This window comes from Poecilia reticulata, chromosome 17, assembly GCF_904066995.2.
Source record: "Poecilia reticulata chromosome 17, P_reticulata-male-v2, whole genome shotgun sequence".
NCBI lineage: Eukaryota > Metazoa > Chordata > Actinopteri > Cyprinodontiformes > Poeciliidae > Poecilia > Poecilia reticulata.
The window spans coordinates 12644069-12775444 of NC_088846.1; the positions used below are offsets into that span (position 1 = coordinate 12644069).

The window sequence follows — 131376 nt, forward strand, 5'->3', positions numbered from 1 at the left end:
GGAGAAGGAAGGGAAGCCCTTGCTGAAGGCGGTGATGCGCCGCTGGCTTCCTGCTGGGGAAGCCCTGCTCCAGATGATCACCATTCATCTGCCCTCTCCCGTCACGGCGCAGAAGTACCGCTGCGAGCTGCTCTACGAAGGACCGGGAGACGACGAGGCCGCCATGGGTCAGACATTGACATCATTCAGTTAGAAGCATTTTAAATGCTTCATATAGTGCTTCGATAACTAAATACATTTTACTTTGACGTCATCAGATTTAGACTCTCATGTCTCAACTCCTTTTTGTCAGGTATCAAGAGCTGTGACTCCAAGGCTCCTCTGATGATGTATATTTCCAAGATGGTCCCGACGAGCGACAAGGGGCGTTTCTACGCCTTTGGACGCGTGTTTTCTGGCTGCGTGTCCACAGGCCTGAAGGTGCGAATCATGGGGCCAAACTTCACGCCCGGAAAAAAGGAAGACCTGTACATTAAACCGATCCAGAGGTATGAATGTTGTTGCAAAAAAAATAAAAAATACACGGCCTTGCAAAATTGTTTGTAGGCCTTTAATTAACTACAAAAAGTAGTTCAAAACTAACATGGAATAATTTTTTTTTTTTTTTTTACATTCAAATGTGACTTAATGTCCTGGCACTCACACCCTTTTACCTCTAAAAGAATCTTGAGTTTCTTTAACAGAGATAGGGAAGCTGTGCCAGACATTCAACAACCCAAAACATACGAAGAATAGTAGCTCAAAGCAAATTCCTGCAAATTCCTGTAATTCAACGGTCCAGTCAAAGTCCAGTCTGAAATTCAATTCACCTAACCTCAAACACTGCTTTCGATAGATGCTGCGTATTAAACCTGACAGAGATTGAAAAGCAGAACGGGCAGACTTTCAGCTGATAGCTGTAAAAAAAAAACAAAAAAATTGTTCTAAAAAGCATTTTACTGGTTTTTATTTGTTAAGAAACAGTTATAACTATCCTCCCACTTTATGTAAACTTTTCACAAACCCCTATCACGAGAAAATGCCAAAAAGTTTAGGACTCATGCATATTATTTCACGGCTCAGTTAAATAAATGTCGGCTGATGTTCCTTTTCTTTTACTTGCGTCCTTGTGCAGAACTATTCTGATGATGGGTCGGTATGTGGAGCCCATTGAAGATGTTCCATGTGGCAACATTGTGGGTCTAGTTGGAGTTGACCAGTTCCTGGTTAAGACTGGGACCATTACCACCTTTGAACAGGTGACATATTAATTAATTTTTTATTTTTATTTTTTGTCTTCATGCATTGTATAAACATTGTAGTAAATATTAGCTTCCTGTTACAACAATAGAGAAATACTCATGACTCCTGTCCTCAGGCCCACAACATGAGGGTAATGAAGTTCAGTGTGAGCCCCGTGGTCCGAGTCGCCGTGGAGGCCAAGAACCCGGCCGACTTGCCCAAACTGGTGGAGGGGCTGAAGCGCCTGGCCAAGTCAGACCCCATGGTGCAGTGCATCATCGAGGAGTCCGGAGAGCACATCATCGCCGGAGCGGGAGAGCTGCACCTGGAAATCTGCCTCAAGGACCTGGAGGAGGACCATGCCTGCATTCCACTCAAGGTGGATGGGGGAAGATTTTTTTTTTCTTGGCTTTCAGGAAGTCAGAGAAGGAATGCTGGATGTTGGCTGAAAGATGATGATCCATTGACAAATTTTGAAAATTGAAATATTTGGTTCGAGTAACTAAGCTGTTGCCTTGCAGAAAGAAGGTTCTGGGTTCGATTCCCGGCCCCGGTCTTTCTGCATGGAGTTTGCATGTTCTCCCTGTGCATGCGTGGGTTTTCTCCGGGTACTCTGGTTTCCTCCCACAGTCCAAAAACATGACTGTCAGGTTAATTGGTCTCCCCAAATTGCCCCTAGGTGTGAGTGTGTGTGTGCATGGTTGTTTGTCCTGTGTGTCTCTGTGTTGCCCTGTGACAGACTGGCGACCTGTCCAGGGTGACCCCACCTCTCGCCCGGAACGTTAGCTGGAGATAGGCACCAGCAATCCTCCCGACCCCACTAAGGGACCAGGGTGTAAAGAAGATGGATGGATGGATGGATGGATGGATGGATGGATGGATGGATGGATGGATGGATGGATGGATGGATGGATGGATGGATGGATGGATGGATGGATGGATGGATAGATGGATGGATGGATGGATGGATGGATGGATGGATGGATGGATGGATGGATGGATGGATGGATGGATGGATGGATGGGTGGGTGGGTGGGTTCGAGTAACTAAAGATTACATACTCCTGCTCTTAAGTTTTCATAACCTAGCTCTCTCATATAAATACAGATATTTTTGAATATTTTTGAAGGTTCAGGCAAGTTTCTTTCTACAGTTTCCACAAAACACTGCCTACATGGAAATTAGCATAACCCTTATAACTCAAGGCTTGGCTAAATCCGGCCTGCCATAGCTTATTATTTAGCCCTCTAGACTCCACTTATTAAATTAAATGAAACAGTTCCTCCAGTTTTTTGCGATTCCACAGTCTCAGAAATTAACGCAAAAGTCGACATGCATCTGTATTTGTTTGTGCTACTGCATAACTGTGAGTTTACTTCAAATTTCCTGCAAAAATGATCAAAAACATTGTGAATAAGTGACTTCTAACTCCCACCTGCAGGTGGCAGTATTTCTTACTTTTACTGTTACGGCCTCATTTTTACTTGATCTCGAGTTGCAGTCAGTGATGATCGATACGGTGAGAAACAAAAGTCACATTTGCTGTCATACGTAAGTGAAATATTGTAATATTCTTTGCATTTCTTTCAAAATTAGCACCACAAAATCTGTGATTTTGATCACAAAAAAGCAGAAAAACAATTGTGAAATCCTGGAGAAACTGATCAATGTGAGAAGATGTTAAACATTATTTATTTTTAAGAAGTACTTATCGATTTCAGAGACATCTATTTATTAATATTTTAACAGTTTGTTAATGGGTTTCATCAAGATATTCTAGCGCAACTGGCTCTTGTGAACATGTGCGATCTCGACAAGGTCCACGGTGAAAATGAGTTTGACTCCCCTGACCTGTAGACTCTTCAGTGTCCTCATTTGGTCGTCGTATAGTCGCACCTCCACACGTGCTCTGATCCTCCTCCTCTCCTCTATTTTAGAAATCTGACCCGGTGGTGTCTTACCGAGAGACAGTGACAGAAGAGTCCGATCAGATGTGTTTGTCCAAGTCACCCAACAAGCACAATCGTCTCTTCATGAAGTCCCGTCCGTTCCCGGATGGCCTGGCCGAAGACATCGAGAAAGGGGAGGTCACCGCTCGGCAGGAGCTCAAAGCGCGCGCGCGCTACCTCGCCGAAAAATACGAATGGGAGGTGACAGAGGCCAGGAAGATCTGGTGCTTTGGTCCCGATGGAACCGGGCCCAATCTGCTGATAGACATCACAAAGGGAGTCCAGTACCTCAATGAGATCAAGGACAGCATGGTGGCTGGTTTCCAGTGGGCAACCAAAGAGGTGCATTGACCTGTCGTCGTCTCTTCTGTTTAGCTACAGTTATGCTGTGTGTAATTAGTTATCTGGTAATCGCTGATGTTCTCAACCCTTTAGGGCGCACTATGTGAAGAAAACATGCGCGCAATCCGATTTGACATCCATGATGTCACGCTACACACAGATGCTATTCACCGCGGGGGAGGTCAGATTATCCCCACCGCTCGCAAGGTCCTGTACGCCTGCCAGCTCACGGCGCAGCCTCGCCTCATGGAGCCAGTTTACCTTGTGGAAATACAGGTATGGAGATAGGATTCAGATCGACTCTGAAAGGATTCAGAAAAACACACGAGTTGACAAAGAAGCTGTAAGAATCAACTACTGGTGTTAAGTAGGATGTTGGGGGGTCAAAGACATTTCAGTCAGTAGTTTTGTCTCCTCAATGGGATCGACTCTGGACGTCCCGGTTCCTCTTAAGACACTTCAATATGTTTTGCTTTCTGTTAACTAACTATGCTTCGGATGCATTCAAAATCCAGTTTAGGTAGATTATTTTTGAAAAATGCCTGCACCCCCCCCCCCACATCTTACAACTAATATGTACAACAATAATGTTAATGGAATGATAATGGAAAATGTGAGTACAATAATTGCAATAATAAGTACGCCTTGTATTTCACAGCTGACATTTTCATGTTTTTTATTGTGTTTTTTTTTAAGGTTTTATTGGCTCTAGTGGCCTGTATTTGATAGTTAATTGACAGGAGAGTTGGTAATGAGAGATGGGGAAAGACATGCGGCAAAGGTCACCAGGCCGGGAATCGAACCTGCGACAGCCACGTCGAGGACTAAGCTTCCATACCTGGGTTGTGCTTAATCCCTGCACCCCCACAGCACACCCATGTTGTTTTTTATTTTTAGACGGGCTTGAGAGGTTGCATATTTTTGGCACTTTAACAATAGTACGCTTGTTTCTATGCCTTCTCTCCATGCAGTGCCCGGAGCAGGTGGTCGGTGGGATCTATGGCGTGTTAAACAAGAAGCGTGGACACGTCTTCGAGGAATCCCAAGTAATGGGAACTCCCATGTTTGTGGTGAAAGCGTACCTGCCGGTCAATGAATCCTTTGGTAGGTCACTTTTATCTGAATCCTGCTTCAAGATTGCATTGAATCTGAGCTTCAGTGAGAGTAAATGTGACATTGCAACCAGAGTTCCTCTACATTACATCTTAATAAATTCAAGTTCACTAAATTGCTAGCTAAACTCCATGTGTTACACATGCAAGGTGCTATATCTGGATGGGAAGGAAGTCCGTTGCTTCACCCTGGCATGAACACAGCAACCCGACTGTGACGCGTGGTTCTTTTCTTTAGCAGGGAGCGTTGGCAGAAGACTGGAGATTGGGGCAGAGGTTCACAGCAAGAGCTAATATTGTTGTTTAGATCAATTCATAATGACATATGGCGTATATCCAAACGAGTATCTGGTTTAAGACTTAAACATTCCTGTTAAGAGACGCTCTCCATCCAGTCTGATTCAGATCGGGCTATTTTGCAGAGAATGTGAAAGAAAGTTCACTTTTTAGGTTTGCAAAACAAGTGGAAAAACTTGTCTTCATAGTGTTACCTCAAGGGGACCCAAATACAAATTCAGATTTTTATTTTTACAACTTTCAAACAACTTGTCATTTTCTTTCTATTTTGCAATTATTTGTTCCTCAGTCTATCACATAGACACCTAATAAGACGCACAAAAGCTGGTTAAAGAAAAATGTGAAAAAAAATCGAGTGTGAATATATTTGCAAAGTACTGCAAATACAGTCAGTCAGTGAACAGATACACAGCAAGATCTTCTCTTATGATAAATATATGACTGTACAATAAAAGTACTTTTATTAATAAAAACACATTTTTTTCCTACACGTTTGTCCTTCAGGTTTCACAGCTGACCTGCGCAGTAACACTGGCGGCCAGGCCTTCCCTCAGTGCGTGTTCGACCACTGGCAGATCCTCCCCGGCGATCCCAGCGACGACACCAGTAGACCCTTCCAAGTCGTCGGTGAAATTAGGAAACGCAAAGGTCTGAAGGAGGGCATACCGGCCCTCGACAACTACTTGGACAAATTGTAAACTCCCAACTTCTGGATTATAAAATACCAAATCGACACAAAACCCCACCCCATGGGCACTTTAAAAACCGTTGCACAGGCTTAAAGATTCATCACAAAGTTAGTTTATTTTTAACTCGGAGCCCAGAACAGATCAAAGCTTTTTAGCTGTAAGGTAGTGGGAGCAGTGGATGAGTTTGTTTTTTTTTCTCTCTCGTCATTTCACAGCTACTGTACACCAAGTGCCTAGGGTGAGGGTTTTAGAAAACAATTGGATCAAGGCAGTTATTCCTCATTTCTTTGGTTATTTTACTTCACCTCTCCCTTTCCTTCTACGTATCTGCTTGGATGGGCCTGTACAGTGCACTGTGATACTGCTGCAATAATGCTTATGAATGGATCATGGCCAGATGTAAACCACAGAAACCACAGGAAAAAAAAGTGTTACAGAAGTAAAACCGACTGAACAGGAGCTTTTTGTTCAGTGGATGTAATGAAATAAAATAAATAAAATAAAAAGATGTGACTCCTGAGATTCTGTTCTCTCCTAAACTGTGAGAAATAAATAAAAAATTAAAAAGTGAAAGGATTTCATCCCAAGTATCACATCCGAGTCACGATTAAAGTTCTTTTAAATGATTAGAGTCCATAAATAAACATGATTCCCGACATCTGCTGTTGCTGCGATGTGCGATTTTGTTTTTTGGCACACGCCTTCAGCAAATTACCTGACCGACTTTTAAAAATCATGGCCTATTTTCAGTGTTTTTCCACCTTTTACAATGACGTCCACGGCAAAGGAGAAGCTGCGTTGTGTCTGCACCGTGCAGAGCGCAGGTGGAGCACAAGTTATTTTAATTTGATTCATTTCAGCTGGTTTCCTCTGATAAAGGTCTAAAGTAATGAATGAACAGTGAGTAATCTCATTATTCAACTTTTTAAGATTTAATGAGTTGCCCAGATTTCATCAAACGTTTATGAAGCCTCGTACTAAACGATTTCCACTTCTCATTTCCTTTAGATCAGATAAATCGGATCTAACAAAAATGACAAAAAGAAAAAAAAAATTCTCCCCATCACAGATGCTGTGTAACAGATCCTCCCATCCCTCACATGTCTGACAGAAAATGCCAGCTGCTTTCAGTTTAGTTATTTATATAGTCACAATTTACAACTGTCATCTGAAGACAAACAGATCCAATTTCTATACAGGAATATACTGCACAATCAAATCAGACCAATTAGAAAGACATTCAAATTCAGTTACACTCCAATTGGATCATGATTATAGTACAAAGCTATTTGGTCTCTGGATTTCAGGCTCTCGGTAATAACGCAGGACAGCATCAAGCTCATGAAACTATGATTCATACGCTTTAAAATGTTAGTTTAGGTTGGGGTTTTTTAAGCTACATTCTATGACATTAACAGCAAAATATTCTTTATATTGGTAAAGGAAAAGCCATGTGAGTGAAGTCCAACTCAATCACATTATTATCATAGCACTTTTAGAGTATTGCGTTTTCAAGTCAATACAAAGCGTTGATTTTGATGGAGAATTTACTCTTGTTCGATAATATTGAACAGCTTCAAGCTTCAATTGTCCCTGGGCGCAATTGCAAAAATACCAAGGTCAAGGTTGCAGAGACTGTATGCAAAATATAAACATTGTTGGTGCAAAATGGGCATGTTGATAGCAAAAGCATATTGATGCTGGTTCAATGTGGGAAAGGAATTTACTTATTCGTAGTGAAACAAATCCTTGACCACCACTCAGAGAAAGAAGCTAAAACTTCAAAATTAAAAGCCAAGTTGGAGTCCGTAATTAGAGATAAAAACCTTAGTATACAGACCATATTTTTTTGTTTGATCTTAATGACCGTCATCAGATTTGAAGGAACAAGGCAGAAAACCTGTGAACTGTGAACTACAAAATGTAGCAAGGTTGATTTGCTAAAGAAATAAAATAAAAAAATAGATGGCATAGTGAAGAAATGTTAAAGCAACATCTAAAAAGGCATCAGCCAGGAAGTTAAAGTTTAGACACAAATAGATCTTCCTAATGGGAAATCCTCCCCAAGTGAGATAGACATGCTTACTAACAAAACCAATGTTTTTGGGGAGTAAACTTTAGTCACAAAACAGTTTGTGGGATAAACTAAAAAAAAAAAAGCTGATTTTAAGTTAAAAAATAATGCAAGTTCTGACTCATTCTCTAATTTTGGTATTTCTATCCAACTGATTGTACATGCTAATATTTAATCCCGTCCCATTTCAATAAGCTGTTATATAAAAAAGCTACACATCGTTTTTTCCTCATTTAATTGCCATTTATTTCAAGTTACATATATAATGTTAATAAATGCCACTTTAATATACAACCCATCAACTTCAGCACCAAGAGAAAAAAGAAATCTCTTCCACCCACAACTTTTAAAATAAAGCTTAAAAAAAATCTGAAGAAGAGTTAGTGTGCATCCATAGAGCAACAAAAATAAACGAAGGCAAGGCCGAGAAGTGCAATGTATACCGGGTATAGGCAACTACCAAGCAAAGACACAAGATATCACAGATTGTACTGTTAAGTAAAAAACAGAAAAACGCTCACCTTAGTCATACTCTTGACATTATTACGAAGTTTGGTTCAAATTTGACAAGTTTTCATGAAAGCCTATGAGGTCCATCAGTGTGTGGAAGTTACAGTTGATGCAGAGTCGACTCTGTACAAAACGCTACAAGGACTTTTATCTTGGCAAATCTGATAAACTGTACATTCGTACAGTTGAGTCTCCTTTGCGCTAAAGCGATGGAGCAGAAGGAGGAGAATCCTACAGCTTAAGAAAAAATTCAGTGTCAAGCTTAATGCTGTCAACCCGAAGCAGTGACAAAGATACTGTGAATAATCTGAGAGACCCCCTCCCTAACATCTCTCAATCCTTCTCGGAGCTGGTTTGTAAATCTAGAGCACTAAGGGAGGTGGCAGCGCGTCAGATGACTGACTTCGCCTCGCGTAACAACCCCACGTGGTCTACCAGCCATTTGTCCTCCCGTGCAGCTAGCAGTCGCCCTGTGAGGAGGGAACAGACCGAAGTCTGACAGATTAGTCCCCAGTATGGCTGCTGAGGTGTGGCCTTGCGCTGGTGTCGGGTTGTCACATTTGATGGAAGATCGCTGGGACGTCTGAGGTGACTATGTGTAGAAGATGACCTCTGGGATCTGTCCGTCTTCTACTGAAGTGCCGTTGTTGTTGCCCGCCGCGTAGCAGAAGGTGAAACAGGTCTTTGTGCCGGTGGAGGACGACTCGTGTGTTACCTTTCGCATTCCCTTGGTCCCGTAATGAGAGTCTGGACCCTGTCAGACACACACAGAGCAAGATGAGTAAACTCTCCCAAATCTGTGGGTTCTTTCCCATATTCATCATTTCTCTCCGTCTCTCTTCTTGCTGACCTTCAGTGTGGCACAGGCAGTGTAGTTGACGTTGGGTAGAATCTCGACTGGTTCTTTGAACATGACTCTGAAGGTGTTTGCTGACCCGTCACAGCTGAAGCCTGTGTCATTCTGCCCCAGCACTGTGTTGCTGTCTGTGTGGATTATCTACAACGGAGCACAAATACCCAAGATCGCATAAGACCACTAAAAATATGGAAAGATTTGCCTCATACAAGTACAGTGCCTTATCAAATTATTTATATCACATAAACCTTTTCGCATTTTGTTACAAAACTCTAGGTATCTGGGGGCATTTTATGCGACAGACCAACACTTTTACACTGTCAGAGTACACGGACTGAAATGTGTTCATCATTCCAAAATAGCTCAATCAGTCAGACTGGATGAAGCATATCTGAACAGCAACATTTGTTTAGTCAATTTAAGTTCTATAAATTCTCAATTGGAGGACTTTACTTTGACTAGGTCATTCTAACAATAACAGGCTCTGAGCTAAACCAATTTATGTTTTAGGGCTATTGTCCTCCTGGAAGTTGTACCTCCACTAGAGCACCAGTTATTTTACAGATCCTTGGTTTTTATTATATTTGTTCTCCAAAATCATCAAAAACCTCCACGGTATTCACAGAACAGCTTTGTTTACTCAAAGACTAAATTACACGCAGGTTGACCATTTACAAATGATGTGAATTTTTGAAGGCAATCTGTTGCACTCGATTTTATTGAAAGGTAACCAGGGAATTTTTTTTTTGGGGGGGGGGATTCTTGTATCATTTTTCCCTCACCCAACAATTATGTGCTTCCAGGTGTTGTAGTTCAAAAATATATATACAGATTTGTAGTTTTAATGTGACAAAATGAACAAATCTCAAGCCAAGAGGCATGAATATTTTTAAAAGACACTGTAAATACTGGGCCGGTACCTGTATGTTGACTTGGTAGTCTGTAGGTCCATGTATGGAGCCATAAAGTCCAAATCCAACCACAAAAATCCTTCTGTTAACAGAAAACCTGTAAAACAAAGTGAGGTGGACATAATTAAAAAATAGCTTCTTAAATCTTAACGTTTTAGATAAATATATTCAGACACCAACAATATCTGAGCTTCAAAAATGCAAAACTAAATGATCGCATTTCATGCTGAAATGTTTTATTGTTATTGGTTTATAAGTAAGACATTTGTCTCAACCAGCCCACAGCACTGGCAATCCGTTAGATAAAGTCCTTTTCACAACGTAAGGTAACGTAAGGCCTGATCTCAACACACCTTATGCGGTCGCTCGTCCCGCTGTAGCCCCAGCGGCTCTCCACCTGGCCAAAACGGGTGATGCTGCACTCCTTCCCGCGGAGGCAGCAGCGAGGACGGTCGATGAAATCTACACGAGGCTTTGGGTTCACTGTGAAGTGGAGGAAGAGACTCACCACCTCTCTGTCGGTTAGAATATTAGACTGGGCAGGACCTGGGGGATAACGACACGAACCAAAAACAGACTTCAACGTCAGAGCAGCGATCTGAAAGTAAAACGGATGCGGTTAATGGGTGTTCAACTGTGCCCTTCTTAACCTGCTGCAAACTCCTCTATGGTCATGAGAGGGAAGCGGATGAGCGTGAGGGATTTCCCCAGGACTTTGCGCATGTTCTCGGGAGTGGGCTGCAGCTGCTGCCTGCGAGCCTCCGCCTCAGCCCAGCGAACGGCAGCGCCAAACAAACGCACCTCTCTCACTCCTAAAGTGTCCCTCTCCAACACCGCCACCAAAGTATCTGAAGGAGACAAACGTGACGTTTATAAAACAACACTAACAACTAAATGCAACATGGAGAAATGACGTCAAAATTTACAGTGAGTCTTTACCCAGATCTATGTCCGTGAACCCCTCGGCGGCAAGAGCATCTCCGGTGTTCTTGTCGATGTTCTCCAAACACAGACTGGCAAGTTGTGGCTCATCAAACAAACGAGCCTAAAACAACGTGATGCATCATCAGACTTTTAAAACATCATCTGATTTTCAGGTAACATCAGCGTAGTGAATGCTCCCGAGTTTACTCTTTATTTTTAAGCAATAAAAATGTACAAAAGAAAATTTGTATTCTACACATTTGTGTTAAGCATACCAAACATATAATTGCCAAAACATAAATGAGGCCTACAAGCGCTCCGTTTTATCTGTACGTTTTAACTTGGGTACTTATTTTGACAAATGCATATTAAAGAACTTAATACTATTCCCAAACTCATAGTCAAATTCTTCAAATTTCTCAGCAAATTTTGAATTGTAAATACAGAAGTTCACTATCAAATTGTCATTTATGGATGGATAAACGGATACATGGTTAGCTGGACAAAGGGACTAAAACAAATGGACAAAAATACATTAATAGACCAACAGACAGATAATGGACAATGAACAGATGAATGAAAGTTGAGGGCAATAAAGTCTAAAAATCTATTTTCTCATTCAGAGTTTGAAAACCCTTCAACCAAATTTGATGCTTTTATGCTTAAAACTGTCACAAGGATCAGTGAGTGATCCCTGTGACAGTTCCAGTCATTTTCCATCAAGTTGAAAATCACTACTTTCATTTGTTATGAAAACAAAATTCCTATAATTTAAATTAGTTGAAATAGAGTGCTTAGCAAACTTAACACTTTTCTGTCACGTCTGTATTATTTCTGAAAGAGCATCGTTAAAGTTTTTGATGCAAGGAGTTTTAAATCCACACTCAAACTAAGGTTTTCAACAAATATTACTCCTCTGGAGCTGCAGATTCTGACTCTTTAGGTAAGGAAGCCGACCTGTGTAAGGAGCATGAAAGCATTGTCTGCTCTGAGGTTTTTCTTCAGGAACTCCACACAGTGAGCCTCCAGGGCAGGAACCGCATACTTTTTGGCTGTATACAAAGTAGTCATCACAGTCTCAGGCCCGATCTGGACTTCATCAGAATACAGGAACCTGAAACAGAAGACATTGTTGCAATTGGCAGTAAAACATAGATTTAAATAATAATAATAAAAAAAACGTTCTTACTTTAGCAGGGCCAAAAAAGCAGCTGGTTCCACATCAGGGAGTTCGATTTCCGTGGAAGTGGTCGCCATGCCACCGTTGAACATAGCATCGAACACTGCGCTGCCCACTGCCAGGACAAACCTGACACGCCACAGCAGCAACAACAACAGGAGGAGGGGTCAGCTCGGTCTTTCCAGGCCGTTTGTTTCTTGCTGAAGCAAATCCTCTTACCTGTGAGCTGGTATTCTCTGAACACCCATGCCTTTGCCAACCAAGAAATGAACGTCACTCAGCACCTCGTTGTTGAAGAGAAACGCAAACCTCTCCTTGACTGTGCTCTTTGTCGCCTGCCAGTTGTACACCGGCTCTCTGTACACCAACACGGACGCTGCAGCTGGGGTGGCGCTCGGTGCGGTGGCCGGGGAGGCATTCGACGCTGCGCTGCTTATCATATTGGACGCCGGGGAGGCCATGGCTCCCGCTGCCGCAGAAGCAGCACCTGCCGCAGCGGGCGGCTGCAGAGGGTTCTGCGCAGTCGGCGGAGCTCCGCTCGAAACGCCGCTGCCGTCTGCCCCGCCAGGCCCCAGCTGCGGGTTAGGTCGCCTCGCAGTTCCTTGTGCTCCCCCGGCTGCACCGACCGCTCCCCCGTTGGATGCTGGCATTGAGAAAACGCTGTTGCTGGGCTGGCTATTTCCCAAAGGGCCCGGGCCGGAGAAACTAAGGCAAGGAAGCCTGCCGCTGTTGTCTCCAGCGGCCATCTTCAACCTGCTGTAGGCGTAAACAACAAACTTCATCGCTTTCCGTAATTGCAGTGGTCCACACGCTCATGCTGGCCTTTTATTCCCCCTGGCGATTATTTCAGGTACTGCAATTTATTGTCTGAATCACAACTCCTAATTCAGTAAATATTTTTTAATATTTTTAACACTGATTAAACACGCTTCCAAAAACATTTTTTCCAGTAAAATTGGAAAAATAACTTTGATCCTTTCTAAAATATATTTACTGATGACTAGGCAGACGATGAATCATAATTAAAACCTAAACCTGTAAAGCCAAAATGCATTTTTAAAAAATCATTGGATGCAATATGAAAAGCTTTATGTTTCTCGAAACTAAGGTCTATATATTATTAAAGTATATTTAAGCTAGCTATGGGATTTCTTTGACAATTCACAGAAATGTGGTTGCACTTACACCTTTTGGCCACCGGGTGAAATGGTTTACGGATTGACACTAAAATCAACTGAATCGCTGCGTTATTTTGTGCATTTGTACAAAGAAATTTCTAACAGTTCTCCACTGTACTGAGCGGTAAATGTATCAGTCCATGAAAACATGATGTTTGGATTGCAGGTTAATCCATGATGTAGATTTAACTAAATAGTCCATGGATATTTAGTTAAATCTTCGTTGAGATGATAAAGATGACCTGAGAGTACTCAGTGACCTTCATTTTTTTTGACAATTGAGACCAAAGTCGATTTATTTGGACATGGTTGACATAAAATATAGAATTATGTTTTATAGAATTTCAGTGAAACAACTAAAAATCTATTTTATCTTGGAATTGTCAAATTTTCGGGAGACTTTTCTATAACATGGCCTGGTCAGTTAACCATCACCACCACCATAATTTTGTTTTTGAAGGTGTTTGAGAAACATGTCAATATGAAACATGGCAATGACCCAAAACTTTCCATCTATAGGTTAAACGACATCAGGAAAACATGTAATTGGGATGATATAGCTGAATATGTTTTCTATCTCTGCGACAGACTGGCAACCTGTCCAGGGTGACCCCGCCTCTCGCCCGGAATGTTAGCTGAAGATAGGCACCAGCAACCCTCCCGACCCCACTGAGGGACAAGGGTGTAAAGAAAATGGATGGATGGATGGATGGATGGATGGATGGATGGATGGATGGATGGATGGATGGATGGATGGATGGATGGATGGATGGATGGATGGATGGATGGATGGATGGATGGATGGATGGATGGATGGATGGATGGACGGACGGACGGACGGACGGACGGACGGACGGACGGACGGACGGACGGACGGACGGACGGACGGACGGACGGACGGACGGACGGATGGATGTTTTCTATCTACTTATACTGATTGAGGTTAATCCACTGACTCTTTCCTTCTTTTCCATTTTTACAGTGCCAAACTCTTTTTGAGCTTTAATGTAATGTCCTTTCAAACATGAATAAAATTAGACACATATGTGAACATTTCTTTAGAAATAATGGAATAATAATGAGATGTCCTAATTTTTCACAAACTTGTGTGAGTTTAAATATTGCAGTTTAATCATTTCTGGGTGTTTTTCTACATATAACACTTGGTGTCAAAGTTGTTTTTTGATGTCAAGATTTCATGGCTTTATTAATAAATGTTTCATGTCTGAGATGTTCTCAGTGTCTGTCCCAATTCAGCGTTTGTATGCAGTTCAAAACAATAGAGGATTTGCCATTTTATTTTCATTTGCACCATCTTTCTCTATTATTGTTTGGCAGACTGAGATCCAGTTGGATTTCAGCATGATGGCTAATATTCCTCAGTAACACATCTCAGTGTTAAGTCAGAAACTCTCTTTTTGGTAACACAGACACAAAGAAGTTCCCTATGTGCTGAGTCAAAGGATTTCCCAGACCAGACAAGCTTTTCCTGACTCTGGGATTTTACTTTTTCTTTCTATTGTAATTGCTTTCCCATTGAGTTCTTTAACACCAAAATATCTGCTTCAGTAAAAGGAACAAAGGTAGATCACTGAAAAGGATTTTGATACAAAACAGTTAAACAAGAGTAAAAGTAATTCAACCATCCATCATCCTGCATTTGCTTGTAAGGTCACAAACAGCTGGTGCCACTCTCTAGTGGCCATTGAGTGGGATACACCGTGGACAGACTCCAAGGAAATATAACCATGCAGACTCATATCTGAGGACAATTTTAGAGAAACCAGTTAATAAAATCAACCATATTTTTGGAAGTTATTCCCAATGGAAGTGACCCTCGGACAGTCTCAAAACAAGGCAATAGTGCCACCGTGCAGCCCCAAAAATCATTCACAAATTGTGAATCTTTGACATGCAGTTCAAGATTTTCAAAGTGCAATCAGGTTACAAATTTTCATGTAATGTTGGGTAGCAGAGTTTCCATGTTAGAAACTAAATGAGACGAAAATGGGCTTGAACAGTGAGCAAAACAAGTACAGACAGTTGTGATCCGGTTCTCCTACACATACCCCAAACTTTTGTGAATGAAAAGGAAATGTTTGAAAAGTGTGAATGAGTATATTTTGTCACCATATTCTGCACTGTAAAACTGTATTTTACTTGTCTGTTCTTTCAACATTTTCTTTTCTTTCAGTCTGAAAGCTAATAATAGATTTGTTGAGAAAAAATTTTAATAAATAGTTTTAACAATACTAGTAATTCATCTAATGTGGACCTTAGAGGTCAGTCTGGCGAGTGGAATAAAATGTTTGATTTGTCTATGTTTCAGTCCCTTCAGTCTAAGACCAAGTTGCCCTCCACACCATGTTTCAATTCATTTCTGTTTGATTTTAAATAACATTCTGGGATTTTCAGAGTTTGTTTCTTGATTTTCACTAATTCAACATAATTAAAAATCAGTCAGCAGAGTTTGTTTTTGGTTTTCTGTTTCCACTTGGGTGGATTTAGGATTCATTTAGCTGAAGAATCAAAGTCACCACAGTCCCACCATATTTGACAGTCAGTATGATATTCCTTTTCTTGAATGCTGTGCTAATTTACAGGAGATGCAATCAGTTGTACACTTTTCAAAAAGTTCCACTTTTGTTTATTCTTTCCACAGAATATTTTTCCCATAATTTGGGATTCTCAAGATGATCCTGGGCAAATATTAGACAAGTGTTTTTTTTTTGTTTGCTTGTGGCCTTGGAAACTTCCTGCTGATTACATTTTTGCCTAATCTCTTTCTTTTTGTTGACTCATGCACATCAAGCAACTGATGCCTGTAGTACTTTTGATGTATTTCTGGGTTTTATGAGCTCATTCATGAGTCATCAATGTTCTCTTGGAATAATTTTAATAAGCCAGCCACTCATGTTCCATGTTTTCTCCATCTATCGATAATAGTGGTTCTAGTCACTGTGGTTCACTGGAGTTTTAAAAATGACAAGCTCCTTCCATCCTGATATTGTTTCTTGACTGTTCTTAAATTTCTTACGATTATGTAACACTTTTTCTATTTTAACATTCATATCTAACAGGTCTGGGTGTGGCCAGTGAAACTGAACAAAAATATTTTCAGGTAATTTGTGCCTGCAGTTACTTTCTCACATAACGTTTTTGATAACTTTTATCCTATTAAGGTGGGAGATCATCATTTAAAGACTACATGTATTTAGCCTGAGCATCTTAGATTTTTTTGATGATCAGAAATGTTAGCGTAAAAGGAACCTGTTAAGGGTTAATATCATTTTACACATCACTGTAAATCAGTTGAGTTTTACCGTGAAGTGAACTTAGAGCTAGATAGTAGTAATGGTGAACTGACACACCATTGATTTTTGACAGAAAGGTTGACCGTTCATCTTTTAAGCTGAATCAACCCGCCAGGTTTTACAGTGCAGACTGCATCGCCCTCCCATCACGATGATGTTATACAGTCCCATCCCGTCCTCCGTGCATCCCTGCAGCCCTCTGGAGGAGCGAACCCCCTCTCCGCCTGCTCCTCATCAACCGTGACGTCAGGGCGGTGAGGCACGGGGGAGTTGTCCTCGCGCCGGAGCCCGGTGGATGCTGCTGAAACAAGATGGCTGTGCGCGCAGGAGGAGCAGCGGCGGAGCGCTGAGGCAATGCAGAGGAGGAAGCAGAGGGGGGGCGAGGAATCTACTCCTGTCTGTCCTGTCCGGTCTTCAAAGGAGCAACAGTCCCGCAGAAGGACAGACGAGTCTCTCTGAGATGGTGTCAGTTTGTTACTGCCGTTACCGGTCAGGGTAACGGGTTTCTGTCGCTTTGAGTTTTTCCTGTGGCCAAGACTCTATAAAGAGGACTGACTAAACAAACCGCGGAGCACTAAGTAAAGGACAGCCGGGGACGCTCACGCCGCTTTCAGAGATGTCCCTGCTGTGTGTGGGAGGTAAGGAAGGAAGCGAGTGAAAAAGACCGTGCGTTACTGAAGTGTTACCTGCTCACGGTTTAACTGCAGCGGTAGTCCCCGACAGTGCTGACTGTCAGCTGCCTGGAAAAAGTGTTGTCCGAGCACAGGAGGCTCTTTGCAGAATGGTCATTTAGAAAACATAGCAGCTCCTAACGCGTTTTTAATGGTTGGAGACTTTTGACTGAATATTTTATTGAATAGTACGTTTTGTTTTCATTCATTGTTGGGACCAAAAATTTTTTATTTTTTTTCCTTTTAAATATTTTTTTAGATGGCATTTTGAAGAATGGTACAATTATGAGCTAGTAACATCGTGCGGGCTGCTGTTTCCTTTCCGGGTGCTGTTAGTTAGCTCTGTTGCGGATAGTGCTCGCGCGCGCGTGTATGTGTAAGTGTGTGTTTCATCCACTCATTCATGCGTGGGCAGGAGGAGGAGGAGGACGAGGAAAAGCCCCTGCTGCACCGCTCCCTTGCCGCTACCGCAACGCGCGCACCGCTCCCTTGCCGCTCTGCCGTACCGAGGGAAATACTGGCGGCAGGAGGTGCAAGTCTATGGCAACCCCCGACGCCCACCCCGTCAGGACCACTCCGCGTCTTCCCCTAAAATGCCATGCGTCACCTCCTCCCAACACACACACCCAAAATGCACATGATGCTGTCACTGTAGCCTCTTATTAGTCGGATGAATAAGCATAGCTGGCGAGGTAACGTGACGGAGTCTACGTTTAGGACTAGTGAAAGGACGGAGAAAGACCTAAAATGGGAGATTCTCTCCCACAGTATTGTCTAACACGTTTCTGAGTTTTTTTAAAAATCAGACTAAGAGCTGAATCAGCAACAAACACTGAGACAAGTGGCAAGAGAACACATATAAAGAGTCAAGAAGATATAGATTTTAGTTTAAAATAGCCTTCAGCAAATCCCCATCTCTATTTGTAGATATGTTTCAAGTCAGTAGTAATTCTTATGGTATCATAACTATAGAGGTACTTCTACACGATCATTTATAATGCTTTGACTGTTAAAATGAAAAACATAATTGTGATAAGAGTTAGTCATCCGCTACTAATAACCATAAACTCTTCATCCAGCATGTGGCACGGGGGACATTTGCTGCCCTTGGAAGAATTCTGTAGGGTCCTTGATTGTAGACAGTAAACGAAGCTGATGCAGATGCACACTTTAATTTTCTATTTACCTTTATCTTGTTAAGGAAAGTGTTAGGTACAATACAAAGTATTACTCTTCTTTTTTTGAAGAAGCCAATAATTTAATTTTTAAAGTAATCAAAGAACATTTGACTCAAAATTAGAGTTTCTCAGAGTTAAACTTATCTAAATACAGCAAGTGTTTCTGAGTATAGTCTATGTAATAAACCAAAGGCATTTTCTGCGATTAAAAAAAAATTGACCCAAAAAGTTTGAAAATTGTAGATATTTCTCTTACATGAAGGCAAACAAAACAACCAATTTTTGGATCAATGATTTGTTCTTTTCTACAAAAATGAGATCACATTTTGTCATTAAAATGTATCATGGTTCATTTATTGCTCTGCGGGTGCAAAACAAAAGAATTCCCAAAGAAATTATGGGTTTTTGATCGAGTAGCTAAAACTTAGTGATTTTGTCCATTGACAACGGTTGCAGACATCGGCCTACTACTGTCTCTGTCTTGATCTGTAAATAAATCATTGCAGAGTTGACAACCTCTCAGTGAAATCTGGGGTTAAGACAAGATTTTCCCCTTGTTTTTCTTCTTCTTTTTTTAAAAACAATTTTCACAGCCTACCTTTTAATCATGGATTGTCTTAAAAGGAAAAGATCAGGTGGAAATAACTGCGGTGGCATGGGTACTTTAAGTCCCAGTAAAAAGCCATTTCAGTGAACAAGAATGAGTTTGACCTAGGGCAAATTAAATTCATTTCCTTGCTTTCCAGTAGCAAGTTAAAAAAGGTGAACAAATGGGCTTGCCTCTCTAAAAATAGTGCTTTGAGTTACTGTAGTGCGTTTGAATTGCTCTTCTGTCTCATATTCAGCTCACATTTACATATTACTGTTAGTACAGAGGATAAAATTTGAAAATAATATCAGCTTGCATTTGATAACTATTGATCCAGCAAAACTTCATGACTGATACAGAAACAATCAGTACGAACACAAGCTGTAAAGATCAATTGAGCTTGCAGCAATCTTTATAAAAGCCTAAACAAAATTTAAAGGCTTTCTTTTTTTAAGTTGCGATACATCCGGTTGCTTAATAGATGCTGCTCCACCTTAGCCTGTCCCATCAGTTCCACCCACTGACTGTCCCTGCTCTGAGTCACTCCCAGACGTCATTAAAAAGACCCTGAGAGTCATTCATTCATAAACGCTGGCTGCTGCAGACTACGAGGCTTGGCAGAGAGCCCTCTTTCTGTTCCGCTTACATCATTCATGCTTACCTGGCTCGAGCTATTTCTGGCCTCCACGGCACTTTGTGCCTCCTGAATAGGCAACGTTGGCATCTGCCAGCCAAGCAGATTTCCGGCACAGACGCATATTCAATCTGAGCAATTTTTGGCAACCTTTTCCCACTTTAACGTCCGGCCTTCTTATCGTCTTTCTTTCGGGAAAACACAAAGTCACAGTCTGATGTCGCTGTCAGCAGCTGGATTACTGCTTCTGTCTCGCGATCTGTCAGAATAAGGTTCCCTCTGTCTGAATGGAGGCATCCCTCCTTTGTGTCACGAAACAGCTGAAGTCAGCTCCGAATTTTTTCCAGTTTATCATCCCTGATGAAGGCTCTGCTTGATTTCTTGTTCAGTTGGTTTTCTTGGCAATGACCAGCCCGTCCCCATAAGTCAGACTGTGCTGTCTTTGGAGGTAATTCCTGAATGAAGTTAACGCAGGATATTTACTGCAGGTACTTTTCGGCTACTGGCAGAGTCGTTTCATCTTCAAACTAATTTGTAGCGTTTACCTCAATTTTTCCGACTCCACAATGTTTGCACCAAAATACCTTGCTAGATTTATTTTGAGGTCTTTTGGAGATTTTGTATATTGAATATGCTCCTACTTTGATGAATGTATACATTCACACATCTTAAACATTTTCATATTTTATCATGTTGCGTCCCCAAACTTTAGTGTCTGTTGATGTCTCAAGGCTTGAGAAGTTGATTTAGATGCAGAACATTCACAATCAGATCCAAATACACTCAGGTTGACTCTGTTTGCAGTTAGGTAGCTACTTAAAGCAATTAATTACACTTTAATTTATTCAAGAGTTACATAGTGAAGGGAACTGAATACAAACGCTTGCTATCCTTTTCAGATTATTTGATTCGTGTTAGAAACCAAACACTTTCCTTTCACATCATAATTGTCAACTAGTGACACATAAAATCTCAAAAAACATAATGTGAAGTTTGTGTTTGTTGCAAAAGAAAAAATTTAAGAGTTCTGAATACTTTTACAACACGCTTTATACTGTATCTATGTCTATATGTCTTATTTGTTGTGAACATGCACAGCTTCCCTCAAGGTTGCTGAGGCTGAATGAAAGCAGCGATTATGTAATTTTCATCCTTGCTGCAGGTGCACAGCAAAGGAGCGAGCCACTGCATTTAGCATGTGACTCCATCATGAGGCGGCATGGCAGAAGCTGCGGGTTTATCTCCAGCGTGTGCTTAGTACACACACAGAAAAATGCTTGGAAAATAGAAAAGTACCTTGCTGACTCAGGGCAATTGTGCTTTTTCACTTTGTGTTTGTTACTATGGTGATTGGTTATGATGTAGAAATTGTACCTGTAAGAAAACTGTGAGTTAGGTTATAATTTGTGCTGCTGGTAGATTTCTAAAGATAGAAAGGCTCAGGTTGTTTTTATGTACCACAGAGAACTTTTATATCTTATTCTGTAAATATGTGCATGTGAGGCATGCACACATCTGCAGTGAGGCGTGTGTGTGCGTGTGTGTGTGTGGGGGGGTGTGGGGGGGGTGTGTGTGTGCGTGTGTGTGTGTGTGTGTGTGTGTGAGGACCTCCTAGAGTGTACGTGGTTGAGAGTAGTGGGTAGTGAAGCATTAAAAATGCATGTGTGAGTTACGTCACGGCTGGTAAAACAGTGCTGCAGAGAGGGAGCCCACAGAAAAATCCACAGCCAGATACTGTTTGACTTAGACTGGAATATTTGCCTTTAATGCCAGGAAAAGAGAGAAATTTGTTCCAAACGCATTAAATAATGAATACAGAATAATAAACATCTTTATGGATGAATAATTAATGTGAGATGAGCATGTTGCTGTGTGTGTTTTTTTTTCACTTTTCATAGCACATTGAAATCCATGTTTAAGCACTGGTTATGGTTTCCCGTTTGAACTAAGTTGTAGAAACATCAGAGCAAATAAAGAATCATATTTTCAGTCAGCATTTGCATCACTGACTGTTTGCACTCCTCACACACACTTATGTAATGCTGAGTGCGCTTGGTGACCTCTGCCTCTTTGTGATGATGGAAAATATGTATATTTTTCAGGTTCTATGTTATATATGAGTTGCTTAGTATGGACAAAAGGTACCTTTATGACAATATATATATTTTTTTGTCAATTGTCAATATTTTCCATATTGGAATTGTCTGCTTGAACAGCAAAACATAACAGATACTCATACACGAGCCATATTTTGCTGAGATTCTGTGAGATAGATAAACTAGAAATTTGTGGGTAAATATAAAGTTGAAAGAATATATAAATTTTTTTTTTTACAAAAATCTGAAGTGTGCCAGTGTTCTCATCTTGGTTCTTGTTTCTGGTTTGATCATTTCCTTTCCTTGGTCATTTACTTAGATTTTGCCTTTTTTCATTCTTTTGTTTGTTTAATTCTTGATTTACTATTGTGCAATTAGATTTGGGTTCTTCTTTCTGTTACGGTTTGTTAGTTTCAGGGTTTTCCTGTTATATTTTCTCCCTTCCTCCTGCTCTGCTTATCTTCTTCCTTCCCTCAGACTGACTCTCAGGACAGCTGTTTTTTATCTCCTCGTCTCATCTGTGCTTACGTTTTCCCTGCAGCTGTTCCTCATTCCCTTGATTACACCTTTTGCATATATACCCATCTGTTCCATTTTGTCTTTGTCTGATTCTCCCTCCTGTTAGCCCTGTGTTTTCCTCCCTCAAAAAAGTTTTGCTATTCGTTTTGTAACTGTCTTTATTAAATTGGTCACTCTGAGACTTCCACTTTCCCCTCAGTATTTTAATCTGATCCCTGCGCTTCATGTGACAGGGAGACATTAATAATCAGCATTCTTAATGCTCCTTAAGAAAAGCATTCCCCACAGCATGATGCTGCCACCACCATGTTTTATACAAATCGTTTATCACATTTAGGCCAAAAATTTAGATTTTGGTCTCATCTGATTAGAGCTCCTTCTTTTACATGCTTCCTTTGACTTTACAATACTTTAACTAGGACTCCTAACATGTTTAGTTTTTTTTAAAGATGACTTTCTTTTTGCCACTCCTCCATGAACGCTAGATTTTGGTGTTTAAACTTTTGTCCCTGTTTACTGATGACCTCTGACCTGAGAGAGCTTCACAGAGCAGCTGGATTGTCTGAAGGCAACTGGTCACACAGGATTTTATTTAGGGGTATCAAAACAACACATGATTACTAGAGATGTGCCTATCAGGTTTTTTTCTGCTGATTCCGATCACCCATGAGGGCCGATCACCGATACTGATCACCGATACCGATCACATAATTATTATTTTTTTTAATCATAAGCACTACCGGTTACATTATGTGGAAAAAGGAACCATTAATTCACCTTAATTTAGACAAAAACTTGTTTTGAATAACTTTTTCCAAGAAAAAAACCCAAAACAGGCATTGTGCAAATTGTACTGCTATCAGTAATACTGTCTTTAACAGACTGAAAACATATGAAGACTCTGAAGAGGCTAAATAATGCAAAAAGTCAAAATAAAAGCTCTCAACATTGCCAAAAAATTCAAGTACAAAACTTAACATTCAAAGGCAAATACAGGTTCCATTACAATAAACAATCCTGAGTTACTGAATGAAAACTTCCTGATAGCATGGCGGCTAGCTGATTACTGCTAGTTCTGAGTGGCTGTTTCTGACTGAGCGGAGTAATTATGCAGAGCAGGGAGGAGATCGATTATTTTTTTTAGATTATCTGTCTCATGTTGGGACAGCAAAAGTTTTAATACGTATGTAAAATGTATATTTTTAGGTTAGATGCTGCAGCTTTAAACAGATGTTCGGTGTGAGAGTCACTACCAGGAGGAGCAGAAGCGGCGCTCCGTCTGTGAAATATTACTACCTGTAGCGTAGCAGCGGTTCAACAGCGAGAGCAGAACCAGCATCTTACATCGCAGCTTGAAGACTTAAATAATTTTGCGGGTTATTTGTTTAGCTTTCTGACCATCATGCTAATCCGGGTGAGTGTTTGTAGCTGTGCACTGCTTTACCTGCTATCTGATTGCTCCATATGTCTTTTTACTGCAGTGAGCCTCGATGTAGCCAAACTCCGTCAAGTATGGTATTGTTTTTATGCCATATTAGATTCGCCATGTTGATGCATTTTGACGTGCTTCACCCCACGTGCTTCAACTTTCCGCCGCAACATGCAAACTTCCTAGTCACTCAGTGCTTTATAGTTCCACATCGCTTAGGATTTGTTGCTGCGCGTTTGCACTGTGTGAAGGAAAGAGGAGACCAGCTACACAGGCAGGCTGCGAAATGAGATGCAGGTGATTGGTTTGTGTGATCGGCAACAAGAGACCGTGATCGGCAATCACCGATCATACACTTTTTCACGGAAATCGGCCGATTATGATCGGTGGCCGATCGATCGGCACACCTCTAAATTACACATACAAAATGCATACAACACTTGTCAGATATTTATTTTGTAAAATAAATTTCAAAAACCACTTCCTTCCACTACGGAAGTATTCACTAAAAATCTAATTAAACAGAAGAAAGTTGTGATGTGACAAAATGTGAGAAAATTGAATTGGTGCTATTAATCAGATTTTTAAAATTTTCTTCTAATGAAAAGGTTTGGTTTCAGTACATTGCAAACCTCCTTGGTTCGCCCTCTCTGTATGAAAACAGAAGACATGTGAGCATGAAAACAGATGGTGTTCCTGTGTGTCACCATGTCCCTCTCTGTGTTCCCACAGTGAAGAAAGCCAAGCTGGATGGACCCCAAGGTAAGGCCTAGGTTCACTGAAATAACCGGAGGAGGCGCATGAGGAATCTGTGTTTTGTTTGTGGCTAGATCTTTTTAGAAAAGAGTTAGCGATCGTGTTGGCGAACAGAATGTATATTTGATAGTAAAAAAAATGCAGATTTATTTTCTCCACTTGACAATTTCTGTTCTTCTCTTTGTCTTTTTCTCCCCTGCAGAAAAGTTTAACACTTATGTGACTCTAAAAGTGCAAAATGTGAAGAGCACAACCATCGCTGTCAGGGGCAACCTGCCCTGCTGGGAGCAGGACTTCATGTTGTGAGTCCTTCCGTATCCTCTCTCTCTCTCACACACACGCACACACACACACCTTCATCACGAGCCTCTTCTCATTCACCCGTCTTCTACTTCTCTCTCCACTGCTTGATTTCTATCAGCCTTCGTCGCTCTTTCTTTCCACTTCTTCATCCTAAGTGCTCTTTATCCATGTATTGTTTCTCGCACCTCTTCTCCACCTTCATCAGCTGTCTCCTGCTCTTTTTCATCTGATACTTCTGCCTCTCTCTCTCGTTCTTAACTTTGGCCTCCTTCCACCCCTTCTTTTCTCTTCTCTGTCACTTCCCCTGCATAAACCCCGTTCATCTTCATCTTGGCCTCACCTCTTTCTCTCCCCATTCTGTTGTAACCCCATTGCTCCTCTTTTCCCATCCCTCCATTCCCTCTCTGCAGCTTTCTTCTCTAGACTAGATATTTCTCTTTTGATCTTTTTTTAAATTTATTTATTTCATCTTATATTTCCACAGATATTGAATGGTATCTCGTTGCAGGCACTAATATTACACAACAGTGAATATCTGGCTGCTGGAGTGATTCAGTGTTGACGGTGTAGCAGCATATGGGCGGTGAAGGGTGAGAATCATTTAGCGGGATGTGGGCTGCAGCAGGCAGGATTACTGCGGAGTCCTCTGCATCTGTATGATGTTTGGAGGCGTGCAGCATTGTACTGGGGTTGCATCAGTGGAGCTGTGTTATGTAACATTTGGGCTACAGAGAGGGACTCATGTTCTCCCTCAAACTGACTCGCCCCTCCCTCAGTCACTGCTTTAAATCAAACTTCTCTTACAGAAAAATGGAGTAACATTGATATAGGGAGTCGACTCCCTTTACTTCTTAATTAAACTTCCCTCTTTGTCCCTCCAGGCAGGCGATACAATCACCTTTTCCCTCCCTCCCCTTAGTCATCACTCCTTCATCACTTTCCATCTTTCTCTCTGCTGTCCAATATAGGATTTATATTGGACTGCTGTAGATTTGCTCCAAACACATCAGCCTGTATGTTAGCCACAGTAAAAACAAAAAATAGGTTGGATTCACACAACTGACACATTTGGTCCGCTTTAAATGGAGCCGACTTTGTTTGGACATTTTGTGCAGGTGTAAATGCACTCATGCAAACCCTGGTGCGGACCAAACAGCTGGAGCGACACCCACTTTCTGAGAGTAGATCCACATGGAGGTGGAATAAAATTCAGAGGACAAGTCTTTAGTTGCATCATAACAATCAAACCTTTTTTACTCGTCGACCAGCTGCTTCCATGTTTCTACTTCTGTTTTGATGATTTATTTGTCAAATTTAAGCTTTCATAATATCCTAATATTTTTACATTTTTTGTATTTATTTATTTTTCTCTTGTAGTGAAATCAACCGGCTGGACCTTGGTCTGACAGTGGAGGTGTGGAACAAAGGGTTAATCTGGGACACCATGGTCGGCACCGTGTGGATTCCCCTTGGTAGTATCCGACAGTCAAATGAGGTTCGCCATGACCACCGTTGCATTCTTCAATGGTTTGTGCAATTTTTATCCCCCCTGTATTACTTGCAATCTTTGTGTACACAGGAAGGTCCTGGAGAGTGGCTCACGTTGGACTCTCAAGTCATCATGGCTGACAGTGAGATCTGTGGAACCAAAGATCCCACTCTGCACCTGGTGCTGCTTGATACACGCTTTGAACTGCCACTAGGTGAGACTACAAAGTGTGGGTAGAGTAGCGAGAATTGTTCCCACAAAAGAACAGCATTATTTAACAAAGTAGAAGTAAAAAGCATAGTGCATTATGTTTTTGTAGTAGTTATTATCTACAGTGAAATCACTTGGAGTGAGTTTGGAACAAATGAATTATACTTGCCTGTATATTTTCAGTGCAGACAGTGACAAATGAGCAGCAAAAACCTGTCTGATTAATTACCCTGACCCACTTTTTAGTTGTATAGTTTGCACCAGGAGAAATGTTTGTGTCCTTTTTCTTCTCTGTGATCAAGCTGAGTTCCTCTTAACATTGATTAGGTGTCATTTCCATCCTGTTTCCTCTTCCTCTAATCAATAATGTACACCTGACTCCTCAATATGCACATCCTGCCTATTTATAGAGAGTTGGCACTGAGACTGTAAGTAAAACAGGACAGTTTTAAATATAGAGTTGTGAGGTCAAGCCAAAGCATCTGGAGCTGGATTTCTGTGTTGTTTAAAAAAAAGAAGAAAAGGAACCATCATAACCAGGCCAAAGTATAACTACAGCTGATGTTTTTCCACCATGTTTCAGTGTTATCTAACAGGTGATTTTGTGTGGGGTTATTCAAAGGGTTTCAGTTGGATGAGCCTTATTTTTGAGAGATTTTGTCACCTGGAGTTTGACCGAATGATTGTTTTCAGATATCCCTGAGGATGAGGCACGCTACTGGGCCAAAAAACTGGAGCAGCTCAATGCCATGAGGGACCAAGATGTGAGCTGCCAGCCTGTTTGTTTAAACACCCCAACATAATCCTGCAGTGCAGGCACAACCCAGAGAGCAGGTTGCATCATACTTGCTAAAATCCCCATAACGCTTTCTTCACCTTCCACGGTGCTTTGAATAAATATTGATACCACTTAAACCTTTTCTTGACTTTCTGTAATTTGGAAAGAAAATTAGTAGCACTTTCTTTTGAAATGTCATACAAAAAGGTTTGGGAAGCATGCTCAGCTTTTCAGATTTCAGTTTGGAAATATTCTGGGATGCATTCTTGTTGATCCATTTCACAGTTAATATAAAATCCCAACAGAATAAATTGAAAGATGTAGACAAAATGTGAGAAAGGCTATTATTTCCCAAGAGACTGTGTGCATAGGTTTATATATGATACATATTTTTGTGATTCCCAGCCAACTTTGTGTTTAACAATAAGTTTTCATCTGTTCTGCTTCTGTCAAATGAAGTACTCATACCAGGAGGAACAGGAACGCCCTCTCCGTGTGCCGGGAACCCAGTGTTGTAAGTAACCTGCAGCTGATTGTACAAAACTGAAAATTATCCATTTAGGTGTAATTAGATTGCTTTAACTCAGCCTCTGGTATTATGTTTGACCACACATGGGTTGCTGTGCGTTAGAGGGGAAACAGGTCTTGTTCGCTGCACCATAAAGGATCAATAATCCTATCAAATGTCTGGAGTCAAGCTCCTTGAGATTGCCTGCGTTTTTCTGCTGTTGGTCCAGTCTGTGGAGTTTGCTGAGCCAGCTGTCCGAGGCAATTAGAGAGACTCTTTCCATTCACTGCCTGCATTGGGGAACATTGAAGCACCGATGGCGGGAATGCGTGTTGGGTGTATGAGTACCAGTTCAGGTCAAGATCAATAAAAACCCTCTCCTGTTTCTCTGCAGGTAACTGGAGTCTGTGGGGAGATCAGCAAAGTAAGTGCACCGTATTCTGTATGCAATGTTTTTCATCTCTAAATGAATATTTTTTCATGGTCTTCTGCAATGTGCAGCATAATCTGTTGATTTAGAAAGGACTTTCAGGATGCCTCGTCAGGGTCTGACGTTCTCTGTTAATTAGATAAATCATTGAAAAGTAAAAGTCTTTTCCTTATCGCTTTTATTGCCTCACTGCATCTGAAGAATGAATAGCAGCGATACGATTCAAAAGTAGATGCTAATTATTGGCATATGATGGACTTGATGGACATTCACAAGCAGATTGCACTGCTTTGTGAATTTCCACTAAAGCGATTCAGAAGATGTCTGATTAAATAATGCCTATTGAATACAGATTTATTTTAAACTATATTTTTGATAGTTACGCAAATGCCGTTACCTACATTTCGGTCACTTCTGTTTGTGGAAAATGGTATTTATTCTCCAGTTTTCACTTTATTTGATTAAACATGGAGTAGATTTAATTTTACTGGTGATTTTAAAGGAAGACAAGAACATTCACTTATAAATATTTCTTGCTCTGTCACAATCAAAACAGGAAGCTTAATAAATCTTGTGCAAACAATGTCTGATTTTCTCTGTCATTTCCCCCATTGTGTTACATAAGTGCCTGTCAGACTCACCCACACAACTGCAGCTATTCATTTCTGTTAACTCAGAGGAAAAAAGAAAGAGCAGGGGGTAATGATAGACGTTGAGCAGATTAAGTTTCTCACACATAGAGAAGGAGAAAGAGAGAACAATACATGCAGGACAAGGGATTATATCTAAAACTTAGTCCGATGCCTTTTTAGGAGTCAGCAGTGCGACAGATTCCATTTGGCTTTGAGTGTGTCAAAGATGAGGATTGATTATCATAAATGATTAATAGATCACCAGTTTGGCTTTTGACTGCTTCACTATGTACAATTGTATTAGCACTTTCCTCTGGGAGGGTAATTGTTGATCTATGGACACCACAGAAAAATAAAGCATCTCTTTAGCACATCAACTTTATGTTTGTCATGTGTTTTACGTGTGAATGTTCTCTGTATGAAAGAGTATTTTTCCAGTTTGGAAAATATTCGTTCGTTCATTCATTCATTTCTCTCTTCTTTCCTTGCTCTGTCATTTGCTTTCTTTGTTATTTAAGGCATGTCCACTGCCATAAATGCATTGTGAACATTTATTATTTTAACCTTTTCATGCATAGTGGTCATTGCAGTGGACAGCTATCTAAAAGCCATTTTCTTGTGCTTCTTGTGGATTTTTATGTTATAAATGCACACAGACCACTGAAGTGGACACTAATGCATCATAACATGCACTATCAACTACTGGCCATCAGCTGCAAATGCAAGAAATTATTTTTTGTTCAATCCAATATGACCAACAGACAAAAAAGCACGGCGACCGACTCGGCCCCTCCTTCTACTGTAGACTATGCTTGCAGGTAAAAAATATATTGTGGCATCAGATAACCCATAAAGATCAATACTACTGATGTATTTTTCAAATTACAACTTTGTATTTGGAGAAAATTACAATTTATCACCTAAAAAAATTAATAATTTTTTTTACAAAAATGTTTTTCTTACCTTTTTTTATGCCTTAAGAAAATCCCAAAAAAATTGGAGGGAAAAAATCCTGACACAGAGTATCATAATTCATGCATGAAAGGGTTAAAATAACTGAGAACTCTGGAAAGTTGAGTCCTGAAAAGTCTGAAATTTTTCATGAATAATGTGTAGAGGGTTTAATTGTGAAAGCCTGCCAACCAGTCAGAATTGGAAAGAATGGTTCGGTTGCGATTAAACTCTTTTTTCATCTTCACCATTATTATCACTTCCCTCTGCCTTTTATTTTTGTGCATTTGAGTAGACGAGGACCCAGACAGCGCTGTTGACGACAGGGACAGCGACTACCGCAGTGAAACCAGTAACAGCATTCCACCTCCGTACTACAGCACGTCCCAACCCAACGCCTCCGTCCACCAGTATCCCATCAGTCACCAGCATCGCAGCTCCAGAAGCTTGTCGTATCCACGCTCTGGGAACAACCAAGATCTCGACTACCACCATCAAAGGACAATCAGGTTCGTGCCTTCCTAATTTAGTCACATGTACTTTCATTATAACGTTTGTCTTTGCCAGTGAGAAAGGAAATCTTTTCAGTTCCCAAAATGACTAAACGTTTGGTTAATAATTTGAAATGCAGTTTTGCAAAAAACATTCAGATCTGAGCTGCAGTCAGGGAGGAGACTCTCATCATTCCTTATTTAATACTTGGCTAAATGCTTTACTTTAAAAAAAGAAATTAAATAATTATGCTTTATTTCACTCAACTCTTTCTGAATGACCACTAGCCAGGGTTTCCATGTAGTCTCGATGGAAACACTTCTGATTTTTCTCTCTGATTTGCAACATGATACCTTGGTCTTAAGATTTATGCAAATATACATTAGTGGTTTTCTATTTAATGACTGAAAGCACATTCAAAAATAATAAAAATGAATGTTTCACAGCTTTATAGGCTTCAGTCAGCTTAAAATTTAGATTGAACCAGAGCGTTGTTCCTTAAAATGAGTTCAGTTAAAATGCCAATCAGTGCAAAAAAAGTGCAATTTTTGTAGCTGTTTTCTACAAACTAAATAATGTTCACAAATTTTACTTTAATGAATTTGCATTGTGGGTCACTTAATTTCTTATTTAGCAAATAGATTCAGATTTTGCGATAGGTATTCCAGGTGGAGAGATTTTTTTTAATTTTTTAATTTTTTATCAATAAGGGTCTTTTTATGTTAGAATGTTTTATTTATACATTAATTTGAAAGCAATGAAAAAGTACATTTTTGGAGATGTCAAAAGTGTATTTTGCTCAATATACTTCTATGACCATGACCTCCAAATGGCTCTAGAAGGAATATCAATGAAAATATTATTTAGATACACAAAAAGCCATTTTTAACGTTACAAAAACAACTGAATGGAGGTTCAGTCAAAAATTAGCTTTACAGTTTCCACCTGTGTGTCCAAGTGACACAACTGAGCCTGGTTCCAATTAACAAATCCAAAGGATTTATAACATAAACCTTATGATGTTGTCTGTTCACTGGTCAACTTTTCTTTAGCCCACCCAGACCGGTTTCTGTTTCCTTTTTAGTTATTTTCGGAGCTGTGTGATTTCTCAGCGTTTATTGATGGGTTTTTCTCTCAGACAGGGAATGAAATTATGCATCCACCTCTCGGTCTATGAATAATTCAGCTGGCAGTCTAACGGTCAATACGGCACATAAGATTAGCTGCTCGTGTGAGTGTATTGGACAGGGGCATCCCCCCTCTCTCCCCACACCTCCTCCTCTCCATCTCATCCACTCAGCTCTGTGCGCACCCTCCCTCTCTACCTTTCTTCCTTCTGTTTTGTGCCCACTGCTGTCTCCTTATCTTCTCTATCATCTTCCTTTCTCTCTAGGAGCCTGTGCTCGTTTTTTTAATAACCCCCATTCATCAAGACGTACAAAGCTAGTTTTTTGTTGTTGTTTCATTTCTTGATATTTCCTCCTTTTTTTCTTTGTCAGCTGTCCAGCAGCATATTTCTGCTCTGCTCTTGTCTGGTACACTTGTATTTCCTGTGTTTTCATTGATTAGCCATCAGCAGTTCTCTCTACTGCTCTGAGATGCGCATAAAAGGTGTTTAGTGGGGAGCACAGCGTACCGGCCACAGTGCGTCAATGCAGGGCTCAATAATCATTTCTGACGTTACGGCTCACTAAGAGGCTGACTGTTTTCTACATATTACTGCATTGTAACTTTTCCTTGCTGTCGTCTGTCTTTCTTTCCAGCCCCACCGGAAGCTATGCGTCTTCTGCAGAGCTCAGCCGGTGCAGCAGCCAGCTGAGTGAAGAAGACTACGGAGGAGAGTACGGGGAGAGGGACCCGTACGACGAGAATGACTCATACCACTCCTGCCACTCCTCTGTCAGCTACAGCAAAGGCTCCCCAGACTGGGACCCTGATGAGACCCAGGGGGCGTACAGTGATGAGGGCGGCTACAGCAAAGACGGAGGAGAGGAGGTCGCGCTCTACGAGGGAGATGACGGAGAACTGTATGAGGGGGAGGAGGAAGGTCTGTATGAGGATGAGGAGATGATGTATGATGACGAGGACTTGTACAACCTGGATGGGACCCTCAGTGAGGACCTTGAGCAGCCGTTCACTCCTACTCCAACGTCAACCGTGCCGCCGATGCTTGACGTGCCCAAGTCCAGGCCTCCTCTGGAGAAACAGTCCTCTATACACCAGCAGCCTCCAGGTAAAACGCCCAACCAAACGTCCAATCAGGCTCAGCCTCCCACAGCACAGCCCCCTGCTGGCCAACAAGCGGCCCAGCCCCCCAAACAACCCCAACCCCAGACACAACCTCAACCCCAAGCAGCCCCGTCCGCCACGTCTTTCTTCTCAATGGCCAAACCTCTGACAGCTGCAGTCTCAGGCCTGGCTTCTTCGTTCCTGTCGTCGGTTCCCGCTGCCCAGCCTCCGCAGGCCCACCCACCAGCGTCAGCCGTTCCTCAGCAGCACCAATCTCCTGCAGCAAACTCTGTCCCTCCTTCACACCCGGCCACCCTGGCTAATTCGGGATCCCAGCCGCCCTCCACTGCCACAGGTCCTCCATCCCAGCAGCCCCCACCCTCCGCGGTGCCACAATCACACGCCAACGATCCCGCTGCCACACAGCCAGCCAATCTGGAGGATGTGGTGCCTCCGATTGAGGAAGAGTGGTTAGAAAATGAGATGATGGAGGAGAAGGAGGTCAGTACTCCCCCTGCTCAGGAGGAGGAGAAGCTTTCTGCAGAGCAGAAAGAGGAGCAGTATGAAGAGAGCAGACCACTGACACCTGAAGAGCAACAGGAGGTTCCGCCTGAAAGGTAAGAAATGTTAGAATGGAAATGAAACTGATGAACTGAAACGTCAACAGATGACAGCAGTGTCTAGATTTGTGTCCATTTAATAGGGTTGGGTGATATGGACTTAAAGTTTTATCACAATATTTTGTGGTACTATTGTAACAGAAATAAAAGTGACAATAAAAACTATTTATTCCTTCTTGTTTTGGTAACTGTATGGCTCTGACTGCATAACACAGCAATCGTAGCCCCACAAACAGATTCTGCTCTTGAAAAACACACCATTTGTAATTCGCTTCTTTTGGATACCAATCACATAAAAGTGTGATTTTTATCACTAAGCTGCACGCAGAAAATTCAAGTAATTATATTTTTTAAATTGTTATTATTCATCAGTGGTCTCATGGAACAAACAGTGGAGAAACAAGTACAACTAATAATCTTGAAGATTCAGACAGTTTGGGAGGGTTCAAACAGCATTAATGGGACTTTATTGTGACAATAAATACATTTTTTTAATGAAATTAGAAAATTATGACTAAATGATAAATGATACAATAAGTGCCCACCTCTTCTTCATTTTTTTTTCAACTGAATTAAATTAAAAGCAATTTTCAGAGTAAATCCAAGATTGATTGGGAGTATAGATAAAGTAAGATTTTAGGAGCCTGTCAGCAATCAGTAATCACAGTTCAATAATATCCTCTTTATATCAATCATATTCAAAAATTAACACATTAATATTTAACATAACCATTACTACAATCTACAAGAATGTAATTTCAGATGCGTTGCATATACACTGACTGGTTGAGTTTCGTTTGAATAAAATTGTTTGTTGGTAGAGAAGTTTATTGCACTTAGAGCTCAGACGTTCTTACTGGCTAATTAGTTTTGATGAACAGCCAATATTGTGAGCAGCAATTTTGTCAAAACGCATGCAAAAAGCCAAAGATGGAGGCCTGGTCCTACATTAGTTCTGAAATATCTCCTTGACAAAGAGCATATTTCACTATCCTTCACTCTCCCTTTTCATGGCTCTTTTGTCTTACTGCAGCTCGAGCACCACACTATGGTGCACTATTGCTTTTTTTATTATTACATATAAAATATCCTTCCTTTAGTCCTCCAGTACCAGAGGAGCCAAAGGAGCCAGTGGATCCAGCAGTCAGAGCCAAGGAGAACTGGCTCAGGCTCTACAACAAGGTCTTAGACCAGCTTCGAGAGGTAAGCTCACTAATCAGCTTTCTGCTGCCGTATTTTCACCACCATTCTTTCAAATTCAGTGACTCTGGACCCAGTTCTGTTGGTTTGATTCATTTACGTATGCACCAGTTCAAGAGACTCTACAAGTTTCTACCAAGTCTTTGAAATATTTATGTGCTGTGCAATATTGATGTGCAGGCTAGATATGTACAGCGACTTCCTGAAGTCTATTTTGATCCTGAGGTTTGCAGTTCACCAGGAAACAGACATGATGCCATATGTCTTCTATAATTAATGCCTTTCAGCTTTCTTAAAATATTAATACTTGTCAAAAGGCAAGCTTTTATTTTAGTTTGGGCGAAGCACCACACGGCTTGATTTAGCTGAGCACTTTTCAGTTTTTGCTTGCTTGATTTTCACTTGCACATTTTGTTTAATCATTTACATTTTGAATTCAGTTGTGCAAAGAATTAATCACTTGCTTCAATGTTCTGTTGATGTTTGTTTCTTTGCTTTTTATGTACATTTGGCTTCCTTTTCCTTGTCTTTATTTTATTTTTTTTGTTTATTTGTGCCGACCCACTTTGTTTTCTTTCCAGTTTCATGTCATTGCCATAGCGATACTCACATGCACTTTGCTCGGCCGTCATTGGAGCATGTTGACAGGTAGGTGCAGCCTGAATGTTTGCGAATCGGTGAAGTCCTAAGTCCTGTCTGACATTACAGACGCTTTCATTTTGTTTATTCATCCTCACAGCAATTTGAATCCCTTCTGTTGTATTTTGCAAGAGCTGTTCCCACATTATCCTGATAGGCTGCACTTTTATAAGAATTAAAGATTAGAAATATAGATTATAAAAGGCAGCTGTATTGCTTTGACGTTTGGGTAGCACGAGTAAGTAGCTAAAGTTTATGTAACATATCTTACAGGTAAAAGAACAAAATATTTAGAAAACAACATATAGAAGTGAGTCTCGAGAAGCAATATATGATAAAACCCACTATAAAATATTCAATAAACATCTGAAATCAGAGACACAAGCTCTTGCAGAGCCATCGAAGTCTTAAAAAGTAAAGGCTAAAATTTTAAAATGAACTTTGAAAGCCACTGCAAAAAGACTATAGTGGGTATTTTGTTCTGTCTCTATTTTATGGAAGTTAGAAACCTTAAAAAACCTCATTCTTATTTAAATGCAAGAAAGTGTAAAGAGTTAAATGTGTAAATTATAATCTCCTCTTCCAGGTCTGAGACAAGACTTCAAAGCTTACAAATAGGAACCAAGACACAATGGATGAGTCAAAACAACAAAGGCTTCCATAGTTTGGCTCTCCAGTTAAGCCCAGTTTGTCAAGGCGTTTCTTGATTTCAGACTGACAATATTTAGGGGTAATAATAAGACTTCCTGTCTTTTTAAATTCAACTGTATTTCCAGTAAGTGTTTAAAAACACAAAAAAGATAACAAAGTCCATCTGAGGCTTTGTTTTTTTAGATTTTATATTTTTTACTGTAAAGCAGTTTGTGATTCCAGCTGTGAAAAGTGATTTATGAATAAAGTTACTTTCTTAATGATTCTTACACATTGTAAACAACTTGAATCTGGTCAGGGCATCCATCAAAAACGAAGGAAAGACGTGGTATTTAGCTCCTTCAAGTAAAGGAGCAATAAAGCTGCTTATCGTCAGCATGACAAATATTAAAAACGTTACTATTTCTTTGTGAGCCAAACTGTATTAGACGATGAAAAGATTACATCACAGAGTTAAACCCTGAGAAAACTTCTAGATTCAGACTTGATTTCGTCGTCTTTGTCTTTTGCCTGAAAGGTATGAATGAAACCCATTTCGAACCTGACAGGATGTAATAACCATATCATGGAGCCGGTCAATTAAGTCAACTGTGTCAAAAGCGACTGCAAGACCAAAACTGACATTTCTGACTCAGCCCTGTGAAAGCAAGTTTGTAAAAGCCTGAAAAAAAGCTTTGCTATTGGATTCATACAGCACAAGGGGTAAAAAAAAAAAACTGCAGGGACAAACTTGAAAACAAAATTTGTCTTTGTTTGACGTTATTCTTGTTCTGTTTTTGCAAAGGCTCGAGGAGAGACCTCCAGCTCGCTGTGGTTTGGTAAAGGAGGGTCAGTACTTCCTAATTATTTCCTCTGTCATGTAAAATATTGTACACACAGAATTCATATGCAATCTTGACTAATACTGTATCTAAAATATATAATTTAAAATTTTTTATTTATATAATTAATGAAAACGATTTAATTTGTAAAAATGTGTCTATTTTTTAGATATACATATATTTCTTTTTAAATCGCATCTTTTTTCTTTAATATTTCACGTCCGGCTTCAGGTTCAACATTTTAAGCACCAGTATTTTACTGTTTTCATTAAAGATTATAAAATAACACTCAAACATACACAGGACATTTCTATGACTGTGTTTTTGGTCTTTTGACAATTTTGAAAAAACAGTCAAACCGGTGAAACTGTAGCTGTTATGTTGGGTCTAGTTTAGTATTCAAACTACTGTTTTTAAAATGTTTGCAAAAATGAAAACCTTTCCAAATTTCACAAGAGAGAGTTGATCTAATTTAGCACAGATAATAAAAATCAGCAAAATCCACCTTTACCACACTGTGAAATCCAAAGCAAGCTTCAGTGTTGGATTGTTTCAGACAATAAATCCCAATCAGTTCAGGAAAAATGTATCATATTCAAATGTTCAAAAGATTGTTAAAAAATATTAAATGTATGGGATTTTGAAATGGAAATTGTGTAGGAATCTTTTATATATATTGCAAAGTTACTCCAGTTCTATCAGCAGGGCTATTTACACAGAAGGCAGATCTGGTTGTGAAAACTGTAGATGCCTTCTGAAGAATTAACGAGTAAGCCCCCCAAAAAAGCAATCATATAAAGGAGTGGAGAGCTGTGATTAGTATTTGAGAGGAGGAGGCTGGGGTAATTAAATTTTCCAGTTAAGTCCTTGAGAAGTCCTCATGTTGCATAGCATTAGAAGCAGTGATTAAAAATAGATACATTAGCTTCTCAGGCTCATGGCTACATTGTTTTTGTTGTTTTTGACCAGCTAGAAAGAGCTGTTACCGTGTTAATGAATATATATTGATGTGGCATTGTGTTTCTACAGAATGGGAGGTGCTCTCTATAGTATTGACAGCATGCCTGACCTTCGCAAGAGAAAAGCAATTCCTCTCGTCAGAGATCTGGTGAGGAACGACAAGAAAGCAAACACACAAAGCACTATATACGCCACACTTGTATTGATTAAAATCTTGAGGCAGATGGTAATACATTTTTCTTAATATTTAAAGATTGTATATCGACACAATAAAAAAAAATCTAATTTCTTTTATTTCTTGTCTCTCCATCTGGGATTAAAATTGACATTTTTATTAACAAAGAAAATCAACCATTTCTGAGACTTTAAAATTGGGGGGAAAAAAAGACTTAAAATGAGAAAAACAAAAAAGAAGAAAGACAAACACATCCAAGCTCTACTTTTAATCTCCACGGATCCTCATTCATCAGCTCCTGGGGTTGCCTCTTTGGCATTTTGTTGTTTGTTTGTAAGTGTTACAATATGATATTTGAAACTCTGGGACTTTTTACAACAATACAAGGAGAGTTTTGTGAATATGATATTGAAACTATGCTCTTAACATCTGCCGTTGAAAAAATAAATTAAAAAAACAATTATCTCATTTTGTTTTTCTGTCTGTGTTTCATCATGGCCTGGGCTCATTAGGCTATGGTGAGTATTTAATTATCATTTAACATCACCCAGAAAAACACAACAGTTGTAAATATTCAGATGCGAGTGCGTGTTATTTTGCCTCCAGTCTCTGGTGCAGAACTCCCGCAAAGCCGGAATCACCTCGGCCATGGCTTCAACCACTCTTGGCAACGAGGAGCTGGTGGGTTTTCTCTCCTCACAGCTGTTTGTCACAGTTCTAAAGATTTTCCAGTAAATTATCACTGCGGGAATAAAACTTGTCCTTTCCCCACCTCCTCCCGTCATTGTGCCTGCAGAAGAGCCACGTGTATAAAAAGACCCTGCAGGCTTTAATTTACCCCATCTCCTCCACCACTCCACATAACTTTGAAGTGTGGACCGCCACCACCCCCACATACTGCTACGAATGCGAGGGGCTGCTGTGGGGGATCGCGCGGCAGGGCATGCGCTGCTCTGAGTGCGGTGTCAAATGCCACGATAAGTGCCAGGATCTGCTTAATGCCGACTGTCTGCAGAGTAAGATCACACAGATATTTGCACATCAGCACACAAGTGTGTGCATCTTTAATTATGAGCATCCACCTTGTCCTCCACCCAAACTCTGCTTCCTGGTGCCAGATTGACATCCCATTATTCTTGTCCTCTATCCACTCTCACATTCTCCTCCCTCTTCCTTTCCAATTTATCTGCTGAGTAATGTGCTGTCACAACCCGGCCTCCTTTCTCCTCTCTCGTCTCCCCACAGACTTATCATACAAACTGTTTTTTTTTTATGTTGCTCCGTAACGAGAGACTTCTAAGCTGCTGCCTTGATTTTAGCATCTTTTATGACGTGCTTAGTGAATTTCTCCTGGTTCCAAAGAGCTTGTTTTAAGATATGTTGCCCAAATTGTGCCACTATTTACAGCCACTCAATAATCAGATCTGGTGGTTAAGTGGGATAATTAGATGGTTTTGGTTTAGGAAGCGGCTGAAAGCTGCCAAAGACACTGAAATTTAATCTGTCGCTATTTAAAGCATGGGGCAATAACTCTCTAAATAGAGAGTTATCTCTAAATAGAGAGTTATTGCCTGGAAATATTGGATGAGGTTCTGTGCAAGAAATACTCACAATTGCAACTTGTCCTCCTGCGTTGCAACGCTTTTGCCACATCAGGAGCCGCGGAAAAGAGCTCCAAGCACGGCGCAGAGGACCGGACGCAGAACATCATAATGGTGCTGAAGGACCGCATGAAGATCAGAGAGAGGAACAAACCAGAGATCTTTGAGCTAATCCAAGAGGTGTTTGGATTGGACAAGACGACGCACAGCACGCACATGAAACAGATCAAACAGAGTGTGCTCGACGGGACCTCCAAGTGGTCGGCAAAGATTAGCATTACAGGTTTGTTTTAGACTCATTTGGTAAATAAAGTAAAAGAAACCTGCATCTGTCTGAACAGGTGGTCCAGGTTTTAAGTCTTACCACAGTGTTTCAGTTGGATTTATGTCCAAACGTTCACCTAGCCATGCTAACTGCAGTCACGTACTTAACAACCAATTGGGATCCAGCAACTACTATTATTACTACTACTTTAATTTTGGGGCATCAAAATGTAGATGACTGAACCTGCATGCATGCCACACATGTCAGATTTTTAACAGAAAAAATTCAGCATTATGTTTCCTTTTTGTTCCATTTGACAAATGTGCAATACTTTATATTGGTTTCAGTTGTGTCATTGCCTTAGTGCTGATGTGGAAATCCACTAAAATAATACAGCAAAAATATCACCTGATTGCTGTTTTATAGTAAGACGTATCCTATGCTGTCAGGGTATTTAGCTGTGTCTTTATGGTCTCTTTCTTTAGTGGTTTGTGCCCAAGGTCTTCAGGCTAAAGACAAAACAGGTTCCAGTGACCCTTATGTAACCGTCCAAGTCGGAAAGACAAAGAAAAGGACCAAAACCATTTACGGCAACCTGAACCCGGTCTGGGAAGAGAGCTTTCACTTGTGAGCACTGCAACGTACTATTACAGATTTAGACATCATTCTATGCTCACTTTAAAAAGTATCGTTTTGCTAGCATTTGAATTTAAGATTCCTAACTTCTGATGTTTGCGTTGCTTCGGTCTCGTCCAGCGAGTGCCACAACTCTTCCGACCGGATCAAGGTCCGCGTCTGGGACGAAGATGACGACATCAAGTCCCGCGTAAAACAGAGATTCAAACGTGAGAGTGACGACTTCCTGGGTCAGACCATCATCGAAGTGCGCACTCTGAGCGGGGAGATGGACGTTTGGTACAACCTGGGTGAGTTACGTGCAATAACGCCGGGAGAAGATTAGAAACGGATGACAGGAGCAGTGAGTCACCAGGAGATAAGAGCCGGGAAACAGCTTGTCTGTTGTAGATCCAGGAGATTTCACCCTACTAATGAAGTGTGTGTATCTCATATTTATGTAACAGATAAGAGAACAGATAAGTCTGCCGTGTCGGGGGCCATCCGGATGCACATAAGTGTGGAAATCAAAGGAGAAGAGACTGTAGCTCCTTACCATGTCCAGTACACCTGTCTGCACGAGGTCAGAGGGACAGAGAAATAGTTTTGTTATCTTGATTGTTTTAGCTACACCGTTAAGCATGCAACAATAACACATTTTTTCACCAGTACACAGTTGCCATTGTTAAGAAGAATATCTTAAGATATTAAAATGTACTAACGTTTTTATTTGTCTGTGTTCAGCACTTATTCCAGTACACCACTGAGGACCAAAACGGAGGTGTAGTAAAGATCCCAGAAGCCAAAGGCGATGATGCCTGGAAGGTGTACTTTGATGAAACTGCACAGGAGATCGTGGATGAGTTTGCCATGAGATACGGAGTGGAGTCCATATACCAGGCAATGACGTCAGTACCTAAAGCTTTTTAACACACTCAGCCACACGTTTAGTTTGCTGGATATCTAAGAATAAAAAAGTGGGGAAAGAAGAGAAAATATTACTAAATGGCCTTACTACAATTTTTTCCCAACAGCCACTTTGCCTGCTTGTCGTCTAAGTACATGTGCCCAGGAGTGCCAGCTGTGATGAGCACCCTCCTCGCCAACATCAACGCCTACTACGCCCACACCACCCAGTCCTCCAACAATGTTTCTGCCTCGGACAGATTCGCTGCATCAAACTTTGGCGTAAGTCCCAGAAAGAAAAAAAAACTGCTATAGGAGATATGTCATAAATGGACAATGGTGCTTTTAAAAACTCCTTAAGAAACAAGTAAATGTGATTCCTCTGGAGCTGCACATGGTCAACTACATGTACTGTGCTGCTCTTGACTTGGTTAAACTATGTTTAATTATATTTTGGTTCATAAAACAGTCAGACTAACAGTCTGTCAAATATCAATTAGTCTAATAACGCTAAAATGAATCAGAAAGATGAGCTACTGACCTTCCCATTGAGTAATCTCTGTAGCATAGGAAGAAGCAAGGAAATTACAGTATATTTATCTGAATTCTCTTTTCTTTTTTCTTTTTTCTTTTTAGTATTTTAAGTGTCTGGTAATTGACACTTAATTTAAAGATGAAAAAAAAATCAAGAAGTGTATCAGTGGAACCAAGATCTACACCTATCTATTTACCAAAGATTAACAAAAAAATAAAAACTGAAACATTTCATCAAAAATAAAAATGATACATTACACTTTAAGTCTACAGACTAGACCTAAATCAGAAGATTCTTGATGAGAAAACTGGATTTTTTTTTTTTATCTAAAGAGCTTAAAGAGCCTATATTTATCAATACTTTTGTGAATGATTCAAGAACAGGGTTTTACAGTCTAATTTTTAACCTTTTGCTTATTTTAAGTGAGAAAAAAGTGGCGAAATCCACCTTTAAAACCTGCCTTAACCTGTCAGCTTTCAACCCCTGAAGCAGCACCATGAAAACAGAGGCAGTCATACTTCGTGCTATTTTATCATCTCACTCTTAACATGAGTTTGTGGGTCTGTTCACGCTGTTCCCGCCTTCAGACCAGCAGGCTGACTGTTCTGACCCGGGTCACCAGACGGCTTGGGAGGGATTTCACTTTGGATCATTTGGAGAGCTAAAAAAAGTACTAAGTACCGTATTTTCCGCACTATAAGGCGCACCGGATTATAAGGCGCACCTTCAATGAATGGCCTATTTTAAAACTTTTTTCATATATAAGGCGCATAGAATAGACGCTTCAGTTTGGGTTGCCAATTTGTTCCGGACTCTATTATTACACATCCACATTTGTAAAGAAGTGGTCTGAGTACTTTATAAAGTAGGCTGCCCCAGTCATTGTTTCACTCACAGTGTTGTTGTTGCGATATTGTGCCCCACTGCTTTCTGGGTAACAGACCAATCGACACGCTGCCACCGCAGTCTCGGTCTCTTCCCCCACCCCTCCGCCCCCCTGGCTTTAAACGTATTATCAAACTTTATTAACAAACCAGCGTTCTGACAACTATCCCAGCATGCACCGCGCACTTCTTCTTCTACGGCGGCTGCTTACTGTAGTTGCTAGACCTGTTGTGGCTCAATATTGGTCCATATATAAGGTGCACCGGATTATAAGGCGCACTGTCGGCTTTTGAGGAAATTGAAGATTTTTAGGTACGCCTTATATTGCGGAAAATACGGGAACCTTTTTAACACACTCAGCCACACTGACATTGAAGAAATAGAAAACCTAGAAAGAACTTGCAGCATTATGTATGATCCAAACAAGACTACAGTTTCCACAAACAAATTAGAAAAGTCGATCAGGTCTCTCTCTGACTGATGGGAAAATTTCCTCTCTCAATCTGAATTCAGCTCCACTGGACATTCAGTAGGTGGTGTCATGATGGAGCAGACTAAGTAATCAGATGTGGCTTAAGCTAACATCACATTAGACAGCAAAAGAAAAATCTGATTCCAGTAAAGTTTCTATGACCACATTCTTTAGATTAAAAGAGACCAAAATGCCAAAAAGATTAAACACTGGATATAACTCATTGCAAAAATAATTATAGTTTTAGATGCACAGTGATGCAGACTCTGACTCGATTTACAAATGTCAAAGCTCAGTTACCTTGTTGTTAATTGAAACATTAATTTAAAGGTACATAAAAAAAAGCAGAATTGAGAACAGCTTAAGTGCAGCACTCAGAAAATTTACGAGAATCAAATCAGAGGTGTTCATGTTCGCTGAAACAACGTGAGGCCTGATAAACCTAAGCCCTGGCTTTGTGCTTTCAGACAGTAACAGCTGCTCTTTTTTTTTTCTCTGCAGAAAGAACGGTTTGTCAAACTGCTGGATCAGCTTCACAACTCCCTGAGGATCGACCTGTCCATGTATCGGGTACTTACTGCTGATTCTAATTTACACGCCGCTTTAAGCGGCCTCACGAGTGCAGTTGATTATCCGTCTCCCGCTGACCGCGTCTGCATGTGCTATTTTTAGGGATTCGTGTGTGTTTTTAGACTGTGATGAAAGCGTTGTGGATATTGATGCTGATGCTGCAGTTTCTTATGGCCTTTTTGTTTGTCTGCTCTACAAGAATAACTTCCCCGCCAGCAGTCCTGAAAGACTACAAGACCTTAAGTCTACTGTCGACCTGCTGACGAGCATCACATTTTTCAGGATGAAGGTGAGCACACACACACTCACACACACATCTGAAAGTTGCTATTTTTGCATCTTTTGAAAATATCAGCTTCTAATTAAACACGGCAGATTGAATTTTTTTTTTTTTATATTAGCCTGGGGAGATATATTCTGAATCAGTATAACTTTACCAAGCATGAAACTGGATCTCTACATGTCAATTGTTTCATTGAGCCTCTGGCTAAATCTACTGTGAGATAGCCTCCTGCTGAAGCGCTGTGAGTCTGACAGCTACTTTATGGCATTGTTTTGACTCCACCATATGGTTCTGCTTGTTTGTGTTCAGGTCCAGGAGCTGCAGAGTCCCCCCAGGGCAAGTCAGGTGGTGAAGGACTGTGTAAAAGCCTGTCTCAACTCTACCTACGAGTACATCTTCAACAACTGCCATGACCTGTACAACAGGGAATATCAGACAGACCCGGTGAGTTTATACATATGAAGCAGGTCCGCATTGCCTGGTCAGCTCTCACGCACATCTCTGTCCATGTTCTTTCCTCGTTATCTTTATAAACTCCTCACGTGTGCCGCTTTTCTCCTTCATTTTCCTGTTTGCAGTCGAAAGCCGTCCCTCCAGACGAACAGGGTCCCAGCATCAAAAATCTGGACTTCTGGTCAAAACTCATCACACTGATTGTTTCCATAATAGAGGAAGATAAGAACTCATACACTCCTTGCCTTAATCAGTGAGTGTGTTTTCATTTGCGTCTATTGTAGTTGTACTATGAAAAGTATTGTTAGATAGCAGCTTTATTGGAAACCGTTCACAACAGTGAACCCTCCTTAGTTTAGAAAGGAAACCAGTAGAAAAAAAAGACATTTATTTTAATATTTATGATGATTAATTTAAAAGAGCCCATGGACTTTGTTTTGAGAAACAATGAGGATAATTGCAGCTTGTTTATGTCCTTATTCCTCAAGAGACTTTAGAGGTCTGTGGTTTCTAGATATATGCAGAAAAGGTGCTGATGGATATAAATGAGCCTCTTGTTCAGTAACACAGCACTATTACTGGATTTCAAGATTAAAATAGACACAACTGCTTCATTCTTATAGGTTTCCCCAAGAACTCAATGTGGGTAAGATCAGTGCTGAAGTCATGTGGAACATGTTTGCACAAGATATGAAATACGCCATGGAAGGTAAGTTGTAAATACCATAGAATAGTATTTATCTCTTTGTTTCTTAAACCAAAGAAACACAGATATATTAATTATTAATTATACAGTGGTTTGCAAGTTACTTTGCCTTTGAAGTTTTTTGTGTTTTGTCATATAACAACCACTATTTTCAATGTATTTTATTGGGATTTTACGTAATAAACCAAGAGAAAGTTGCGCATAATTGGGACATGAAGGGAAAGTTTTAAAACATTTTTATGCATTATAATCTTATAATCATCAAATAAAAATCTGAAAGATGTGGCGTAAATTTTTGCTGCAAGTGTTACTGCAAATCTTTTGCGTTACATTTCAGATTTACCCGTTTAAACTGGAGTTTTCTTCTGCCAGACTTTCTTTCACGTTTGCCAGGTCATTATAGGAATTTGTTTAAAATAGGAATACAAATAGGAATTTGTTTTTAACAAATTAAATAAAGATTAAATAAGTAAAAAAACTTCAAATAAAACGTCTTTTGGGTTTCTTCTTGACTCGCTTCCATTAAGGCCAGACAAATAATTGTCCTATTAACAGATTTTTCCGTGTGAGTTGTGGATCTCTGCAGCTCCTTCAGAGTCACGTATTTACTAATTTGGTGAATTTTGAAAGCAATTAATGGTCATGGGTTTTATTTAGCAGTATCAAATTAAGGATACTATTCATATTTCATCCATCCATCCATCCATTATCATACATTATTGTACCTACTGGGGTCACGAGAGTGCTGGTGCCTATCTCCAGGGGTCCTATTCATATGTTATTTATAAAAATATTGAATAACATTTTACGTCTCTCTTCCACATCTCAGTTGTACACTGTTTTATCGCACAAAATCCCTATAAAGTACATTGATGTTTGACTGTAGCAGCAGAATGTGTAAGAAAAAGCCAGCGGGGTGTAAATACTTTTACAAGACAATGTTTGTGTGAAAAGAAACAAAGCAAGGTGTGGGCTTCTCCTTATTCTGTCCTCCTGTGTGATATTTAGAGCATGAGAAGAACCGCCTGTGTAAAAGTGCAGACTACATGAATTTGCACTTCAAGGTGAAGTGGCTTTATAACGAGTACTGCAAAGAGTTGCCCACTTTCCAGAAGCACGTACCCGAATATCCAGCGTGAGTGTTTTCTACGTTGCAAGACACCTCTCCGGTCCTATTTGCCACCCTGACGGGAAGATTTATCTTGCACCCGTTTGCTCTTCGCTGTGCAGCTGGTTCGAGCCGTTTGTCGTCATGTGGTTGGACGAAAACGAGGAAGTTTCCAGAGATTTTCTCCATGGCGCACTGGAGAGAGACAAGAAAGATGGGGTAAGTGTATCCCCTTAAAGAAAAACAATGCAATGAAATTTTTAGGTAATCAAACACTAGTTTGTTTGTATAGAAAGTATGGTTTGTTTGGGGAGGTGTGAATCGAACTCTGATGGAGACCAAAACAGGGAACTCTCGTCCGCTTAAAATCTAGGTCTCTGCACGGTTAAGGTGAGCTTTGGCGCGAATAAACTTAATATGTGGATGCAAGTGGACCTCAGACATCTCCATAAACAGGAAGCGAACTATAGGGAATTTTGGGTAAACACAACCAAAATAAAAACTCACGCTAGAGAGAAGTGACTCATGGTCTTTTAACTAAAGAGACTAAAGAGAAATCCTACAACCGGTACATTCCATTTTTGATTGTATATTGTGAAGAAGGAAGATGCGCTGTGCGTCTTCTTCTGAGGTTTCCATGTTGTTTCTGTCAGTGGAGGGGAAAAGGTCTCTCAATGGGTTTGGTTTGGGTGACAACAAACCGCACCAGCTGAAAATGTAACAATTGTTGCAATTTTGGTCCCCAATCGAACCCAGTCTACCGGTGAAAACACCCTATAATTCACATTTAAAAGCTCAGGCAAGTATTGGAAAGTAATATGTAAGTAATTTCAATTGAATTCTGCTGAGGCAGCAACTTGGATGTGATCTCCAAGATAAGCTCCCCTAAAAGTAAGTAAAGTAAAATATTCATAGTTTTCTCTTATGCAAATTCAATTCTGCTACTTCGCACATTCCAAGCTGTGAGCAGCAGATTGGAGGCCTCAAGGCAATCGATGATGACTCGATAGCAAAAGCTTGTGGAAAACACTTCACTGTGGAACGCAGCAGATGCTCCAGCGCGAGTTAGTGTAAACACACATGTACGATGCAATGGCTCACGCTCGCCGTCTCACACCTACGTACCCGCAGAGCAAGAAGATCGATACAACGCAGCTGAAGAGTCTCCCATATCATATGTCATAGATCCTTTGGGTCCAATTACTGTTGCCCAAGGCAGCTTCTGCTTTCCTGCTTCAGCAAGATGGTGGTCCCTGGGCTCAGTCGTGTACCGTAACGCTATTCAGCTCTGGGCTAATGGCTGGGCTGCTAATGAGGGCACTTTTCCCGATCATAGCCCTTTGATTACCCACCCATCCCCTCCGTTTCCAAACGCTTTCAGAGAAACCGACCCACAAGTGTTTTGATTCCAGTCACAGCCAGCTGAGCAGGACGTAGTTTCATCATTGTTCCTGCCCTGGATGGAGGCCCTCGTGGGAAATAAAACCTCTCACTTATAGTGTTGGAAAAACTCAGATGTTACTGCTGATAACGTCCGCATCGCAAAGCAACTCCTTTAACGTTTCCCTCCGGTCCACCACCAACCTGCGCCTCTTGATCTCCAGTTCCAGGTCACGTCGGAGCACGCTTTGTTCTCCTGTTCAGTGGTGGACGTGTTCTCCCAGCTCAATCAGAGCTTTGAAATCATTCGCAAGTTGGAATGTCCCGACCCTCAGATTGTCGGCAACTACATGAAGAGATTTGCCAAGGTGACTTTCTTTTCTATATCTGCTCTTTCTGAACGTCTCTGTCTCAGTTTTTAATGTACCATGACTTCGTGTGGTTTTCTTCTCCTAGACTATCGGCAACGTCCTGCTTTCTTATGCGGACATCATAGCGAAGGACTTTCCAAATCATGTCAAGAAAGAGAAAGTGGTAAGTAATATCAAAACTTGGAAAAGACATAAATATATAGACGTCTAATGGAAGTTTGTGTAATCATAGCTGTATTTTTAAGATGTTTGTGGTCACGTTAATTTATTTAGGTACATTAAACCACTCTTCATTTCAAGAGCTGAGACTTAGCAGAGTGAATTAGGGCTGCTGTGTAATTAGCTCCAAGTGGTATACACTTGGAGGGGAAAGTACACTACACTCCCACAGAGACCAGAACCCCCCAAGAGAAGCAGTAATTACAGAAACCGCAGCTTCTTCTGCCCCAAGACTCTATGCGGTTTTGCAAAAGAAGCATTTAGGCGACCGTTAAAGGGACCTCAGCATGATTGATTTCAGCACATAGGTAGGAGCAGAGGTGGAAATGGAAAAGAGAAACTATTGAAGAGAAGTAAGAGATGTGTGTGCACGTGTGTGTGTGTGCGTGTGTGTGCATCTGTGTGTGTGTTTAGCTCTATGTGTGATGATTTTCTTTTTCCCCCTTCTTTCAGCCATGTATCATAATCAATAACATCCAGCAGCTTCGGGTTCAGCTGGAGAAGATGTTTGAAGCCATGGGAGGGAAAGATGTAAGTTTTCCATCTACAGTTTCTTGCAAAAGTTTTCAATCCTGTTGAAATTTCCCACATTTTAACCACATTACAACCAAAAAAATATTTTTTTTATTTCTTTTAATTTATAGGGATTTCATGTGATAGACCAACACATTACTGAGGAATTAATAGATAGTAATACATGGTTTTAAATTTCTTCACAAATAAATATCTGCTCCTTTACTGGGATACCCATAAATAAAATCCACTTTAAACAATTGCCCTCAGAAGTCACATAATCATTAAATATTCTACCCGTGTGTCAAGTAATCTCAGCATAAATACAGAGATCTGTACCCACTCAGAAACTCAAAGTTCAGCAAAGACCCACAAACGAGCTGTTATTTGATCCAGGTATGTTAAAACAGAGAAGGTCTTCGGGGCTCACTTTGGACACCCCTGAACTATTTGAAGTCCCATCCATTCCTTTACTTCCACATCATAATCAGCCACTACTACGTGTTGGTCGATTATACCAAAACCCTAATAAATACACTGAAGTTTCTGGTTGTAACGTGACAAATTCAAAAATGTTTCAGAGATATGAATACTTCTGCTAGGCACTCTGTATGCGTTTTCCTGTAAATGACATCCATATTGAACGTCTGTGTCTTTGCTGAAGCTCAACCTGGAGGCGAGTGACTTCCTGAAGGAGCTCCAGAACAAACTCAACAGCGTTATGGACGACCTCAGCCGTATCTTCGCTGTCAGGTGGGTATTTCTGCTTCTTTCTACATAAAACCAGCCACAAACGTTTTTTATGCCACTTCAAAGTCTGTGCTCATGTTTTGGGGGGGGTTTTTTGTATCTGGGGTGTCGTGATAGCTTCCAGCCCCAGATTGAAGATAACGTGAGGCAGATGGGGGACATCTTAGCCCAGGTGAAAGGTCAGACAGTACCTGCAAATGGAAGTGTGGTTCAGGAGGCTGACAACGTCCTGCAACCAATCATGGATTTCCTGGACAGCAAGTGAGCAAGACTGGATTTTACTGTTTTAAACAAATAGGAGGTTCCAACTACTTAGGCAAAAGCTTTATGTTCAGTCTAATATTTTTCATCTTAAATAAGATAATAAAAACACTGCCTTTATTGATATACAAGATGATATATCTCAGAAGATGCCACATCTATGGCTTTCCAAAATAATTTAAAATGTTAACTTATCGGTCTGTGATCAATAACAGCAGGGTAAAGGGCTCACTGCCGTGTTTCAGGACATTTTTTATTTGTTGACTTTATAACATTAAGTTACAACTTGCCATTCTGAAAGGAAAATGAATCTTTGCTGACTGTTTCCAGGATGGGTTTCTGAGTTCAGGCAGTGATTTTCACAACAGAGTGATGTGTATTTTTTTTACACAGTGCTGCCTCGGGGCACAAAGTTCAATCATTCATTGTTGATTGTCAGCCTTTTTTCTACTGTCTACAGAGATCTTCCAGCACTCATTTTGTGTAATCTCTTCCGTTATGTAAGATTTTATTTTTGTAGCACTAGGAAGGGTTTTCATATCAGTGCTTTCTCGTTTTATTAATACACCAAACACTCTTCCCAGCTTGTTTCCTCAGACGTGTGACAGGAATAGAAATACAGATCTCTGACGTGTTTTGCTCCAGTGAGTTGACAGATCGTGTGTTGTTGTGTTTTAGCTTGTCGCTGTTTGCAAAGATCTGTGAGAAGACAGTCCTGAAGAGAGTGCTTAAGGAACTGTGGAAACTCGTGATGAACACGATGGAAAAAACTATTGTGCTTCCAACACTTACAGACCAGACGGTATGTAAGAAACACACACACACCTATAATATGTCTTTTTATCTTCACCAGGATTTTGCATTAACTTCCTTTAATTTTTTATTTATTTCAGCCTAACCCTAACCCTAAACCTGACCTAAACTCAATTCTCACTTCAGTCTTAAACCTAACCACTAAGCAAAACAAACATCTCTGTGGGAATAGTGAGTCCTTACAACATAGTATTCATTAGAAAAATGGGCCATAAAATGTATGAAATACAATGCCACACACACAAACAAACACATCATTTCTTCTGTCTTGATGCTCTGTACATCTTAAATTCAATGGCTCTATCAGTAGATATACATTAGTGAATTCAGCTATGATTGTACGGTAACCTATCTATCCTGCCATTTTCTCATTTTGCTTCTATTCTCTTTTCTCTTAGGTCATTATAAGTATGTGTGAATAGCTTTTAAACACATGAAGGAACACTGCCTTTAACATGAACCCTCTACCTGTCACCGTTGGCAAACACTCTTATCTTTTCTCTTACTGTTGTCTTCCTCTCTTTTCAGGGAACCCAGATGATCTTCAATGCTGCTAAGGAGTTGGGTCAGCTCTCCAAACTCAAGGTAACTCATGCAGATGGCAGGAAAACCAGTGAAATACCAGTGAAGTTTTTTATATTAATATATATATTAACTCTTTTGCAATTTTTGTCTTGCAGGAGCACATGGGCCGGGAGGAGGCCAAAGCTCTGACTCCCAAACAGTGTGCAGTCATAGAGCTGGCACTAGATACGATTAAGGTATTGACACCTGTTTGGTGCTTCTTGTTCGCCACCATTAAATGACAGTTAAGGGCAATTTTAAATCTCTAATGTTGAAATGCTACGACCTCCAAGTCATGATTTTAACCTATTCTAGTTTCACTTTTCGGACTCTACTAAGACTGCTTTTAACACATTTCTGTCAAGCTTTTCTGCTATCGCAGGTCATATATTATTTATATCAGCATTCGAGGCGATGTCACACCGTGTGTGTGTGTGAGTAGTTACCGTAAAATTGAATTTCACAAGTTAAACTAGGACAAAATGATGGTAGCATTTAATTTTAAACTGTTTTTAGAATTTTGTATTGGCCATTAGCGCTGTTAGCGTTGTTAGCGTAGAGAATATAGAGCTTCACTCCAAATGAAATATTTTCTAAAAGCTGACAACATTTCCAACTCTAGTATGTTCCATGTCGGAGCATCTGAAGGTTAAAAATTCACATCAACTTTGCTGCAGTTTGGTCAGTCCTCATGTTATCTGCTGAGGTTGGATTGGAATCAGTTTCCTTTTGAACCAGTTCTTAATGAACTGATCATTTTATCATCAACAGCTGCTATTGTTCTGAAAAAGTTGGGTGCAAAATGACGAAGACGTAAATAAGAAAAAATAACCACCACTTTTACAAATAACGCATGTCAGTGTTGCCATTTCCATCAAGGGTACCTCCAGGAAAAAATAGAGTATGTATAAATATGAATAAATAAATAGATTTAAAAAGAGAGACATAAACAAATACTAATAAGCTGCAGGGATTTTGAATTAAAATAACTCGATAAAAATAATTCAACTTGTTGGGTGGAATTACATTTTCAGAGCTAATAACTTAAAAAACTGATTTATGCAACAGTGACTTTAGTGTGAGTCTTAAAACCCTTATAACAGTTTATTACAAAAGCCTTTTTTGTGACAGTACATCATGACTGTCTTTTCACTTTAAGCAAACCAAATAGAAGTGACTCCTGGGACATGAGACTCTCATTCTGAGTTTTTGAGGCGTATCGCCTGCATGTCTGTCTCCGTTCTCACGAACTGCAGCATCAGCTCTCGCTGCATGTCAGATCTCTGTCTCCTTTGATGGATCTTTTTCTCCACAAAACACAAGAGTCCCACAGAATGTCATTTTCTCTGTGACACTTGCTGAGCATTGATTTTTAGAGCCGAGTATTTTTCGCCCTCCCCCCCTCCTGCACTGCAAATCCCCTCAACACAGACCCCTCTCTGTGTGTCGAAGCTTTCTCATTTGCAAAGGAGGCTCCGGGCTTTCCTCTCCTGCTTGTTTGTGTCTTTTCACAGACATTGTCTGTCTTCAACTCAGCAACACACACCCAGCTCCTCAGCAGCGGAGAGGCACGGCTGATTTGCATATTAATGCATTCAATATTACTGACTGCAGAAAAAGAATTACATCTAACAGCTTTAGACGCCAAACTGATGTCAAGAAGCAGCTGCTGCAAAAGGCCTCCTTCTGCGTCTTATCACCTTGCCACGAACTGAGCATGGGAGACTGTCATGTCACTAACATGACAGTCTCCCAGCGGGAAAGCCCGTCTATGCCTCCACAAAAAAATGTAGCTTTTTGCAAAAGGGTGCAATAACATACACAATTCAATAATGTAAAGTGTATTAGGTTGCTATTTATTTAGTTTCTGTTAGTTTTTATTCCAAAGTCTGGATATAGCAAAAATGTTAGATCAGTTGTAAACAAAACAAGTTATTTACATGGTTTGCTATCTATATCTATATCTAGTACAGAGAAACCTTAATGAACTTTCCTCAGTTCATAACCCTCCTGCACACTACAACACACGTTCCTTCACTTTGCAGCTCATGTTGCCTTGGATGTCATTTTGTGCTGTCCAGTAACGTGTGCGTGTGTGTGTGTGTCATATCTGTTAACCAGCAATATTTCCATGCGGGTGGCGTTGGCCTGAAGAAAACGTTCCTAGAGAAGAGTCCCGATTTGCAGTCTCTGCGCTACGCCTTGTCCCTGTACACGCAGGCCACTGACAAGCTCATCAGGAAGTTTGTCCTCTCCCAGCATGCTCAGGGTACGACTTCAGAGAGCGACAACTCACACACAGACGCACACGCAGACGTTTTGGCAGAGAGAATAGCTCGTCATCAGTTTCTTCTAAAGACACTTTGAACTGCTGTCAAAGAGCTCTGTTGCTTTAAGGAGTGAAAACGGATTGCCTTCAGTGACATGGAAAATAATTTATGCAAAACCCTGCTTGCTACATTTGTTTTTTACAGATTTTCACCCAACTGATAAATAGTTCAAAAATATCCTTTAAGGATTCCTAACATGTTTGGATTATGAATCCATGAGCCAACTTCACTCTTGTGATCTGCTTTGTAAACAATCGTGTGTGTGTGTTTGCTGATCCTTTTACTACTGTTACTCTTTGAAATCTTATCTTTCCTTCCTTTCTCCCTTCAGTCCATGGAGGGAAGGGAATCCGATATACTACAAATGAAGACACCCCACCAGAGAAAGGTAGTGTTTAATCCAAACTTATTTTCACACTCTAACTGTGATCTAACGGTCAAGCCGGTCAATCCCGCCGAAGCATTTTAGCAGCTAAATACATTCATTTGGAATATAAATAGATATATGTTTACACTTCCTTGCAAAAGTGTTCACACCACCTGTTTGTATCTTAATCTCAGCATAAATCCCGTTGTTCTGTGAAGACCTCTGAGGTTTTTCTAGAGAACAAACAGCATCATGAAGATCAAGGCACACACAGAGGAAAGTTGTGTGAAAGTTTAAAGCAGGATTAAGTCATGAAACACCAACACAAGCGTTGGGCATCTGACAGGCAATATGTGGTCGTCCGTTTAAACTGACACCTCCAAGAATAAGAGTTGTAATATTTAAAGGAATGTGTCAGGACTTGCAAATTGTTCTTCTCAGATACTCTCCGGCTAATCTGATTGAGGCTGAGCTTTTTTGACAAGAACAATGGACAAAAACAAAAACTTCAGACTGTAGATGTCCAAATCTGGTTGAGACATACCACAAAAGACGTCCAGCTGTCGTTGCAGTGAAAGGTGGTTATGAAAACGAGGGCTGAATGCAACAACATGCCACACTTTCTAGATTTTTATCTGTTAAAATCTGGAAAGCTGTCATTTCCTTCTACTTCACAATCATATCTCACTTGACTACGTTGGTCTATTGTGAAAATCTCAGCAAAACTCAGTAAAGTTTTAGGTTGTTACATGACAGAAAGCAAGACATTGTGTTTAAGACTGTATTTGTGGAGCAACCCCCCTCACACTTCTGTTTAAAATAGATATGTTGTTCATTGCCGACGGTTCCATTGCAGCCTCTGGAGTGGACGCAGTTGGTGAGGTGGTCATGGGCGTGGACATTTTACCGCAGCCGAACGGAGAGCACAAGATCAGTATCAAAGGTCAGAGGCTGGTGCTGCGTCCTGAGTCATGCGAGTCACGTTCTCTTTTGGTGCTTTTCCTACTTTGCTCACTTCATCTTTCCCTCCAGTGGTGGCTGCCAATGACCTGAAATGGAAAGCACAGGGTTTCAGGCCTTTTGTGGAAGTCTACATTATTGGGCCTCACCTCAGTGACAAGAAGAGGAAATTTGCCACCAAGTCCAAGAACAACAGCTGGTCGCCAAAGTTCAACGAGAGCTACCAGTAGTGAGTGTCCACTGGCTTTCATCATCTTGCTTTGGCCGGACACTGAAAAAAAACACAAAATCTAACTAAGTATTATTGGTAAATGTTCTAGTGGAAATATGTTAGGACACTTGAAATGAGACAAAACTAACTTGGAGATTATTTAACTTATAGCTAGTACTTTTTCATCAATATTAAGGAATCATTGACTTGAATTAAGCTCCTATTTCTTGCTATAAAGTTACTGGTAGGTTAGTTTGAAACTACGTCAAAAATACTTGGTAATATTTTGTGTTTTTGCAGTGCAGATGAAAGACGATGCGTGGCTGAAAATGTTGAGCGTGTTCGCTGTGTTTCAGCTCGCTCGGCACCGAAGTGGGTCCGGAGAGCTACGAGCTGCAGGTGTGTGTGAAGGACTACTGCTTCGCCAGGGAAGACCGCACTGTGGGAATGGCCGTGCTGCAGGTGAAGGACATGGCAAACAAGGGCAGCGTCACCTGCTGGCTGCCGCTGGGACGACGGGTCCACATGGACGAGACGGGCCTGACGGTGCTGCGCATCCTCTCTCAGCGCAACAACGACGACGTGGCCAAAGAATTCGTAAAGCTCAAGTCCGACCAGCGTTCAGCAGAAGAGGGCCGCAGCTGAGGTGGAGGAGAGCTACAACAAAAAAAATAATAACAAAAAAAACGTGTGCACAAAAACACCAGAAGCATACCGGACAAGGCATCGCGTTACGCACACGTAACACCCCGCGCCTACATAGAAAACCACGTGCAATATACAAGCACACATGTGAAACTGCTCTATTGTACATATATCTGCATACATTATGCAACATCTACATTGTAAGGTTATCAATGCAAACACGGGGGAGTGAGTTTATATTGGAAAAAAAAAACAGATTTTATTTAATTTTGAATATTTCTGCATCTGCACTAAGCTCTACGCTTGCCGTTACTTAATCTCCCCAACACTCTTTCTGTTTCATCACACCTTTTATATGCTGTACAATTAGTTGTGATGAAAAGCACCGCAGAACCGACAACTAAACTATGTGAATAGTTTGACCTACTTTGCACTTTTCCTTCTCTGCATCTTCAGGAGAGCCGTCCTCGTCATTAACTCCGTCTCTCTGCCCGTCTATTTGCTCGTGTGTCTGATCGCATCGTTCGCCATCCATCCCCCTCCTTCCGCGCCATCCGTGCCGTTCGCTCTCCGCAGTCTTCCTAAAGTACGATGTGGTATGTGAGACGTTTCTGCCGAATAAATTCCCCCACCCCCACCCAAAAAAAAAAGAGAACACAAATCAGTGTCGAGGGGCGACGTGTTTCTTAGTCTTTACCATAATGTATTAAGGTCCTGCATGTTGACCCCAGAAACACTGTGACTCACCTCTCTACAACCGCAGCCCGCCTCCCCCCGATCCTCCGATGGGCTATCTGTTTTGAGCATGGTGCATATAACCCTGAAACAGCAAGGTTTTGACTAATGCTCATTGTTGCAGAGAGGACAGGGAAACGGTTCCGAGCCGGAGCTGTGATGCGTCGAGTGAAGCAGAGGTTGTGGCCAGAAAGCGCTTCACGTTAAACGGAGCAATACCCCAGCCCCCTTCGCCCCCGAGTGCACATTATCCCCCTCCTAAAAAAAAAACAAAAAAACGAAAAAGGGCTATAAGATCTGTGGACTGGATTGTCATTTTTACTAAAACATACTATCAGTGCTTCTTTTGGCCAACTGAACACAAGATTCATTTAAGCTGCAGAACCTTGCATAAGTATTTATACACGTTGAACTTTTTAGTACTTTTTTTTATTGATCTACAATATTTAATGTATTTTATTACAATTTGATGCCACAGATCAACACACGTTAGCGAATAACTGTAAAACTGGAAAGAGATGGAAATGAGTTTTCTTTTCCTCCCACCTTACAATTCTTGCAAACTTTTTTTTTGTTGGTCCATCCTCCCGATGAATACCAAGGAGTTTGTGAATGCAAAGTGACAAAATGCAAACATTTTCAAGAGGTTTAAATAGTTTTGCAAGGCGCAGTAGCTGCAGCAGGAAGCTGCTTCATAACTCCATCCAATAAGGCAATACTAGTTTATGTATCCATAAAAGCACGAGAGCAAACCCTCTGTTCACACTGCTGTGTCTTCTCTTCATGTGAACGAGTACATGCTTGTGTGTGAAAGCGTTAGCGTGTCTGTCCGGGCGGATTGTCACTCCTACTATATGGGCTCTCTGATATGATAGTGAGCAATATCTACACGCCCAAACTGTATGCGCTGTCAATATTAGAAAACTACAAGAGCACCAAGGGCACTATCCACATCAAAGGAATGGGAAACTTATGATCACATCTTTTTTGTAAATCACTGGGATATTTCCTGTACGGACTCATAAACTCCCATTCCTGATGGAAGTGAATAATGTTTTTTTTTTTACATAATTGCCTAAGGAAAGTGTCTTGATTTTGCATTTTTCTTTAGGAACGGTAAATCTCCAAGAACCAGAGCTCTTTAAAAAAAAAGAAAAAAAAAAAGAATGAAGCCATTAAAGTCACCGCCAAGCATTTATAAAGTTCAAGTATTATTTTAAGTCATAATGTTTGATAAACCGTTACCTTTTCTTGCAAAAAAAACAAAACAAAAAAAAGCAGACACTCATAGCCATAATCAAACTCGCCTTGCAGTCTCTTTGTATCTCTAAATGTCAGTGACAGTGACTAAAGCCACCCACACATTGGCCTGTTACGTGTTGTCTTTACTTTGAGGCTAAACTCTACCAAAAATAAATCCTGTGAATGTCACTTGTCCTCAGCAGAAGCGTTTTCTCTCTGCTCATGTGAAATCGAAAACCGTGACTTGCTTGGAGACACCAACTCATGCCTTTGATTTAAGCCAACCGATTCCACTTGACTCATAAGGATACAAACACCCCACTGGGTTTCTCTGTGAGTCTTTGGCAACGCTTAAAGGAGAACTTCACTGATTTTTACACATCAAAAACCTTTCCTGATTACCATATGAGAAAATGTGCTACATTGTTGTGTGAAGCAACATAGACATCCTAGTCTTTGGGATTTTTAAAGCGAGGTGCTGATAGTTTGCTGTGCAAATCCAGATTATTTGGCCGCAGAGGCTAAAGCTAATGGCTAATCCAAGAGAGACTAAAACCGAAGCCTGCTTCTACTTTCTTGAAATAACGTCATACTGCCTTTAGCGAACAATATTTATCGAACCTTAAAGCCTTTTTTATTTCTTGATTAGTTGTTTGCAACACAAGAAGTGGAGGTAAGAGAAGATTCACCAGGAATCATCTTCCCATGTGAAACGTACCGAGAACTAAATACTTGATGTAAAGCATTTCTAGTCAAAGTACCTGTTTGATATTCCCATTTTTCCTAGGTTCCCATGATGCATTGCAAGGATTTTCTGACTGGTTCTCAGACCATTGTTCTAACATGGAAGCAAATGGTTTCTCACAGAGCAAATATGGACTACAAAAAAAGTAGGAAAATCAGCTTGTTCGCTTTAAAATTGTATAGTTTCATTCTAATTACCAGTTCCTCTTTTAAAGACCGGGGAGAATGACATGAAGCAGTGGATTGTGCAAACAATCAAACAGTTGGCATGTTTAGTTAAAGAATCAAGAAGTTTAGCAAAAATGTAAGCTGGTGAAAAAATAAAAAATCCTCCTCACTGCCTACAAATGGCTTCTGGTGGCTAACTGGACTTTGCAAACACAACCTCACAGCCAACAGGACAAAGGAGGATTAAAGTAAAGCATTAAAACAAATCTGGCATCTTCCAATGTTTAAGTGAATGCTATTTCATAGATGTTTTACATTGTTTTATGCCTTCATATGTGTTTCACTCAGGAAGATCCATGGTGGTGCACTGCCTCCTACCTCCGTTTCCTGTTTGTTTCCCTTTGTAAATAACTTCTCCATCCAAATGTGGTGACAGTTTAAATGTTTGAGAAATAGGATACATAAGTATCTGCCACATTTTGAGACTATAGTTGTTTTAGAAAGGTAGAAGTTGCTTTAGAAAAGCTATTCTTATTGGAATAGCCGTTAGCTTTCCTCTCCATTTATGGTACACAATAAAACTATCACTTATTTACTGCAGTGACCTCTTACGTTTTAACACAACCTCACCTAAAAAATTCTGAACCTTTACCGTGGAGTTGATTTTTTTTTTTTTTTTTTACCTCATCTTCCAGAATTTCTAACATTAGCCAGACTTAATTGTTGACTAAATCATTGCTTTGTTGGTCATGGGAGAGAGAGAAAAAAGAACCACAAATGATATCTCTGCTCTGCTACATCAGCTTGAATAATTTTTATAAAAAAGTTTTTCCTGTCTACACAGCAGAAAACAAAACTAAAGTGCAGTGATAAATCGGTGGAATGCTCCATCAGGAGTCCCAGCAGGTTGCACTGTTATGTGTTGTGTGTGATCCCAGGGCTCAAGACAAAACCTTCCTTTTTCAGTCTGGATCTGAAAAAGCAGCAGCAGCAGCGACGGGCCTTCTCGGCTGACATGCAGACGACTCCTGCACACAGACCTGCACACCGATCTCAGCTCAAGCACAAAAATGGGCACGTAAGATGACATGCATGCATGCATGCACGCCAACACAACTCTGTGGAGACCAATGATGCCCACCCTGTGAATAAAGTCAACTAAAATTGCATGATGGGAAACTTAATTGTGCCAGCACGTGTCTCTTTGATGTTATTTGACCTTTTTTTATTATATTTGCTTACTGACTTGGTCTTACTTTCCCGAGCTGTGTAATAAGCCATCTGTGTGTTTTGTTTTTCAAAGAAAAAAAATGAAATGTTTTCAATTTGAATGTAATGTGAACACAGAACTCGCATGAGAGAATTATTTTCTACTGAGGATGTTTGTAATTTGTTTATCGTTATTGTCGTTTAAATGAGGACGAAGAGGAGCTGGAATGCAGCCTGATTGTGATCTGCTTCCTATTAAAAGGATGTTTTTGTGTCACAAACTAAATGTCTCCCTGTACCTTTACTTTAAAGCTTTTATTTTCTTTAAATGATGTTACATCTCTAAAGTGACTGATGAGGAAATGATGCTTGACAGGTAAAATCTGTCAGAGAAAGCAACTCCATATTCATATTAAAATACGTCTTTTAAAATTATTTAATACAAGTTCGCCCTTATAAAATTGAAATACAAAGTTAAATTACCTTTTTACACGAGTCATATTTCTTAAGCTTCAGCCATATCTTAATGCTAATTAAGTGCTTCTGCAGACTACACACCCTCCATTACACAGGCTTTGGTTTGGCTGCAGCTGTGCGTCTGCTGCCACCGTGTGGTTAAAGCTGCAGCTCGACGCAGACGCGCCTCCACCCAACCGGCCTCCGTAGAAATAAAGACAAGAGACGCGAGCTGGTATTTTTACAGTAAAAAAATGAAACCAAAAAACAAGACTTTATTAAAGAAGCATAAAAAATAAAACTCTTGATACATTTCTCATAACCGTTAAGTCAGCTCAAATTATACGATTATACAATTTCTCCGGCTCACGGTTAAAAGGTCCATAAACTTTCAAATAAAATATATTTCAATTTTAAAATTTCTTCAATAATTTTTCTCATTTTGTTATAAATTGCCTATATGTAGTACACAGGAAATAAAGGAAAACAAAAAAGAAAAGTGGAAAATAAAAAATAAAAATTTTGAAGTAATAAAAAGGGTCACATTATTGTCTGGGATATTTAGGTAAGCAAATAAAATTGTAAAAAATAAAACATGTAAAAACTTTTTTTGTTTTTCATCTTAAAAATTATTAGCTAATGCCGGGTGGCTTTGAAGACATGCAGATGGTTAACTTACAAATAATGATACATGTTCTTTAGAAACTACACTTATCTTCAATTAAGTCCTTTTTGCTTTTGAAAAACAAGATCCTGTTGATTGTATCCAGGGTATTTACACACACAGGTTAGGCCTGAAACCTAGTTCGCCGACGGTTTAAACGTTTTGGTTCTGCATACAAATAGAATTAAAGCAAAAATAGGAGAGAGCATGGGGCTCGAGGGGAGTCTGTTACCCCCTTCCCTGGCACGGCTCTCTTAGCATCCCCCCTCTAATCACAAAAAAAAAAAGGTCAGAGGTCACTGACTAGCATGCCTCAGGAAACCCTGTTTTCAAACCTTAAAGGAAGGAATTGGGGGATGGGGATACAATTAGCTAAAAAAAAAAAAAAAAAAAAACACACATTAAAAAGTCAATCTGAAAATAAAAAATTGTACCTTTTTAACATTTAAAATTACTGTACATCAACCCTAACATTTGCTCGTTGGCCAAAAAAAAAAAAAAAACCTCAAAAGATTTAACATGAAAACCCATCTGGCAGAATACAACAATTTATTCTTCAACACGTCAGCCTGGACAGTTTCAAAGAAAGGGCCTCAACAGACTTGCACCAGTCATCACAGATGTGCTCATTCAGACAGCCCGGCATCTGGTCCCAGTTTGAAGACGCGAAACAACAGCAACGGATCCGACAGGAAGGGCGGGAAAAGGGGGGGGGGGGGCTTGTTGTCGGTCGGAACGCAACGAGAACGAGCGCGGCGGAACCGTCGGGTCTACGGTGCACCCAGGGGGGCATCGGGTGGTGGTGGTGGTTGTTGTTCTGAGAAGTAAATGGCGGCCCCCTCGCTATAACGAGCGGGTTTGTTCGTCTCTGAGACTCAGTAGGGAGTTGCACCAAAAGCACCATGGATGAGTCTTTTTAGAGACTTAGCAAGTTCCAGCTCCCGGGTTGCATTTTCTCCTAGTTAAAAAAGAAAACACACACACATATATATGTGAATGCGAACCTTTCGAAAAGCAGCAAAGAACTGCAATCACACTGAAACTAACTGGAGCACCAAAAGCATAACTTGTATAAATCACTGTTTGTCGTCTCTTAAAAAAAACATAAAAACATAAACCCTGCAACCCGTCCTGGTCAGTGGGGAACGTCACACTACACACCGACAGGACCCGAATGAGATGAGCGCGCCGGGACGACTGGAGAACCGATTAAACACAAAAACAGCAAAAAACATTCTGCAGCTGCTGGGATTGGAACACAAGAAGTGTCTGGAAGCCCTGGATGACCTACGTAGCTACTAGCTGCCATAAAGGATAAGTTGATTCTTCCTATACGGTGTGAGCCTGAACATGTGTGATTATGTGTGTGTGTGCAGTCAGAGGAAGCCCTTGAGAATGTTTATTTTAGTTGTCATGGCTTGTCTCATTCTATGAGAGAGAGAAAGAAAAAAAAAAACCAAACAAACAAAAGAAAGGGGGCCACCGAAACAGACTCCGCCGCCTGAAATGCAGCGTTTTTAACACTATAAGAGGCAGTTACTGCAAACTCGTTGAACTTTTCTTTTTTTTTTTTTCCTCCAAGGGGGGGAAAAAAAAAACAACACAAACACAAAACAGGACGTGCCTGCCTTATTGGAGTAATGCTATGAAACACAGGACGAATCTCAAACTACTAACTATATAGTGCACTACATTTTGTGGAGAGTACAGCGCTGTATAGATAGATTTAACACATCCGGGTACTTCGGGCCCCTTTGGGGGAGTAATGGAAAGTCGATGGGAGTCGAAGAACTTCTGGGGTCCAGGGTACAATAAAAGCATAAAATAAACAAATATCTTTTAGTTTTAGGTGCTTGGATACCATTTCAGACGAGGTCAAACATTATACTAGAGTGCTTCTTGTTGCCAATTGGTAACGCTACATTTATCACTTCAGCCAGCCTCCGTTGAGGCGAACCAGTACGTTTTAGGACTGAGCATTTAAAATATATTTTTTTTAGTTGTCATTTGTTCTAAATTATATTTTTAATTCATGAGATACTTGATCTGTAAAATACAATAGTTAAACATGAAATATTCCTTTTAATCATTAAGTAACAATCATTCTAAATCACATGGAACATTAATTACCTGGAAAATGCAAGACGTTATGTCTACAAAGCCTCAGTTTCTAAAATACGAGCCATGAAAGCAGACAATTTTTTTTTTTTTAAGTAGAGATAAGAAAATAAGATACAACTTATCTTGGGTTTTCTATGGCTGTCATGCATGTGTAGTCAGCAGAGAGTTGGCTCCCCCTGGTTGCCGCTGAGAGATGGGAGACCAGTCACATCCTTTGTGGGGGGGTTGGGACTCCCCTCGAAATTAGAGGATTTCCTGCGTTTTGATTGGCTATGTGGCGGCAGGAAGATGAGCTCACCCAAGGCGCCGTTAATGCAAGAACTGCTGGTAGATATGAAGCTTCAATACTCCTTTTATAGACTTCAGTCGAGGCCAGCTACAGTCACGATATTTAGGCTCGTTAAGCTAAAAGGTTTTCTGTACAACGTACGTCTCCGTAGACGCAACACCTAATACCAACAATCAACATTTGCTTATTTTACACTTTTATCATATAAGCCCCCGAAGAGATCCATTTACTCCCATTCAAACTGTTCCATCTCCGCCACCGCCCCCAAAAGGGGGAGGAGCCATTTGCGGGAGAAGGAAGTGGAGTGACGTTGAATCCATCTATATAATTACAACAGTGTCATCTGAGAGAGACAGCTTTGCTGTCCGAGAGGGGTGGAAGACGGAAACGAAAACAGTAAGAGCTGTTTCTCTTTTTTGTTTTTCTTTTAACAAAGGGATTACAGTGCGCGAAAACTAAAATTCAAGCCCCTTGTTCGTCTTCTCTCCTAAACCGTGTTGGACTTAACATTCTCATGTGACATCAAAGCCCTGTCTCGTCGTAGAGTTCAAAATATGTTACCCACACACTACACAGACAAGAGTCATAAACTACTAAAAGAAAAACAAACAAACAAAAAAAAACACTAAAAAACGAGTAGATCTAAGTGTAACAGACACGATTTGGATCAGACGAATGAAACGGCGCCCTCTCCGGGTGACGATGCACTGGTGCGATAGGGCATCACACCAACACAAACACGAGATGTGAAGGGATTGTCAGGCAGTCTAAACATACAAACCGACCACAATCACAGGCCGTCAGCGTCGCTAAAAATGGTACATTTCTCACTTATTACAGAATAATAAACAGCCGCACTAATTATGCGGCAAGGACTCATCCAAATTTCACCCAACGTGTTACCAAACTGAATCGAGGAGCATGTTTCCAGTAATCATTTGGCTTATTTATCGGATGGCTAAGTATTGTGTGGCATTGAGAATTCATCCTGAAGAGGTTCCTCGAGAAGTGTAGTGTTTTCCAATAGGTGCCTGACAAACATGCCAACCTAAAAGTAAAGAATAAGGATGTTCCAAGAACCATTTCCACTTTGTGTCACAAAAGGAATAAAACATTTTTTATAGCATGAGCGAGCGAAAGAGCGCGGAGGACAATCGGGGAGGAGGGAGGGGGGTCGAGGGCGTTAAAATGAGGAGTAGAAAAGTGCAGGCCTCGTTGACAGCTTTATCGAAAAATATCTGTTAAGTACAAAAGTGTCAAAAGGAAAAAAGGCTGTGAGACAGAGAGAGAGAGAGCAAGAGCAAGAGAGAGAGAGAGAGAGAGAGAAAAGCAGGCAGAGATCTGAAGAAGCCAGAATGAAGACGCGTGGAGACGAACAGGCGGGCAGGCGGCCCGCGGAGGGGCCACTCCACGTCGAAATGAAGGCCTGAAGAGATATAAGACACTAGTTTCCTTCCATAAGTTCACCGCTGAGAGACTGTCTGAGCCCCGACTGTCTGCAGACAAGTTTCAATCCACTTCCCTCGGAAAATAAGTCATTATTATTATTATTATTATTGGTATTATTCATCTTGACAGTTATCAGCAATATATCAACATCCGTAAAGTATCATCATCTCTATTAATGCATTTAATATGGTCCATCATCTGTGTGAAGGTTATTAGTGTGATTCCTTCCATTTCCTCCACCACAGCTGGTGCCCGTCTGCCTCCCCACCCACACCCCGCTACCTAACCCCGCTCCACCCACTCAGCTGCCCGTGGCATTAGGAGAAGATGCGGATGCACTGTGTGGTCGGAGTGTGGCAGACGGGGCACTCGGGTTCGGCCGACTGGCAGATTTGCCCCGCGCACTCCATGCAGAACAGGTTGTGGCCGCAAGGCACGAGGGCCGCCGTCACCTCGCTCTCGAAACACACAAAGCAGTCCCTGTTGACGCCGGGGCCGACGCCGACGAGTGCCGCCACCCCGGAGCTGCCTTTGAGGCGGCTCAGCATCCCGGAGGTGATGCCCACGTTGCTGCCACCTCCCTCGGAGTCGGTGGGCGAGCCGCCGGGCAGGGACGAGGCCGAGCAGGAGGAGTAGCCGGTCGACGAGCCACCGGAGCTGGAGCTGGACGCACCAGAGAAGGAGCCGCCGCCCGTGCTGCCGGACTGCAGCCAGGAGAGAGTGCTGAGGGGATCGCTCTGGGCGCGGCGGGCCAGCGGGTGGTCCAGCGGGCCCACGCCCGTCTCCTGAGGCAGGGTTGGAGACAGCCGCGGGGTGATGGCGCCGCCGCTCAGGCCACTGCTGTTGCGGCGCAGGGGCTGCTGCGGTTGAGAAGACGCGGAGGTCTTGCTCCCGGCTCCGCCGTTGACAAAAGGCGCCCAGATATTGGAAGCACTGAACTCGAAGCCCAATTCGTCCGAGGAAGCGAGTCCCGGGGTGGAGTCGCCTCCGAAGGTGAAGCCGCCTCCGGCGCTGCTGGAGCCTGTGCTGAAAGGACTGGTGGGGCTGCCGCCCTCGGCGGGCTTCCTGTTGGAGCTGAAGCTGTCTGAGCTCATGCCGCCGTTGTGCGTGTGATAGGCGACCGAAGAGGACATCTTCCGGCTGGAGGAGTGGTGCATGGACATGGGAAGAGATGGCGGTGGGGAGGGAGGGGGAGGAGGAGGGGCAGGGTGGTGGCTTGTGGCTCTGGACCAGAGAGACGCCCCGAGACCCCCGCTGAGGGAGCCGAGGCCTTCTAGACTAACGTCGGTCCCGTTGGTGTGGAAGTCGTTGTCTCCCTGAAGGTCGACAAAGGTTCCAGTTCGGAGGGTAATGTGGGTCTCAATCTCCTCTCTCGCTCTGTCCACGTTCTCCGGCATTCCCGTCACCTCGAAGACGGGGTCTTTCTCTCGGCTGGGGGTCACGATGTAGGTGTGAGTCTGCTGCTGGATGCGCTTGATGGTTGCTCCTTTCGGCCCCACGACTAAACCAACCACTCTGTAGGGGACCCTCACCTGGATCGATAAAGAAAGACGTTATTCCAGCCTCGATTTCAGCCGTTTCTGTTCTCCAAACCCCGGACAGATTGTGTACCTGTATGGTGGTCTGTCCCGGTAGGTGAGGAGGGCCGGGCAGAGAGCCTCCTCCGCCTGGCCCTCCAGCTTTGCAGCGAGACGCCCGGATCATGGAGAAATGCTCGGCTGCAGATACAATTTCACGCTTGGCCATTTCCACATCCTCCCTGCGCCCCGTCACGATGAAGACCGGATCCTCTCCTCTGACTGGAGTCTTTATGTAGGTGTTTGTTTTGGCACGCAGGGCCTTGATCTTACAACCTGAAAAAGCAAGAGCCACACAAACTTGTTTTAGGCCCACATTTCTCTTTGACCTAATGTACCTTTAACATATAACAAAACAACCTGATGTAATAAATGACACAAAGTACATGCTGAAACAGGGCTTAGAGTCTCAATCACATAATCTAAAAGGATTATTATATACAATTATGTCAAATATCTATGCGCACATGAATAATAATTTTAAAAAAAAGCTCAATGAAACTAAAACAAGTTGCCATACTGCAATCAATGTGATCCAGGCATTTATGACTTCTTCACAATTCAACAGATGTCAACATTAGGTTACTTTCATTTCCACGAGCACGGACCTACATCGAGTTTATTGCAAATCCAGACACTACAGGCAGATTTTTTCTGTCAAATATCAAACTGGTGAGAAAACAGAGGCCTAGCAGTGTTGAAAGGGTGATTTGTCCGATTTCCTAAAAATAGGTTAAAGAGAGACGTACAATGAGACACATTAATTAGCATCTTCAGAAGGACAGTACAATATTAACTGGCAATTTAGCCCGAAGCCATCATCAATTACATCAGTAAAAGCAAATGCATCACAGCATAAACACACTGTATAAAACACAAGTATTAATAACATGTGTTTTTTTTCAGGGTCATGTCTACAATTGCTCAATAAAAGCAAACAGTTTAAAATGTACATTGCAATAATTTTAACAAAAAATAAATAAAAAAATTATATATATATATATTTCCTAATATAACAGTGGTGAACGTGTTGATAAGGATGTACACTGGTGTTACTAGAAAACAACACCTCTCTAAAATATGCCTGAAGTAAAAACAATACTGATAATCATTAAAAATAGTAAAATCAGTCGCAACAGTGATGCTAATAAGGCGGCGTTTAAGTTGACTTGCTCACACTGCATTAATGGCTTATATAAACACAAACACACAGGCCTGCTTTTCCCTCCCCGTTCACGTGGAAAATGCTCGACTTCCGATTGTTTGATCGGAAACTCAACTTCAATCAGGACTACCTGCCGTCTGCCTCGTTTCTATCCTGCGCTGTCTAAAACCGGCCATTACTGGCAATCAAATGGAGCAAGGGCGATCATGGCAGCAGGTATTCTAGCTGTAAGTGAGGCAGAGCGTTAAAGCGGGTAGCTGCAGCACTGTCTGTCATGTAACGTTGGCCTCGGCAGCTCCGCCGCTGCTCTGTGTCTTTAAATGCGAGGGCTTCGCTGTCGGCGACCAATGGGACGCACGGAGCGTGATGTCATTCTGGGAAGCAGAAAGCATGGCTTTTTCAAACAAAGAGAACAATGCCGTAACGCTAGCGCGGCTGCGACGAAAATACTGAGCCCGAAACACACGTCCAGCCTCACTTCAGGTTACATGTTGATTAAAAACCGTAAAGAAATGCTTGGTTTGTGGGGAGGGGGGAGAAAGGGGCTCGGCTCGCAGGCGCTCGGCAGCATCGGCAGACAGCGCTGGGTGCAGGGCGTTTACACCGCCCAGTCCCGTGTTTGTGCGCCTGCTTTGCCCCCGCTTGAGCTTCCAATCCGCGCAGAAATCGCGATAACAAGACGACATGGACACGTTTTCGCGTTCGAGGTGCGATGTCTGTGATGAAAGCGGCCGCTTTTTATGCGCCACGCACAAGCGGAGCGGGATTTCGCTACGTTTTCTTTGTTTGGTGCAGCCTTCTAGACACGTCCAGACTCCCGACAATCTGCCGCTTTGTCTGACCCTCTTTCACCCCTCCCCCTCCATCCTCCTCATCAGCCACCCTCACTCTCCCACTCTCTTGTCAGATTATTGTCAAAAAATATTGAGGAAAAATAGCGGCGGAAGACAGCCCAGATGTGCCATTGTTTTTGAGCCAGAGTCCGCATTATGCTCGCCATTAAAAACCAAAACAAAGCGATCGGAGCAGCATGCTCAAAGCTCTGAGGGGGTTTAAGTTCAGGGAGCCCCCCTCTCACCAGACAGCCACCCAAACAAAGAGCCAGCCAGACTCCGGCACAAACACAAACACGCAATAATTATAATTACCAATCGGCATTCTTACCTTGTCTCCCCACTATTTCAGCGACATGCTCGGAGCTGGGGACAGGCACACATTCCGTCATGTTCACGCTTCTTTTCCTGTTGCAGAGGACGGAGCTTTGTTCCCCGTGGAGCATGGAGTGGGACCCGGCCATGTGGTACCCGCCCGAGCCGTAGTACTCCGGAGAAGGAGAGCAGGACGTCGGCGAGTCCCGGGACCCGCTGGGATGCTCCAGCATCTGCAGATCCACGTAGCCCCCTCCGCCCACGCCGTTGCAGCTCTCAGAGCCCGGACCCTGGGTCCCGTCCAGAGTGTCCGCAAGCCCGTTGCCTCCACCGCCGCTGCCCCCACAGTCCACTTTATCCATGGCCATGAGTGACAGCTGGTCCAGGGCGAAGCGGAGAACTTCTTGGTGGTCCTCATCCCGGGAGTCCTGGTCCGTCTCCCGGGGCAGAGCCACGCCACTGTGCTGGCTGCTGATCACCACGTCGTGGTCCATTATCTCGGGGTGAAATAAAGGGCTAGGCATAGTCTCTCCGTGGATCTCACATCAGATCACGGATGCCAGTTTGTTAGGAGTGATCTCACCTTCAGCTGAAAAGCACACACACAAAAATAAAATGCATTTAAAAGGGGGGGTGGGGGTGGGAAGAAAATAAGGAGTTTCCAATAAATATGTAAAACACGCGTGGATGGGGAGTACCAATCAACAGCAGCGAGCTCTACCAGTGTTGATTTGAGCGGCTTGCTTTGTCTGTTGTGGCAGCTTGTCTGACAACTGAGCCCATCCAAGCAGGCTGCTTGTTGTCTTGTCCCAACACAAGTGAATTAAAGTATTTCTCAACATTAATGAAACTAGGAATTGTAGCCGTATCATCCGTCACTAACGCACGTGTCCGAATAGTTAAAATAAAAAGTAGAGAATGAACAGACGCTGTTTTTAGCATAAAGAGGAGAGCTAACAAGCTAGCTCCACAGTCGGCTCACAGTCACGTTGTCGACCCCTTTGTTTGGGAGCACCGCGGCTAGCTGCTTTAGCTCCGCTCTGCCAGTCGAACTTGTGTTCAATATAAAAAAGAGCCGTGTTGTTTTTTAAAATTAAACAAGCGCGGAAACATCACAAACTTACTTTATCTGACCGCTGATATCCTTTCTTCGCCTGTCGTTCAGTCTTGAGGGAAAGACGAGAAGCAGCAAGAAAGGAGGAGGAGATCAGTGCAGCGCAATGAGCTTAGCGCGACAGCTAACTAGCCAAGCTAAATGGGGGGCGTTGGAGAAGGGGGAAAAAACGTTAAAAAGCAAAAAGGGGGCACCGATGTTGTTTTGTCTTCCCGGACGGCCACAGCACGCTCCTAGGAGGGCCGCTGAGTCTTCATTCTCCGTCTCGTCAGTGAGAAGCGTGGCTGAAACCCGAGGCTGGGAGTTCCCTTTGAGTTATAAACCAGTGATTCTCTGCTCCGCTCGGTGCTGCCGCCTGACCCCGCTCGCTCCGCCGCCTTTGTCTCACAAGGCGTACGCCGCTCCGTCTGCCGCACACACGGCACTGACGTCAGCCGCGACACAACAATGGGTTCAGAGGCCACATGCAGCATCGATGCGCCGCTCGCTGCCGCTCCGGCTCCCGATATGCGACACTCTGATTTAATTTATTAGGGAATTTGTGTTTAACGCGTCCGGTTGCAGCGCGGGCAGGTCAGAAAATGAATAGATTGAAATAAAAGTATATGGTCATGGTTGGGTGTGTTCATCATGGCTACCAATGAGGTGTTTGGGGTGGTTCAATTACGCCTCCGAGTGATGCTCATGCTCAGTGGTATTGTTTGCTTCATAGCTTATTTTATAACAGGAAGCATAACTTGGCAATGTCTGATTACTGACCTTAAAACACACCGAAGAGACCATTTATGTGTATAATATATATAAAAAATAAAATAAAAATGCATGTCTCAAATACAAGCCCATGTGTGCGTTGAAACCACACGACTCATATAAATTAATTCTACGATTCAGATAGCTGGTCTTGTATCTCAATGCCTTTAACAATTAATCATAAATAGCAATTGAAATAATAAAACACTTGAGCTAAATTGTGATAAAGGATGGACCAGCAGCAGAGGGCGTTCCTCTACATTCTGATATGAATCTCACTAATACCGTTTCTACTTTTTCTTTTTTTTTTTTTTTGATGACCTCACTTAAGGTGAAACAAGAAGGAGAGTTGATTCTGGGTAAAAGATCTTAAATATACCGTCTCATACAGTAAAGATATTGTTGAAAACATCCCTTTCTGCTGCTTCTGTTCGATTGATACATCTCATTTCATAATTTGTTAAGTGCTTGCTGCAAAAACACATTAAATGCAACATTTCAACACATCAACAATTACCTTCTGCAGGATATATTGTTGTCCCCAGTTATAGTAGTTTATGGAGAAGGCACAGATTGAGGATTTTGGATTGCTGATCAACTATTGGTCAAAATACTCTAAATTTCCTACTATATATATATATATATAAATAATGTTCTGACTAGTAATTAAATAATTACAGTGTCTTGTGGAAGTATTCAGTATTCAAATCCCTTCAAACTTGAAGCTATGAAAATCTGAAAAAGGAAAAAATGTATTAATCAAATATTATTACTCTTTGTACGCAGAGAGCCACAGCTCAGGTGATTAGATATTAGACAAATCTGGCCTTTACAGAGGAGTGGTCTGAACGAGCATGTTAAAAAAGAAAATCATAAGCCTGTGGTTGCAATGTGACAAAATGTAAAAAGCTTAAGGTTTATGAATATTTTTGCACTGCGTTGTCGGTGAAACAAACTCATGAGTTATAAAGAAGCTGCATTTATTTCACAAACAAAAATAGCATAAGGATGTACAGTACATCAGTGTTGTACAATTCACTTGTCTTTCCAAATCGTTAACGTTACTCTCTAAACTTTAATGTTGTTGGCAAAAGAACGCAAACAATGCAAATATGACGACTCAGGCTTAGTATCAGGAACAAAACTAACCGTAAAACTTGAAGAAGACAGCCACACGAGTGTTGTGTTCGTATAAAAATACTGCAGCTTTTCTAGGCTTTCAGAAACACACCGTATAACAAACCACCTACAGTATCGGTAAAATATAAAGCAACGCAATCTGGGAGAACAGTTAAAAATATACAGCCTTTGCAGAACCCACATCAACATTATAAAAAAACACACAAATTCACATATGTGAGGTTTGTAACTTCAACACTGAGGTTAAAACAGCTGGAAACTAATGTAACACTGCATTGTATTGAGCACCTTCCACAGCTGCCTTACATTAGTAGAGGTAAAACAAACAAACAAAAAAAAGCACCCTTTTAGGATTACATTACCAAGTGTAAAAATATAAAACAATAAAGATGACAGTCTTTATTTGGGTTAGGGAAAATTTTAAGATCTATTTTTTTTTCTGCATTCGAAACAAAATGGAGTCTTTTTTTTTCTTTTTTTAGTATATGGAGTTTATCAGCAAACCTGAGAAGAGATGAGAAAGAAGTGCGTTACTCACTCGGGAAAGTAATACAGTCTATATTTCTGTAAACTACATGAACCAAACGGCTCTCATGCTGTGTTTCCGTCTACCTCGGCTATAACTCCTCATTCTCCAGCGGCTCGGTCTTCTTCTCCACTTTGTCGTCTGCTGCGTCTGCGGCAACATCCTCTATTTGAGCAAGAGAGTCGGCCATCAGGGCCTCTTCAAGCCGTCTCCTCACATTCTGCACCAGGTCCTCCTGCCTCCTGCACACAGAAACACACACACAATGTCAAAGATGACATGTTGTGGCTCTAAAGTTACACTCCCTCCCCCACGACACCGTCAGAGACTGGCAAAATGTAAACACTTTCAATCCACCACAAAACATCCATCTGTATATAAAGGTCTGTTGACTGATTAATCGCACATTATCCATAGATATCTTGTGATTAATCGCAAATAACTGCATTTTAAAATTTGCTTTAATGTACCTTAGCAGAATGCTTGTAGTATTCTTATAAAAATAATTAAATATGAATGTTCTTATATGCATTGAGATGGATTTACTTGTTTTATGCAAATTAATGTTTCTTTTATAATTGCAGCAATACCAGAAATGATAATTGTAAAGGCTATTTTACAGAAAAATCTATAAAAGGTACTTTCTCTAAAAGATTTGTCAGAAGCACTCATACATGTACTCCTGCACAAGATAACTGCGCAGCAGTTCGGTTATTTTGTACAGTTAATTTTCCTCCCGTCATGGAAGAAAATTAACAAAGGCAACAGATTTTAAATGGGATTATAAAAGGAAATAAAGAGCAATGAATAAACTACAGCTACACAAAGTGCAATACAGAACTAGAAGTCATCCCATAACGGGCTGTTAATAAGACTTAATTTTGGGCAGTTCCTCCATTTGATTGATGGAAACCCCCTAAAAACATCAAAAAGCTCTTATGGAGGAAATGGATCCATGAAATCATGACAAGTTTTTCTTTCCTGAGGAAAATTTATTAAGAAGAGCTGATTAAAAACAAAAATTCTTGGAGCTGCTTCAGAAGTTGAGTAGCTTGCGTATAAAATGATGCTTTGCTATGGTTTGTTTACAGCAGCCGAATAATTCTGGGGTTCTTCACCGTTTCTCTGCCTCTCAGCTGTGAGTGAGGCTCACAGCTGCTCTGCGCACAGCGCTCAGAGCCGAATGGGAGCAGAGATTGACAGGAGGGGAGAGAGAGTGGAGCTGTTTTCAGAGACAACTTTCCTAAGAAACGGGCGGCCAGCCCCACAGCTGAAACAGAGAAAGAGATAACTTCACTCCACATTACATAAAAATCCGTGCCTTAATCGTGTGTTAATCACAAAGGAGTCTTCTTGTTTCAGTCATGGTTAAAGTCGCTTGACCAGAGCCGCAATGTAGACTTGTAAATTTAAGAGTTTTTATGTTTTTTGTTTTTGTTTTTTTAGCTTCTTTTTCACCACAATAGACCAGAGAAGAGTTCATGTTATTGCAGACAAACTTCAATCCATCTATTAATCTGCCTCCTCCACCCTATCATCACTCAGAGACAAGGCATCAAGGTCCCTAAACTCCTCAGTTTGAGTAGACTAGTCCTCAAGTTGAGCCTTTTCACGTTTTGCCAAGTTATCACTCCAAACTTCAATGTATTTTAGTGGGATTTTATGCAAAAGATCAACATAATTGTGAGTTGAAGGAAAATGAAATATGGTTCTCAAAAAATCTTCAAAACAAAAGCTAGAAGTAGTCATATTTGCAGTTTGCTACAAAACATGCAGGAGGCACAGCAAACATGTTTAACAGGGTGATCTGGCTAAATGAAATCTAACCTTCAGACATGCTAGAAAATGAATGGCAGAAACCGACTGCACAGCCCTCTGAACACACCATCACTACTGAGAAACACAGTGCTGGCAGCATCAAGCTGTGGGGTTGAATTATTCAGCAGGGTCAAGGAAGCTGATGAGCGCTGATAGGAGGATGGATAAAGAAGCTAACTGGTTGAAGAAAATCTTCTAGAAACTGCAAAAGGCAGACCTGCTCTAGACTGGCAGTTTATCTTCCAGCAGGATAACAAGCTGGAGCTACAATGGGATGATTTAGATCAAAGCATATTTGTGGCCCAGTCAAAACCCAGGCCTAAAAATACTCCACAATCTATGGCAAGACTTGAAAACATCTGTTCATGGACTCATCATCCAATATAACTGCGCTGCAAGAGTGGCAGAGCCAAACACCAGAAGCAGTTAAGGAGTTATTTGTGGCCAATTATGATAAAATGACTAAAAGCAAATGAAAGTTGAAGCTAGACTGAAGTGAATAACATGAGCTGAAACTAGTCAGACCACAAACACACAGCAACCTACCCAGATGAGAACCACGGAGAAAAAGAAGCAAAAATGACTGGAAACACAGAAACTAAACAGCTGAAAACATTTGGACGAACATGATCTTTGTGCAAGCAGCAAAAATATACATTTTCCAATTAATTGCTCAACTAAATTCAATTTAGAAATATTTTTTTCATAAACACTTCATCTATCCACTTTACAGTTTTGCTATAGAAGACCAGTAGGATTTTTTTTCTTTCTAAAAAGGTTGAAATACTCAACGGCTTTTATCCCAGTTAAAACAAGAAAAAATATCGTCAGTATAACTGATTTTTTAAAATTATTTTTTGTTAAGAATGCCTTTAAAAATGTTGCCAGCGTTGATTATGTTTAAGTGTATTGTTTTAATATCAATTTTCAGTTAGAAATGTGATCACCATGGTAACCATAGTCAGAAAACACCCTTCTATTGATCACTTTTGTTTCACGAGTAAAACCAGAGAGATTCAGTTTAAACCTGCAATTAAATCACTTTATTTTCCCCAAGAAACTATTAGTCATTCATACGTGGACACTTTTTTTTTTGACAGAGCTCAATATTTAATGGGAAGTCCTAATTTTACACCTATATTGTAATCATAAACTAGTTAGAAGTTGGAACAGTTTTCACCCTCTGACCCCAAACGGACAACCCTTGGCAGCACTAATACAAACAAGAATCACCTCTGACACTCTAAATAATCTCTTTGACCGAACTATTTTCTATGAAGGAAGCCAGAAACAATGGATTCACACAAATGCCCTGTACTTTAAGCTCTAATTGATCCTACCTGATGTCATCATCAGTCACCACAAAGGCCTTGCAGAGAGGCTGAGCCGTGTTCAGCCAGACTCCCGGGTTCTTCTCCACCGCAGCAGTGAGCTGGCCAGTGATGGGCGCTGGGCTGGTGTGCAGCGCGCTGGCAATGGCAGACAGCAGTGTTTTATCAGAACACACCGGCCCTACGCCTGAGGGAAAAAAAAGAAAAGAAAAGAAAAAAGGATGGGTCAAGTCAAGCTACAGAAAATGCTAATTTTGAACTCAACCTTCTCCGCATCTCGGTGGTGCTGTCCTCACCCTGCAAGCCTTTGGGAAGGTCCATAGTTTTCACCAGCTCTTCTGCTATGTCGAATGCATTTAACCCGCTCAGCTTCCGCTCCCAGAACAGCTGACCAGAAAGACAGATGTTAAGACTTTTAGCTGGAAGCCAATATGCTCCTTTATTCAGGGCAACTTTAAAAACAACGTCCTGACTTTTTTTCCTCCATCCTCCAACTCACTTGCTTTGGTTGGTCCACCGCCTTCTGAGGGTCCGTTTTCACCTTGTTATTGGGATGATTAGTTATCTTAGTCACCGGCTGTTTGAAGATGGAAGCAGTCTGTCGAACTGGGAGTGTTGTGTTTAAATCAGGCTTGACCTGGAGAAGAGACAACATCACATAAATAAAGCAAAAACAATCGCTTAAAAAGTGCATGTGTATTTGGTAAAATCACAGTTCTATTGTTTGCCTTGTTATTAGCAACTTAATTGCGGTGAACTTTATTAAAAAGTAGAGGTTGCTGTGTGAGCATTACAAAAAAAAAGCTCTTAATATTGTTACGCAAAGCAAGAAAACGATAGAAAAATCTAGTTATTACATTTTTAATCTGCCTTTAGTTCCCATAATTGCATTTGTGCAAAATCATGTAGGTTTATCGCCAAGCGAATGATCATCGATTAGACCAGACAGGTGCTAAAGATCATCAATACTCCACACTTGTTGAGGCAGAAAAAGCTGACTATTAGGTTTACAACTGAATGAGGAATAGAGGAAAAAAATAAATAAAATTCTGCTGTCAAGAGCAGGTCAATTACCATGGTAACAAGATCAAACTCAAGGTAGTCACAGTATCTCACAAAAGTGAGAATACCCCTCACATTTTTGTAAATGTTTTATTATTATATATTTTCCATTGGACAACATGGAGGTTATGACACTGACAAAATGTAAAGCAGATGACATGCAGCTTGCATTACTGTGTAAATTTGTAGTTCCCTTACAATAACTGAACACATACCCAGATAATGTCTAAACAGCTGGCAACAAAAGTGAGTATGCGGCCAAGAGAAATTGTCCAAATTGTGTCCAATTAGCCATTTTTTCTAATATCATGTGACTCTGTAGTGTTACAAGGTCTCAGGTGAGTTAAATTTGGTGGCATCGTTCTCACAGGAGATTTTAAAGCAGACCAAAATCTCAAGATGCGTTATTCAAGCTTCACAATCACAAAGAAGCTGGAAGCCTTGAAGATGGATTTTCAAGGAAACCTAATGCAGCAGAAAAAAACACATTAAGCTTGTTTCCCTCAGGATTCAGAAGATATCCCTCAGGACTGGTAGAAAGCAGCATTGACTGTCCAGAGAAGTCAGTCAGACCAGGACTGATCTTCCTGGAAGACTTGTATCCTGAAAGCCATCACACCAAAATGAAACGAAGCTAAGGGACTCAAATTTGTGCAAAAATGGCAGCGACTCTGGACTGACGAGTCAAAAAAAAGGGAAATATTTGGCTGAAAGCAAAAGGCATATTGTTATCGTGAAGGCTGGAAAGTTGAACAATAATGTGTTTCTGCAGGCTGTGAACGGAAATAGATGCTCTTTACAAGCTTGGCGCTGCTTTTATGCATTTAATGGAAGATTACATGAAACAGAACGCTATAAGGATGAAGATCTGATTAGTCCTGCAAGATCTTTGGAACAACTTTCCAGCAGCACCGAAAGCAGAGGTTAGACACAACAAGAAAGGAATGATTTTCCTTTGCTTTGCTCACAGTGTTCTTTTTTTTTTTTTTTCGTTTTTACAACTTTGGCACAGAACTCTGAAAAGTGTGAGACATTTTAAAAGTATCATTTATCAGTGACTAATGTAATAACGCAACACATAACCGGAGAAGGCCCAACAATATACACACAGGATTTAAAATTTAAAATCATAAACCCCTTGTTTTTGCTACTTGATGTACACTTAAGTAAAATACAAAGTCTAAACATGTAAGGGCTACCAAGCTTTGTATGAACAAAATCATAAAATTTTTCAATAAAAGGGGAAAATCATTGTTGAAAATTGACAACAACAAAAAATTATCTTGATAACTTATTTAATGTTAGTTTCTGGAAGGTTGTTTTCTTCATATTGTGCACAGTCTGCTGTTGATCTCACCTTGAGCTGATGGTTTACGTCGTAGAGATTCTTGTGTCTGCTTCTCTGCACTTTGGTTTGCAGTGATCGTCCGGCCCGCGGCTGGCCGGCGTTCACATCGGTGCGAAGGTCGCTGCGGAAAATCTGTGGCTTGTTGAGAATACGCTTAACGGGTAGGCTGAAAAAGTAAAAGAGAGACAGGAAAAAAAAGAAATATGATGAAGTGTTCTTTCAAATTGTGCATGAATGTAACATGAAATGGAACATTTAAGTAGATTTACTGAATTGGTGATTTACCAATATCACTTGGCTATAAATACTCTATAATGCAAAGAATGTTTTTTTATTTTTTTTATTTCCTGCACCCCTGGTTGTATTACTCAGCTGCCTGTGTACGTCCACCTCCAACAGATGGAATGACATAAACATCAAGCACATTTGTGTCTTATTTCTACTGATTTTTGGAGTTAAGGGCCGGTGAGTAAAAAGTCTGTGTAGATTAGAGATGCACTAATCAGATGTCTACAGGCTGATACAAATTTCCAGAGATCTGGAAATCATATCGGGTTCGGCTACAGTTTTTTGTCTAAGGACTATTAGACATAAACCTAATTCACGGCAGCTTTATTTTACGTCTACAATTAAAACAAAAAGTTGGCCGTAAAAAAGAAATGGATGCTGGTGACCTCTTTACAAAGGTAGTAGAAACTACCTGATTACCCCTATGAATGCATAAAAGCACATGTCTATCTACCTGATTTTACAAAACTCAAAACAAACCTCAACAACAAACGTGCACTTTGTTAGTATGTTGACAGACTGAAAAAAAAAGGATTTTTCCCCCCATTTTGATGCATTCACAGAGCAGGAATCAAATCAGACATTTGACGTGATGATCAACGATCAGAGAATTTGAGAAAATATTGGCTGATTTTGATTATAGGCAAGTTGATAAGGGCTGAGCATTCCCTATTGTACTGAAGAAAAGTCCTGATGGGATTTTTATGAGCTCCAAAAGAAGTGGATTAGAAAAAAAAAGACTAGCTCTACCGAGTAGCGTAATATTAAAAGCTTAAAGATGAAATGCACATCTAAATTCCAGAAAGTAATCTGTAAAAACTTACATTTTGTATCAACATTTTAAGAGATACAAAAAAAAAAAAATTCAGCATTTGGAATGTTCGACTGTTATGAAGAAATGCATAATAGCAAAAAGTGGTCAATTGGAGGGTAAGAACTATCACCACATCAAACCTTTTTCCATATTACAAAATACAGTAAATGAGAGTTTCATTACTGACTTAAAAACTATTGTAAACCAACAAATAGTCAGTTGCATAGATTGGGCCCCAACATCCTTCCTCTTTCACGTGTGGCCCAACACAGAGGTGACTGGATAGACTGGTAACGACAAGCCAGGGAGTTACAACAACCGAAAGTATTTTTTTTATCCCTATTGTCACTGATAATAAGAATAAGAAGAATAAGAAGAAGAAGAAGAAGAATAAGAAGAAGAAGAAGACTTGTTCTGAATAATGTCACTCAACTACAAATAACATATTTAAAAAATAACAACCAATTAGTTCATAACTGATGGAAAAATACACTTAAAAAAAAAACAACAAAAAACTTAGCCACACATAGACACATCGTAAACAATTAATGTCAACCTGTGCAGTATTCCTCCCATTCCTTATTATTTTTTTTATTTTGTGTAAAGGAAAAGTTGCAGCGTGTCTTTAGCAGCAGGAAGTCGTCAGAAGGTCCCAGAGAGGAGGAGGTCGCTGAATGAAGTGCAACACCGGGCCCTGCACCCTCGCGACTCAAGCGTGTGTAAACAATGAAACTTAGCTAGCTAATCAAGCTAGCGCCCAGCGGAACAACAACGACCCACACAACGTACCTACCGCTTCCAGTCACACTAAGCCATAAATTCAACGGACCCATAAAATACCAATTTGTTTAAGACGGTGACAGAGAATATACATAACTCCGACATGTCCACATGCTAATGAGTGTTTAACTACACAACGAACGCGTGCCTGCACATCTTGTTTAGAACAACTCCACTATCACGCAGTTCAACGCCTCACCTTTTTCTCTCCATGGTCCCGTTTTGTATCGCTGTGTTGACTGGAGATTCTGCGAAGAAAGAGGGGAGAAAAAGTCCGCTATCTACCTGTCCTAAATTTACAGTGTTTAGCTGTCGAATCCTGCTGTCAGGACTTTTTAACGCCTGCAGATCACTCCGCCTGCTTGACGCGCAACATAATCTACTGTAATGCATGCGCCACACAACACTAAACTAGTCCGACTCTGACTCTCCACCTCTGCTGCTATAAACGTTTTCGCTTACACAATCAGAAAGCAGGAGCAGCTTCCACCTTCAGGTGACATTTTATTTATTACCTATAGATTGTTTTCATACGTTTGTAGTTTTAAAGTTAGTTGCAATAAAACGCCTTTTATTACACTGGGGAAAAATAATAGTACACATTGGACTACACACATATTGTAATAATAGAATAAGAATACAGTTTTGGATATAGGAACTATTTTTTGCTCACCCTAAAAGCTGTTTTAAATTATATCCAGATCTTAATTTATAAACCTAAATATCCACACACATCATGAGTTGATTTTAGGCCTTATGTTGGCCTGTAAATTAAGTTTGTGATAATTTTCTATAGTGAAATACAACTAAAGAAAGTAGCTCAACCAACTTTACTCCTGATGAGAATAATCATCTTTCACATACAACTCAGCTGATCCTTATCTCATGGTCTCTTAAAGCAAGTATAAAGAGAGCCAATTTTTCTTAAAGGCACATTCCAGCCAATCAAAGATCTGATTCAGTCAACAGTCTATACCACAAATTCCTCCAGGAATTGAATTTAGTATGTAAAAAACCCCCACTTCAATCCTGTTTTTAGAAGTTTTCAATTGTTTAACAAATGCTCATGAAAAATACACACAAACACAAGTTAAAATACATACTTTGCTTCTTTTTGAAGCAAAATCAAAAATCTATTTTGATCCATATAACAATGATTTAAAGAGAAAAAGAAACATCCACAGACTGAGCAGGAAGAGAGGAAGCAGCAGAGATGACATCGGTTATCTTTTTCATTCGTTCTTTTGTTTTACACTGGCAAAAAAACAACAACAACGAAGAAGTCAAACGCCTGGACGATTCCACTTAAAGTTGATGAAAGCAGTTCGGTGTTGACTGAGGTGTTAGTGATGGGCTCTGCAGTGGGGGCCACAGTCCGATGTACAGGCTGCAGCAGCTCATGCTTGCTCTGAACGTCTCAGCATCAGTAACAAGCAAGAAACAGAAACCAGCCTGGGAAAAGAAAATGACAAACAGAGATTTTTTGTATTCAAATGAACAAGATTCAAGCACTTTCCATCAACCTCAGGAATGGAGGTGCAAGACCAAAAATAAAATCACACACACAAATTATGTAAGGGGTTAATTACTTCATAGAAGATATATTTTTTTGCAGGGTTCAACATCATCCTGACATTTAAGCAGAGTTATTGACCGTCTCAGAATTTTGTTTCGTCCTACCATGACCAAACGTAGAGACTTGTTGCTGTCCAGGGACTGAGTTGTTCTGCATTTGTCTAAATATATCAACTTTAATCAGCAAATTCCTCACCTCCAGTCCTGGGAATCCTCCTATAATTACCCAACCATCATAACTGAGTTCAACATGTTCTGTCTGAAAAATGCTCTTATCTCCTTACTTTTTTTTTTTTACTCCCCCCCCCCCCAAAAAAGTTGAGTCATTCTAATAATCGAAGACAGTTACTGAGCAGCCAGAAAGCAGCTTTGTTTTATGCAGCCCAGAAAACATAGTAAAAAAGCTAAAAAGTGTTATTATTGCAATTTAAGTGTGCGTGGTGAATCTAAATACATATAGTCACACAAAGGCAACACAATCTCAGGAAAACATGACTTTGGGATATGACATTTGTACAGTGTAATAATAATATCAACTCCAATCGCCACATTTTCATCACTGTGTGTTTTCCATCATCATAAAATCACTCTTAAAATCGTAAAATCATCATAAAATCAGTCTTAGCATCTTTGTAAGTAAGGCTTTGCTCACACAGCTGGAGAAACTGTTGTTTGTTGCTTGTTGTTGCTGCTGCTCATACCGTCAGGTTACATTTCAGTCAGCTTTTACATGAAGTATTCTAAACTAAAACGTACTTTTGTAAACATGGCACACAATAAACTGTTAAATATAAAATGTTAAATCTACAACAACAACAACAAAAAGGATTAAGCATTTCCCTGTGAACACAGCCTAAGATTAGTTTCAAGTGTGGTCATAAAGATCAATCAGACTGTACCCAACTGTTCAAATAAGTCAATGGCATGGGCACCTGAAATATCCTAACCTGATAATTATTGCACTCAATAAATCTATAGTGAATGTGCCATGACAAGATAAAAGTGCAAATTAGACAAAGTGTATTTTACAGATGTAAATTGTACCCATGAAAATGATCTGGACATAAAAAAAAAGTTTTTAAAATCATATGCTCATTTTATTATTGTATAATAATAATGATTATGCATGTAATAATAATAATAATAATTACATGCATGTGACATAATATAATTTAAGAAAACATATGAAAGACCAAAACAAACAAACAAAAATAAATTTCATTATCATCATCATCATCATCATCATCTTGCTAGCAAGCAGAAAACAACAGTCTTCTTTGACGGTCAAAGCGATACCTTTGCCTGACAGGACTGCCCCTACTCGTCCTTCTTGAATTTGCCGTTGATGTAGGGAACATAATCCAGAATCACACGCCAGTCTGTGAAGTAGACCAAGGCCACGCCTCCAGTTGTTCCCCAGAAGGTCATAGTGGGGACCCTGGAGAGTGCAAACAAATCACTCTGAGACATACAAGCGAGCCAAAAACCCATCTGTGTTTAAGGGAACCACATATTAAGGAAAAAACAGCTAAACAGATGAAAACAAACATAAAGAATCATGTCAGTCAAGCCTTACATCTGACATTATACAGTAAATAAACACAGAATAGAAATAATATAGTCTCATTTCCACAGGGAAGGAAGAAATGGAGGTTAATTGAAAGATAATAAACAAATCCACGTCTCCCCGGGGGCAGTTTGGTAGCTTGTGGGGAAAGCTTTAGCCAGGCTAGTGTCCAGCTTATAGTGATGGGAATGCAGCACAAATTTGATCACAAAGTTACTAGACATTTGTTATTTCAAAACACCAGATACATTTTTTTCCCCTGATTTCTCACTCAAGTTATCACATGTTTGAAATAAGCGAACACACGAGATTGTATTTCAAAGTTATATGGCATATGGTTCTACAGGGGTCAGGTTTTTAATAACTTTCAAAAAAAATTTTTTGATTCAAATATTTGTCTTCAAGACAATGGAACAAGGAAAACGGTGAAATTATATTTGACATTTTCACATTTCCATTTTCTTCTTCCATACTTACACAGACCTGGAAACTACTTAAGAATCTAATTAAATTGCTTTCCAAATCTGTCAAGATTGTGTAGGAACTCAGCTACTATGACTCAGTATTGTCATAATTTTCAGTACCCAGACAATTATGACTGGTTTACTCAGCTTATTAAAAATGAACGAATAGTTAAGACAGGCAAAACTATTTTGTAACACATTTGTAGTAGTTCCTTTTCCAGTTCAGATGCTTGTACATATTAACATTTTAAGGATATTTTCTTTCCAATCTCATTTGTGAAAGATTGGCATATTGTAAAAAAAACTTCTAAATAATTTACCAGAATATCTTGATTCCTGTTTTAATTTGAAGTATTTGACAAATAAAGCCAGTTAGGTAGTTGTTCACCTTAAAATAACACTGAATTACACGGTACAATATTCCCAATGCTATATCGTAATCGGGAAAAATGACAAAAAGTAAATAAAATAGAGGATAATTCCTTAATGTAACATATTTGCAATTTCACGGGTTTTTGACCCAGAATCGAGCTAATAGCCTGAATTCATACCCATGTCCCCATTGCTATGACCTCGGCTAGGCTAACGGCTAATTTTAGGTAGCACTAAGCCACCACTTCAAACTCCAAATGTCAAACGTATTCAATTATTTACCCACAAAAGCAATATGAAAGCACATACCACGACTTGGCGATGGCCATATATTTCTGACCGATCAATTTACCAATCATTTTAGCTGACAGATGCCCTTCTACCTACAGGACGCGCTGCTTTAAATAGTGAGAAGAACTTCCGCCACAACACACCATGATTACTTCCGCTTATTTACAAAATAAAAGTTGTGGATTGTAGTGACAAAATAAAAACAATCTGTTACGTCTCTCCCAAACGTCTGTTTTCTTAGTAGACTTCCAGAATATGTTATTACTTTAAATATTTAAATTATTTTTTTATTAACCCTGAATGACACCGATAATAATGTGTCTCAGTTCGTTTTCATTTGCTACTTTTCCTTTGTAGAATATTATCTGTACTTGTTCTGATGTCAGTTTTTTTTTTGTAACTACCATTACTTATAGATTTGCATATGATAAAAATTAAAATGGACTACAAATGAAAGCATTAAAGAAAATCTTTACTGGCCCTTAGAACCAGTGCGTTAGCGGCAGGCCATGTTGTGAGTGGCAAGTTTGCCTCATAAAGCAAGCACCCCAAGAATTGATCTATATATTTTTTTTCGTGTTACAGAAGCAGTAATAATTACGTCCTATTTATTTTAATTATCACTTAAACGAAAATGGACATCTTTATCTTCAACGTTTTCAGCAAACACCAGAACATTTGGTTCCTTAAGACTACAACAAATTCACCAGGACGCTTTTGGCCACAATATTTGAATAGCAAGAAAAGACTTCTCCCTCTCACTTCTACACTTTACTTGCAACCTTGCTGAACACAGTGGCTTTAGAATCCCCCACTTGTGGAAAAAAGGAAAAATCACAGTAGATAGATTTTTCTTCCAGGTTGACCAGATTTATTTACTTACATTTCAAATGTGCAAATAAAAATCACTTTATAAGTGGGAAAAGTTTAAAAAAGACTTTGCATTCATAGTTATACTTTTTACATAACAAAAGTCTATGTGAAGGTTTTTGAGTGAGTGAAGGAATATGAATATGTAAATATAAAGGAGGATCTACACTTTCTACAGAATTCTATTCAGTTTAATTGTCAGGACTAAAAACAACCAAACTGAACAGTTTGAAGTGAGGTTTATGTAAATTGTAAAAAAAGATCCTGTTCCTTTGGGTAAAAATAAATTTCTTCTTAGAATTTAAAGGTCTTAATAACAACAGAGAGAACAGATGTTATTAAAAATGGCACATTTATTGCTACATCACTGTTATATACACAACAGTTCTCAATATCTACTTTATATATAAAAAATAGGAAACTGGAGGCACTTTGAGGACATAGCCTACGTAGATAATGTCCCCAAACATGAGAAGACAGAAATCTGTGGCAGGTCATTGTTCACTGAGGACAGACAGGGTCTGTTAACAAACATATCAATTGTACATTTTGAGACAAAGTTACTGCAGAAATATCCACTGACAAAAGAACATCTTTACAAGTGGTTTTCCAAATTATACAAAGTCTTTTTTTTTTCCTTGGGAAATGTTTGAGTAAATGAGGCTCGTCCGCAGGGCGGGATGAGTGACAATATGACAAATACTGTTCCCTATCAGTGTCGGCTTCCAGTGATAAAGTTGACATGGGTACGTCTTGCAGCTGTACATAAATATCAATGCACATGCCAGATCTAAGGCAAACATCTTAGCAACACGAGAACGTGAAAGAGGAGAGATTTCGATACAATTTTCAGTTTCAAAGTCGTAGATCAGGTAACATCTCATTACACGCCAAAGTCAGCGTCAAGTGTAATACAGTACCTCACATGACAGACGTTACTAAAGTATTCATTTTTATTGCAAGAAGATACAAGTTATAAAACCTTGAAAGTAACATCATCCACTGGGACGCAATGAGGCACTGGTGAGTAACCATTATCCAAGCTCCTGAAGTCAGGAAAATGGCTAAGGCTACCTTTTTTTAATTTTTAAAAAAATCTATTTTAGGATTTCTTATTATAATGAAACTGAATTTTGCTGCAGCCCCCCCCTACCACTGCATCACATTAATCAACAAGCTCATTGTAAAGCTGGATATTAGTGAAGAGGGAGGTGTGCAAAAGAAAGAAATCAGTCATTTCTTGTTCAAAAAAACAAAACAAAAACTTTTGCAAATTACACCTTGCCAACAAGGTTTGGTGATTTCAAACAAGTGTATACTTAAAAAACAAATGGACCAATATCACAACATGTGATGTCACAGCGGGATAATTTGTCTTCTCCAAGCACCTGGCAGCAAAAAAACAAAAAACTCACTTTGTTCGTGGAATCTAAACTTTAGTTGTCTTACATTAAAACAACGTAAACAAAAAGGAAAAAAAGCATTCCGGACAAAACAACTATATTACAACGTAAAAAATAAAATACAAAAACAAAGATATAGTATGAACTCTACAACAGGAAGATCCTTATAACAGGCCTCACAATTGTTCAATAAGGGGCCGGGAGGGGTTGTGTTGAGAACACCTGACGCTCAACACGAGCGCAACCAAAAACATGTCAGTCAACGGCAAAAGAGGAAATTGTCTTAAAGGCAGCAGTAACACTCATGATCCCTTTCAATACTTAGCAAATTGTCTACAAGCAAAATGTTATTAATCACAACACAAACTGCTCCGAGACTTAAAAGAGCTCACCGTGTCGTAACAGTGACCTCGTGTAGGTTATGATGCGTGCAGGATGATGCGGCTGGCTTTAACGTGGCGAAGGTCGCTTGGGTCCGACGTCTTAACCAAACCTACATTGACCTCCGTGTGTGTGTTTGCGTCTGTGGTGGGGGCCTCTCTCTGGCAGTCTTTCCATTCCACTTGCATGGCAGTGACCAACAGATGTACACGACTTAAAGAGATTAGAGACTCTGGGCTCCGCAGTTCTGGGCCAAGAAAACAAAAGTAACCCAAAGTCCGAGTGCGCAGTCAGCGACTCTGGCAACCTTCTCAGCCACTAAAATAAAGTTAAGAAAAAGAGCCTGAAACAGCAACAGGATAAAGAAGCCTTTTTTTTTTCTGACAGATCAGGCACAATGCCCCGGAAAAGTATTTAGTCCCCTTGAACTTGTTCCCCGTTTTGTCACTCAGCAATCACAAACATCAGGGTATTGTTCTTGTATTTTTATAGAATAGCAATGATAGTAGTGCAAATAGTTGATTTACAAAGGAAAACAGCAAAGCAGTCAGCCTCCACAGGTATGTCGGTATTGTCACTGGAAGTTACTATTCACTGGTCTAACATGTATAGAGTCATATTAATAAATTAGATAATGTGTTGCGATAAGGCTCATTTGTCAGATTATAAAAATTCATTAAGTCCACATTTCTGTGTTATTGCTTTTATTGCTCTCATGTAATATTCTGATCTAAAATGTCATGTTTTTATTAGATGTAAGTGGAAAATGACCATAATTAACATAAATAAAGGCTCGAACATATGAGTCTGTATCTATTGTGGGTTCCTGAATAACTTGGGGAAAAAAAGAAATCTAATAAATGTATTGAAAGGGTCCATACATTACCAGCTGTAACATATCATAAACTTTGTTCGTTTCAAAAGTGTAATGTTGTGGAAAACTGAGATTTGAAATACTGTATTTCTTTCTTTTGTTATTTTGTAGTAATATGATTGACTTTTCTTCCTTTTTTTACTTTATTATTCAAAACTGGCACATATTTTTATTTATTTTTCCTGTATGGTTATTAAATAATTTCACAACTTAAATCAGATTTAAAATTATTATTAAAGTACTCAGTACTTAAGTAGCCATTTTTTTATTTTTTTTTACCAAATTACCAAATTTGGTTGAGTACTTTTCACTTCAACTTAAATAAAAAAAATATTGAAGTCGTGCTTGAAAACAATTTTTGGCAACTCTACCCATCTCTGGATATTTCTTGCAAAAAAAATTCCAATTTCCTTTTGTCTCATGTAAAATCTTAACAAAATACAGGATCCAAAGTGACAAAATGTGAAGAAGTTCACAGGGTTTGAATGCTTCTGCAAGGCAGAGTTTCTTCATTTTTTCTGTAGTTCAGCCATCGTGACCAAACACTACACGAGGTGTGATAAAGGCCAGATTAAACAGACGTTTGTTCAATCGTCAGATGTATAAATCACCCCTCTCAACTTGTGAAGAATGTAAGACCTCTTTCCAATAACTACTCAACAAGAAAAAGCTCAACTTCACTCAGAGCGATTGATCCAAAAGTGTTTTTTGATCCAAACAGGTTTTGCTCCCAATGTGTAAAGCAATTTTTGACAACGTCCTGAAAAAAAAAAAGCCCAAACATTATCATAAGAGCATTTCTTTTTTATCCATTATCCACTGTCTCCGAAAGCAGTGTGTTCAGTTCCAAGTACTGTCACGTAAAAGTCTATAAAGTTGTATTCTTTTACTGTATCCCGTGTGCTTCTTGTAATTGTTCTCATCGTCAGGAATGTGGCCACCTATTATTTTGTCAGTAATGAGGTGTTTGCATGATTATCACACACTGAGATGGACGACAATGATCGATAAGGCCACGTGTTCGTTCGTAGGGCTGGACAATCAACAGGAACTGGAAGAGAAAGGAGGGAAGACTGTTAACATTCAAGAGAAAAACAGCAATAAGTAGGGATAATAATTCTCTCAAATAACCACAAATCCCACTGCAAGGAGGCTTAGATCAATTTTAAGTTTTAAAATTTTACCCAATCATTGCGACGTATTTAATGGACCAGTTAGTGCAATATTTGGAGAATCTGAGAGAATCTGGGAGGAAAGACCAGACTTTGCTATTTGTTTTTGAGCGGATTTGCACAGGGAGGCAATGGCCAGGCTAACAGAGCAGTAATTAAGCCAAAACTTTACAAAAAATTTAAACATTTTCCATTTAAGATCAAAACATCTTTGTCTTTAAATATGTTCAATCCATAACTCCAAAAGCGGAATAGTTTTGGCTTCACCTAATTCACTAGAGGAATTTTTGTTAATGTTTATTTTTTTTATTTAAAAATTTAATTGAATTGTTCATTTACAATTCTTAATATATTTCCGATATTGTATAAAAGAGGCTTAATTGGACAATTTGGAGGATGTGCCAGTTTTGTTTACACTAGTTATCAAGTAATCGTCAGAATAATCGATAGACTAACTGATTACAAAAAAAGTTGTTTGCTGCAGCTCTACGGCGGTGTTGAGAAACCGCATGCAGGTGATACTGAAGGTTTTAAAGCACAGATGTTCTTCCTCACACTTTATGTTTAACTGATAGAGTTCAATACCAGTTTAAGGTGTAGATGTACCAAAGTACTGGGGAGGTAAAATGAAAATGCGAGCCAAAAAAGACCCACACGCCTCTATCATATCTCAGAAAACAATCCCCTTTTCATTTTGAACGTAAACTCTCCTCTGGCTGAAGCTCAGATTAACTTTAAAACCCATATTGTAAGGGTGGCAGAGGCCAAAAGAAGCTGTGAAATGGTCCCAGTTTTTATTTCTGAATGAATGGAGCTCAGATTCGATAAAAAATGCAAACTCAAGTGTTTTTCTACAGTCTCTCTCTCTCTCTCTTTTTTTTTTGTTTTCAGACTTTGAAAGACAGTAGTGAAGCTTCAGCAGACGTACCTGAGTATCACATATGGCTCACGGGGTTATGTCCGTCCCCTCCCAGAGCAGGGTGACCCCCGCCCAGCTGCAGCTGGTGCTCCAGCCCTGAAACTTTCTCCTCCTCTCGCCTCTTGAGGCAGGCAGCTTTTGGGTTTAAATTACGCTCTAAAAAGATAAGCAGAAAACAAACGTCAAACAAATATTCATCTCCAGGTTACAGAAACGGCAAAGTAAGCTTTTAAACACTTTGCGAGAGGGCGAGCAAGACAAAGGGATGGACAGCGAGGCGAGCTGTGCAAGCATTTGGCAGAAAGCAGAGATTTACTTCCTTAAACGTTCTTCCTGTTCTCCCATCTTCGTGTGCTGCCAGAGAGCCGCAGACAAGAGCCAAGTGAACACCAAGCGGTCAGCGGAGACAAAGTCGTACGAGTCCGGCTTTAGCGAGAGAAATCCAGCTGTCTAAAGTGGATCGCACCTGCTTGCACTCGGCTGACCTACCTCGCACCTGCTTCTCCAGGCTCAGGATGACCTGGACAGCCTGCTGCAGGATGATGAGCTTGGTCTGGGCCTTGTCGCTCTGCAGGTGGACCTGACACATCCTGCCCAGTTCTCTGAAGGCTTCATTTATGTCGCGAACTCGCACTCTCTCCCTGGCATTGTTAGCTAGGCGGCGATCGCGCTCCCTCTGCTCCTTCTCCTCCGCAGTCAGGTTCTCGTCGGTCAAAGAGACGAGGCTGCAGCCGGGAGGAGAAGTAAAGGGTGGGAGAGGGAGGGGTGGAGTGATTTTCATCTAGCAGTTCTTGGCTATTTACACAACAACTGGTGAACAATCCAAAATCACAACCCCACTGAAATCTGCTTGAACTATCTAAATTTGCAACTTTAACAAAGAGTTTTCACCCTGCTTCAGTAATTGTTTTTTTGTACTTGGAAGTGAATTAATCTGTGCAGGTCAAAATGCTTCAAAGCTCTTGAAACTGTTAAACTGTTAAAGAAGACCTGAGTAGAGACGCCCCACAGGTCCACTGAAACATTTATGAACCTCTACTTTCTTTTTGGGAGAATTTTTGAGCAGTTTGAGAGCTCAAAAATCAAGACGAAGTGATACCAAAACACAAGTCCTGAGCGTTAAGTTTGGTCATTAGGGTCCAGAATGGAAGCTGGGGGTCGGAGGGAAGATACGGACACCGAATTATGAGAAAGGAAGGAAGCAACACCATCTGCCAAATGCAATACACAGAAAGAGCTAAAGCAGGTTAACTGTGTTAAACACATCAGCAGGCGACGTATTCATTTTTCTCAAAGCGAGAAAGACGTCGGTCTTTGTTGCCGTCTGCAAACGGAAAATGAGAGGAGGTAAAGCAAAAAACAAAAAGGGTTAGAAAAAAAGGAGGTTTAGCTTTCAAAAGGCTAAAGCGTGCAGAACAAAGAGTCCAAACATGAAGGAATGTTAATTCACAGCACACAGCTCGGCTTTGAGGCAACTAAGTCTAATTTGGTAAAAGGTTATATATAAAAAAAAAAAGACACTAAATTAAAATCACTGTTATTCAAGTCAAGCATAACGAGCAATTGTGAAAGAAATGACTAGGGAAAGCATAAAAAGTGATTACTAAATCAAAAAAAAAAAAAGAAAAAAAGTGAAGCAGACAGACAACCAAGCTGTGAGCGAGACAGCGGAGTGAATTAAAAGCAACGACAGACCAGTTATGAGAAAATGGAAACCTTCAGGGTGAACAGGAGAATGGCCACGTCCTAAAACTGGGACACAGCTTTATTTCTTTCTAATCCCCTTTTCTTGCTTTTAGAACATTTTAGACTCCAGAACTATCCAAATTAAACACCTCAGATAAGCAGATTTAAATATAAGAATTAGCTCCGATTCTTTTGCAAACCAAGGTGAATCAACGTAGGAGAAGTTCAAGCTGTGTGCGAGTTTTAATCTGGAAAGAGGCCCCTCCCCCTCCGCTTCCTTTCTCTCTGGACACCCACTGACCTCGAACTTGCTGCTCCAGGTTGAGTATAACTGTAACGGCCTGCTGCAGAATGATCAATTTGGTTTGGGGTTTCTCAGGGCTGAGGTGGAGCTGACACATGCGACCCAGCTCTTTAAAACCCTCATTGATGTCCCGCACGCGCAGCCGCTCGCGGGTGTTGTTCGCCAACCTCCGTGCTTTCTCCCGCTCGGCCTTTATCTCCACCGGCAGGTCTTCGTCGTCATCCTCATCATCCAGACTACTGATGAGTCGGTGGCAGATAAGGAGGGAAGGAGACAATAATATGGATATAGCTCATTTGGGCAAGGATCCCACATACAGTTGTCAGGTGTTTATATCCACTTATCACAGGGACGACTGTCATCATTTTTGGGCTTTTATTGGTTTATTTGAACTGGTTTTTTTTTTTTCTTTTAATCAGGTTCTAATGATTGTACAATGTACATTTGCCAAAATCCATGCAAAGAGGCTAAAACACACACCCTGACTGATAGTTTCACTTTTGGTCTTCAGTAAGCTGCAGAGAAACCACACACTTTTTGTAGTCATCAGTCCTTGCGTATTACTGGTTGGAAATTTGACCACTCTTTCTGGCAAAATTCATTCAAATTGGTTTTCTCCCTGGAACGGATCTCGCTTTTAATTGCAGTTTATCATTTTTCGGTAGGGCTGAAGTCAGGACCATAAGCTCAGTGTTAGCCTGTGTTTGTACCGCATGTGTTTCACATCACTGTCTTGTTCAACTTGCTTGTGAGCTGAAGTGAAGCGGAAGAATTTGGAGATTCTGCAATAAACTCAACCTTGTGAAGCCAATTCCAGTCTTTAAAAATCACTAGTTATTTTCTTACTTGAAAAAAAAAATGGTTAAAATATTATTAAAGGCCCAAAATGTTTATGACATTCATGCCTCTAAAAAGTGCATGCAAACGTATGACCAGAGCTGTACCTTGCCAAGTAATTTTTCTAATATGTGCTTCACGTTTAAGGGATTATCACAATAAAAAGCAGCTCTAAACAATGGCTTGTTTTTAATCACAGAACAGAAACTGAATTAGCTGGTAAAACTCTCTAATTGCTGTTATATTATCAACATTATGCCCGAAGAGTTGTCTAGCATATAATTATTTTTCCAATTCTGCTGCTACAAATATTCTACTTCTTTATAAATTAAAATAAACATTATGATGCAGTTATGATTTGGACACCTTGTTCGAAGACGAGCCTTCAGATCTTTTCTGTCGTCCTCTGACTTGTCTGTAATTGAGCAATTCTCATCGTCCTCTTTCTCTTCCCGCTTGATAGCTGTGCCGCAGGAACGATTCCCGCTTCCAGGCAGGCCTGCGCGCGTACACACACACACACACACACACACACGCACACACATGCACACACACAATAAACAAGGTGCTAAGCAACACTTTTACTTATTTATGACCAAAAATAAAGATTGCAATGAGAGCAGAAAAACCCACCTGTAAATCCATCAGGCTGAGAGCCTGAATGAACAGACGCAGGGCCGTGATACAAAACTCCTCCACTAGATGGCAGACCAACTGAATCCTCAAGGTGGCTGGAAACCTGTAAAGCAGTTGTTTCTGTTAGTGCTGGCTTCAAAGCAGAAAAACAAATAATATGGGCAGCACGACCCCCTCGGTGACCCGTGTATAGCATTTTAACTCTCTTCCTGAATCTCACCAGTCCTTGCAGACGACTGGCCAATCCGAGAGCTGCACTGTTGAAGCCCGGTGCGATCCCTAAGCCAGCCGACAACAGACTGTGCATTTCTGCAAGCCCCGGCCCTCCCTGTCCGCTGGCGTGACGCTGAAGGACATTGATGGCTTCGTCCAGACGGTCCTCCAGTTTACTCTGCTGGGGAGCAGGGAGAAGAATAACACACGTAAGATTAAGCGTCTTTTATTGTAATTGCGCCCAGTTTTTATGTTAAACGTCACACTAAGTGACTCACCATGGATTGAATTCCTCCCTCAAAGTTAGGTGACGGGGTGGCCTGGCCTGAGGACCGAGTCCACTGTGATGCAGAACCTTGAAAAAGAAAAACAAAAAACGGTAAGAAGGTTCATTTCTATAGATCAGACAAGTATCTACAAGACAGGGAGGAGATTTATTAATGGAATGATTTGCTGTTAAAGTTCAGAAGCAAAGCAGGCAATTTTATATTTACAAGACATTTTTCAGCAACAATGTAATTCACAGTGTTTCATATGATTAGAAGGAAAATGAAACAACAAACAAGCAGGAAGCATTACACTGCAGAGGCAAAGTAAGGGAAAACAATGACAGGTTAAAAACAGAACATTTTAAGACGTCCCAATTGTTATTAATCAATGTGGCTCTAAACAAATTCATCTTTAGCTCTGAGGACTCGTGCAATGATCGGGATTTTTAGACTTGAAGTACATGATGAAAATAAATGAAGCAATCTGATGAAGATGATGTTGAGAGCCACAAATTTCCAGAGCTCTCAGTCAATTTATCTAATTTTGTGCAAATGCAAAAAGGCTATGATGAATCTTTGACAGATATTTATATAGTGATCAGATTTTAAATATGGAACATGAAAAAAAAAAAACAGGGAGCGGAAGAAAAACGGCAATAAATGAAGGAAGACAGGAAAGAAAATAATGATAAAGGAAGAAAGGAGCTAAAGGAAAAAAGAAAAAGTAAGGACAGAAGGAGGAAAACAATGGATAAAGCAGTGACAAAAAAAGTAAGAAAAAACAGAAACTAAGACAGAACAAAGAAGAAAATAGTGGAATGAACCAAGAATAAAATTAAAGGGGTTAAAAGCAGACAAATGGATGAATGGAGACAACTTTTAAACAGGAGGTATGGGAATAAAGTCTTGAAACACAGATCTTCCCATACTCTACTTTTTCCATCTTTACCCAGTATAAGAAAAAAAAGCATGAGTCATGTTCCACGTTTTTCCACACTGTGTAAAAACCCTGAAATGTGCTCATGCACACAATAAGCAGAAGCTTTGTACTCAATCAGACTAAGGAGAGCCGGCTGGTTTTACATTTTACAGTCTGCGACTTTTATCTAAAACATCACACAAAGAGCGAGGGTAGAAATCAGGACTATGTCAGTCAACCTGAAGAAACGGGCAGAAGCGTCGTGACAGATGTTTGCAGATGTGCTGCGTGAGCTCTTGTTCAGAGGCAGAAAGAAACAGACGAAGTTCGGGCCAGCAGTAATGAAAACTGAAGAAAGCAAAAGCGCGTAATCGGCCCTCAGACGTCCCAGATTGTGGCAGGTAGCCATCGGCTCAGAACGTCCAGACACCGCCAGGACCCTGGTACACCCACCTACAGTCTGGAGACGTCTGGTCGAACAAGCCAGAAAACATTCTTCTGACGTGGAAACAAAGCCAAGCTGACAGTGGGTGCTTTGGTCTAGCAAGTCAAAAAAAAAAAAAAAAAAAAAACTGAAACGCTCGCCTTGAACAGAAGGCCGTTTTGATTGACTACTGTCTGAAACAACAATGCAGCACTGAGGACTGCATTGGCAAAGGCAGATTCGGTGAAGCCGTTTCCAAATTTGTCAACGTGCAGATTGAAAACGATCCAAACGGGGATTACAAACTGTGATTTCAGCCACAAGAAGAACGAAAGGTCGAGCTACAGATGGTATGAAAAGCATAAAGCTCTTATTACGGGATTACACGCGGAAACTGTCAAAATCTACGGACGAACTGCGGCAAACTCCCCCAAGATGCCAAAAAAATAAATAAATAAATAAACTGCTTCCCAACACGTTCGGAAAACTGAGCAAGGAAAACAACTATTTCAGAGAAGTTCTCACTTATTGCTGTTATTGTTACCAAGTGATTCGATTTTGCAGTATGCCTCTTTTTGTTATTAAAAAAATTAATAAAAATGAAATTCAACACATTAATTTCCAGAAGTTACCCCAACACTTAATGGTTATTTTTGTAAATCCAAAACACATTTGTAAATACGACTTTGTGTTTTTCTTAATAAACTTTTGCGTCGTTTCACTACTTTGTTACCCCTCCAGTCTTGTGACAGTACTTTATACACACAGGGTGTCATGAGTTAATGCTTGGATTGATTGAAGAGAAAAAAAGGGAAGTGACCCCACCTTGTTTTTATTTTTACCGTATTTTCCCTTCCTCTCTCGTAAGCTATATCAGGCTGGTGAGCATACATGAAAGTTACGCTGTGGGTGGAGTAGCTTTAAATAAACATGAAATCAAGAGAAATGCCGCTTTTCTGCTGTAAAAGTTGTTTCTTTTATTTTTTAGAATAATTTAGAATCATAGCGTGAATTTCTGATATTTCCAAAAAAAAAAGAAAAAAGATTTTACTACTTTGCTATTTTCATCTGATTTATTCACATTAAATAAATCTCCAATATCTGATAAGATGATTTGTTTCAGTAGTACGTTTTGTTGCACAGTTGCTAAGTTCAGACTTTACTTATAAGCTTCTAAACCTTGCACATGGTTGATGTATTAGATACATTTGGAACAGCGTTTTACTGTCGCACAAACTTAAAACTTCAACTTGACATGTTTTCAGTCCGTTTTACACCCAACCTGTGGAGCTTCTTCTTCAGATTGTACGTTTTCCACTCACCTGACACAGCCTGTGGTGAACCGGAGGGAGTAGACGGCGATGGAGGGAAAGCGTTACTGTTGGGGTCTGAAGGATAAATCTGAACAAAGAAGTTCTGATTTTCACTCAAAATAAAAATGTTTATTACTTCCGTTTATATTGCCTCAGAAAACAACACATGATCTGTTGAGTCCTGTGTCATTAACAGTGTTATTTCATCATAAATATGTACTCTACAGCTACTTACTGATGCCAGGGCTTTTCCAATCTCGTCACCCGAACTTCCAGGTACAGCACCCCGATTTGCTTCATAAATAAAAGCAGAAGATTTTTATTGGTTCCGGTGTAGAGCGTCTTGCAAAAGTATTCATACCTGTTGAACTTTTTCCACATTTTGTCATATTCTAACCACAGACTTTCATGTATTTTGTGGGAATTTTAGGTTGTAGTGGTGTGAAAATACGGCACAACTGTGAAGCAGTTGGGGAAAAAAAGAACATGTGATTTGCTTTTGTTGTCTTTGTGGTTTAGCAAATAAAACCATATAAAAGTGTGGCATGCAAATGTATTTAAATGCTTTAGAAAATGTTTCAATCACTTTTTTTCTACATGTAGATGCTGACATTTTCCCCTATCCTTCTTTGCATAATAGAACACGGTCAATTAGAATGGATGGAGAGCTCAAGTGGACTTAGGTCTGGATTTTGACTAGGCCACTCTAACGCTTGAACATGTTTCAATTTAAACCGTTTTCATCACAGCTCAGACATTTTATTCAGTCATTATCCTGCTGAAGGAGCCTCAAGTCTTTTTCAACCTCTAATCCCCGTTAAAGAAAAAAACAAAACAAAAAACATCTCCCTCTGCGGCCAGATTTTGTAGAGGAGCTGGATTAATCAGACTACTTGTGCTTTTTTTTGTATGTGTATCCTGTTTTGATTTGTCTTTCTGTCCCCCTGCGTCCTAAATAACATACATGTACGTATTATACTACTGTGCACAAGTGATTTTTGGGTTTTTTTCTTCTTGTTCTCCCATACTGTCTTTAGTTGGTATATACTTTATTTTTATAAATAAGAAAAAAAAAATGACGGCATATGATCAGGGTACATTTCTGCTCTTTGGGTTGCAGACTGAAAAAAAATGAAAGAAAAGCATCTCTGCAGCATGATTCCACCACCACAGTGTGATGTGAAAGGAGCTTAAAAAACTTGAGACTGGAGATTGGGATGTGAAGTAAAACACTACTGTAACCTCCCCCACTTGTTGCTGTAAATTGCAAGACAAGTTTTTAAAAGAAATTGTAATGAAAGGTGGTCCATTCAAATTACACTTCAAAGTTATGCATTATTTTGTGTTGGTCAATCAGAAAATCCAAATAAATTACTTCAAATCTTCCAGTCATAATGTTATACAATGTAAAAAGAATCAAGGGTTCTGACACTTAATTCGGTACCTATATAAATATATTAAAAACAAAATTACTCTGACATTTGAAGCAGAAACGGCACACAAATGATTTACCCATAATCGTTTCAGTGCCAGCGATGGGGGGTGTGTGGCTGGGGACTCCAAAGCTGCTGGAGCCTGCGTGGAAGCTGGTGGGATGAGCTCCGTTCACTTCACTGCCATGCAGGGGGTAGTTCTGGGGTGAGAGGGGAAGGGGATGCCGCTTCTTAAAAGAGAACATCACATACAGCGTTAAGGACGCAGAAACTTTAGTGGAAAAAAAATGTAACAAAAATTAAGGGAGGGGGGGGGAACTGAACACACCATTCTGTCCTGAGGGTTTATGGCAGTGAACGGGCCATGCTGGCCCAGATGGGGGGAGTTCCCCAACACGGCAGAGTATCCAGGCTGAATCATCGACCCGGCAGAGCCCCAAGGATCAGAGGGTGGGTGGGCATCTGTCAGGGGGAATCCAGCAGAGAAACATGGAAAATAAGGCAGAGCCACAACCAGACGCAGGAGAGAAGACAATGAAGGCCACATATGAGCTGTGTCACATCAGCGTGACGACTTTATTCAACCGTGATTCACTGTTTGACCCGCGTGGTAGCCTGTCGGTAGCCTACAACCACAGCACCTATGGCTCATCTGGACAATAACACAGTAAAGGAACCGACTCTCCCAGCTGCGCTGGCTTCAAAGGAAAATTCCAGGAAATTGCCGTCTTTGCCAGACTAAACTTTTCATCTAAACACAAAGAACTAGGAGAGACTCCAGAGGAAAATATTGTTTCAACTGACCTTGCATGTAGTACGCTGGTTGGTAGACATTTCCTGCTTTGGAGGCTGGGAAGCAAGTGGTGTCCCGATTAAAATCCTCTCCTGTGGCTGTGGGGTAAACCTACAAATAGAAAAGTGAAATGATGACCAAGTCTGACACAGTGAGCTTGAACCACATGTTTACATACGCTGTGCAAAAAGACAAATTACCCCAAATTATCAGACTAATGTTTCTCTCTTTTAGATTGCCCAAATAATTTATATCTGCTGAATGCCAGAGTAATGAGAGAATTTTTGTTGATTTCTGCGAATCCAACAGCTTTCTTACATTTTTTCCTAATATGTGCTGGAATTTCCTTTGAGTTGTTTGACTTGGTTCAAACTGTTTTGGTTTCCTTTCACAAGCTCATATCAACGACTTGCTGAAATTTTGTCCCATTCCTCCTGACAGAACCGGCGTCACTCTGTAAAGGAGCCTTTCTCTGCTATTATTTTCTTTCCTCATGATGCCATCTATTTTATGAAGTTCACCAGTTATTCCTGTTGCAGGCCACCCTACAGCATGACGCTGCCACCACCATACTTCACAGTTGGGATGGTGTTCCCAGGCTTATCGCCCTTTTCCTCCAAATGTAACGATGGTCATGATGGTCAAACGGCTCCACTTTAGCTTCATCAGACAGCAGAACTTGAAAAAAATGAATGTTTTTGTCCTTTAGTGCAATTTTAAACCGTAATCTTGCTGTTTGTGTTGCTTTTGGAGCAATGGCTTTTTTTCTCTCTGAAACAGTGTCACAGAATGTGACCATCTTCAGCCAATGTTTTCATAAGGTCATCCCCTTTGTTCTAAGGACGATTCACAGATTTCAGACCAAAACTCATTCTCTTCTGGGACGCAGCCGTCTCCTTCGTGATCATTGAGATGACTGTTCATTCAAAAGGCATTTAGACTCATTTGTGATTGTTTGAATAGACTGCACTTTCATATACTTGGGAATTGTAGCTAAATCTTCCTAAAGCTTTTACTACAACACGCTTAGCTCCGTGTATTATCAAAATCTATTTCCTTTTGAAGCTAAATTGCTACTCAGGCTAACATGGATTTTATTATCTGATTTGAAAATAAAGATGAGAGAGTATGAAATGCACAGAGCCAGACTCCTTTTCGAGCCAATAAACATATTTCAACGTGTTACGCTGTTAAAAACAGGCATGGAGTTCAATCTCCTTAACAAACAAAATTTCGACCAATCAAATGCAATCTTCATATTGAGGTGGGAATAAAGAAGCCACTGTTCTGTACCACCTCCGTCCAAAATGAGACTCGTTGTCAAACCAAGAAACCAAGTATGTCTGTAAAACTCTGATCAGAGTAGGACTGAAGTTTTCTTCTGTAATTTGATTAAACAGAGAAAAAAAAGGAAGAGGAAAAGAGAATGAAGAGAAGAGGGAACAGGGAGATGCACTCCTAATTACTGAACCATCTGCCGAATCCTGGACAGCAGCCAACTCTGCTGGCAGCTGGGATGGAAGGGTGGGGGAAGGAGCGGGAGAAGGGAGGGAGGGCTGTTGTTTATGGTTGTAGAAGAGGAGAGAGAGCGAGGCTGTGTGAGATGGGGCGGCGAGCGAGAAAAAAAAAAGAGGAAACAGGGTGTCCATAGAGGGAAACATGGAGGGAGGGAAAGAAAGAGAGGGAGTAAAAACCATCAACCCCCTCCAGCACGAAATCTCCTCCGCGATTTGATGAGTACACTTGGCAGAGAGGAAGAAGTGTGGCCACAAAGCCAAGGGCCCACAAGTACAACATACTATAAATATATGCTGCAAATAAGGGACTGGGTAAATAAGTGGCTTGACCCCACTGTTGCCTTTTGACTTTGCCGCTGAAGAAGCACAGATGTTCGACCTAAAAGGCCCGCGCCGCTCCTATTATACCGCCCGAGAGCCAGAGGAAGGGCTCCAGATGCAAAACTAAACGGGAACATTTTCGTTCAGCTTAAAAACTGACCATTTTGGGATGCTTGAAATCAACGTTACAGACCGAGGTGTAGCACAGGGGGAAGGTTTTCTGGAGGTGTCTACTTACTGAGGAGGGCAGGCCAGGAGGAACCTTCCGAATCTTTTTTGGCTGCGGATTTGCTGGGAAAAAGACAGAAAGGAAACTTCATAAAAATGAAAAGATTGATATCTAAAGACAAAGCCACTACACAATATGTAATAAAGGTTTTCCTTTTAGACCTATCAGCCTTTGTGCAGCCTCATAATTCCTGCACAATCAGAAAAAAGTTGTGTAATTCTGTGCACTGAGAAGTAATGCTGCTTTCTCCACCTAATAAGAAGTAAGAACTCGAAACCGCGTTTTAACACTTACAAGAGAAGTGGTGGAACCCACAGATGTAAATATAGATCAGGATGGAGACATCATTTGTAAAACAAAAACCAGCGGAGACAAACGTATGTCTGATGACAAGACAAAAAATGCACATGCCTCCATTCTTACCAGTGAGGTCCTGTGCGGGTCTCTTCCTCTCATAGGATGAATAAAACTGGGAATTGGACTTGGCAGAAGGCGGAGAGAGGCTATCAGGACTGGCCAGGGGTATCTCACTTGGCATAAAACCAGGCTACACACGGTTTAAAGAGAAGAGAGGCAAAATCTCGTTGAAACAGCAGTATGAACATGTCCATGTAGAGAAAATTAAGGTTACCATTGATATGAATCTTTCTTAAAAAATAACCTGTTTGTTGTTATAAACTGAGAGCTCTGTTGATTTCTGGAGTTTGACATAAAGAACAGCTCTAATTGTTAGGGTAGATTAGTGTGATAAAATCAAGACCATACCACAGCAAATTAGGCAAGAAAGGTGAGGAAGTTCTGAGTCTGGTCCAAATTATCTTTTTTTTAATCACAGATGCAAAATGTATATATTTATTTTTAACATCTTTGGCTTAATTACTGCACTGACTATGTTGTTTTGCAGCAAACTGTTTTTTTTTAGCCTTTGTATTCCAGTTAACAATTAATCAGTTACTAAATTCTTTGACAATTATTTCAATAATCGTTGAATCACGACTAATCCGATTAATAATTACAGCCCAATTTGTATCCACAAATAAATTGCAACAGCGGTATGCTTGCATTAATTTATTTTTGTGTTAATCTGCAGGTTTCCCTTTGTCACGTTGTTGCTTGTACGACTTTATTTTCTTTGAAAGACTCACCTGCATCCCAAATGATGAGTATGACCCTCGTTCAGCTTTCCCTGTTAAAATAAAGACAAAGATTTGAGGATTGTTAAAAGGCAAATGTTATGTATGTAATCACACTGCCCTGTCTTTCATCGCATTTGCAAGGTGAATGTATATGCTGCAGTGTTTAAATGAACCACATAGGCTCATTACAAATGCTCCAGGGGCAATTGTATCCAAACTCTGCCCCCTCCGCTGACAGTTAAACAGAGAAGAGCTATAGTCCACTGTTATCCCCAGGGAGAGCCCTGTTTGTGCATGGGTGCCTTTTACACCCCACACCCCTCCCATAGCGAACACACACAAACAAACCCCTCCTCCACATCCTCCCCGTTTGCCCTACTCCCCCTCATCCTGAAACATGCGCTGCCCTAAACTGCCACATGAGTGCCGGACTTGTGAATGGCTGCTCTGAAAAACAAACTGCTTGTTGTTCTGTTCAGTCACACTGTCCATTGATGTACGAGTCTGAGTGCCAGTTAACACATTCCTCCATCACTTAGTCCGACACTGACAAATTTTTTTTTTACCAATTTGCAAAAACGAAAAAAAATAAATGAAATAGAAGGGATGGTTTGAAAGTGGTGATGTCTGTGCTTCGAGAGCTCCGATTGAATTAAAATCTTCTTACCAGCAATGCCTGGTCCAAATACCGGCTTAGAGGCCAGACTTTCTCTCTCACTGTAAAGACCCTCTTCGAAAACCTGAGAGAAAGAGACGGAATAACACTTCATTCGTACTCGCATCAAAAATAACCAGATGGCATCCTTTGATTTTCAGTTCATCTGCATCAAAATGCAACAACATGATATATTAATTATAAGACTAATTGAATGAATTGGATTCATCGTGATTGATTATTGAAAAAATCGTCAACTGGAGTATACAGACTCAATGAAAGGACATTTGCAGAACATGAAGTCAAATATATATAAACATATTCATTTGCATTCAAGATTTATTTTTTAATTCTTTGTAAATTTGCTCCGCCTAGAACTCCTCATGTGGCATAGTTTTAGTTTGACAATTTTCAAATTCTGTAAAACAAACAACAACAAAAATCTCCTCTTAAGCACTTTTGATATTTTACAATTCTGAATAGGTGAATAAAAAAATTAATAAATGAATCTGCAAATGATCAAGCATACACTAAAAGAAGGCTGTGTTATTGCACTGTTGGCAGTAAAATGTTTATTTTATTTTAAAAAAATGCATTGAATTATTTGTTCATTTGCATATTTTAATGTTATTTATAATATTGTGTAAAAATAAAAAGAGCTTAAGTGGTTAAATGAAACATCTACAGAATGTGATAATCGTTTTATGCAATTAATTATCCAAATAATTGATTAATAGAATAATCGTTAGTTGCGGTCCCAAATTTAACAATTTAATTTTAAGCACGAATGTAATATTGCTGCATACTTTCAAAGTCACCTGCTAGTATTCTAATAAGTTATTTTTTTAATGTTTTCAATCAACATGTAATTGGAAAATAACAAATTACACTCTTGTTTAAGCCCAGGAAGGCAGGTCACAACCCAGAATTAATCATCGGCAGCACTGGTAATGCATAAGTGGTCAAATCTAGAGCACTTCATAATGTTGCAGTCTGTGTGTAAAAGAGGTATAAAGCAATAAATCACGCAACACGTGAAGAATAACACAACATCTGCTGCATTCTACGGCCGAGGCTAAAATAAATCATACCCTTCCCTGGTTGAAAGATGGACTAGTCTGCTCCCCTGGTCCCCACGGACCGGACCCTCTCCTCTCATCTACACCTGTTGGGACAAACAAAAAAAAAAAAAAAAACTCTTTGTCAGCCAAAAAGGTAATAGCATTGTGATCACAGATTTATGACCCCGTCTTACAACAAATGTGTCACTTGAGAAAGTGACGACTTGCTTTGATACAGGTTTTTCAGGCTCTTTAATGCAACCTACATTGAGGAACTTCAAAGCTCACAGAGCGAGACAGCACTGTGACGGCGCTGTCACATAGTCTGGATTTGAGCTGTAGGAAGTTTGAATAATTAACACCCAGTACGAGGCTTCCAGAATCATCCTCGACATTCCTCGGTCTCCCACACTCCACTCCTTTACGCTTTCCATGGCAACACTCATTCATAGCCCATTTGTTCTCACACGCTTAGGCCCACAACTTCACCTTAGCACGAGGCTCACCGTCTCAAACTCACACGGCTGGCATGTGCCATCGCTGGTCGGAGCAGCTTTAAGGAAGGGATGTTAAAGATTTGTGGAGCAGAAATCTCTGCCCATCCCCTCGCTCTCAATCTCTTCTCGTACTGCAACACAGCATCTCTTGGGGAAATCTGAAGTTTAATTGCACTCGTATTTGCATAATTGTGCATATTAATGAGGCTGAGCCCTATGAATATTCATATTTTTGTTTTGTTGTCTAATTAAAAAGCTAAGGGGGAAGGGGGGGTGCGAGAATCCTGACAGGATCAGCAGTAGAACAGAATAATGGCTCCATAGTGCCAAAAGCAGCTAGATTGCAGTGACAAGTGTGAGCTACACGACACCAGCGGAATAAGAGATGAAGGAGGCAATTTCCCGTCCCCTCTCTATGTCTGACTGCCGCTCTGCCTGTCAATCAAAGCAAAACTTACACGTTAGACATTTTAGCGTGTTGTCATCCGCAAGCACCTTCAATCAAAAAAAAAAAAAAAAAGCACCAACAACTTCGGATATGTTTTAGATTTGAAACTTTCTCTGCTTCAGTTAAACACCCCTGTTATCACAAACACATAAACAGCAACCAGATGGATTTAAATATTGTCCTACTCATCGGTATCAGCCGATGTTGATGCCGATACTTCATGCTTTCCTAACAACCCAAGAAGATGCATCAACAGCAAGCAACAGTTAGATACAATTCAATTCATTCGCCAACCAAGATTTACTCTAATCCTAGTTTTTGATTCAATAAAATACAATCTGACGCAATTTATTATAATACATCAAGGCGAACCAAGTGAATAGTGCTTTTTGAGTGTTTGAGAGCAACGTTTATTGAAAAAAATAAAAAAAATTCTTTAGCAAGTAGACTTGTGTCATAATTCCACAATAACCCTAATTTCAGTATGAAAATTTTAACAACTCAGCATTAGACGGGCTAGATTGACAACAAAAACACTTGTTAATCTCGTAAAGAAGTGTGTTTACATCCGCTCATACTTGTGAATGGTTTCACTCAGAGACATTCAAAGGAGGGTGTAAGTGTGAAATAACAATTAAGATAGTAAAATTACTTAACACTACAGTGACAATTTGAAAAAAAAGAGACTAAAATAATTCAAAAATAATGGCAGAACATTTTCCTGCCAATAAGGGTAGTGGACATTAAAAACTTCTTAGTAGCGTGTTTAATTCAAATGACAGACAATAAGACATTTCGTCGGGAACATGTTTATCCACATTATCACGATGAGCCACTGGACTCATTACAAAACCCTAGAGTCAGTCACAGATACAATTTTTATTTGAACAAATCAGATTATAGTGCTGGTCCAAGGTTTCGTCCAAAAACTGCAGCTACTCTTGGCTTCTTTGCGGTTACACTTGTGCTGTACATACTGCTGAATGAATGTCAGCTGCCTAGAAACAGGTTCCTACACTTTTCACCAACTCACAAGAGAGGCAAACGTTGTGTTTGGAAATGTTTCCAGACAAGAAAGGCATGTGCAACTACAGTGCGGGAAATAATGGGATGCAATCATCTTCATTCAAGTGAAGCGCTTTAAAAAACAACCAAGAAGTATATTTGTTAAGCAGTGTTGACTTTAGACAGGCCAACCAATTAGTCAATTATTATCATCTCATAATAACTGGTCGACTCTAGTAAGGATAGAAAAATGTAAAATAGATAATAATCTGCACCTAAAAACTGCGTCTAATTTTGGTGTTCATTATTTTTTTTTAAGTTGTGTATGAAAATCTAATATACAAAAATAACCCAACAGAAAATACATACAGATGCCATTATAACTATAACAGTGCAAAATTACAAGTTACTTTTGCAGTAGTGGAAATGAATGTTGCTTTTCTGACTTAGTGTAAAACAATTACGCTGTATTTTAGGTTCTTGTTTAAATTTGGTGTTAATATTGTTCCATTTATACTTATTTTAACTTAGGATACATTCATTTTCTCAAAAACATTTGACAATTGAATACGTGTTTCCACATCAAGATTTCTTAAAACGCTTCAATTAATTTAGTTTAATGAGTGAATATTAATTCCTACAGCAGCTACAGCAGACCGTACTGCTGATTGCTAGTGAAGCATGACACTAATATTGATTTCAAACACATTAAGTTTCATTAGACCTCCAGAACGCCATGCAAAAATCACAAGTATCAGCTCAGACAGGCTACAATATCTATAAGCAGAAAAAAAAATAAGAGGGTGAGTAACAGACAAATACTCCCGAGAACCCCAATGCACTTTTCCTCCCAGCATGCAACACCCCTTTAAGGTTGGCTGGTCTATAATTACACAGCACAGACAGAGCTATCGGAAACAGACAGACAGCCTGAGTCACCGGATTCGTGAGCGAAACGCAGGCAGATATATTGACCAAACATGCAGGCATGTCTTGGTTTTTACTGGAATGCTGCCCCAGGCCAACTACAACCGAGCGCTCCGTTTGTCTGCGCGACTTCTTCCTTCCCCTGGAAAAGTGAGTCACGCAGACACAAAGCGTGATGTCAGATACGATCTCAAGAGAGAAAAGACTGTTAATGAAATACTGAACAATGTACAATGACACAGGGCTGACTTTTTAAACCTGTTAGTCACAGGAGACTTCCTAAGTGCAAGACAATGTGACACACTATCCTTTAAACGCACGCAGCTTACATTCGACTGTTCTCCAGCGATAGTTTGGATAATTTTTTGTTTTTCTTTTTTACAATTTTTACAATAATAAGCAGCGGATCGTCAGACTTTACACAACAGACCTTCATGTAACTTTCCCACCTGAGTTTTTCAAATTCAGTTTCACATCTGCTTGAAATAAGGAACCTTTTCATGCAAATTTATATCACAAGCCCGTCAGAATTTCTACCCATACCCTCCTAAAAATACACGTTAGAAGTCTCGGTTTCTTGTGAACTAAAAAATGAAAGCACACGCAAAAAAAAAAAAAAATAAATGAAAAAGAAAAACAGTGGACTGGATTGAGCAAATATGATAATCACTGACAGCTCAGAACAAGAGCACAAAAACACATGGTAAAGTTTCACATTTAAACCATATGACCTCAGGGGGGAAACATTACAATGTAAATGACTCTACTTTAGATCCATATGGAAACTTTTAAACCCATCAGGTGTCTCTCATGGTGCCATGTGGGCAGGTATGAGACTAATGAGGAATGATGACAACCTCTAGTAAAAATAGGACAGTTAGGAAGTGGCTTTCTTGTGAGTAGATGAAACAGAGCCCCGATAACCCCACCCAGCAACCTTTGATCTTCCCCTTGAATATCGCGTTGCTCTCTGATGCTTGTTGAAAGACTTAATGCACCTCCAAAAAACACAATGGTAGCAGAGAACTTTGTTTTTGTCTGCGACTATTGGGTCTGGTAGAGCAGGGAAACGGCGCCTGGGGTCGGCATATAACACTCCAGCAGACATACAAAAGCGCCACCATCCGATTTCTGGGGCGTCCTGGTTATTATTTGACAACATTGAGTTGCATGCATGCTTTAAAAACTAATATGAGGGTTGGATTTGTGCATCTGATGATGAATTCTCAATTTATGAAAACTAAAACAAGGAAACGGGAACAATGTATTATTCTATTACAACTGGAAAGAAAGCAAGAGAGTAAAAATGAGGTAGTGAGACTGGAGATGGGCTCTAATAGATTTATTTTTAGAAAGTCACAGAAGCATTACCAAACAATACGGCCACTGACTACAGGTGAAGGAAAGGCAAACAGACCGTCTCTTTTGTGTATTATCTCTTACCGGGACCTCCAAACTGGCTGCTGGCGAGAGTAGTCGGCCCATTCTTTCCATTCGAAACTGGAGGTTCAAACATCTGAAAGGAGAGCAATAAATCTGTAAAAACCACGGCAAGGCAATAAAACATTTGAATGTTCCCTCGACGTTTATGCAAACGTTGATCAGACCGTAATCCAAACTGTCCTACGTGCTTTTGCGAACAACTGCAATAAACACAGGGCAACCCGAGCCTTTCAGCTATGATTTGTGACAAAACAATAAAATAAATAAGTTGAGCCAAGACAAACAGAGCTTTATAAAAAAAAAAGCATGGCTGCTTCAACATATTACTTCCTCATTGAGAATGAATCTCATTCATTCCCATTTCGAGGTACTCGTCACCAGGTTTGGTGCTTATTGTTAAAATGAAATGGATTACGAAGGTAACGTTGAGGCTTAGCAGGGCCTTACCGCACTAAAATCCAGCAAGTCGCTCAGCTCCTTGTCGTTTTCCACTGTAGCCATTCTCTGATGCTGTTCACTGGGCCTTTACAGTCTCAGCAACAGACTACAAGGACAAGCACAAACAACACGACGTCATTTTGCTACAGTAACTCCATACTGATTACATTAAATGCATTGATTAAGATTACCGTTTTCTGCACTGTGTATTTTAATGTAGAGAGCTGTGTTAACGCTGCATTCCAGCTTCAAAACATCAGCCATGCTGATAACAGCAAATGTTGTTTAATCTTCAAATGGAATATTAAAATCGAGCTTTGTTAGAAGAAAGATGAACAACGTCCGATTATTTGCAATCACTAATTCCCAAAGAGGATCGAACTCTCCCTGTGCTGCGCAGCTGGAAATGGATGGTGGATTGGAAAAAAAATAAATAAATCATTGAGTTCATTTGAAGCAACTGGTTTCAAACTCGGCTAAAAACAAACTTGTGAGGCCAGCCCCAAACAACTATAATGTCAGTAAAGACCGATTAATCGTTGCCATGTCTCTGCTCAGAAAATAAGAACTGACGCACAAGCAATTCCATTTATACAGCTATTTCCATATGTGAGTTGGTTTGCTATGCTAACTGACTTTTACACAAATACATTAAGGAAGAAAAAAAAGCACAACTACTTAATGAATGAGGAAGCTTTTAATTGTGGTTAAAAAAAAGATACAAAAAATAAGTTCTCACCTCTGAAGATGATTAATAAATGAGTGGATAAAGTTCGTATTGCTTCACATGGCCTTTCGTCCGACAGAATAATTTATGTATGTTAATAAGATTTGGCTTTTTTTAGTCACTAAATTTATAAATCTTTGATCTGCACAAAGGAAACCCACACAGTAATTTTGTGGCAGAAAACATCTGAATTTATTTGCTTGAATGATCTTAGCTTTATGCCTATTTAATTAAAGAAAAAAAAAACATTCATTTGAAACGTACAAAAGGACTCTGTGAGTTGTTTATTTAAGGGCGTTTTGTTTTCGTAAGAAATCATAAATATCTTATCTGATTATTTCAGGCCTAAAACAATCAAATGCCGGATTAGTCAACTAAAAAATATCTGCAACCCCTCTTTAAACTGAACTATCTTTATACCCTCACATCCGACAATTTAGTCAGAGTTCTGATCAAGTAGTGAGAAAAGTAAAACCAGTTCTAAAAGTAGCCCACATCAAACCATGGTTCAGCCACAGGCCACACTGCATTTGGGTTTTAGTCAGCCCCTGGACTTGGGTGCTTACTCCACATCAAAACCCAACTGTGTTTTTAGCATCTCTCTGCACTGAAATCTACAGAGTGATAACACAGCATGCTGGATTCCTAAAGTGGCAATTTATGGCCAGCTAACATCAACACAAATGTTCCATGAGACAAAAAAAAAACGACTTTTAAAAATACAATTATGGATTTGGTTTGAAAAAAAAGAGGGTTTTGATGTTCTCTTTGGTCATAACCAATTATTAAATATGAACCTAATTGTTTTAACTAATGAAGAGTTTTGAATTTATTGTTGCATTGGAGCTTTGGACCATTTGAGAAACATGTTCGCTGTGGTTCAGTGGCTTTACAAAATGTTTACATTTTTTTGGATTAAGAATATTGAAATATTGAAATATTAACTACTTTTTCAATTACGATATGTAAAAAAATAAATTCAATAATGTAAAGAAGTGTCCTAGTTAAATGATCTTTTAGATTGTTAGGCGCTACTCTTTCATTGTAAGCTGTCTAGCTAAAAGAGTGGAAGAGAAAAAGCAGAATGCTACAACAATCATCGCATTATGGTTAGAGATTTGTGACCTATTAAACTTCCTGTGTTTTCCAGACGTAACTGATGTGACTCCAAGAATACCACCTGAATAACTCGTTTATTTTTATGGCCTCGCCGACGAGCTGAGTTTTAAAATAAAATAATCACAAGGGAACAGCAAATATAGGCTTCCTACAAACCTCCATTCTGTCCCCAAATGATTTTATTATTATTATTACTATTTTTCAATCAGTTTTGTTTAACAATATCCTGGACAATTGTGAACAAATAACAGAATATTTAACTAGTGAGGTTTATAGTGAGCTGCATGCTCCAGAAATCATGAAATGACAATGCAGAAATTTGCCTCCTATTTTATTGCGTTTTGGCTTTTCCAAAAATTTGTACAAAATCAAGACTTTTAAAATCTGAACAGATTTATCCCACACCGAATGGAGATTCTTTAAATTAGGAGGAGGTCAGTATTTAGTTATGACCTCCTCCCCCCCCCCCAAAAAAAAAAAGATATCAGAGTTCAAGGCTTTGCTTGAGTGGCATCTAAATCAGGCTCAGTGTGACAACCACTGGTCAAGATATATATATATATATATATATATATATATATATATATATATATATATATATATATATATATATAAAACTATTTTGCCACTATTGATTCGATGAGCTCTTCAATATTATCAATATGATTTAATTCAGTAATTGTCTAATGGGTAGCAGAATGGTTTCGGTGCCAAATATAACTATTGTAATGAAGTGGCCTATCTGATATCGAACGACTTTTTCTGGCCATTTGCAGTGATACATTTACGGCCAACGAGAAAAAAACAAAACAAAATATCTGTATTTCTCGCTCTTATTATATATGTAAATACTTGCGTCTCTTGGCACTGTCATTGGGGTTGCAAACCAATTTATGCTGCAAATTACAGAGAGGGATTTGGGAGGAGATAAACAAGAAGTGATGTGATGAATATTAATAAGTTGTGGAGAAAGGGTGAGATTTTAGGCACTCGCCCTTTTTTCTACTTAACGTCATCATTATATAGTAACTGCTTTGCTTTCTCTGCATTAGCATGTCTAAAATGAATAAACAGCGGTGTAACGACCAAGAGGCTGTAAATAGGGGTGCATGCGCGGAATGCGACCAAAGAACAATACGCTGACAGCACATAATCTAGCAATTTCTGTCTCTCAGCAAGCCGAGGTCAAAATGGGGGATAAGTGCTTAGCCCCTCCTAACAAATGGAAGTTGCATTACGCTTGTCTTGAGCACCCCCACCTTTTGGCCAGCGACGTTTGGGGGAAAGTTGCATGGCAGAAATAGCTGCAGAAAACAAGAGCTCCTGGCTGGCGTCAGAAAACACGGATCCAGGCTGTTCAGTGTTCATCGGGGTTTAAATGTCTTCACCTACGGGGTTGGAAATGCTGCGGGACGTTTAAAAGGATCGGAGAGGGGAAAAACAACAACAACAACAAAAAAACCTGTTGCCTGTCCTCTCACATCGAGATGAGCACAAAGACTGAATCCACAAAAAGTTTAATGAATATTAATCAATTGTAATAAACCATTTCGCTTTTTATTATTAAGATTATATTTGACTGTAGCTAATTTACAAGTGTGTGGGAATTATAAAGTACTACATCGAAAGCTATAAGCGACGGTTATAACGGTAGAAGGCTGGGTGGAAGAGAGGGGGAAAATAACCCAAGTTATTTTCTGCTGTTATTTTTGTACTATGCGCTTATTTAACAGCGATTTGGGGCACCATTGAATAATAAACGTAACTGAACGTAAAACAGGCTCGCGTTAGTCGTAAACGCAACACGAGTGATATAAAAAGTCAACGGCTTGCGTTCAAACGCAAAACCCACATATAAGTGCCGAGACCCCAGGGGAGCCAACTCACTCCGGTAATATGCTAATAACGTTATAGCTCACAGAAGTGAACAAAGAAGTGTTTTCCATCACACCCAGGTCCTGCTATATGCTGTGTAATCACACAGTGGACCTCGGTGAGACCGAAAGAAGGGAGGAAAATCCAACACCCCGCTTTTCTTTTCCCCGGCTGTACAACTTAATCGCTGCGCTTAAAACTTAGTTATTACCCAGAAATCAACGTAACAATACAACTTCAGCTTCGCATAAATGAGCTTTGTTTGAGTACGTTCACGTTTACCTGGAGTCAGCAGTGTAGCATCCAGCAGCGAGTAGTGGCAAGACAATATATAAGAGAAGAAAAACAAAGTTAGGGATAGAATCCTTCTCCTCTGTGGTCCCGGTCTGTGGGCTTGATGAAGCGCAGGAAAGACGATATAAAACGCTCCTCTGTTGTCTCGCCTTGTTGTTTGTCTTCGTTACGAAGCCGACCTCGCGTCTTTAACGCGGACCATAACTCTTGCGGTACTCTGTTTCCTTTCACTTGGAGAAACTGCAATCATTTCTTTTCCCAAGTAGACATTTTCACAGCCTCCACATTGTCGGTTCCAATGGAATATCACTCCGCAGCGCACAACCAACGGGAGGACATGGGCGCTGAAACATCAGCGGTGTCAGGTTTCAAATAAGGAGAAGAATCCAAATCAGGCAGCTTTTGACAGTTTGCGTTTATGCGCAGCGTTTAACAGACGCGCCGTAAAATGTCAAGGCTCTAAAATCGTGAGCGAGACACAAAATGGCCCAGCCACAAATTTAGGGGATCTACGTCAACTCGCGGATGAGGACAACAGAGTACACGACCGCAAGATGGAACGATAATATCGGGAGGAAGGACCAATAGGATGCCGCGAAATTTTGATTGACGTGCAGGACGTCCAAATATATTCCAGCGTCAGTCTCAAGTGCAGTGTCAATTTGCCAAAGGGTTTTGTAGCGTTCTAGTGTTCTTGCAGCCTTTGCTACGAAGTAAAAAAAAAAAAATCCTAACACTTAGACAAGACACGAGGGTTGGTGCTCTGGCATGTCACTGGATAATATAATTAAAAAGTGTTCTTTAACACCCTCTTGATTGAATTTATTCCTAAAGTTCATAATTCACAAGATGACTTGTAATAGCTGCACTGCTTTGAAGAAGTATTTACTCCCACTTACGTTTTTTTTTCTCACATTTTATCACCTTGCAACCACACGCCTAATATGTCAAACCAGCACGAGGTGTGGCCGTGTCTTCAGCCCCCTTTACTCTGATTTCGCTAAACAAGTTGTAGCTGTGAGATGACAAAATGTGAATAAAAAACATAAAGGAGGTGAATACTTTTGCTATTTTCATTGTATCTGCTTTGTCTGTGCTCTGTTTGCAAGTTCTCAATATACCTGTGATCTCATGCCATTTCTTGTATGTTCATGTCCTAACATGTTTTCTGAAAGCCAAAACATAACTTTTGCAAAGGATCCAAAGAAATCATGCGAGAAAGGTTGGAAAATGTATAGCATCGCCCACAGTAACCTACATAAACGGCCATGCTGGTGTTGTTGTATATCAAGAAATCTATTTTCGGTGTTATGAAAACAAGGTTGCAGGATGCAGACACATGTTCTAAAGAAAACCTCAACTGCTTTAGGGGGGGGGAAAAAAAAAACCCTAAGTGACATCTGTGCCGGCCTTTACGAGAAAAGCCAGCCATCCACTTTGTGGTCTGCAAACATGCACACGAACATTTATGAGGCATGCATTGCACAAATGCAGCTCTGGCACACACACCTGTATATGATTAAGTGAGCAGGTCTTGTTATAATCTCACAACATGGTCAAGCTTTCATTTAACTTCTAATATACACACTGTTTTTGGTGGGGGGGGGGGGGTATTCTTTTAATTCTACAAATTTAATTCTAAGAATCATTCTGATTTGCCCTGCAAATATCAAAAATATTAACTTAATTATTTTTGTAAAATACTGCACTTAGATTCATAGAGCAACTTCATTGACGAAAGGATGCAAGAGTACTGCACAGCTTGGGGGGTTTTGCAACAGGGTGAAGAGCGTTCAAGTCTACTTCAGCACATCAACCTCATTACGACAAAAAGGGTTTCATGTCACAAATTCAGTGTGACGCTCCAACAGTACACCTGGGGAAAGGTGGCGCACACGTTCACATGGAAGCGATCATATCACTGCGTTCCACGGAACATCAAAGATCGCTTGCTTCGTTGCTTTTTTGAAAGTAGGACAACAAGACTGAGACATCGTAACGTCGAGGTTCTATGTCAGAGTGCAAGACAGAAATGAAGTCTATATTTAGAGTGGAACTCCATTTTCCTAACCCCAAACCTATGCACCCTCCTCTCCACCCACTCTTTCCTGGGCTCTCTCCTCTTTTAAGCATCAGCTCTGAAAGGTTTTGTAAATGGGTTACCCCCATTGCAAGCCACCCACGCATCAGGTACAGTATCAAAACCTGGGGCATCCTGTTATGACTTCTGGTTTCCTGTTTCCTGTAAAAAAAAAAAAATACAGCCCCCCTCCTAGTTGTCGTTCTCAAATGCAAACACACTTCACACCCCGCAACCTGTCAAAAAAGCAAACAGAGCAGAGCTGGGATCAGCTTTAAGCAATCCGCTGCAAACAGAGTAAATTAGTTGGAGAGCTTCCACTTTCAGTTCTGGCTCAAGTATGTGCTGGATTGTAATTGTGTTGTTGTTTGTCTTCTTTTTCACGCCAAAGAAGACTTGATCTTGTATTTGTTGCAAGCCTAACACTGAAATGTTTAGCAGTCAACATTTGAGGAAAATACACAGTGTCTCTTGCAACATTATTTACACCCCTGGAACTTTTGCACATTTTGTCACATTATTAACCCTCAATTCTTTTTTATCGGGATTGTGCGTCTCGGATTAACCAAAAGTAGTGCATACTTGGTTTTCAGTGTTTTTCCAACTAAAAATCACAATGAAGTTTGGTGTGTTCTTCCCTGATACCCCTAAATAAAATCTGATGCAACCAAGTGCTTTCACAAGTCATCTAAGTAGTAAATAGATCCCACCTTATTCTCAGTATCACTCTGCATCTTCTGTGAAGGCCTCTGAGTGTTGCTCGAGAACATCAGGGAGCAAACAGCATCACGAAGACTTAGGACCAGGTAGGTCAGAGATAAAGACGTCTAGATCTGTAAAACAGCGTTGGGTTCTAAAAGTAGACATTAAACACCACAGATCACTCTTTGCTCTAAAATGAAATAAAAATGGAAAGAGAATGGCACAACTACAAATAGAAAGAGACCCGAAAAGGCCTGGAGAGAACTAACTTGCATGAGCAAGAGAGTCATGGTAACTCAGAGGACCACAGCTCTATATGTTGACAATTACTTGTGCACTCCATAAATTTGTGTGCTCCATAAATCTGGCCTTGATGAAAGACCAGCAAATCGAAAAAAAGAAAAGAAAAGAAAACACGTGGAAGACAATCCTCTGCTCAGATGAGATCAAAACTGGATTTTTTAAATAATTTTTTTTTACCAACAACCAGGACACTTGTGAGGCAAACTAACACCATGCTTAAACCCTGACCACAACATCTGCAGAGTGAAACACGGTGGTGGCAGAATTATGCTGCAAGGATGCTTTCCCTCAGGATGAAGGGAAGTTAGAGAGAGTTGATGGGAGAGTGGACAGAAACGCTGAAAGAAAAGTTATTGAATGGGTTTAGATCAACCCACTTCCACAAAATAATCTGTAACTCTAGCAACAAAAGGTGGTTCTGTGAAGTATAACTTCTGGAGGGTGGTGAATAGAAATGCACACAATGATTTTTAGATTTTTTTTTGAAGAAAATGACTTTGTGTTGGTCACAGAAATCTGGATTTCAGCACTGAAGTTTATGGAATAACGTGACAAATACTTGACTAACGCAATTGTAAAGAAGTCACTGAGCAGTGCTGTGAAAGGAGCAGCTGCTTCGCCCCACTGCATTTAATTTGTCCTTATTTCATGCCTTCATACATATTGTGCCAAAGACGAGGATGTACATGTGTCAAGGGACCATTTCCACAGCAAAAACAGCAGTGTATGCTTTTGTGTGAGCTATTGGTCCTTGTTTGCCAAGAAATGTTTAAACAACAACAACAAAAACCCCACAGACACTACACCATAAAACACAACATACTGCTCCTGCACATCCCCCTCCATGATACCTGAGCATCTCTCACAACAGGGGTCAGACACATCACTCTTAATGAGCAGAAATCTCACCGACTTCCTGCAGTGGCTCTAGCCCGCCATGCTGAATGCTTGGTGATAATGTGCATGGTTAATTGTCAAGAGTGCAAACTCACCCTCATGTGTCAAACTGTTTGCTGATGCCAGGGCAGAATTTTGGGAGACTCGCTTAATGGTTAGTTTTGTTTTCATCGTCACACCTTCGCAACGATTTGCCGTAAATCATAATCTTTTATGGTCACGGCATTGTATTGGTCACTGGCATCTTTTTGTGCCTTTATAGAAAAAGGAGCCAAGCACAATGCCGTTCTGTTCCTTTCCCTCGTTTTCTGCTCCCCTCCCCCTTTCTTGCAGATTGGAATTCATTAGCAATCAAAGAACCACTGACAAACGCCCAATCTTAATTACCCCCTCATTTGCATATTTGCATATTAATGACTGCAGACTTTGCTGTTTTTCTGCTGCAGTTATCCTCCCATCATCGCTGCTCACACACACACACACACACACACACACACACACACACACACACACACACACACACACACACACACACACACACACACACACACACACACACACACACACACACACACACACCACATTACTTTTTTTGGTTGTTCTCAAGGCTCATCGTTTTTTGATTTTTTTTTTCCTGGAGTTGACAGGCCCACAAAGAAAGATATTTTCTTATCTCTCTAAAGATGAATCTTATAAATTCTCACTGAATTACACGTTGAAATATGAACGGATGTGTCAGCAGAGCCACAGCTTTTATTTTTGAGTGTTTTGAATGTGCAACATTTATTGGCTTAGCTAAACAAAACACTTGACCAAAACATATTTCGATATCATATCCTGGAATATGGGTCTGTTCAGTTTAATGCTCTACCTGGAGCTCCTCAGTGATGTACTTCAGGTGCTGCCCCCTTCTGGCCTAAGACGTGTATAACCGAAAAGCGTGTGAAACCCTGACTGCCAAAGAACTAAATCAGCTACAGATGATTCCATTTAAAATGGTAATTTCTCTTTGCAAAAAGGAAGGAAAAAACGGAGAGGCTAAGACTCTGAAAAATCTGACACAAAACCAAAGACATCGGGAGAAAAATCCACAAAGGAAAACAAAATAACAACAAAAGATCAAGATGGTCCAAACACAGGAAGCACGTGGCAAAGTCATGTCCTGTTGTTTGACACGCAGTGTGTACGAAACAATGGCCATTTGTTGCAGCTGAGTTTGTTTACAGAGCCATGATGCAAGTTCCTCATATGACAAAATCTTGGTGCTTTGCAAAAAAAATATTCATGCCCATTGTTATTGTATTACAGCAACAGACATCAATTTATCTCATTTAGATTTTACACGATAGAGCAACACAACGTACCATGTATTTGTGAACTGGAATGAAAATGAGAAGAATGACTAGAAAGGGCAGAAATTGCACCATTCAGCCTTTGTATTCAGCCACCTTTGCTCTGATGCAAAGATAATATGCAAGACCTCAGAAGTGACCCAGTTAGTAAGTACTTTCAGGATAGATTAAATTACACCTGTGCATAATATAATCTCAGTATAAACACTGCTGTTCTGTGACGACCTCTGAGGTTTCCTAGAGAACATACATCACGAAAGGGCACAACAGACAGACGAGGGAGAGTCGGGGAGACATTTATAGCAAGGCTAGATTATAAAACAATATTCCAAGCTTTGAACGTCTCAGAGTCACAGTTCAGCATCTAAAAATGAAAAGAGTGTGGCACAGCTGTCAAGAGACCAGCCAGTTTATGTAGACTAAACCTAAATTGGCCGGTCGGTTAAGCATAACCGGCAACAGGGTGATGATATCAGGATCTTACTCTTTTCTCTAGGAACTCCACCTTTATGAAACAGTGGCACCAAGCAAGCCATAGTTGAAACAAAAGTAAGAGCCAGGACTTCTACTTTTTGGTTTCACCAATAAAGTAAGCATTTCGCAAATCAATAAATTGTGTTTCAAATAATCTGTTGGTTTTAGCTGAACATTCAAGGATTTATAAGTCTATGTGTGTGGCATTTATCATGTTTGCCTAAATTTTGTGATAATCCTAAAATTATAATAGGAAGAGTCCCGTTCATTAATGCTAACTTTAGCAGTGCTGGCAGCCAAAACAATTAGCCGATTATCTTATTCTCCCAATACTTTCAAATAAATTGTCTCATATCTGTCATTCTTGTGTTTTAAATGAAGGTGTATATGCGTGGTCTATCAAAACAAACGCAGGCTCCAATCAATCAATTTCATTTAAAACATGAGATAGATTTAGTTAACTTGAGGAAAATAAGCTTTCCTGCCAAACAGAAAATTAGACAAATACACGCATAAAAAAAAGTACAATAACATGATCAAAATTGACCATGTACTCAATAGAGTAAGATATTAAACAGCATAAAAACAATAAAATAGAAGCACACTGAGTGTCCCCATTTGAACAAAATCAGAAAAGGAAAAGAGAATATAATGTTAAAACTATGCTAAACAAAATTTTTGAAAACAAGAACAAAATTGGTTTTATACTTTTTTTTTTTTTACATTTTACATTTGGAAATCAAACATCTGTTCAGAGGTTCTGAGGATGAGACACGTCTTTTAAATGATAGATAACTACAGTAGATAACCCGTCAGCTTACTGGATCATTTTACTATTTAGTTGGAGTTGGAGTTGGACAACAAGAAGTGCTTGTACATACTGAGTCCAAGGTTTAACAGTGGAACTAGTAAACAAAACCATTCAGTTTCATCTTAATGTGACTGAGTTTTGCTTATTTTTGTTAACCATTTGAAAGGTTAATCCAGATAATCGCATTCTTTAAACAAAGCCTATTATGCCCAACATCTCTTTTGAGATCTGGGCATAAGATCTCATGTGGTTCAACATAATTGCAGATGTTGAACCACATGTATTCCATTTTTGGAACACATTATGTTGTTATGTTGAACATTTTATCAGGATGAAATTGTAGACAGCAGTGTATCTACAATTTACAGTTTTCACATGCAAAGCATTATGTTTCCTGCAAATTACTGCTGTATACATTTGAGATTTTGTGTGGATGTATATTGCATGCAAAGCAAACATGAAAGTCTCTTTCACATGTATGAATAACTTGCAATATGTCCTTATTCCATAGATGCTGATTTTCTCTTTCAGTGCACAGTGATCATGTGAGACCAGAAGCTCTTCATCTGATCTGTGTCCTCACTGCAGACTGAACTATATCAATCAAACAATCAATCAATCAAATTTTATGTGTATAGCACATTTCAGCAGCAAGGCATTTCAAAGTGCTTTACATAATTAAAATAAAAAAACACCATGTGACAGTGAATAAACAGTTAGAAAGACAAATAGAATTTTTTTTAAAGAAAAAGAAAAAAGATTTAAAAAGATAAAAACATTAAAACCTGCATCCCCTGTAGGACTTCAGTTAAACATCTCACACCTCAGAGTTTTAGTTAAAACGCCATTTAACAAGGATTCTCACACCCCTAGATATTGATATGTTTAACTGGGACGTTTTCCGGGGGGGCTTTACATAGACAGTGTGAAAGAGAAATAAAAAGAAGTTAATAAATAGATGAAAAGTAAAGATAAAACATTAAAAACATTGAAGAAATCAAAAACCCACACTCCAACTCCATTTATAGTATAAATAGTATAATAGTACTATAGTACGAAACTATAGTATAAATGTGGTTCAAGCATCATCTGTGCTCAAACAACAAAATTTCATAGTTACTAAGTTTGTTTGTTTGGTGGAAAATGTTGTTCACAGCAACATCTGAATCAGTAAAGTAAGAAAAAAAAAACCCTTTTCAAAACACAAAAATGTAAACTTTAATTTAAAAATACTGCAGACAGAATACTGAGTTAGTGATAAGTACAACACAATTCAATAAGTTAGAATATTTTTGAATGTTTCAGCGACTCAGTTAACAAAATAAACACGTTACATAGAACCATTGTAAACAGGGTGATATTTTTTAATTTTTATCTCTGCTAATAATGATGACATGACAAGATTAGATAAGATTACATTAGATTCCCCCTACGTTAGATGAGTAAGACACACACAAATGCCAAGCTTGATAATCTTTTGTTACACTGAAGCAATGTGCATCCTGTCTGTCTGCTCTCTCAACCGATGCATTGCGTTTTCCTTTCAGCAGGTGGCGCTCCTGCTCACCATATGAGTGTCCATAGTGTGTGTAGCTGCATCTGACTGATCTGAAGAAGTTTCCTCTTTACAATGCAGAAGAGCAAAGTAGTAGAGACAGATACAGGACCACATATACACTTATACAATTAATACCAAAACTGTATCTATTAATTTTTTTTTTGCCTTTATAGTCTTATTTCTATTTTTAATTTAAATATTTCATACTCTTAGTTGTTTACAAATATCAACCAGTCAAATCAAAAACTGAAATATCTTTTGATTTTTAAATTGTCTCATTAGATTTCATATAAGGTAGCTATTAAAATCAACATTAATCTGATGATTAAATTGTAGTCGTTTCCTTAGATGATGATGATGATGATGATAATAATAATAATAATAATAATAATAATAATAATAATAATAATAATAATAATAATAATAATAATAATATAGAAATAAAAAGTAATTCAAAAATAAAATGTTTAAAGTAAATACATTTATTTCTGCAATCATTTAAAAGCACAGATTGCTTGTGAAAATATAAAGATCATTCTAGAGAACTTAATCATCTTAATCATCTTTAGTTATCAATATAGGTTACAATATGGGCATATATAGGCAAGAAACATGTTGGGTTAGGAGAGCTGCAATGTGCCTTGGCTTAAACCAAGAGCTGTTTATCTTAAAAGTCATCAATGAAATCTTAAAATCAATGCTGAAATTAATTGGTTGTCAATGACAGGAGACGGAAATAACGGGAAGGTGTTCTCATCCTATCAATTTCGGTGCGATTTGTAACCTTTTTAGTTACGTTTCTTGGCTCATGCAGATTCAAAATACCATTCAGATATAAAATGGGTGGGGATAACACATCGATGATGTTTCTAAATCTCTCTGCGATCAAACTCTGCTGACCTTGCTGATGAAACATGTTTGAGCCATTAAATTAAATTTGTATTGCTCTTAAATGTTGTAAATCATCAAATATATATATATATATATCAATGCTGACATTTTTTATATATATATATATATGATAAAAAAAATTCTTGTTCAAATGTTGCTATAGAAAGATCTGTTACTATACAACTATTCAATGTATTTGGTTTAAAATGTCACCTGGGTTAAAAGAGACTTGCTATGACATGTCCCAGGGGTGACAAGTACAAACAAAATGCAATTGATTTAATCAAGATCAAAATGCAATTGATTTAATCAAGATCAAATAACAAACTAAAAACCCCCAAAGTTCTCTTCAGAGACTTAAAAATGACACTCTGTGACTGAACAGTGATATTAAAATGAGGTTTAGGACTGTGCTGTTTATTTCGAATTTGCTTAATGAATGATTTATTATCACTAATATTCAGAATTAGTCAAGTTGGAGAGAGAAAATGGACAAAGAAAGTGTTCACATAAATGGATAAGAGGATCTATGCAAAAATTGGCTTTATATTCTTTATTTATACTTTGTTTTTTATATTTATATATGTCATTTATGTTCTTGAACATAATATAAAAAGTATTCAAGGTTGATGAACGTAACTTGGGTACCCGTAACATGTACAAATTATAGCACAGTTGCAGATGGCGATAATGAATTGATTAGAAAAAGCTTTGGTTTGTTTAGTTAATAAAATAAATAAAAGTGGCAATGTACGTATGAAGACAAATCTTTTTAACCGAAGGCTCTGCTATGTTCTGCAGTTAAGCCCAAACATGTTCAAGTTAAAATAGCTTCACCAGCTCTAAAAGGGATCCTGTCAAGTGCTTCGTTGAGCTTTGCAACATCCGTCCATTTACTATACATGCTGTGTGCTGTCCGGGATGGGGGGTCTCCAGTCCATCACAGGCCTAAAGCAGAGACAGATGAGACATTCACACACACTCACACCCAAAGGGAATACCGGATAATCTGTCGAATGTGGTCAGAGATGGAGGAAAATGAAGTACCTGCAGAAGTAATTTTGCTAAAGTTGACACAAAAACGTATCTGGTCTGAGGTGACAGTCAGAGAGAAAATAACCAGATAATTTCTGTATGATAAAGTGGGACAAGTTCAACTTTAAATAAATGAAGTACACTACAATGAAGAGTGTGTGATCATAAAACGTTAAGAAATATCCTGCAGCATTCACAGTAAAAAAAACAACAAAAAAAACCCAAAACATTTTTGCTAGAGAATAAAAGATCTGAAGGGATCTTCCCCTCACAATGGAAGATTAAATTGAAGATGTCTCTCTGTTAATATGAAGCAGTGACTGAAAAGTGTCTAGAAACTAGAAATCAAGAATGAATACTTTAAATCAGTTTTTAAAATTTGTTACAAAAGCCAATAAAAAACTCAAATTCAGAGTGTTTGAGTTTATTAAATACTTTTATTTTATTGCAACATCTAGAAAGTATTGCATTTTGTAGCAAATACAAATGTATTATATAGCTTTGTGAATCATAACTACTTACAATTGGAACTGCATCTTATAACATTAGCCCTGTTGCACAGAGGAAATATTATATTATATTATATTATATTATATTATATTATATTATATTATATTATATTATATTATATTATATTATATTATATTATATTATATTATATTATATTATATTATATTATATTATATTATATTATATTATATTATATTATATTATATTATATTATAGTGAACAAAACAAACTGGAGGAACATGTGTATTTTGTAGCTTTTAGACACATTTGGCTAAAAGCTAAATGTGACTAAAAGGTTCTTTGTTTATTTTTTGTTTGAAAATTTGATCACTCCCATATGACCTTTAGACATCTAAATAATCAAGAAATCTGGAAAGCATTTGTCTTTAAAGAAACCCTACTAATAAAATGACTTCAGAAAAATGACATAAAGTAAAAAAAAGATTCTCAGGTAAATGATTTAGAGCATAAAAAGAAACCACAGCAAATGCAGTGTTTAAATTGAACAAAGTGACTTAGCCAGAGTGCCCTCAGATGTAGGAGAGTTTAAAGTAATATTTCTTTTAAAGACAGAAGACTAGAGGTAAAAGCTGCAGATGCTGCTGAGAAGGGAAGTGAATCTTTGAACAGAGGCATATGACCTGAGGAGGAACCTGAAGAAAACCAAAGTATCACCACATTACTGCCATAGCTGCAGTGGCGACTCGCCTCCACCTGACCACCTCATTCTTTGGTCAGCACCGTTGCCATGACAACACCTCTGTGGTCAGCGTGTGGACATGTCCTCTGACCTCTCGAGAGGTGACCTTTGACCAGAGGGCCCTCAGATGGGGTCAGGGGGTCAGCTCTCGCTAGAGGACAGTAAAAGCACTTCACCGATTGGCTATTATTTGCCCTTCCCGTACCCTCATCTGTTTAATTGGCATATTGACCAACTGGCCCTTTGCACATTGTTTGCAGCAATTTATTCAGTTTACTCAGAGTATTGTGTGGAGCAAACAACTGCTGTTGGTGGTATTAGTGTGCCGAGTAATTATTCTAAAGGTGCATTTGTGTCTTCAAGTCTATCTCTCCACTGATTTAGATGTTTTAAGAGGGGTAAGAAATAATTTCGACCATTCAGTGAGAATAGTTTCATATGAAGAAGAAGAAAGCCGGTGAGCTCTGCAGCTCAAACTCTGCTGTTAAGCAGAAGCAGCTTGGCTCGGTCTCACTCCTCTCTTCCACTCCTCATCTTCCCAATGATCTATCCCTCCCCAGCCAATCACTTGTCAATATCTCTACATTAATTTGACAGAAATTGTGTGGGGGGCGGGGGGACTTTCTGACGGAGCGAAGTGGCACAAGGACAAGAGAAGGAGACAGGCAGGCGAAGACGATGGACGTAAAATAAAATCAGCAAATTGAGGCCTGATGAAGTTATAGGAAAAGGTTTAGTTTTACCCATCATTCTTTTACAAGTCTTTCTTGAAATATCAAATGCTCGAGTCCATTTGTTCCGAATGAGCCCTGCAGTCAGCAGGATCTGTAACGATAATGACCGATAGAAAACTGAGTTGCGGGACGAAGAGAATCCATCTTGGTCTGGCATCTGGCGCAGGAGCCTCAGCAAAGAGAAACTGTGTAAAACCGTGATTAATGGCACATATACGGCGCACCATGCTTTGCAAAAGTATTCAGACCCACAGCAATTTCACTGTCTGTCACACTAAAACAACAAACATTAATCCATATCAGGTGTTTAACGGGGGGGCATCCGTCCATCGTCTACAACCCTTATTCTCTTGTTTGTTCTCGCAAGGTGGCTTGTGCCGATCTCCAGCAGCCATTGGGTTAGAGATAGACAGGTACACTAGCAGTTTTCAAACACCTGGCAACACTGCATGAATTATGGGCACTTTCTACACACCTGATGTAGTGAGAAATGTTCTGCATTCAAGAAGTGACTGTGAAAATATGTGTTTTTTTTGTTAACTGGCATTCTTTCCTCCATCGGCATCCTTTTGGATCCCATTCTGTTTTTGAAATGAGTTACCCTTCACCTCTTGACCCCTTTGACTCTGATCTTGTGCAAATCCTTGGATATTTTTGACCCCTTGGACGAAAATATCAACGGACGGTGTTACGCGTTTGTTTCGCTTCACTTCAACACCTCAGCTCCTTTCTTTGTGAACTTTTAAACTCTCGTTGTAATTTTTGTTTGGGTCCGAGGCAGCCTGACGAAATGTCTTTCAGCGATTTATCAATGCTTCAACCAGATCCGTAAACAGCGAGTGCGTCCTGACGACACTGACGTCATTCAAAGCTGAACTGGTAGAAGTGCAACTCAGCAGGGCTGTTCTTTTCCAATTGGCGCTCAGATTTGTCGTCTGTTTCTAACAGACATATTGCGGAACATTTTAAAAGGTTTTGGGGCGAGTATCGAGTGAGGCCCGCTCCACTGAATACTTCAGCCTACAGGAATTCTTTGAAGTAATGGTCTGCTAAGTAACTTCTCTGCACCGAGCTCGATAGTTCCTCCACAGTACTTGCGGGAATGATTTTTCTTTCCAGCATAGCCGTGCTTGAAAAATTGTTGGCTCTGCGATTAGTTGAAACAGAGAAAGTATTAGCTCAGAAGTGTATAAATATATATACACCAGTGTGTGTTAGTGTGTTGATATGCGTGTGTGCGTGTGTTCATGCTGGGCTTCCACATTTTTCAGCTCTCCTGCAGTCTAATGGGTTATTTGTCATCTGCGGTGTAAAGGATTTTTAAAAGTCAAGCCAGGACCGACTCCCTCCCAATCCTCTCTCTCACCCGCCCTCTCTTTCCCACTACCCCCCTGACACTTGCAATGGGCAATCGATAGGTTATTGATCAACTCTCTCTATCGCCAACCCACCAGACTAATCACCTTAACACCAGCCCAGTTCTGGTTCTCTCTCCTTCCCTTATGTCCTCGTCTTCCTTTCCTGTTGCTCTCTGCTTGCGTCTCTTGCCTCTGTGTTGCTTTGTAGTCGCACTCATTCACACTGGAACAGTGTAAATGTTTTGGCATCTCAGGTGCCGGCGTGATGAGTGTGCTCCTCTCGAAGTTAAACCCACAAAAACCTTTTAAACGACTCCCAGCGTTAAACGCGGGTCCTCGTATCTCCTCCGGTAGTGTCCTGTAATTGCCAGATTTATATCTGTGCGGCAGATAAAACAAGAAAAATTAGCAGGGTGGCCAGCTCTTTATCTGCTTCTCATTTCTCTGCCCCCTCCTCCTCCTGCTTCCAGGTTCCATTTCTCCCTGTCTGTCTTTGTTTGAGGGTGAAATCAATGGAATATATGAATCTGGCTATCTCTCTTTTCCCTGCTTAAGGAGACTCGTGTATGACAGACATGGATAAGGTGGTGAAAGGAGCATTTCTGCTTTAATTTGTCCAGGCAAAGCTAAGGTAGGTCATCATTGCTCAGGCAGCATGCTTTTCACGCTCACAACCCACAAACTATATGTCAACTTGACATTAACCAAGAAATCATTACTGATATAAATTTGTTATGAAAGTATTACTGATTGCACTTTAAAAATTAGGTAACTTTATGTTATTAAAGGTAAAGTTTAAACAGTAATGATTTCTTAGTTAATGTCAAGTTGTCATAGCAAAGACATTTTGAATAATGTCAACTTTGTATTAAAAGTGTCATAATTTACCGAATGACACTTTATGACAACAGTCATAAATATTCATGAAGGCTTATTCATGTTCATGACAGATGTTTATAACAGTGTCATGTCAGTCTTATTCACCGCCCTCCAAATAAAGTGTTACCCAATATTTACTACATACTAAATAATAATAATACTGCTATTCTAAAAACTAGAGATATTTGTATTCTGCCCACTTTTTCATATTTTTTTATTTGTTTTCTTACTTTTTCTTAGATTTTGCCCCTCACTTACATGCTATCTTGCGTTAATGTATTACATGAAGTTCCCAAACAGATTAAATGTCTCTAGTGATTGTGATGAGGCAAAAACATTAAACGGCTAAGAGGTGCGGATGCCTCTACGATGAGCCCTAACTTTGATTACTTTAATCAAAAGTTGAATACAGTATTACTCTTCTTTTCACCAGTTTAATTTTCCACACCAATTGTGAACAATCCATGCGACATTTACTACATTTTATTCAAATAATGAGTAATTCATCACATAATTCGATACATTCATCCAATTAAAAAAAAAAAGTAAATAAAAAATGCTTTGAAAAAGCAATAATGTCCAGAAGAAAGTGACTTACAGTAGTTGCAGTTTGATGCAGGCAGTGGCGGAGCTAGACTTTTAAAGTTGGGGGGGCCAAGGGGGGGCCAGGACTACGTCTGGGGGGGCAAAATTTAAAATGTGTGTGTGCACATCTATATATATAATTTAAAAAAATAACCAAACTGAATATTTGGTTATTTTTTAAGCCCCTCTGTCATTTGACATGTTAACACCTTTGACTGGCGCACATGGAGACATGATAGACTTTACGCAAAGAGTTCATTGCAGAGGAAACTAAAATCAATCAAATAAAAGATCCTTTCTGAATATCATTTCATGGACACTGAACTAAATGCGTATTTCGTCTAAATGCGTGTTGATGAGTTACACCTTGGTTAGGAAGCTTTGGACAGGTAATTTGACAGCTAAAAATATTTCGGGTCGGACCAGAATTATTTGCCTGATGGTGGCTCGGGCTTCTAATGACTTTACATTTAATGAGTTTGCAGCACACAGAGAAAACCTAAAGAGAATGTGATCTACTTATTGTAGTTTAAGTAGAGGAATAACAGCTGACTGTTGAGAGAGGAAAGAAATTAAAGTGCAGATCCGTTAGGCAGAAACAAGCGCAGAGCGCTGGGCAATAAATGCGCATAAATGCTCCACCGTTACGCTCCAATTAATCACACATGAGACGACAAACGCCAAATATACAGTATATAGTTACACTGCGTACATTAATGGTGTTTTAAAAACAAAACCAGTAAAAACTTAACTGAGTTAACATGTCAGACTCCCTCCTCACCCTCGTCTTGATAAGAACAGAGAGCAGTTCGCTGGTTTCTGTCCAGAATGTCATCAAGCGCACAGCTGACACTTGGTGCGCAGACAGTTTCAACTTTACGCACAGAGAACATCGTGGAGCTCATTATTAACCATACTAAGAACAATATCTGTCAGAGAATCATCTCTGATCTGGACGCTTTAACAGACCAGAGGCTTTGGAGCGTCCAGCAGCTGATCCGCTTCTGCTGGTTTTTCTCCCGCTGAGGGATCAGGAAACGATCAGAGTTCTGTCGTCTTCTAATCACGTCATTTCGTGAAATGTTACCTAATTTCAAAAACGTTCTCGCAGAGAAATAATAAATGTTTCGTTTGATGACTACAAATTGGAAATAAAATGATTTTTTTCTTTGACGGACAACGAAAAAACTCCAACCCAATCTCTGCTCCAAACTACGAACATTGTCGGCCCCTCTTCGGTTTTTTTCTCTTTTTTTGCAGAGGATCAATAAATAACTTATTGGTGTTTTACCATCACCACCAGGTATGAAGTTCTTTAGCCTTTGAGTTGCACCACAACTGGCCCCCAGCTACAGCTTTCTTTTATTTTTTTTCCTTTTCTCTTTTTACACATGGTCTGGGATCTTACTCAAGCGCTCTAAAATGTGACAGAATTTATGGTGATGCAACAAAGCATCCCCAAACCATGATCATTTCCTCTCTGTGCTCCATAGATGGTTTGCAGTTCTTTTGCTGGAATACTGGATTTTGTCAATGCCACACGACATTTTCCGGCAAACTTTAGTCTGGACATTTGTTGTTATTTTTTTCTAGGAGACCAAAGCTTTCCTCCTTACACACCTCCACTGAAAGAGACTTGTGCAGTCTCTTTCTTATTATAAGGATATTTGTTTTTACACCCACAGTAGTAAGAGCCTTCACTAGGTTGAATTTGCTTGGACAGTCCAGTCCTGGACATTTTGGCAGTTTATTTTGTCCTTCACTGATTTTGTATGATTTTACAGTTTTTCCTCAGTCACTTTGGGGCAAATTCCTAATCATTCTCAACGTTTTCATTACAGTAAGTGCATTTCTCAAAACAATTCATACGAAAGTCAGTATCTTTCTCAAATACCTTAGTTCATCTCTCAAAAGTAAGCATTTGTGTCAATTGATACTTTAGTGCCATCGATATGAGAAGTCCTCGTTTCATTGTGTACGGATAATAAAACGCTTTGTCATGTTGTCAATATAACAGTGCACTTGGTAAGGATGTTCTGTTGTAAACTCTGAATAAAATGTTGATGACAGATATAATAAATTGTAATTGTAAGCGATCAATTGAAAGAGACTGGACAATTCACATTTGCACTTTCACTGTAATTTGCTGACAGACCATGTCATTGATATGCAGACGGGAGGAGACAAAACTGCGGCGCACAAACAAAGAAAAAACAAAAGTAGAAATGGGAACTTAAGGCAATCTTTTTAAGGAGAACTGCACATTTAGTACTGTCTTCCTGTAGTTTCTACCACCCTGCTGTCAAAAAATTCCTCAATGGGGATAAGGATGAGGAGTAGGGTGAGAAGAACCCCATCAGCATCTTATTGTGGGCCACAGACCATAATCCTTGCCCCACCATTATCAGAAATGTAACATTATGTTGCGCTCCGGCTACATACACTACATACTCACCAGTTGATGGGTCATGAGATGCACCTTTGATCTATTTCAGAAAACAGGATTGGTTGATCTAATACTTCACACACTTACTTACATTGGAGAAAGTCAGGATTCACTTGACTGAGCAATTAACCAACTCAGGACAAGTTCAGAAAAAAAAACTACTAATGGAAATGTATAGAAATATGATTGACATAATATAAAGACTTTTGCAAGCATTTCGCATGTTAAGACTTAATGTGACAAACATGTAAGAATATTCTGTGTTGTTGAGTTTAAAATGTATTATTCATAAACACACTAGAAAAACAGACAGACCTTTAAAAGGCGTCCTAATCTTTTCACGTGAATCTTTCAAATTGCATGATAAATTCCTCAGCAAAAACAACCCAAACGTCAGCAGTAAAGTTATACAAAAAGATAACTCATTATAATCGATTTTCTTTTTAAGCTACCAATGAGGGAGAACTGTAGGACAATGCGTCATTTTGAAAATGACGTTTATCAGTGGCCGTGTTGCTAAGCAGCATTTTGCCGTTGAGCTAAAGAAAAAAACATTTAAACTTTACTTCCTTTTGAGAGATTTATCTGTGAAAAATGAAAGAGAAAAGAACCTGCAGGGTGATAGAAACGCTATAAAATGTAGGCATATGGCCCCATATATATTTTTAATATAGTCTCTAAGTGTTCTTCTCAACACCAAACTGCAGAAACAACATGGTTGCATGTGCGATATTTGGATCAACACACACACCCTCACACAGGGAGAGAGACACACACACACACACACCTCAAAGGAAAATTGATTGACTATTCCGTCTCAATACATCTCCCATTCTGTTACTTAGCAACCAGAGCCTGGGAGGATATGGATGCTGGAGAAGTTAGACTTCTCTGCATTTTGCATTGATGAAGACATATGAGTAATGGGAATGACATGCCTACTGTGAATTAAAACGCTCTAAAAATAACTAAAAATAAATGTTAGAATTTGAAGTTGAAGTTGAAGTTGAAGTGAATAAACAGAAACAACTTTTTTAAAAATATACGCTGTACTTAGCAGACAGCACCGGGAGACATAGTAGACATAAATGCATTCTAATATTATTATCGTAATTATTTATTTTGGTGCAAAAATCTTGCTGTTGTAGCCTCCTTCACATCAGACGCCAACAGTAACTACAACTTCAGTTGCAAATGTAACACGTTTTCAAAAGTAGGCAGACCATGATCTAGAATAATCTATAGGATTGTGAGTTAAGGCACAGAAGATTAAACATTTTTCATCTGTTATGGACTGAGTGCAGAAATGTTGGAACCAGCAAACTGCCTGTGTTAAAATTCAGACGCAATTTAACAGTAAGTATACATAAATATAAATCATAAATATGAACAACTTCATAAATCAGTGTAATTTCAAACATGTACTTTCCTTTAGTTAGGCTGATATTTGACTAAATTTTAAATTCACAGGTATAAAACTGTACTTATTTGGCTCTCTTTTTGAGTCACAAGTGCAAATTCAAACAACACAAAATGCATCCATCATCAAATACAAGCTTTCTGAAAACAGAAAAGCAATAAAATCATGCAGTCATAACACAGATGAATGAAAGAAAATACATAAGTAGACAGATAGCCTTTAGTAACTTAAAGTATTTTTAAGCTTATCATTCTACTACTTCACATTTTTATACTTCTAAATGCTGCAATGCTAACTCCAAATGAATGTTTGAAAGTATTTATTCCTAGTTCAACTCAATTCAAGTAAGTTTATTTAAAATGCCTTGTATTTGCTTAGAAAACTATACAGAAAACTATATATATATATATATATATATATATATATATATATATATATATATATATATATATATATAAACTGTTCTTCTTCTGCTGCTGTTTTTCCATATTTTTCAGGATGCATAAATTTACACCTACAAACTCATGGGGGAAAATATCCTGAACATGTTTTGCACTATGGAAAATATTCTCTTTTTTTTATTTATCCATTTGTCTTCTTCTGCAGTGAGACTCAAGTATGTTCTTTATCACATAACTACAAGCATTATAGTAAGGGAAGAATGAGATAAAAAAAAACTTCAATACTGAATGCAAGTCTAAATGTTTTTACATGCACATCATAATTTCGTTATAATTTAACTTGCTGCTAGTGTAACAATTCTGATGTTTTGAGGATTTCTAATTCAATAAAGGAAAAAATAAATGAAAATATAACCACAAAGAAAGGACTGCTGTATATTTTTGTAGTACTGACTAAAACTGAACAACACCGGCATTTTAGAAAAAAGGCGATAATTATAAGTGCGAACCAAAAACATAAGAGGGGGAAAAAAGTTCTGCTAAAGAAAAACATTATATTTTACCCTCTTTCTTTTATTATAGGTGCATTTCGGCT

At 39.8% G+C, this 131376-nt stretch overlaps 7 protein-coding genes across 20 annotated transcripts in view; 2 read left to right on the forward strand and 5 right to left on the reverse strand.

Moving 5' to 3' along the window:
* LOC103479455 (elongation factor 2b) overlaps positions 1 to 6118 on the forward strand; it is a 10651-nt gene extending 4533 nt beyond the window's left edge. Inside the window, exons 7-14 of the mRNA XM_008433874.3 lie at positions 1 to 167; positions 293 to 488; positions 1115 to 1238; positions 1358 to 1600; positions 3159 to 3512; positions 3606 to 3788; positions 4484 to 4616; positions 5426 to 6118. The exon at positions 1 to 167 is cut by the window's left edge and continues 86 nt beyond it. Of these exons, the coding sequence (XP_008432096.1) occupies positions 1 to 167; positions 293 to 488; positions 1115 to 1238; positions 1358 to 1600; positions 3159 to 3512; positions 3606 to 3788; positions 4484 to 4616; positions 5426 to 5619 (1594 nt within the window). The 3' untranslated portion in view covers positions 5620 to 6118. The remainder of the gene's footprint in view (positions 168 to 292; positions 489 to 1114; positions 1239 to 1357; positions 1601 to 3158; positions 3513 to 3605; positions 3789 to 4483; positions 4617 to 5425) is intronic.
* Positions 6119 to 7905: 1787 nt separating this feature from the next.
* LOC103479454 (BTB/POZ domain-containing protein 2) lies at positions 7906 to 12847 on the reverse strand. The gene is made up of 9 exons (XM_008433873.3): positions 12285 to 12847; positions 12075 to 12194; positions 11843 to 11999; positions 10901 to 11006; positions 10612 to 10809; positions 10315 to 10507; positions 9971 to 10058; positions 9045 to 9191; positions 7906 to 8948 (listed from the first exon to the last, which is right to left on the reverse strand). The coding sequence occupies exons 1-9, from the start codon at positions 12845 to 12847 to the stop codon at positions 8787 to 8789; spliced, it is 1734 nt and encodes a 577-aa protein (XP_008432095.1). The 3' UTR covers positions 7906 to 8786.
* Positions 12848 to 16356: 3509 nt separating this feature from the next.
* Positions 16357 to 59481, forward strand: LOC103479452 (protein unc-13 homolog A). Its single transcript, XM_008433872.3, has 42 exons — positions 16357 to 17195; positions 24406 to 24435; positions 24632 to 24731; positions 26110 to 26227; positions 26312 to 26435; positions 27125 to 27195; positions 27669 to 27723; positions 28112 to 28141; positions 30026 to 30239; positions 31986 to 33068; positions 34172 to 34274; positions 36346 to 36389; positions 37412 to 37490; positions 38030 to 38035; positions 38124 to 38198; positions 38314 to 38533; positions 39174 to 39401; positions 39869 to 40010; positions 40140 to 40309; positions 40466 to 40581; positions 40743 to 40906; positions 41033 to 41186; positions 43298 to 43366; positions 43566 to 43655; positions 43959 to 44093; positions 44228 to 44355; positions 44726 to 44811; positions 45817 to 45943; positions 46039 to 46135; positions 47521 to 47664; positions 47753 to 47830; positions 48340 to 48417; positions 49064 to 49152; positions 49267 to 49410; positions 50089 to 50212; positions 50752 to 50808; positions 50904 to 50984; positions 52909 to 53056; positions 53449 to 53505; positions 54341 to 54427; positions 54517 to 54673; positions 55012 to 59481. The coding sequence occupies exons 1-42, from the start codon at positions 17174 to 17176 to the stop codon at positions 55298 to 55300; spliced, it is 5613 nt and encodes a 1870-aa protein (XP_008432094.1). The 5' UTR covers positions 16357 to 17173; the 3' UTR covers positions 55301 to 59481.
* Positions 59482 to 60090: 609 nt separating this feature from the next.
* On the reverse strand, positions 60091 to 69941 carry LOC103479451 (RNA-binding protein MEX3B). Its single transcript, XM_008433870.3, has 4 exons — positions 69392 to 69941; positions 68284 to 68856; positions 65989 to 66230; positions 60091 to 65909 (listed from the first exon to the last, which is right to left on the reverse strand). Exons 2-4 carry the CDS (start codon positions 68789 to 68791, stop codon positions 64695 to 64697), a joined length of 1965 nt encoding a protein of 654 aa, XP_008432092.1. The 5' UTR covers positions 68792 to 68856; positions 69392 to 69941; the 3' UTR covers positions 60091 to 64694.
* A 1153-nt stretch (positions 69942 to 71094) lies between these two features.
* Positions 71095 to 79625, reverse strand: mbd3a (methyl-CpG binding domain protein 3a). Its single transcript, XM_008433869.3, has 7 exons — positions 79438 to 79625; positions 77366 to 77522; positions 75446 to 75583; positions 75243 to 75333; positions 74956 to 75133; positions 71884 to 72039; positions 71095 to 71775 (listed from the first exon to the last, which is right to left on the reverse strand). The coding sequence occupies exons 1-6, from the start codon at positions 79449 to 79451 to the stop codon at positions 71889 to 71891; spliced, it is 729 nt and encodes a 242-aa protein (XP_008432091.2). The 5' UTR covers positions 79452 to 79625; the 3' UTR covers positions 71095 to 71775; positions 71884 to 71888.
* A 703-nt stretch (positions 79626 to 80328) lies between these two features.
* On the reverse strand, positions 80329 to 83655 carry uqcr11 (ubiquinol-cytochrome c reductase, complex III subunit XI). The gene is made up of 3 exons (XM_008433868.2): positions 83526 to 83655; positions 82110 to 82251; positions 80329 to 80690 (listed from the first exon to the last, which is right to left on the reverse strand). The coding sequence occupies exons 1-2, from the start codon at positions 83573 to 83575 to the stop codon at positions 82131 to 82133; spliced, it is 171 nt and encodes a 56-aa protein (XP_008432090.1). The 5' UTR covers positions 83576 to 83655; the 3' UTR covers positions 80329 to 80690; positions 82110 to 82130.
* A 1057-nt stretch (positions 83656 to 84712) lies between these two features.
* On the reverse strand, positions 84713 to 112331 carry tcf3a (transcription factor 3a). Of its 14 annotated transcripts, none has more exons than XM_081597974.1 (22): positions 111634 to 112328; positions 107640 to 107736; positions 107193 to 107265; positions 102903 to 102976; positions 101824 to 101896; positions 101166 to 101206; positions 100444 to 100567; positions 100030 to 100082; positions 97965 to 98064; positions 97489 to 97622; positions 97240 to 97390; positions 95963 to 96021; positions 95737 to 95815; positions 94444 to 94530; positions 93081 to 93157; positions 92810 to 92983; positions 92587 to 92692; positions 92320 to 92452; positions 91284 to 91352; positions 89616 to 89851; positions 89136 to 89282; positions 84713 to 88086 (listed from the first exon to the last, which is right to left on the reverse strand). In XM_081597974.1, the coding sequence occupies exons 2-21, from the start codon at positions 107691 to 107693 to the stop codon at positions 89143 to 89145; spliced, it is 2037 nt and encodes a 678-aa protein (XP_081454100.1). In that variant the 5' UTR covers positions 107694 to 107736; positions 111634 to 112328; the 3' UTR covers positions 84713 to 88086; positions 89136 to 89142. The 14 variants fall into 14 exon arrangements, with proteins under 14 accessions (XP_081454100.1, XP_081454101.1, XP_081454099.1 ...); XM_081597975.1 differs by having other exon boundaries at positions 91284 to 91355; positions 92810 to 92980; positions 93099 to 93157; positions 111634 to 112326; XM_081597973.1 differs by having other exon boundaries at positions 91284 to 91355; positions 92810 to 92980; positions 111634 to 112326.
* Between the last annotated feature and the right edge of the window lie 19045 nt (positions 112332 to 131376).

Coding starts and splice junctions, on each gene's coding strand:
- uqcr11 (XM_008433868.2), bottom strand. CDS start 83,575: ATGATTGGTAAATTGATCGGTCAGAAATATATGGCCATCGCCAAGTCG. Junction 82,252..83,525: donor ATGGCCATCGCCAAGTCGTG/GTATGTGCTTTC, acceptor TGCACTCTCCAG/GGTCCCCACTATGACCTTCT.
- mbd3a (XM_008433869.3), bottom strand. Junction 75,584..77,365: donor ACGTAAACCATCAGCTCAAG/GTGAGATCAACA, acceptor TCTCTTCTCCAG/GTCAAGCCTGATTTAAACAC. Junction 75,134..75,242: donor CCTTCCCAAAGGCTTGCAGG/GTGAGGACAGCA, acceptor TTTTTCCCTCAG/GCGTAGGGCCGGTGTGTTCT.
- tcf3a (XM_081597972.1), bottom strand. CDS start 107,693: ATGGCTACAGTGGAAAACGACAAGGAGCTGAGCGACTTGCTGGATTTT. Junction 107,266..107,639: donor ACTTGCTGGATTTTAGTGCG/GTAAGGCCCTGC, acceptor CTCTCCTTTCAG/ATGTTTGAACCTCCAGTTTC. Junction 100,568..101,165: donor ACTCATCATTTGGGATGCAG/GTGAGTCTTTCA, acceptor AACCGTGTGTAG/CCTGGTTTTATGCCAAGTGA.
- LOC103479451 (XM_008433870.3), bottom strand. CDS start 68,791: ATGCCTAGCCCTTTATTTCACCCCGAGATAATGGACCACGACGTGGTG. Junction 66,231..68,283: donor TGAAATAGTGGGGAGACAAG/GTAAGAATGCCG, acceptor TTGCTTTTTCAG/GTTGTAAGATCAAGGCCCTG. Junction 65,910..65,988: donor CGGGACAGACCACCATACAG/GTACACAATCTG, acceptor TTATCGATCCAG/GTGAGGGTCCCCTACAGAGT.
- LOC103479452 (XM_008433872.3), top strand. CDS start 17,174: ATGTCCCTGCTGTGTGTGGGAG. Junction 26,436..27,124: donor ACGCTTTGAACTGCCACTAG/GTGAGACTACAA, acceptor GATTGTTTTCAG/ATATCCCTGAGGATGAGGCA. Junction 43,367..43,565: donor TCGACCTGTCCATGTATCGG/GTACTTACTGCT, acceptor CTGCTCTACAAG/AATAACTTCCCCGCCAGCAG.
- LOC103479454 (XM_008433873.3), bottom strand. CDS start 12,847: ATGAAGTTTGTTGTTTACGCCTACAGCAGGTTGAAGATGGCCGCTGGA. Junction 10,508..10,611: donor CATAGAGGAGTTTGCAGCAG/GTTAAGAAGGGC, acceptor GTTATCCCCCAG/GTCCTGCCCAGTCTAATATT. Junction 9,192..9,970: donor ACTACCAAGTCAACATACAG/GTACCGGCCCAG, acceptor GCTCCGTTGTAG/ATAATCCACACAGACAGCAA.